The sequence below is a fragment of the Fundulus heteroclitus genome, chromosome 1, assembly GCF_011125445.2.
Source record: "Fundulus heteroclitus isolate FHET01 chromosome 1, MU-UCD_Fhet_4.1, whole genome shotgun sequence".
NCBI classification, from domain to species: Eukaryota; Metazoa; Chordata; class Actinopteri; order Cyprinodontiformes; family Fundulidae; genus Fundulus; species Fundulus heteroclitus.
The window spans coordinates 36,811,989-36,923,090 of NC_046361.1; the positions used below are offsets into that span (position 1 = coordinate 36,811,989).

The following is a 111,102-nucleotide window of genomic DNA, read 5'->3' on the forward strand; positions in this document are numbered from 1 at the left end:
CGTTGAAAGACTCTGGTCCCATCTTCCATCTTCCACACTATTCAATAAAACTCACTCATAAGAACTGACTCTGTGTGTGCGTGCTGTGTCCGGGTTCATCCCAGAAAAATATAACATAACATATATAAATATAAATATATATGTGTGTGTGTGTGTGTGTGTGTGTGTGTGTGTGTGTGTGTGTGTGTGTGTGTGTGTGTGTGTGTGTGTGTGTGTGTGTGTGTGTGTGTGTGTGTGTGTGTGTGTTATGAATATAAAAGTCAATTGGTTAAATCTAAACATTGTGGTCTTCATTATTTCATAAAACCGTGTCACATGTGAACCTTTTAAGTTCTGGTATAGTCACAGATTAGGAACAGACGTTTTGGGGGAGCATTAAAGAGAAAGTTACTAATATGAGAAAAAAAAGTCTTAGGACAGTAAAGTAAAAATAAGACAAAAGTGGTAATATTATGAGAAAAACGTCATATTATGAGAATTAAGGGGGACATTTCCAGAATAGTCACAGTTTGCAGAACTATTACAGTCCTGGAGTAATAGGGCCAGGTTAGATTCTTTTAACTATTTTTATTCTTTACGAGTATAAAGTTAAGAGAATGAAGCGAAAGGGATATGAAAATAAACTTGTAATATTACAAAAATAAAAATATTACTAATATAATGTATGTTCTGAGATTAAACTCCCTCTAATACTGTTTAAGTGACTCAGACTAACTGCAGATTTGCCACATCCAACATGGCGGACGCACTGACCTATCCGCAGCATAGGCAGAACCCGCCCGACGAGGCGTCTACGAATATGATGTCTTTGGTCCCAAATGGGGATTCAGGGATGTCTGGTCAATGCTTGGTTCCTGGTTGTGAGCCGCCATTGCTGTCTGAATCCAAACAGTCATTTCTCTGATGCGTCACATCTACGAAAACCCTGCCCGGCGATCCTGATTGGCTGGTCCATTTGATGTGGTATTGTATTGTCCAGATGTGTGAAGCTCGGCAGAACTACATCCATCTGGCGAGAGTCAGGTTATGTTTTTATGACCGTTAGCTCAAAGTTGATTGAATTAGTTTATCTGACACAAACAGCAGAGCCACAGTAAAGCTACTGCTGCAAAGTGATGGTGAAATAAAGAGAAGGTGAATCGTTTAACAGATGCCCTTCAGAGTACTCTTTTTCGTCATTTTCACCCTGGAAGAAAACAAGGAGAAAACTTTTAGTTTGTAAAATTATATTTTATAATTACTTTCCAAGCTGAATTTAAAAAGAATCAATTACCTAATTATTCACTAAACATTAAAAGCCAGTATAAAAGTTTAGCCTCATAAATTATTTCTATTTGTAAATCCAGTTTGTCATATTCCTTATAAATGTACGTTGTTAAAATGTTCTGTGCATTGGGGGAAAATTTTCTAAAGAATATTTCATGCCCCTCAGAAACAGAGCAGAAAATAAAACATTTAGGGCTCAAAGTTTCCCCACTGTGTGTGATAGTGAACTATACGTTTTAAGTTTGTCCCCATATTATAAGCTAAGGCTAAATAGAAACAACTGAATAAATAGTCCAAACTCTGCCCCATCAGTATGCAGATTATTAACATTATTATTGCTGTCCTGTCAGAGTCCCACTTACTGTATTCTGAGGACAGTCAGCGAGGCTGTATATAGCTGTACTTTCAGCTCCGTCTGGGTTGCAGTAGTTGGCGTAAACTGTAGATATTTCCCCAGGAGATGGTTTGTTGTCTCTGTCCTCCTCTCTGATCTCCTCATAGATGACGCTTTCCTGCAGATGGAGGAGTTAATGTTGAATCAGGCAGCAGTTTTTACAAACCGACTGGTTCCTGCTTTACAGACACCTGATGCATATGTTTTAAACTGACTCAGACTCACCTTTGGGGTGTCAGCCTGGTCTGTTTCCATTGGAGGAGCTGAAAAATCACAAGAAGAAGGATTTTCTGATTTGAAGCAACATTTTTAATCATTTGACAGAAAACAAAATTATATTTTCTGGTCCAGTATTATAGGCACCAGCTTTTTTAGTTATTGGTTGGATCCATTTTTAGGGCCTGGTATGTGTTACTGTCCACATACCAGGCCCTGATTTCCATGTTATTTTATGGAAATCAGTTGTGTTAAGTACCACTGTTCTTCTGCCTTTGTCTGCTGGCATAATTGTGATGTTCCAGTCTTTGCTGAGGGATGTAACGGCCATAGTTTCCTGTTGTGTGATGTTGGAGGTTGGCCTTTTTGCACTGGAGAGAGCTGCTGTGTCCTAAGTTCTTCTGCCTCTGCCATGTTACTTCGCATTGCTAAATAAGTGGCGGTCGTAAGTTCTGTTATCGGAAGTTCACTCATATTTAGCTATCTGGGATATCTCTTTTATTTTACTCCTGAATTTTGTGTGACCAGAATGATTGATTCCTAACATTGATTTAATATGTAAATGGTAAATGGCTTGTAGTCGTACAGCGCTTTATCAAGTTCGATGACCCCAAAGCTCTTCACACTACAGTCAGTCATTCATACCCTGATGATGGTGAGCTATGCTAGCAGCCACAGCTGCCATGGGCCAAACTGACAGAGGTGAGGCTGCCATACATCGGCGCCACCGGACTCTCTGACCACCACCAGCAGGCAATGCGGGAGAAGTGTCTTACCCAAGAACATAACGACTGAGACATCTGAGCGGAGGATTGAAGGACAACAGCCATAACTGTTGTGCCACCGTCGCCCCAAATTTAGATGATGGTTGAAAACCTAACGTTGACTTAACATGTAAATCACCGACCACTTTATGTATAATTTAAATGTCAGGCTTCAACATGGATTCAATATTTCTGCCTAACCATATTTGCATGTTGATTCAGTTATATTTTGCTATATCTCTTTTTTTTTGTTTGACCAGAATGATCTACAAATAACGGAAGAATGATCTTCTTTTATTTAATATATTTTCCTTTTTCTTCAACATTGAAGATATTCTCAAGCCTCCTGTTTATACTTGTTGACTTTATTTTGATTTTAAAATAAAAAGGTGAAATTTTGATTGCAAGTGATTTTAGTTTCGGGTGATATGGATCATTTTCTGCAAGTGATGGAAACAATGCACAGTGTATCTTGTAACTCACTTTTCTGTCGACCGAAGCGCTTCCTCCTCAAGAAAATCAGCAGAGCTGCTGCCGACATGAAGATCAGGACAGCGATAATCAGAACCACATACAGCAGCAGATCTGCAGGGATGTTAACAGCTGAGTTTTACTCAGAGAAACTGGTTCACAGTTTATGGGTTCACATTATATATATATATATATATATATATATATATATATATATATATATATATATATATATATATATACACATATATAAACCTGTAAATATGAAAGAAACACTTCATCAGCAATAACGTGACCTCGATAAGTCAGAGAGGCTGATTTCTAAGCTACAGCATCTGGGATGTTTAAAATACTGAAAGCCCGTGGAAGTCCATGAAAGTTCAGATCCATAGATTGCAGGCAATTTATGTCCTCTTTAAATGAAATGACAAAAAAAAATAATGAATAGATACCCTGTGTATTATTTACATAAACTTGGATTACCTCGTTACATTTTTAATATTCTGCTTCTGTGTTACAGAACCATTCATATTAAATCCAGTTAAGATAATCCAGAACCATCGTAGCAACATGTTATCTTGAAAAATTAAATACTGTGGCCTTTTAACAGTTTTGTCAACAATGTTAGATTTAAAGCAACATGAAGGAACTCATGAACACATTTACTATAATAAAGCAACATCTGAAACACATGAAGAGAAACTTTACCTTTGGGTCCAGTTGATGTTGTGGTCTGTTGGCTGGTTGTAGATGAGGAGGAAGAAGAGGAGGAACTCAGCCTTTGTGTTAAAGTTGTTGTTGTTAGAAAAGCTGATGACAGAAATGTTGATGTAGAAGTTGATGGAGTCCAGCCTGGTTCTGAGGAGGTTGAAGCTGTGAACAATTAAACAGAATCAGAACCACAGAGTTTAAAGCTGACAATATTTTTTCATATTCCTGACACCAGTGATGATATTTGTCTGCGTGAGTCACACTTTGATGATTTTGGATGATTTAGTTAAAACCATCAGAACTATTTAAACCCAGTTTCCTTTGTGAGGTCATTTGGATCAGAACAAGCTATCAGTGAGCAGAGTTTTCTTTCACAGATATGAAGGAAGATTTTTAAGAGAAAACTCACCTTCAGTGATATTAAGATCAAAATCATCATATAGAGTTCCAAGCCACGTTTCATTAGACTGACACCGGTACCGTCCTGAGTCTGACTTTTTCAGCCCTCTGATGCTCACATACATTATATCAACTGATAAATAACCTCTCTTTTCATACTGAATGCTGTATCTTCCTCTCTGAAAACTGTCGTCTGTTGTTTCAATGAGGATATTTTCTCCTTCACAGGTTTCCCTACAGAAGAACCTCCTGTTTCCAGACCAACTAAATGAACATGCAACTGTGATGTTGGTTCCTTCTTCTCCTCTACGAGGTTCTTCAGTGTCTCCGTCCTGCAGAGCTGCAGAGAAGATAAACAGTCAGTAGTTAATGTGAGATTCAGCAGCGTGAAGAGAAAATATAATTACAAATGAAGGTGTGAGAATAAATGCGAATTGATTCCAATATTTCCAGCTGATTCCAATAAATCCTTTAAACATCTATTTAGCTGCACAACCTCCTGATTTCTTTTTTCCACCTGGTTAAATGTCCAACTGAGGAGCAGATCAAAGCTTGGAGGAAAAGCTGAAAAGTTAACATGATTTAGTTTTTCATGTTATTTTTATCTCTGTTGACCACAGCTCTGTTCTGCAGATTTTATCACTGTATCTGTCACGAAGTTTTAGGTGTTTTAGCACTCAGTGGTTTCTGTTGATGCTCCTCTTCAGCTACTTTCAGCCATTTCCTCTCTTTCTTTGACTAATCTAAGACTCTTAGAAAACTAAACGTTCTCAAAATCAATAGACTCTGAACTCTATAAGAGGTAAATGTACACCTTGTTAATCTAAATATGGCATTTTAACCCCTTTTTAGTGGCAATGTTTCTGTTTTTATGATGAAAGACAAAAACAAGTCAACTTTGAAGTTTAAAACACAGAACATGATTTTTGAAAAAGAGGCCAAAGGATCTATGATAACTTTTATTCTCAGTGAAAAGGGAGACTGAAATTAAGGTTGTTAATTTTCTTGTCTAATTTGTAAAACGTGAATGATTTGACTAGTTTAATTAAAATTAGAATAAAGGTAGTTAAATTTAAACTGACCATCAACATATTTTACTACTGTAACAAATAGGATGAAACAGATAAAGCTACTGAAACAAAGTCGGCGTCAAACTTTGTTTGTAAGAGTGTATATAGCTTCTGTATGTATATATCTTTTTTATTTCATTGTATGTTTATTTTTGTCTGCACCATCAACACCAAGTCAAATTCCTTGTAAGTGCAATCCTAAACTTGATTCTGATTCTGAAGGTAGAAAACTCATTGATAAACTAAAGGAACTGAAAGGAAGAAGAACTAAGAAAAGAGAAACTGCTAGAAATAAAAGAATGTACTCACTGAGGATGAAGAAGCAGATCAAAGTGTGACAGACCTTCATCCTGAGCTGCTGATGGTTTCTAACTCTGCTTCTCTTCCTCCTTCACTGATAAACCAGGAACTTCTGAGAAGGATGGAGTTCCTCCTCTGACCACCAGAGGTCACTCTCCTTCGGTTTTAACTGTTGAGTCAAAGCTTCTTTTTAGGCCTTTAAATTTTATTTATATTGGATAAATCTCCCCATCAAATCTCATGAAGTAAACGTAAATTTCCATGTGCAGTGAAATAGGATCACAATAACTGTAATAGAATTAAAGGTTGTTCAATCTATATACAGGATATTTTATCTCAATTCAAACCATCACCAGTATGTTCTTGTAGTTCATCCACAGCTCTTTAGGCTAAAAATAAACTTCTTAACCAATCACTTAATCCGGGTGGCATTAACCTGGCCTCTGGTAATAAAGTAAAAAATCTTGGTGTTATTTTTGACCAAGACATGTCATTTAAATCCCATATTAAACAGGTTTCCAGAGTTTCCTTTTTTCACCTCCGGAATATCGCCAAAATTAGAAACATTCTGTCCAGGAGTGATGCTGAAAAACTGGTCCATGCATTTGTTACTTCAAGGCTGGACTATTGTAATTCTTTACTATCAGGAATTCCACAAAATGCAGTTCAAAGCCTTCAGCTGATCCAAAATGCTGCAGCAAGAGTTCTGATGAAAATCAACAAGAGGGATCATATTTCTCCAATTTTAGCTTCCCTTCATTGGCTTCCTGTTAAATCAAGAATAGAATTTAAAATTCTTCTTCTAACGTATAAAGCCCTTAATAATCAAACTCCATCATATATCAGAGCTCTGATTACCCCGTATGTTCCTAACAGAGCACTTCGCTCTCAGACTGCAGGTCTGCTGGTGGTTCATAGAGTCTCTAAAAGTAGAATGGGAGGCAGATCCTTTAGCTATCAGGCTCCTCTCCTGTGGAACCAACTCCCAGTTTTGGTCCGTGAGGCAGACACCCTGTCTACTTTTAAGACTAGGCTTAAAACTTTTCTTTTTGACAAAAATTATAACTAGTGACTCATGTTACTCTCAGCTACCTTTATAGTTTTACTGCTATAGGCTTAGGTTACTGGAGTATATCAGGATCTAATTTTCTCACTCTATTGAGTTCTACTGTTCTTCAATTATGCATTATGTGTTGTCATTTCAGCTTTTAACTTTTTGCTCTCTCTCTTTTTCTTCATAGTAGGTACACCTGGTCTGGCGTTCTGTTAACTGTGACATCATCCAGAGAAGACGGCTCACCCACTACTACCATCTAATGTAGAACAGATTACTAGATCAATGTGTGCTTCTGTGCTTTTTTTGTCTCTCTTGTTGTGTCTCTGTTCTGTCTTCTGTAACCCCAGTCGGTCGAGGCAGATGACCGTTCATACTGAGCCCGGTTCTGCCGGAGGTTTTTCCTTCCCGTTAATGGGTGGTTTTTCTTCCCACTGTCGCTTCATGCTTGCTCAGTATGAGGGATTGCAGCAAAGCCATGTACAATGCAGACGACTCTCCCTGTGGCTCTACGGTTCCCCAGGAGTGAATGCTGCTTGTCGGGACTTTGATGCAATCAACTGGTTTCCTTATATAGGACATTTTTGACCAATCTGTATAATCTGACCCAATCTGTATAATATGATTGAACTTGACTTTGTAAAGTGCCTTGAGATGACATGTTTCATGATTTGGCGCTATATAAATAAAATTGAATTGAATTGAAAAATTGAATTAGGTTTCACCCTGACCTGCTTACATCGTTTTAATTCTAAGTGAACCATTTTATACCTACAGTTTGTACTTGGACATGGGGTGTTTCTTTACTTTTCTAGTTATTTAGTTACTTTGAAGATAATGAGTTTTCCAAATCTGTTGTGCAAGAGAAAAATTTAACAGTTTGTGTCCCATAACCTGGACACAAATCAAAAGTCCATTTTTTCTAAGTATCTGTTTCAACACAAACTTTAACAACTCTTTAAAATAAGCAATACAACCTTGATTATAGTTCATAGTATTTTTATTAAGAAACTATTAACTAAACATAGTATTGCATTAAAAAATGTAAGACATCATTGCTAATAAAAGATTTTCATGTAGAAATATATTGATGTAAAAAATTGCGTTTACAGTTTTGGTTTAAAGGGGAAACATGGTTGAATGAAGCCAGAAAAAAAAGCAAATCGTTTCACACTAATGTTATCAATCTCTGACTATAATGACTATAAAAATCTTGTTAAAAAGCCGAAATATCTGTGGCCCCATGTACCTCCTGATAGGTCATTTTTTTGTATGTCTAATTTAATTTATAAGCGCACCATTATTATCAATAAATAGCTTTATTGCTCTGCTCTACTATAAAGTATTACTTTACCAGGTATTTCATGTGCCAGCATATATAATGTGCTCTGCATAAACTACAGATTTCTGAGGATTTTTGGGAAGGAAGGCTTCTTAGCTGTTTTCAATACGCCATTCAATCTCTCTGCACCTCCACTTTCCAAACGCTTGTATTTTTATTTCAAAACAATTCAGTTATTTTGAATACATATTTCTTGTGTCACATGTTTAAGATACTGTTTAAAAATAAATAACTATTCAAAACACCTTTTTTTCCATTTTAAATTTAAACATTTTGAAATAACAATATGTTATGTTGTAGTCATGATACCGTGATATTTTTGACCCCTGAAAAATTTAAAATAACTCTGGGCAAGCTCATGTGGTGCATAAGATTTATTGGTGTCCAAAAAAACTAATTTACTTACAGAACACAGAGTAGATTATAGAAAATTACTCTAATCGCCAGACTTTAAAAAAAGTATAAAATGACCTGAAAATTCACCGTATTCATCCTGGAGCAAGCAGCTCTGAAACTGAACGCATAAAATAACAAAGGAGTAAAACAAGAAGCGCCATCAGTCATTTATTGTTTTTAATGTTAATAAGATGGCTTCACTGCTTTCAGCACTAAGCCTGGAGAATCCTGGTCAAATGTAAATATAGAGTATTTAAAAACAAGGTGAACAATATTAGCTTATGTTAGTGATACAATATTTAAAAAAAAATACATAGTTAAAGTGATGCAAAGGCTATAAAAGTGATTCATACAACAACACAAAATGCTACTTCTGAACTTTAAAAAGCATTTAAATTTGATTTGTTTGTTTTTTTAATCCGAGAGCTTAAATCCTGACACAGATTGACTTATTTTGTTGAGAAAAAAAAAATCAGAGGAAATGTTCCTCATCTGTACTTTGAGCTCTGGTTGTTTTAGAGTTTAGTTCACGTCTAAACTGAAGATATTTCCTCAGCAGAGGATTTGATCAGTCCTCTTCTGGTTATCTCTGTCTCTGGGTTGTTCTGCAGGATGAAGAAGAGGAGGAGGAAGAGTTGCATCACTGAGACAGGTTTATACACATGAATTACACTCATGTGCTTTAAAAAGATTTAAATCACCTGAGAGACGACAGCGTACTCTGTTTCCACAGCAGGACCTGAAAAACATTCATATCAGAAAGCTGAAACTGATTTCCAGAGATTAGGAGACTTTCCAGGAAATATCAGTAAAATCCTAGAAAACTTGTTCGGCATCAAGCTGATGTGCAGAAACAACCACTGCTGATTGATGCACAGAGCAGGTTGGGTAGATTTTGCTCTGACACAACAAACATAAAATAATCTCTAGAAATCAATCGGCTGGAATATTAACATTCTTTAATGTGCATAAATAATTTCCTGTTTCTGTACATTTGTTGGAGAATCTCTGATCATTATTCAGAGGTTTAATTTTATCTCCTGCCTCCTCAGGGATCCTTCAGTCCTGACTGACCTGATATCTGATCAGATATGTTAAATTCAAACAGCGACTCATAAAAATAACTCTTGACCGTTACTTTTATGATCTCTGATTTGGACAGAAGGCTGACCAACTCTCTGAAGAAGAAGTAAATGAGGAAGAAGCCTTCATGGCTGAGGAGACCTGTGATATAAATGATTTCTTTAATGTAGGACAACACAGGTGTTTTTGTGCTTTGTGTATCCTCACCTTTGCTCTTAGTGAGTCTCTTCTTCCAGCAGAAAATCACCAAAGGTGTTGATAATAAGATGATCTTGGCGACCAGAGTCAGAATCACATAAAGCAGCAGACCTGCAGTGATGTTAACAAGAGAACTTGGTTTCATTATGACAAAGTGGTAAATGTGGCGTATCAGGCTCTTCTTAGCCAACAGCCGATGATCTTCATCATTGTTACTGTTTGCAAACACAATAATAAATGTGCACATCCCTCTGGTTCTATGATAAAATAAGGTAAATGCTTAGTTTTACAGTGTGAGCTGTGTTTTTATTATATACTGGATATTTTAAGTTAGCAGCATAAAGAACTCAAAAGAAACCTACAACAGAGACAAGGAGGATCAAATCAGAGCCCACACAATTTGTTACACAGGAAGAAAAAAAGAGTTTCATTATGCAGCAAGAATTGTTGGTAGAAATGACGTTCATTCATGACTTTGATGGTTAACTTTAATCTTTCTATCATAAGAAGTTATTGATAATACAACAAGATTATTTATTTTAAAAGAAGGTGTAGAAGGTGTATTTATAGAGCTAATTAGATTCTAACCTACATCAGATGTCAAAGAGATCTGCTCCAGTTTACAGAGGAAAGTTCAGGTCAGGACCAGAAACAGATAAACAGATAAACAGCAGAACACAGACAGTAGAGCTGGAATATTACAGTTTTATAAAAAAAAAATAATAATAATACATTCACTATGATAAACTTACTACAGAAACACATGAAGAGAAACTTTACCTTTGGGTCCAGTTGATGTTCTGGTTTCAGATGAGGAGGAAGAAGAGGAGGAACTCAGCCTTTGTGTAAAAGTTGTTGTTGTTAGAGAAGCTGATGACAGAAATGTTGATGGAGAAGTTGATGGAGTCCAGTCTGGTTCTGAGGAGGTTGAAGCTGTGAACAATTAAACAGAATCAGAACCACTGAGTTTAAAGCTGACAATAATTCTTCATATTCATGACACCAATGATGATGTTTTTCTAGGTGAGTCACAGTTTGAACATTTTGGATGATTTAGATCAGTTAAAACCATCAGAACTAGTTAAACCCAGTTTCCTGTCTGAGGTTATTTGGATCAGAACAAGCTGTCAGTGAGCAGAGTTTTCTTTCAGAGACATGAAGGAAGATTTTTAGGAGAAAACTCACCTTCAGTGACAATAAGATCAAAATCATCATGTAGAGTTCCAGCCCACGTTTCATCAGACTGACACCGGTACCGTCCTGAGTCTGACTTTTTCAGCCCTGTGATGCTCACATTCATTAAATCCAATGATAAATAACCTTTCTTTATATACTGAATGCTGTATCTTCCTCTCTGAAAACTGTCTTCTGTTGTTTCAATGAGGATATTTTCTGCTTTACAGGTTTCCCTACAGAAAAACCTCCTGCTTACAGGCCAATTAAATGAACATTCAACTGTGATGTTGGTTCCTTCTTCTCCTCTACGAGGTTCTCCAGTGTCTCCATCCTGCAGAGCTGCTGAGAAGATAAACAGTCAGTAGTTAATGTGAGATTCAGCAGCGTGAAGAGAAAATATATTTATAAATTCAACTGAAGGTGTGAGAATAAATGTGAATTGATTCCAATATTTCCAGCTGATTCTACTAAATCCTCTAAACATCTATTTAGCTGCACAACCTTCTGATTTCTTTTTTCCACCTGGTTAAATCTTCAACTGAGGAGCAGATCAAAGCTTGGAGGAAAAGCTGAAAAGTTAACAAGATTTAGTTTTTCAGGTTATTTTTATCTCTGTTGACCACAGCTCTGTTCTGCAGATTTTATCACTGTCACGAAGTTTTGGGTGTTTTAGCACTCAGTGGTTTCTGTTGATGCTCCTCTTCAGCTACTTTAAATCTATAAGGGAAACAGCCATTTCCTCTGTTTCTTTGATTAATCTAAGAGTCGTAGAAAACTAAACGTTCTCAAAATCAACAGACTCTGAACTCTAAAAGAGGTAAATGTACATTTTGTTAATCTAAATATTACATTTTAACCTCTTGTTAGTGGCTATTTTTCTGTTTTTATGGTGAAATACAAACACAACAAGTCAACTTTAAAGTTTAAAACACAGAACATGATTTTTGAGAAAGAGGCCAAAGGATGTATGATAACTTTTATTCTCAGTCAAAAGGGAGACTGTAATTAAGTTGTTACTTTTCTTGTCTAATTTGTAAAATGTGAATGATTTGAAAAGCTTAGACTAGTTTAATTAACATTAGAATAAAGGTAGTTTAATTTAAACTGACCATCAACCTATTTTACCACTGTAACAAATAGAATGAAACAGATGAAGCTACTGAAACACAGTCAGCGTCAAACTTTTCAACAAGGTAGAAAAACTCACTGAACTGAAAGGAAGAAGAACTAAGAAAAGATAAACTGCTAGAAATAAAAGAATGTACTTACTGAGGAAGAAGAAGCAGATCAAAGTGTGACAGACCTTCATCCTGAGCGGCTGATGGTTTCTAACTCTGCTTCTCTTCCTCCTTGACTGATAAACCAGGAACTTCTCTGAAGGATGGAGTTCCTCATCTGACCACCAGAGGTCACTCTCCTCTTTTTTTTTTTACAGCTGAGGCAGAAAACTGGATTTCTTAAAACAAAACTTTTGGTTTTATAAGGTCCGCTGAGCAGATTTGTCCTTTAATAAAGATCCTGATGTTTTCACCAAAAGATGAAATCTGCTGAGAAGTAAAAAAAAAAAAAAAAAAAAAAAAAAAAGCTGGAGCATAAACACAGACACACTGACCTTCAAACTATCAGTTTTATAAAGTCCCTGATAAACACATTCAGTCCGCACTAATCAGAATTAAGGGTGAACAGATGTTTCACAAAGACCAAATGATGAGCTGAACTTGTTTTATCATGAAATATTTGACACATTTTCCTCCAACCTGCAGAGCAGCTAATTTTACATACAAAAATATAGCTAGAACAGCTCTTTTGTTGCTACATGTTATTGTCTCAGCAAATAATAAATTTCAAACTTTTCTGAAACCATAAAGAGGGAACTGCAATACCTTAAAAAAATCTATTAAATTATGACATTGGCTGAAAAACCTGAAATGATCTCAACCATTTATGGTAAATTTTACACAAATATGTCTGACTCTTCACTTTGTATTAACGATAAATGAACAAAAATAAAAGATTAGACGGTCTTCCCTTCATCTCAGGTCAAAAGTCTGAGTGTCTTCCTCGATAGCACTCTCTCCTTCACCTCTCACATCAGTAACATCATCTGGTCTGAATGTTTTCATTTACATAACATTAATCATCTTCATCCCTCCGTTTTTCCTGTACTCAGCATCAATTCTTATCCACAGCCTTGTCACCTCCAGCATCGACTACTGTAGATCTCTTCTCTTTGGTCTTCCTCCAAAATCTCTCCAAAAGCTTCAAGTGGTTCAGAATTCAGCTGCTCACATTATTCCCAAAAACCCTCATTTCATTATATCACCCCGATCCTACAGCAGCTCCACTGGCTTCCTGTTAGATTCAGAAAATACTTTAAAATCCTTCTGGAAGCAATCACGACCATCCACAACTTCACTCCTCCTACCTCTGATCTCTTTCACATTTCTACTCCCCCACCCTCAGATCCTCCTCTTTGTTTACTTCACTGTTCCTCCTTCCCTCCTCGGCACCACGGGGAGCAGAGCTTTCTCCTGTTCTGCTCCCAAACTCTGGGACTCTCTCCTTCCAGACATCTGCAATACTGAGACTATTTCTCACTTCAAGTCTAAACTCAAAACTCATCTGTTCAAGAAAGCCTCCTCACTGTAAATGCCTGTTCAGTGTAACTTTTTAATGTTTGTATTTTTTTATCAAGACCGATTGTTGTTACTCTGTTGGGTCTGTACAGTGTCCTGGAGTTCTGTGAAAGGCGCTTTTTAATCAAATGTTTTATTATCATTAGAAATATCCATTACAAGTGGAAGTCAAACAAAACAGCAGCATGTTAGCATTTAGCTTTACTAAACATGATAACGTTCACAAACATATCGTTGGTTCTTCTGGAGTAGCAGAAAGCGAAGACCGTACAAAGCAGAGGCATCATTTAGCCTGAAATATCAACTGTAACAATACTATTAGAGGTGTAGGGGTAATGAAGAAATAAAAATGTATTTCAGTTTATTTAATCTCTTGTACCAACAACACGGTGGCTTTCATAGATTTATGTTTTCATGATCCTGAAACAAAAAACTATTGTAAGTAGAAGCTCCTGCTTTCAGAAACAATCAGACAACATGAACTTTCCCTGCAGTAAAAAAAACACCTGCTGCTCAGTAACTCAGACTTTAACCAGAAGAGGGCAGTAACTAGTTACATTTACTCGGTTGTATCTATCTGAGTAACTGTATAAAATAAATGACCTTCTAGGAGTACTTTTACTGCCCTGTGCTTTTTACTTTTACTTGAACAACATTATTTTAAAGTAGAGCTACTCTTACTTGAGTAAAACTCCTGGCTGCTCTACCTCCTCTAGTGATTTCACTGAATGAAGAACAAATGTGTTTTAACTAAAAATGCACAAAACACAGAAACACACATACAGTTTTTGTTAAAGTCATATTTCATTGTTTTGATATATTATTTGTAAGTAAATAAATAATTTTCAAATGAAATATAAAACCAGTACAGTTCATGTTAAAGTCAAACTTCTTATTGTTACACAAGCTTCATTGTTCTGGTTATTTTTAAGCATATAAATAATTTTGAAATGAAATATAAATCCCGTAGCACCTTATTATGAAGTTTTCTTCATGTAACATTGTTGGCTGCTCTAGCCACCTCTGGTTCTAACACACCTGATTCAACCTGGAGGCTTATTATTAAGTTATGATGAGTTTCTGACAAACCTCTGAGGTCATCACAGCTTCTCTATGCAGAACAGTGGACCTGAGGACCAGGGCTGAGAAACATTTTTGATTAGATCATGGTGGTCAGGTCTGTAATATTCATGAACAAATTCTGACAGACGTTGATTGAGACATTAATGAGAGTCATAAATAAATTGAATAATCACAATTAGTAGTTTAGAGGAATCTAAACAGTAGTAAAGCTAACTTTATGTTGAAGTGAAGGAGTGGTGGCCTGGTGGTTAGAGAGCAGGGTGCATGTCTCCTGGAGAGGGTGCAAGGTTGCTGGTTGGACTCCCACAGACTGCGACTATGGGTCCCTGAGCAAGGCCCTTCACCCCAGAATGCACCCTGAGCGCTGCACAGTGGCAGCCCCACTGCTCCCTGAGGGATGGGTTAAATGCAGAGGACACGTTTCATTGGATTGTATGTTGAAATGATGAGAATTATTCTTAAGCTCATACCTGATTACTTAATGAGTTTCTCTGATGACCACAAACAGCAGATCCTCAGCAAATTACTGCTGTAAAGTAATGTTGGAATAAAGAGCAGAATCATTGCTGTGGTTTGCAGAGCTCACAGCTTGCTGAAGCTCAGAGTAGATGACTTTATCTGCGTGACCACAGGGGGCGCTGTTGGACGAAGTAGTGGTATCGTTCAACAGATGCACCTCAGAGTACTCTACTTCGTCTTCTTTAGCCTGGAAGGAAACAAGCAGAAAGTTTTTGTTTGCACTTTTATGTTTGTTTTTATTTCTCTACATGCAGAGCAGAATATAGTGATTCGCTAAACTATCAGAAACTTCAGAAAATCTGTTATTAATTTAAATGTTAGTATAGATGTTGACTTATGAGCAGTGCTCATTTTCATTATTGATCCTTCCTTCCTTCCTTCCTTCCTTCCTTCCTTCCTTCCTTCTTTATTTCCTCCTTTCCCTTTCCTTTCATTCATTTTATTTAAAGGGTAACTCACCCCCAAAATCATCTTTTTTATGCTTATAAACTTTTAACATGGTGTTTTTATACTGCTGTCTACATATTCTGCCAATTATGTTGACAATTTACTCCATATTTGTTTAAATCCTGCTTTTGTTTCTAAAACCGTCAGTGTGGCGTCCTCCTATGGTCTAACGGCGTTCTGTCATGATTTCGGCACTGTTGTCTGGTCTAATCTCATGTCACCCACCTGTTTAGCTCCGCCCATTCCTCATCACTTCAGATCTGTTCCACCTGCTCTCACTAGTATATAACCAGCTCTAAGACCAGACAAGAGTGCCAGTTTATTTCGAGCATTTGTGAGACTTATTCCAGCGTTATTTGTTCTGACTTCTGATCCTGACCTGTTTGCCTTTCGACCTCTGAGCCTGCCTGTTCCTGGCTGATTCTGATTTGCCTGATCTGTGTTCCTACTTCTGCCTGTCCTGACTACCCGCCTGATCTCTGCCCACTGTGTATCGAACCTGGAACTGTGACCTGACTTCGTCCTGATTGTCCTTCGGCACCTCACTGGCTTTCTGATCTCCTGGCTCAGACCTTGGACCACGTCCCAGACTTCGTCTTTGGCTTCGCTCTACGGTTCATCCTGCTCACATTTGCCCTCACGGTTCTGATCTCCTGCCTGTCTTCCGACTTCCGATACACCTGCCTCTTGGAGTCTCTGAGCGGCAATCGCCGCGCAGGATTGACGATCCGCCAGCTGGGATCTACCTCTGCTACAGGATCTCAACTGGACATTAAGACCAGAGGCTCCCGCTGTAGACGGTAACGCCTCCCGCTCCGTTGCCGATCTTAATAAACTGTTAAACCTAAACTGTTTGTCTGCCTCGAATACTGGGTCCACCCGTTCTGAGCCTAACACGTTCTTGCATTGAATTTTGAATTAATATTGAAATTGATTTAAAAAAAACAAAGTGACGACATTTGGAGAAAGTGACGTGTCAGCATCTCAGCTGCTGTGGAGTATAAAAGCAGCTCCTTCCCGAGTTGAAGTTTGAATGGTGAGTTGTGCGGTCTTTCTATTGATTTTTTTTTTTCACCAGCCACTTTTTCAAGTATAAGATTGGGCAGAGTAAGGCTTTGGTAGCGGGGTGAGTTACACTTTAATTTTTCCTCCTTTCTTCCTTCCGTAACTCCTTCTTTCCTTAATTCCGTCCTCACTTCCCTCCTTACTTACCTTGGAGACGTTACTGTAATATGTTTCTTCTGGAGAACCTGAAAAACATGCAGTTCAGTTGATGTGAGGATGAATTATCTAATTTAAAGCAATTAAATTTTTTCTAATTGAAATTAGGCACGCATTCCGGTTGAGTAAATTCTGCATTATTGGCTTCAGTTTCTGTTAAAGTGGAAGTCATAATGCAGTTTTATGTAAAACAGCAAAAGATGAAGGGTTTCAGATTCTGATCACTGACATCAGGTAAAAATAAAAGCAGGTTCCTATTGAGCTCCTCATGACCTGTACTCCAGCTCCTCTAGAACATTTCATGTTTCACAATAAAAAGAGAGGATGAGCTCAGCGATCAGTTATTAAATGTGTTGTGTAAACTTGTAGCAGACTAATGTTTCCACACTAACTCTGTCTGCATCAGTGACAGAAAAGATGCAGCAACAGTCGCTGTTGAAATGTTCGTCTGCTTCAAGTCTCCCCAGTAAAAGCTGAGCTCCAGTTCTCTGCTGGACCTTCAGACTGTTGTGTCCTTCAGTCAGAAGGAACCTGATCCAGCTACAGTCTGATGGAGGATGCACTGAGAATCCTGGGTTTATTCAATATTTGACATATGCACAGTATGAAAGGAATGCATTGTTTATGCTCATGACTATATTTAGATCATAAGATCTGTGAATCTTTAAAATAAGAAAAGTAGTTTAGGTAAAAATAGAAAAAAAGTTTTTCTCCACCGTCACACACAGCATCACCTCAGGATAAAGTCACTTCTATTGGTTGGCTTTATCAAATATATTTATCAATATTATTAAGTTTCAGTATAAAAGTTGCAAAGATTGACTATAAATATGAATTGTTTATATTCAGTTAAGCCAAGAATTTTTCACAATCTGACTGGAAGTAACATTAACATTTTGTAGCGGTCCAGAATCTGGAGGGAGCTAAAGATTAGGGTGATGGTAAGGAGGCCTTCCAACCTCAAAGACTTGGAGCTCGTCAACAAAAATAAATTGTTAAAATATCAGCGGAAAATTTAAAAGAGATGAACAGAAATTAAAAGAAGGGCTCGACTGGCTGTAATAAAGTAAAGACATTAAGAGTTTAAGTCTAAATGATTTCAACATACCATTTTATGGGAAAATTTAGAAACAGAGAAATATCATTTTTTAATGATACTGTTGATAAATTGTTATTACTTTTGGTGGAGATGGTTGTCATTTCCAAAGAGAGATTAGGATAACTGTCAAGTGTGTGAATAATCTTCTAGTTTATAGTAGTAGGTAATACCCTCTCCTTATCGTGTAACTCACCTTTCTGTTGACCGAAGCTTTTCCTCTTGAAGAAAATCAGCAGAGCTGCAGCTAACAGGAGGATCAGGAAGACTAGAGCCAGACCCACATAAAGCAGCAGACCTGCAGGGATGTTTACTGCTGAGTTTATTTAGTTTATTACAGAAACTCTTATGTTCCACATAAACATACCAAGTGCATTAATGTTCTTCCTTCATCAGCTGCTGATAATAAACAGAAGGTGTATCTCCCTTATATAGAAAATTTGTATCTGTATAATCTGATTGAATTATACTTCAATCTGAAAAACTCACAGAGAAAGAAATGGCAATTAGAAGGATTTTATTGATACAATATTTTAAGTCTTTGGCGCTCAGACCTCGGCAGGAACATTAATGCTGAATTATACTTTAATATGCATAAGTAGATGTATGAGAACAGGGATGTTCCCCCCAGGTCTGAAACTGGTGGTGGAGTGGAGATAGAAGAAGTTTGTTCAGTCCATATGATGATCTGTTTAAGATAGATGTCCAACTTGATAAACACAGGTTTGCATGAACTGTCCATGATGAGCAAGCTTGAAGCGACTGTGGAGAGGAAAAACTCCCCTTTGGGAAGAAACCTCTGGCAGAACCGGGCCCAACATGGTGGTCTTCTGCCGGACCAATAACAGGCGATAGGGAGTGATGAAGACTGAAGGGAGAAAACACTCTGATGGTTTGAGGATGGAGGAACGTCTTGGAAGCTAGATGAACTCAGCTACGATGGTGGAGAAGGGGTTGGGGGTGGGTTGAATCGGACATCTGATTCGAAATCCAACATGCAATCCGTTTGCGCTTGCTGGTAAGCAGGCTGAGACGTGGATTTGAAGTTGCTTTTAAGATGAGTGCGGGATGCTGATTGGCTTCATGGTGGTGCGGTTCGTAGCTGATTGGCTCACATCAGAGGCGTATCGAACTCTGAATGGAGGCAGGCGATGAGTTTCTTCGATTGAACTTGCGCCTTCAGCTTCATTTTGGAAAGTGCCTCGAGATGATATGTTGCATGAATTGGTGCTATATAAATACAATTGAATCGAATTTAATTAATTCAGAGCACACAGCTTTTGTTGTTTTAAAGACCTTCAGAACGTTCTGCAGTGATGAGACGCTGCAGGCTTTATTAGGTTTTATCCACTTATCATCACAGTGTGGTGCCGGTCCAGTAAACTACGTTTTTTTAGAGCTCTGTTTTTTTAGAGATTTTACTCTTTGTGTCCAACATCTCAGTTCTTTCTACTTCTTCTTGTCCTCCTGGTGTTTCATGACTCCTGCTCTGTCTGCCTGTCAGCCATTGATCCAACAATAATTTAACACTAGACCTGTTGACTACTTCATGAAATCTGAATCAACTCATGTTCTGCTTCTGAGTCCAAATACCCCTCACATAACATTTTCATTAATTGAGAATAATTTAAGTTCAATTATCTACAAACATGTAAACATCTTAAATTTTAACTCTGGACTCTTTATTTCCAACAATTTTTCCTTTAACAGGTCTGACCATTACTGAGGAACAACGTTGGACTTTAATGGACCCAAATCATCACATGAACGTCTCCAAACATGAACAGATGATGTACCTGAAGCTGCAGCTGGTTCCTCTTGGTGTTTGCTGCTGGTTTCAGAGGAGGATGGAGAAGGTGAGGAACTCAGACTCTGTGGTGGTGTTGTTGCTGTAGAGGCTGCTGGGAGAAAAGTAATAATAATAATAATTGAACTTTATTGATCTCACAATGGAGAAATTCACTTCTGCATCTTAACCCATCCCCTTGGGGAGCAGTGGGCTGCCACTGTGCGGCGCCTGGGGAGCAATTGGGGGTTAAGTGTCTTGCTCAGGGACCCAGAATGGCAGCTTGAGGGAGTTGAACTCAGAACCTCTGGGACCGAAGCTCTCTGACTGAAGCTCTGTGCTCTAACCACTAGGCCACCACTCCCCCCAAAGTTGGTTTTATAAAAGGTCCCAGAGTCCATTTTGGTTCTGAAGAATCTCAGGATGTGGGAATAAAACAAAACCATATTAGAGGCTAACACTGATGTTTGTCTCGTTTTTATTGTATATGTGGGTCCTCATTAGTCACAATTTAAACACGGCATTTTAAAGGAGATCTGATGAAATGTTTAAACCCAGAAAACTCACCTTCTGTCACATCCAGATGAAAATCATCATATAGAGTTCCTGTCCATGTAATAGAGCCACACCGATACCATCCTGAATCTGACGTTTTCAGCTCTGTGATGCTCACATAAAGATAATCATAGGACCGATAACCTCTATCTTCATATTTAATCCAGTATCTGCCGCTCTGAGCTCTGTCTTTAGTTGTTTCAATGAGAATATTTCTTCCTTCACAGATTCTCCTACAGAAGAACCTCCTGCTTCCAGAGTAACCAAATTCACATCTAATGGTGATGCTTCCTCCTTCCTTTGTTTTGTAGATCTTCACAGTTTCTCCATCCTGCAGAGCAGCTGAGATAAAGAGTCAGTAGTTAATGTCATTGCATAACAAGATATAATTGCAATACAGTTATGTTGTTACTATTTGTCCATAAAAACCAAACCAGAAAAAAATTATGAGTGACCAAACTCAAGGCAAATGTAACTGAAATAGTCATTAGATCCGTCATAAGTTTGTGGTTTACGCAGTTCTGTGGTGGGTTTATTGCAAGATGGCAGGAAAACAACAAGGTACATGTCACAGTGTTACTTGCTGCCTTTGCTGCTCTGGCTCCTCCATGACGGTCTGATAGCCTGAAAGACTGCCATCTTGACTCAAGATAAAAATGATAGACTGGTAAAAAAACAAAAACAAATGACCACCGCCTGCTGATGCACCTAAAGCCTACACCTTTAACCCAAAATACCCATGCACTTAACAAAACAAGCATATAAACTAAACAAGTCACTACTAAACTAATTCATTCTACATAACAATAATTAAACAAAAATACTAACTAGAGGTCAATCAGCTAGAAAATAAACACATTCATAAAAAATAATCAATAGCAGAGAAATACCTCCTACAGTTATAATCAACCAGAATATTACAATAAATTTAAATTCCACCCAGAGTCTCAAACCAGTTCTGCATATTTCTCTAAATGAGTGTTTGGACCAACAACCTTCCGGTTTATTTCTGACGGCTGATAAAATCTCCCCTGAAGACGTTTGCAAAGTAACGTTTTGGAGAAATAAAACATTTGCTCTGCTTTGTGTCTTTAAGGAGGTTCTGGGTGTTGCAGCACTCGGTCCATTACTTCTGCTTCCATGTTCCTCTTCGGGTGTTTTAAATACAGTGAAACAAAAAATTGTTTCCTCTGTTTCTTTAAAATATTTTCAGCTGTAGAAAACCAACAGTTCTCCAAAATATCAAGTTCTGAGCTCTGAGGGAGGTAACTGTATTGTTTCTTCGACTACATTTAAATTTCAACTTTCAACTTTTGTTTTAGTGTAAAAAGTTTAAATCCTGAGCATTACAGCATCTGCATTTTTACCAGAAAATCAACAGGATGCAAGAGATAGAACTGGAGGCATAAACAGTTTAGTTTAAAAAAAACCTTCAGAGGAATGACATTTTCTTAATTTTCTTTTATCTCTGTCAGCAGTCAGTGGTTCCCCGTTGCTCTGATATTCCTCTTCATTAAAATATTAAGTAAAACGTGGTTTTCTCTATTTTTTTAAATAACCTTAAAGTTCCATAAAGGAGTCCTCCAAAACATCGGACTCTTGAGCTCTATCACAGTTTTGTTCATCTAAACTTAACAAGTTAAATAACTCACTGATGGACCGTAAAGGATCTGTGAGGATGAAGAACTGGAGGTCAGAGAAACTACTAGAAATAAAATAATGTACTCACTGAGGAAAAAGAAGCAGATCAAAGTGTGACAGACCTTCATCCTGAGCTGCTGATGGATTTTAAATCTGCTTCTCTTCCTCCTTCACTGATAAACCAGGAACTTCTCAGAAGGTTGGAGTTCCTCCTCTGAACACCAGAGGTCACTGTCCTCCTGTTTTTACTGCAGAGGCCGAAAACTGGATTTCCTCCTCTGAACGGCTCTCAAGGGCACCTATAGAGCTGGTCTGCCATTACCTTCTAATACAGAAATTACTCTTGGATCAATTTGTGCTCCTATGTTCTGTTTTTATGTCTCTACTCTTTCTTCCTTAACCCCCAACAGAGGCAGATGACCGTTCACACTGAGCCTGATTCTGGTTTTGCTGGAGGTTTCTCCTTGTTAAAAGGGAGTTTTCCTCTCCACTGACAATACATGCATCTTTGATATGAGGGAACGTTACAAAGTCAACGAGACAATGCGAGTGACCTTCCACGGTGGCATGCTCATCCAGGAGGAGTGAATTCTGTTAATCAAACACTGCTGGGTTTCCTTAGTTCCTTAGGTTCACTGTTTTATGCATGAATTATACAAGGTGAAACTAAACTAGGTCAGATTTAAATTAGGGCTGTCAGTTTTAACATGTAACTTTGTTATACCATAATGTCAAAAACAATTGTGCATGTTAATTGTGTGTCAAAAAACACACACCACTCTTTTATCCTTGGCACTTTCTGTTGTTCCAAGAATGCTAAGTGTGCAGTGGAGACTGTAGCATAACCGACCCGCGCTCACTGACATGACTCTTGGCTTCTTTTTTCTAAAGTCGCTTGTAAATTCTGTGAGGTTTTTATTTGGGCTTGTTTCTGAAAGTGAAGTCGCTTATTTGGGCTCTAAAATAAGTGAAGATACACATGAGTTATAGAGACCCGCTTGCGCTGCAGCACTACAGACACCGTGAATATAACCAACTGAAATAGAATTTAAAATTCTCCTTCTCACGCATAACGCCCTTAATAATCAAGCTCCATCATATATCAGAGCTCTGATACCCCGTATGTTCCTAACAGAGCACTTCACTCTCAGACTGCAGGTCTGCTGGTGGTTCCTAGAGTCTCTAAAAGTAGAATGGGAGGCAGATCCTTTAGCTATCAGGCTCCTTTCCTGATGAACCAACTCCCAGTTTTGGTCCATGAGGCAGACACCCCGTCTACTTTTAAGACTAGGCTTAAAACTTTTATTTGTGACAAAGCTTCTAGTTAGAGTAGCTTAGCTTATGCTGAACTATCTTTGTAGTTATGCTGCTATAGGCTTAGGCTGCTGGAGGACATCAGGGTCTATTTTTCTCACTCTGCTGAGTTCTACTGTTCTCCAATTTGCATTGCTTATTGTTATTTCATCTTTTACCTTTCTGTTCTCTGTTATTTTCTTTTCTTCATAGCAGGTAGACCTGGTCTGCCGTTCTGTTAGCTGTGACATCATCCAGGGGAGGCAGATCATCCACTATTACCATCTAACATAGAAAGTATTCCTGGATCAATGTGAGCTTCTGTGCTTTCTGTGTCTCTGCTCTGTCTTCTCTAAGCCCCAGTGGGTCAAGGCAGATGAGCGTTCACACTGAGCCTGGTTCTGGTTCTGCTGGAGGTTCTCCTCCCTGTTAAAGGGGAGTTTTCCTCTCCACTGTCGCTTCATGCATGCTCAGTATGAGGGATTGCTGCAAAGCCATCAGCAATGCAGACGACTGTCCACTGTGGCTCTACGCTCTTTCAGGAGGAGTGAATGCTGCTTGGAGAGACTTGATGCAATCTTTTGGGTTTTCTTTGATAGGAAACTTTTTGACCAATCTGTATAATCTGAGTGAATTTTACTTTGAAAATGCCTTGAGATGACGTGTATCATGAATTGGCACTATATAAATAAAATTCAATTGAATTGAAATATTCCTCCACCTCATTACATGCTGGAGTGCATCCTGCGTTGCAGCCATATTGGCTGGGTCTTTTCTACTCTAGACTGACATAGGAGCCGACGGGAATAAAGGCAGAGGGAGCAACTCTGCCCGTATTGTCTGCAGTTTACGGTTGCAATAACCGGTGATAATCTCTGAAAGTAGATCATGTGGTGCAGATCACCATTTTGAGCCATGGTGATTTTGGACATGTTGACATGAGTACATTTGTCTATCATATACTGTCTAGTATCTGGACTCTGAAGTCTGATTAACGCTGACAACCCTGGGTCCAGACCAAGAAGCAGAGCTGAAGCATCTGTACTGTTACTCACCCATTACCCCATTGAGACAGTGTCTTCCCACGGCCAAAACTAAATATATTAAAAAGTCATTTAAAAAGAGCAAAACAAAAATCTCAAACATTAATTTGACTCAACTTGAACCAAAAAATAATTAAGTGTAATTTATTAACATAAGACTTCAAAAGGTAAATGCTTTGTTATACAGATCTTCAAAGATTTTGTTAGTCAATGAATGGATTTCTGATAATCAGATTGATTTTTGTGTCACAGAAACTTGGCTGCAAGAGGACTAGTATGAGTCTATTCCCTTTAATTATTTAAATTTCCACTTTCCCAGGTCATTATATAGGTGGATTTTAACATTTATGTAGACACTAAATGTGATAATTTCAATGTAGCCTTTAATACAATCCTAGAGCCAATTGCTTTTGCTCAAAATGTGCATAAACCAAAACATTCTTGCCTTAATACTTTAAAAAAAATTATCAGATGATAATTTTTTAATAACCTTTAAGTTCAATTTAACTGAGTTCCCCACCCCCGAAAAGATGATTTCATTATAGTAGATCTTTATCAGATAATGTTTCTTTCCATTCACAAATTGATGCCTTTGTTGACGCTGTCACTTCCTCGTTGCGTTTTGCATTAGACAATGAAGGAAGTTAAGTTTCACTAGCCTAGTAGAGAGGATTTGTTGATTGAAATATAGCGTCAATTAAGGTAAACAATATTCTATAGTGGTGTCTTAATAATAGCTGCTTGGGCAGTTTGTTAGTTTTATTTTAAGAATTTTAGGCTGCACAGTGGAGCAGTGGGTAGCGCTGTTGCCTTGCAGCAAGAAGCTCCTGGGGTCAAGTCCTATGCTTTCCCTGCATGGAGTTTGCACGTTCTCCTTGTGCATGTGTTACTGTTTCACCGTGCCGTGTCTACGGTGAAGCACCCTCGGTGGACCCAGTTCGTTTTACCCAGTCAGGCGACCCCCACTTACTTATTACCTTGAATGTAGGACGCATAAAACAGACAAGTATGCTTTTAGTTATATTTTATCTAGGTAAAGACAGAGAAATAGTTACAGTCACACCAGCGCTGATGGGCCCCTGATCGGCAGGAGGCCTCGAGTGCTCATCACGCAAACATTATAAAGGGATCTCGGGACACACCCATACAAGGGCGGTACACATCCAAACTGTGACATCAGCAGGGAAGCTGCGTCACCTCCAGGGTGGTATCTGATAGATATGTGCCAATCTTTTGGGTCAGTGCCATCTAAGTGTGCCATGCAGTTCTGGGATAAACAGCTCGTTCCACTTGACCTTGTTGATATCCTAACAGTCCCCCTGATGATGTGTCATTATGGCACATCACCAAAGATGATCAACCAGTGGAACGACAGCTCTCAGTCTGTCCCTCTCCCAGAACAGTCGGTCATTCCGTCCAGTCCAAGCAATCCAATCACGTCAGCTTCCGGCTTCCAGAGTCCATCCATCTGTGATCTCCATGGCAGTCGATAGTGCGGTTCAGTCTCTGGGGTCACACAGTCTCTGCTGGTGTGACTGAAAAGCACTTTGTAAAAACAGTCCAGTTGTCCGTTAGCCCCCCCTGTTGGTGTGCCCCAAAGGCACATCACAACGAAAACAGTTCCAAGAAATGGGCCGGACAAACTTCACTGGAAACATCTTAGCATCAATCAGCATGAATCATTTTTTACTCAACACCACAGTCCAAGCATTTTAACTACAATTTAGGGTTCAACTATTTGAGCTAGGCCTGTTTTAGGTTCCTATGCGCACATTATTTTAAGTTTACTTTAGACCAGATAAGCTAAAGATGTACCTTAATCAAGGCCAAATTCGTCTACTCTACCCCCACCCCAAGAAACCTCCTACTCGGTCCTCCACTCTCCATTCCTATGGACAACGATCCATCACCTTCACACCTCACAAATCCAGGAGTACCAGTAGGGGGCATCATAGGGCAGGCTGAGTCTTCATCACAAAAAACCATCTCTAAGAAATGGCAAAAAAGTGATGGAGCCCCAGTCAAGGGCACTCCCACTCTGGGCCAATCTGAGCGAGAAGACACCCTGTATTGAATCTAGAAATTAGCCTTACCGAGTAACTTATGGATCTGTGATAGCCATCAGATCCTGGTTCTCTATATAACAAAGCAAAAAGATTGCAAGAACTGTAGGTCTTGGTGTGTGTGTCTGTAACAGAGAGTTTCCATTCTTAGTCATAAAGCCATAGCGATCATCATAATGCAACATCACAGTATAAACATCATAACACATAAGATCAAACATGGTGATGGAAGTCAGTGGAGAAGAGAAAGGAAAAAATCAGTTTTGTGATATAAAAAGTGTCTGTACGTCAATAACGCAAGTAAAAAACGTCAGGCCAGTCTGAGCACGTGGCGGACATGAATCTATTCGCGCATAAGTGGTCAGCTCAGTGTTCTCAGGCAACTGCTCCTTCATGGCAAATCCATAGGTCTCTGGCATGTACTCCCAAACTTCTTAAGTCCTCTTCTTATTCCTCAGCATGGACAAAAACGATTTAGTTGGATGGTAATGAGTGTCCTGTCCTTTTTCAGGCAATAAGCATTTTATCCCCAGGAAAATGCTCTGTTGAGATGGTTGGCAGACACCAGGCCTTGTTTACTGTTGGATAACAGAAACAAGGTGTAATTAGTGTTCTTATCAAGACTCCCAATCCTTCTTTCATTTACCTTCTTCAAACACTTTCACATCCAGATATTTCCGTTCACAATTATTGTGCTCTTAGCTTAACCTCCTTTACTGTAATCATTAGATCTTGCATTACCCTTATATAAAAGGAGAATTCTGAAAGTTCAATGTTATCTGCAGTAGCATTTCTCTATAATGCTTTCCCATGTGTGTCTCACCTTACAATTGTCCAACAGTTGAAAAGATCTCTGCAATAGAAATTTATCATCATATGTTTCATGGCTACTGTGACACGGTTCATCTCAATTTATCTAGCACACAGGGAATTGTACTAAAACCTTTCAGAAACTTCTTACTGAACCAGCTCTAAAATACTTCACACCTTTCTAAAAAGTCCAACAGAAAAACCCTTAAGTTTGTAAAAGAAAGCTCCACTATATATATTTGCAGAATAATGTTGTGATATTAATAAGAAGCAGCCCTATGTACTTCTTGTCTTATTTTGAAAAGCTCAGCTAAGAGAAAAAGGAAGTGTGTGCATGCCCCTCGCCCACACGGAGTTGTGATTGGTTGCTATTCAGGAAGTGGGTGTAGCCCAGGGCGGAGACAGGAAGTAGTTCTGTGAATCAGTTTCAGCTTGACGTGCATCAAACAAAAAGACTTTTAGTTGAATGCGCCCTCCACCTGAAGCTAAGAGCAATTCTAACCCCATTAATTCTTGATTTTTTAATCACTTCTGCTTGTTTTAACAGAACGCTTTTGTAAGCGACCCTAGTTTTATCTTATGTCCCCCTGTTTGAATCTTGTTTGAAACAAACCTTTAAACTGTAGTATGCTGTGAGCAGTAAGTCATTGTTGCTTATTAGACACATCGCCCCCTGACCATGTAAGAAGCTCCATGCTGCTTCTAAATAGATTTTTTATGAGACTTTAAACCCTTTTCAGTCTTTCAACATTAGTTTAATTGATAATACATCCAAGCATAACTATATCCCCAAGTAAATCAACCCTTTAACAAGTATCTAATTCTTGTTCTCATGTGTTTAGTTTATCCTTGAAAAACTTTAAGCAGACATTACTCCGAGTGATTTTCTTACATTATCATACATTTATTATTATTACCTTTGTGATCTTATATCACCCAGTGATCTATAAATCCTTATTTTATGTTTGTACCGTCTTGTCCCAGCAGATTAAAAATTCCCATTCTAGAATTTGCTTGTTTGTTTCATCAATCACTGTCTGTTGTGATCATTGAAGAAATTGTGCAGTTCCTTTAAAACCTCTTAAATATTGACCACCCATTGGTAAATGATCAGCTTTAAGTTTTGCCCTTCTTCTAATTCTTTGTTTAGCCTTAGTATCTGCACCTTAAATTGACGAATAGTGGAATTCTTTGTATAAACACTTCTCTGTGTCCGTATTTGTTTTGGCCTCTATAATTTTGTTTTTTCTTTGCATTTTAAGTGTGAACCTGGTCAGGATAGAGAAAGTCATCTCCGATGCTCCTTTTGGCAACCCCAGCAAACCCAAACATAAAATTGTTCACAGTCAGTGTTAGGTTACAGGTAATCCCTGTGGGAACACGACGTCGTCTCCTCTGTTCAACCTGGTTTCAAGCGCCTGGGTCATTGAAACACTCCACCACCTGCGACAGATCTTTGACATTTTCAAACCACAGCAGCATTCCTGGGTGTCCACACCCCCTGTCTGAAATGTCTCTCGTCGTAAGCCCAGGCTTTCAGTTTCTCTCCTGTTAAGTGTCCCCCTTTAGAGCCCATTTACCCCAAAGAGTCCAAGAGTGTGTTTTAGGTGCGTTTCCTGAACGCCAACCTCTCCATGTCATGTTCGTGAAACCTTGTAGTTGAATTCCATCACCTGTGAAGCAAAGCAGTCATGCATAGTTCTTTTCAAGATTTTCTTTATCACAGCAGTAGTGTCACTGTCTGATGCCATTGCAGCTCTGATGTTCCTCAGAGCCAACCCTCATGCATTGATATCATGTTGGAGCTGTTATCCTCATCTTGTGTCCAGGAGTGCTTCTGCTGTCCTGACCAGATACCAAACGTCCAACTAATCTAATTGACCTCATTACTTTTCTGCATGTACAAGAGGACGATCGTTAGATTATCCTGGTCTAAAAGACCACTAGGTTAATAGATGGCTAAACTATGTTTATGTGTTCTTTTCTTCTGGATGTTTTAACATTTAGTTAAAGAACAACTATTGTGCTATTTTGTGTTTAAACAGATAGTTTTTAAGTCTCCTCACACCTTTTAGGTAACTGCGTACAATTCCAAACTATTTACATTGGTGCTTTAATCCTAATTTACCCAAGTTATTTATTAGAATAAGGCATTATTCTAAACCTGCAGTTATTCTGCTTATATTGAAAAATTAGCTTGCTCACTCGTTCGTTCAGTCGGTTATGCTATTAACTGTTGCTGTAATGCCTACTTTAACTTTTTCGCCCACTAGTTTTTTCATGATCATAATTATCGCCCATTGATGTAATAGCATACATTGTTCTTATCCACTTTCCTTTTACGTTTAAACGGCCCCTCTATGTAATCCCCAATATAAGTTGTCAAACCTTTTAGGTTTAGCATAATTACTTAAGCTGCTCTATGCTCTCATCCCGTAACTTAATATTTTGGTGCAAAATGGATGTCTTTTAGCGGTTCCCCCTATTTCTTCTCATGCATGATGTATTTTATGAAGCTTATTGTATCTTAAAGGTGCCTCTTTGAATCTACTTCAAAACCCCTTGTGGGGTTAATAAAATTCCAAAACATATCTATATGTATTTTAAATGATTTAAATAAAAACTTTGTTAGAAAAGTAAAAGAAAATCCTTCTTATTAGCGGCCCAAAATCTCTACCAGCTTTGTTTCCAGACCAGTACCACTTGTCCGAATGCGTTTGACCCTCTTATCGCTCGCTAATAACAGCTCTGACTTAAAACAATTAACATCCTAGGGGTTTAATAATAATCTTGATTGCTTTTAATCTGAAAGTTTTCTTCTAAGCGCATCCGCCAATGTGTATGTTTCAAATGTGTGTTTTGTGTTTTAATTATGTGCAGGAAAATCTGATGTGAAATGCAGAAGGGGTGTCTGCCAACTCATCTTTTTTTCGTGTTGCGGTCCATTGAAGGTTTTCCGATGCCTCTGTCTTTGCCCCCGCAATTAGTTCTCCATTTTCAGTCCTCATGTCTCAGTTCAACAGCACAACATCGTTCCAGGACAAGCGTTGTCCATGAATATTCTTTCTCCAATCGTTGTGTCTGAAACCACAAGGAATTCTGCCAGCATTTTGCCAATATGGATTTTGTCCAAAATCAAATTGTCTAATACAAGAATTGTCCATCTTCATCCGTAGTGTAGTGTAAATAAGTTGAAAAGAAAAAATCAAAACAAAAATTACAAGAAAACTGTCTCAAAACAAAATCAACCACATCGTTCCCTCTAAAACAAAATTATTCTTGAAGTTTTTCACCTTTACCCCAGATCTTGATCCCTTAAAAATTTATCCAAGCAAAATATTTTACAGACAGTTCAACCTCTTTGTATAAGTTCATTAATAAAAAGCATTTCTCTTAACCTTGTAGCATCACATTCCCCATTAAACCTCTATGCAGCTTCTGCAAAAATTACTGATTTTTTTTTTTTTTTTTTTTTCTAAATTTGATTAAAAACTGGATTAGGCAGGAGTCAAGTACATCACCTTTTTCTCCGTCCTCTGGCCCACTGTGGCACCGCTTGGTACTAACTTGTCTCTGAGAATGCCTAAAAAGAGACTAAAATCTCTCCGTTAGCACATTCCAATTATATATGACCAGGTTTCCTTGCAAGAAAAAGCAGAGAACAGGATAGAAATGTTAATGTGAGTCAGTGGAGAGTGGAACAGTTGGAAGAGGTACATGAACAATTTCCAAAGCCACCTTCTTACCGCTAGAAGGATACTGAATACTGAATTGTACTTTATAACTAAATTTGCCTTGCCTTGCCAAGAAGGTCTCACTATTACCTGTCATAAGTTTGTTAAACTTAGCATAATTTAGTCACTTTTGTCAATCCCTGCACGTCCATTTTAGATCATGACTTCTTACCATACGGCCTGAAAGAGCTCACTTTCCAGAGTCTTCTGTCGGAACAAAAGGTGGCTCTACAGTTTCATCTCACATCATCTAAAAGAAGTAACTCAGAGAAAAACAATTCTGTTAGTGTATTAGGTGACAAAAGAAAACCTGGTCTTTTTTAGTGTCTTGGTTCTTAACGTGATGTGTCTAAGTTCTTGGTTGGTCCAGGGGAGGTAGGAATCTGTTGTTCCTTTTCTTTCAGCGTTTTGTATTAATACTTCTCCTTTTCTTAAATTATCTGCCGAACATCCTTAAATGTTGTCACTTTTTTGCCGCTGGTGATGTAAAAATTAAAGCAATGGAATCATTTAACAAAGAAATAATCAAAATGCACAAAATAAAAACCCTAAAGTAAAAAGTCTCCCCAGGAGTGCATTATGTGTCTCCCAATATCTTACAGCATTCTTTTGATTTCTCTCTAGTTCTTTTGATCATGCAAACTTAGTTATTAATGCTTTTCAATCTTAATTGGTCAAGGGTGAAACTTTAAAGCAACCATTTTCTCTTTCAGGCTTTTGAGCTTCTGGTGTTTTTCTATACATGATAAGAGTTTTCCCCGTAATTCAGCACATTGAGAAGGTGGCTTTATTTTATTTTTTTTCCTCTGACATACTTTTCGTGCCCCCAGGCCAGAACACACAGACCCAGCCTTGCCATAAACATTCAGATGTTTAAATCATGGTCAGATTTGTTTATCATATCTATTGTCCTGTTTCAGATTAAACTGACCCTCTGAGGCTTGCCTCAGCTCAGCATAACTAATAACATCAGATGCTTTTGTAACTGATGACATGCTTAATGTGGCCTTGTGATATCTTGACACTTCTCAAAATTTCTCATTAGCTGCATTCAAATCCCCAGTAAAAAGAAATAAAATAAATTAATACAGAACCCTTAGAAAAGCAACCATATTTAGTCCCATACAGTTAAAGCACAGTTTGTCTCATCTATTTAAATCAAAAATCATGTATATCTTAATGCTCTTAAATTTTTCTTTTTAGGCAGCTGTAAAATCCTTAGTTAAAAATCTCCCCTTTAAACATATCCCATCCAGTTCCATTTCTCCCAAACATTCTCCCATATGCTCCCCATATGCTGTTTGCCATTTTATTAATGTTCCAAAATTACAATATAAAAGCTTTTACTCTGTTATTATTTCAGCTGTCATGAATTCATTGACAAACACAAGCCAAGCACAATCTAATAGCATAACTGAATACAGCCCCAACACCTCTGGTTACTGTTCTGCATAATTAAGCTCCAAACAACAACAAAAACCTTTATCCCTAGTCCCAAGTAGTTCCTACAGCCCTGGGATATTTTCTGTTTAAGACACGTTAACATCTCTCAGTGTAACAATTTAATTTGGCCGGATGTTTAATGTGGGAAGAAAACAAACTGTTATTGAAATCTCTCTTTACCTTTCTTCCGCTTTTAGTTAACGTAGTTCATGATTAAAAACGTCATTTGAATTACGGAGCTGCAGTTCTCCCAAAACAAATGAACATTCTGAAACCATGAACATCACACAGACGAACGTTTAGTTACATACGATACACAAATACATACATTTACATACAAAGATGACATTCAGACAGACAAACACGTGCAGGCCTGCTTTTTCTGACTGTCTTAAATAGTTCTATGTTTTTCATAGTTTTTAAACGTCTATAGCAACGCCGAAAGATGTATTTTCAACATGTTAAGTTCCCGCTTAGTTTAAAAGTGGAGAGCTTGCGCTGGCTACGACCCCCGAATGTTTCGTCCAAACACGGTTTTACTCTTCAGCCCCGCAAGGATACAACTCTGTGTCTCGCAGACACCTGGACGCTTACCCCTTTTTGAAAGTTATACGTTGCATTTAATAGTTACGAACAATTTTATCCACACCGGAAGTCCCAGTCGGTCCCCACGTAAACGCTTCCCCGGTGCAACGCCCTTTTAGTTCCGTTTCCGTTTCCTTTTTATTTTTTATTTTATTAAAAACTTTCGCTTTTCTTTTTCTTATTAATCCAACTGCCCCGACCAACTGGTTGCACTTTGAACACCCCCCTGCGCCAAAAACCCCCAAAACAAAACAAAACACAAATACATTTATCTGTAACCTCACTTACACACAAAGACCCATTTGCACACACACACACAGACACACTCAATATCCGCGGATCCAAGCAGTCTCTCCCCCACTCACTCTGACTCAATAATCTCATTTCAACAGACACAATATATTGTACAAGACATGACGAAGGCAACAATATCAGACAGACAGCTTGCGCGCAAACTTTCAACATTCTGTTCACATATGCTGAAGCCGTCTCCCCTGCCCAACGTGTAGTGTCATTTAAAAAGGCCAGAATCCGTACTTACTGGATAAAAATGTCCTCAATGTGCTCCAAAGTTGCCGTGCCACTGGGGCCAAAGGAGCAGCTGTTCCTAGTACGTCAGTTCCAGCAGAGACTTCAACCGCATGTACCTCTTGTGGTTCCAGGTATGCTGATAAGCCAGTCCTCACATCACCAATAGCCAATACATACCCGCTTAAAGTCTCCACGAATGCTTTGATCCAAAGGTGCGCCCCTTTTCTGGGATCAGGGAACATGTGCCTCAGATGAACGTTGTCAGCACATGAAAGAGGGCTGTAAACAGCTGCATTCACCTGTCCTGTAGCACTGTGAGTCTGAAACAATGGCAGTTGCACACTTTGTTTTGTTGCAGGTAAAGAAAGATCAGTTTCGCTAGAATGCAGGTTACATCTGGGTCTTACGTCACAGCTTATCTGTCCCCCACATAACACCATACCAGGCACCTGCACCGGAGGGTCTGATGAAGTCACCACACTCCTGGCCTTGGATAACAGTTCTCCCTTATCACCATGCAGATTGTTTTGCATAGTTGTGTACTTACCTTCTTGTTTGAAAGAAGATGATTCCCTTACCCCCTGCAGATTTTCACTCTCTTGTTGTTTGTCGAGGCCTGAGAAGCACATGCTGAAATACAGTTCAGTTAGTTTTATCAAGCCTGCTATTTTGATTTCCTCTTTTTGGTATTTTTCTCGAGCAAACTCACCTTCATCACCCGTTTCTACTTGTGCTAGGGCTAATCTATTTTTTAACATCTGCAAATAGTAAGTGCACATTTCGGCCTCTGGTGGTGACCCTTCTGTATCACCAAAAACCCCGTCTCTCCTCATTTTTTCACACCACTCCTCAAATTGTTTTAAATGGTTTTCAGCATCTCTGTGTGGAAAGCTTGCCATTATGCTCCTTTTTCCTGTCTCCAGCAGTGTTCCTAAAGAACCCCCCTGGAGCTCATTTTCTGCCTGATTCTCAGCCATTCCAGCACTCACACGTCTTGGCCAACCTGCTGGGACAGCGTCCTGACCCCGGTCCAATGAGAGCTTATTTTTTATCTCTCAGACACCAAAACTTATTATGTTCCTATATGCCTTATTATTGTGTTTTTACACGGCAATTTCAATGAGCCAGTGTACTCAGGATGAGAAGGCCCTTACCCTTCACTTCACTTCCACGGCTCAATGACAATAACGTGTCTCACACACACACACACACACACATACACACTCACACTCTCTCTGGCCAATCTTTAGTTAACTCAGCAGGTACCTCCGGTCTCAATCTCATACGCGCTCGTTTTTCGAAAAAGGCTGCTTTTATATTACCGCAAAAACGAAGGTTTTTATGTTCGTCCTCGCGGAAAATAAGGGAGCTCTAAACCCACAATTTCTAGGCTACACGATGTTTAAGAAGCCACGCGTGTTCTCAGTCTCATACGCGCTCGTTTTTCGAAAAAGGCTGCTTTTATATTACCGCAAAGACGAAGATTTTTATGTTCGTCCTCGCGGAAAATAAGGGAGCTCTAAACCCACATTTTCTAGGCTACACAATGTTTAAGAAGCCACGCGCACAGGCGTGTCTGTCAGAATGGCCGCTTTTATGCTACGCACAGAGGAACACGTATTTTCCTCTGTGCCTAACAAGGGGACCTTTTAAACCCTAAATTCTCAAGGTGCACAGTATTTTCGGAACCCTGGCCAAGGATTCCCGGACTCTCACCTCTGTGACCGCACGCAAATCCCAAATTCTTATCGACACGTTTGCAAACAATTATCCTCAAACCTTTCTCTGCCTTTAGAAATACAAAAAGTCGGCCCTCCAGGAAGAAAAAGACACTAGGAGATGAATGAAATCTCCTTACCTTTTGTTGCGGCCGCAAGCTGTGTGTTTTTCTTCCGGAATGACGTCCTGACCGAAAAAACGGAAGGTGGTATGTCGTCCTTTGGGTCCGGGCGGAAACACCATTTTGTTACTGTTTCACCGTGCCGTGTCTACGGTGAAGCACCCTCGGTGGACCCAGTTCGTTTTACCCAGTCAGGCGACCCCCACTTACTTATTACCTTGAATGTAGGACGCATAAAACAGACAAGTATGCTTTTAGTTATATTTTATCTAGGTAAAGACAGAGAAATAGTTACAGTCACACCAGCGCTGATGGGCCCCTGATCGGCAGGAGGCCTCGAGTGCTCATCACGCAAACATTATAAAGGGATCTCGGGACACACCCATACAAGGGCGGTACACATCCAAACTGTGACATCAGCAGGGAAGCTGCGTCACCTCCAGGGTGGTATCTGATAGATATGTGCCAATCTTTTGGGTCAGTGCCATCTAAGTGTGCCATGCAGTTCTGGGATAAACAGCTCGTTCCACTTGACCTTGTTGATATCCTAACAATGTGTGGGTTCTCTCTGGGTACTCTGGATTCCTCCCACAGTCCATAAACATGACTGTTAGGTTAATTGGCCTCTCTAAATTCTCCTTGGGCGTGAGTGTGCGCGAGAATGGTTGTTTGTCTCTGTGTTGCCCTGTGACAAACTGGTGACCTGTCCAGGGTGTAACCCCGCCTCTCGCCCATTGACAGCTGGAGATGGGCACCAGCACCCCTCGCTACTCCAATAGGGATAAGTGTGATGGATAATAATAATCTTTATTTATACAGCACCTTTTTTCTCCCCACTTTACATATACACTTTCATTTGACATTACTAACAGCCAATGATTCTGATTTATCTACTAATGTAAAACTTTCATAATTTGGTGCACACATTGACGTCTGAAGAAATGCTTTTTATTAAAATAAAATTCTAGACAACCCTTTTCACATACATGTGTAATTGTGGAAACAATTGCCATATTGTGTAGGTCACAAACCACCACAATGCTAAAAACATCACTAGTTAAGAAATTAGGTCACTTTAACTCGAGCTGAGGACCTAGTCGTGCTGCTGTCTTGCCAGGTCCTCCTTGGAAAACAGATTTTAAAGAGGTTTTATCTGGCTCAATAAATGTATATATCAGTGCTCTATGAACAGATGTCCATGAACAAAATGCTAGGCATCAAATCTGCAGCCAGAGAATCCAACTAAGAATATAATCCTCCGTACAAGAAACATATGCCAGAGTCTTGCATTTATTGACAGCAGTGAAAGTCACTCGTTGCATATCTGGGAGGACAGAGAACTGCTCTGCAATGTCTTATATAATCCCTCCCCTATCATTTGTGAAACAAGTGTCTGCATTATTTGTTGCATCAAAACCAATATTTACTGGTACATCTGAACCACCAAAGTTTAGGTTAACATCTGAAATGCTTTGGGGACATCACAGCTTCTAGTTTGAACAAAAATTATTTGATTGGGGGTTTATTTAAATATTTGTAAATTAATAAAGGGATTTATCAATGTTGGACAAGAAGTCTTTAGTTGTATATGTTTGTTTAAATGCAAAACATTTACACCGGTTTCTTGGACACATTGACAGAGTACATTTGTTTTGTATCCGGACACTAAAGTCTGATCAAACATCGAGTCTTCAGCTGATGTAAAAGTGATAAACCAAACTTTAACCATGTTTAGAATTGTGCTACAACAGTGACCTTATTCTTAGTCAACCCCTACACATGTAAGCATGTGTAGGGGTTGAACGGCTGTTCATGCTTTGACAATGATTTATATGTAAAGCATACCTGTTAAAACTAAACTAGATCAAATTTGAATGTTTTTTAGCTATAGCTCTGGATGATCATTGTTAGCCTCTTTTACAAATAGGTAATAAATCTTACACGTTGACCAGATTTCTCTAATGAAAACGTCCCTAATTTTGCTAAGCGGGTGGGGACAGAGTCTCTGTCGGAGGGTTGGTTTGTTTAGCCCAATCTGCAATGCCGACAGGGTGGGTAAGGCTCAACTCTTCTATTATGTCGGGACAGCCGCAGGACCGGGTAAATACCTCTTGCTTATTTTTTTATTCCGATACACTAAACTCTGGGACAGCTTTTGTCTGTGTTTTATGAAACTTTTATAAAGGACCGGGAGAAATCGGCAATAACACAAATAAGGAGACAAACACTGTTTCTGCCAGAATAATAGTGCCCACATTTATTATTCCCCACAGAATGCAGCAAAAACAGCAAGCACTTCGCAAACACCAATTCTGCTAGGATAAATGTCCCCTTTATTCCCCACAGAATATAGCAAAGTAGCAAGCATTAAAGCAACAAGCTTTCAAACAGGCGTGATGTTCAACAGATTCTAAAATCAGCTCTTACCCTCGACACAGGACTGGAGAGCCGGGTCAGTCCGGATTAGAACAACATCCACGCGGCCGGGCGTCCGCACGCAAACCCACGGCAGACTCTGCCAACTGAGGGCGGTCCCCTCCTTATATATTCTAGAATCAAAGTATCAGATGGAAGCGAGAGTGGCCAGTTCTCTCTCCCAGCTGATCTGTTCGTCCCGTTTCCAAAACAAGTTTCCAAAACAGAAACCGTTCCCAGCATCTCAGCAGTGTGTGAAGCAAAATAACATTGCAAACTCAGAGCGCAAATATAAGCAAAATAAGGAATACAGAGATTGAATCAGTCTTTCCCACAACACATTGTCATAAGTTCCCACCATAAGCTAAACAAAATAACACATGTTGTTCTTAGTTTCATGTGAACTCAGGCGCATCAGCCTGAGAATATAAGAAACCCAGGGATTCAAAATAATAAAAACAAGATATGTTGCTCTCAGCTTCATGTGAATTCAGGTGCAAACACCACAACAGCAATAATCAATGTGTGAACTGGCCAGTCCTCTCTTATAAAGAGCAAAAACAATTTATTTAACTGACCAGTCCTCCCATCAAAAGTTAAAACAAGTTATATAGCTGAGCAGGTTTTTCCATAATACATTGTTAAAGAGCAAAAATAATTCTTTGGTATATCAGCCGGGGACAGGTCATCCCAAACATAGACATCATATACGTAGACGCCTCGTTGGGTGTGGGTTCATACGTCAACGTCACCGCCATATTGTATGTGGCAGAAAGAAGTTAAGTTCTGTTGTAGTGAACGTCGATCAGAGATGATGCCTCATTCCTGTGCTGCATGGAAATGTACCAACCATTTATATATATATATATATATATATATATATATATATATATATATATATATATATATATATATATATATATATATATATATATATATATGTATGTATGTGTATATATATATATATATATATATATATATATGTATGTATATATATATATATATATATATATATATATATATATATATATATATATATATATATATATATGTATGTATGTATGTATGTATGTATGTGTGTGTGTGTTGTGAATATAAAAGTCAATTGGTTAAATCTAAACATTGTGGTCTTCATTATTTCATAAAACCGTGTCACATGTGAACCTTTTAAGTTCTGGTATAGTCACAGATTAGGAACAGACATTTTGGGGGAGCATTAAAGAGAAAGTTACTAATATGAGAAAAAAAAGTCCTAGGACAATAAAGTAAAAATAAGACAAAAGTGGTAATATTATGAGAAAACGTCATATTATGAGAATTAAGGGGGACATTTCCAGAATAGTCACAGTTTGCAGAACTATTACAGTCCTGGAGTAATAGGGCCAGGTTAGATTATTTTAACTATTTTTTATTCTTTACGAGTATAAAGTTAAGAGAATGAAGCGAAAGGGATATGAAAATAAACTTGTAATATTACAAAAATAAAAATATTACTAATATAAAGTATGTTCTGAGATTAAACTCCCTCTGATACTGTTTAAGTGACTCAGACTAACTGCAGATTTGCCACATCCAACATGGCGGACGCACTGACCTCTCCGCAGCATAGGCAGAACCCGCCCGACGAGGCGTCTACGAATATGATGTCTATGGTCCCAAATGGGGATTCAGGGATGTCTGGTCAATGCTTGGTTCCTGGTTGTGAGCCGCCATTGCTGTCTGAATCCAAACAGTCATTTCTCTGATGCGTCACGTCTACGAAAACCCTGCCCGGCGATCCTGATTGGCCCGTCCATTTGATGTGGTATTGTATTGTCCAGATGTGTGAAGCTCGGCAGAACTACATCCATCTGGCGAGAGTCAGGTTATGTTTTTATGACCGTTAGCTCAAAGTTGATTGAATTAGTTTATCTGATGTCCACAAACAGCAGAGCCACAGTAAAGCTACTGCTGCAAAGTGATGGTGAAATAAAGAGAAGGTGAATCGTTTAACAGATGCCCTTCAGAGTACTCTTTTTCGTCATTTTCACCCTGGAAGAAAACAAGGAGAAAACTTTTAGTTTGTAAAATTATATTTTATAATTACTTTCCAAGCTGAATTTAAAAAGAATCAATTACCTAATTATTCACTAAACATTAAAAGCCAGTATAAAAGTTTAGCCTCATAAATTATTTCTATCTGTAAATCCAGTTTGTCATATTCCTTATAAATGTACGTTGTTAAAATGTTCTGTGCATTGGGGGAAAATGTTCTAAAGAATATTTCATGACACTGCAGAAACAGAGCAGAAAACAAAACATTTAGGGCTCAAAGTTTCCCCACTGTGTGTGATAGTGAACTATACGTTTGAAGTTTGTCCCCATATTATAAGCTAAGGCTAAATAGAAACAACTGAATAAATAGTCCAAACTCTGCCCCATCAGTATGCAGATTATTAACATTAACATTATTATTGCTGTCCTGTCAGAGTCCCACTTACTGTATTCTGAGGACAGTCAGCGAGGCTGTATATAGCTGTACTTTCAGCTCTGTCTGGGTTGCAGGAGTTGGCGTAAACTGTAGATATTTCCCCAGGAGATGGTTTGTTCTCTCTGTCCTCTCTGATCTCCTCATGGATGATGCTTTCCTGCAGATGGAGGAGTTGATGTCGAATCAAGCAGCAGTTTTTACAAACCAACTGGTTCCTGCTTTACAGACACCTGACGCAGATGTTTTAAACTGACTCAGACTCACCATTGGGGTGTCGGCATGGTCTGTTTCCACTGGAGGAGCTGAAAAATCACAAGAAGAGGAATTTTCTGATTTGAAGCAATATTTTTAATCATTTGGCAGAAAGCAAAATTATGTTTTCTGGTCCAGTATTATAGGCACCAGCTTTTTTAGTTATTGGTTGGATCCATTTTTAGGGCCTGGTATGTGTTACTGTCCATCAGTAGATGGCTTGTTATTTTATGGAAATGAGATGTGTTAAGTACCACTGTTCTTCTGCCTTTGTCTGCTGGCATAATTGTGATGTTCCAGTCTTTGCTGAGGGATGTAACGCCCATAGTTTCCTGTTGTGTGATGTTGGAGGTTGGCCTTTTTGCACTGGAGAGAGCTGCTGTGACCTGTGTCCTAAGTTCTTCTGCCTCTGCCATGTTACTACATGTAACTTTATCAAGTCCGATGACCCCAAAGCTCTTCACACTACAGTCACTCATTCATACCCTGATGATGGTGAGCTATGCTAGCAGCCACAGTTGCCATGGGCCAAACTGACAGAGGCGAGGCTGCCATACATCGGCGCCACCGGACCCTCTGACCACCACCAGCAGGCAATGCGGGAGAAATGTCTTACCCAAGAACACAACGACTCAGACATCTGAGCGGAGGATCGAAGGACAACAGCCATAACTGTTGTGCCACCGTCGCCCCAAATTTTGATGATGGTTGAAAACCTAACGTTGATTCAATATGTAAGTCACCGACCACTTTATGTATAATTTAAATTTCAGGCTTCAACATTCAATATTTCTGCCTAACCATATTTGCATGTTGATTCACTTATATTTTGCTATATCTCTTTTTTTTAACCCCTGAAATTTTGTTTGACCAGAATGATCTACAAATAACAGATAGAATGATCTTCTTTATTGAATATATTTTCCTTTTTCTTCAACATTAAAGATATTCTCAAGCCTGCTGTTTATACTTATTGACTTTATTTTGATTTTAAAATAAAAAGGTGAAATTTAGGTTGAAAAGGCGAGCAAAGTGATTTTAGTTTCGGGTGATATGGATCATTTTCTGCAAGTGATGGAAACAATGCACAGTGTATCTTGTAACTCACTTTTCTGTCGACCGAAGCGCTTCCTCCTGAAGAAAATCAGCAGAGCTGCTGCCGACATGAAGATCAGGACGGCGATAATCAGAACCACATACAGCAGCAGATCTGCAGGGATGTTAACAGCTGAGTTTTACTCAGAGAAACTGGTTCACAGTCTATGGGTTCACATTATATATATATATACATATATAAACCTGTAAATATGAAAGAAACACTTCATCAGCAATTTTGTGACCTCGTTAAGTCAGAGAGGCTGATTTCTAAGCTACAGCATCTGGGATGTTTAAGAATGTCAAAAAATCAATGATGAGACATTTTAAGCAGTTTTATTTTTATTTTGTCTTAATTTTTCATCATTGCATTGAAACATGTTATTAAACGCATGACATGAAGCGACTTCAAAAAACTGAAAGCCTGTGAAAGTCCATGAAAGTTCAGATCCACAGATTGCACCTCAGGCAGGTTATGTCCTTTTTAAATGAAATGACAAAAAAATTTTGATTAGTTTTAACAGAAAACTCCAAAATTATATTTTTGGTGAGACATGGGACATGGATATGTAGTTATAAACTATTAAGTACAACAAGAATCTAACTCAGATGGAAATAAAAAAAACAGCATTTTATTTTGCTACCAATTAAAACCATTTTCTTTCTCCTCCCTCTGCTAAAAGAATTCTGTTCTCTCTGTTAGACTAAAACACACCAATAGATACCTTGTGTATTATTCACATAAACTTGGATTAACTTGATTACTTTTCATTTTCTGCTTCTGTGTTACAGAACCCTTCATATTAAACCCAGTTAAAATAATCCAGAACCATCGTAGCTACATGTTGTTATCTTGAATAAATATAATGTTGTGGCCTTTTAACAGTTTTATCAACATTGTTGGATTTAAAGCAACATGAAGAAATTCATGAACACATTCACTATAATAAACCAACATCCAAAACACATGAAGAGAAACTTTACCTTTGGGTCCAGTTGATGCTCTGGTCTGTTGGCTGGTTGTAGATGAGGAGGAAGAAGAGGAGGAACTCAGCCTTTGTGTTAAAGTTGTTGTTGTTAGAGAAGCTGATGACAGAAATGTTGATGGAGAAGTTGATGGAGTCCAGACTGGTTCTGAGGAGGTTGAAGCTGTGAACAATTAAACAGAATCAGAACCACTGAGTTTGAAGCTGACAATAATTCTTCATATCAATGACACCAATAATGATTTTTTTTCTAGGTGAGTCACAGTTTGAACATTTTGGATGATTTAGATCAGTTAAAACCATCAGAACTAGTTAAACCCAGTTTCCTGTCTGAGGTTATTTGGATCAGAACAAGCTATCAGTGAGCAGAGTTTTCTTTCAGAGACATGAAGGAAGATTTTCAGGAGAAAACTCACCTTCAGTCACAATAAGATCAAAATCATCATATAGAGTTCCATGCCACGTTCTATCCAAGCCACACCGGTACCGTCCTGAGTCTGACTTTTTCAGCCCAGTGATGCTCACATTCATTATATCAGCTGATAAATAACCTTTCTTTTCATACAGAATGCTGTATCTTCCTCTCTGAAAACTGTTGTCTGTTGTTTCAATGAGGATATTTTCTCCTTCACAGGTTTCCCTACAGAAGAGCTTCGTGCCCCCAGACCAACTAAATGAACATGAAACTGTGATGTTGGTTCCTTCTTCTCCTCTACGAGGTTCTCCAGTGTCTCCGTCCTGCAGAGCTGCTGAGAAGATAAACAGTCAGTAGTTAATGTGAGATTCAGCAGCGTGAAGAGAAAATATATTTATAAATTCAAATGAAGGTGTGAGAATAAATGTGAATTGATTCCAACATTTCCAGCTGATTCTACTAAATCCTCTAAACATCTATTTAGCTGCACAACCTTCTGATATCTTTGTTTTAGTCTAACAGAGAGAATTCTGTTCTCTCTGTTAGACTAAAACACACCAATAGATACCTTGTGTATTATTTACATAAACTTGGATTAACTCGTTACATTTTTAATGTTGTGCTTCTGCATTACAGAACCCTTCATATTAAACCCAGTTAAGATAATCCAGAACCATCGTAGCAACATGTTGTTATCTTGAATAAATATAATGTTGTGGCCTTTTAACAGTTTTATCAACATTGTTAGATTTCTACCCACGTGAAGAAATTCATGAACACATTCACTATAATAAACCAACATCTAAAACACATAAAGAGAAACTTTACCTTTGGGTCCAGTTGATGTTGTGGTCTGTTGGCTGGTTGTAGTTGATGGAGTCCAGTTTGGTTCTGAGGAGGTTAAAGCTGTGAACAATTAAACAGAATCAGAAATACTGAGTTTAAAGTTGACCATAATGTTTTATCTTTATGACACCAGTGATGATATTTGTCTGCATGAGTCACAGTTTGAACATTTTGAGTGATTTAGATCAGTTAAAACCATCAGAACTAGTTAAACCTGTCTGAGGTTATTTGGATCAGAACAAGCTGTCAGTGAGCAGAGTTTTCTTTCAGAGACATGAAGGAAGATTTTTAAGAGAAAACTCACCTTCAGTCACGATAAGATCAAAATCATCATATTGAGTTCCAAGCCACGTTTTATCAGTCTGACACCGGTACTTTCCTGAGTCTGACTTTTTCAGCCCTGTGATGCTCACATACATTATATTATATGATAAATGACCGTTATCTTCATACTGAATGCTGTATCTTCCTCTCTGAGCTCTGTCTTCTGTTGTTTCAATGAGGATATTTTCTCCTTCACAGGTTTCCTTACAGAAGAACCTCCTGCTTCCAGAAGATATAGATGAACATTCAACTGTGATGTTGGTTCCTTCTTCTCCTCTACGAGGTTCTCCAGTGTCTCCATCCTGCAGAGCTGCTGAGAAGATAAACAGTCAGTAGTTAATGTGAGATTCAGCAGCGTGAAGAGAAAATATATTTATCAATTCAACTGAAGGTGTGAGAATAAATGCGAATTGATTCCAACATTTCCAGCTGATTCTACTAAATCCTCTAAATATCTATTTAGCTGCACAACCTTCTGATTTCTTTGTTCCACCTGGTTAAATCTCCAACTGAGGAGCAGATCAAAGAGGAAAAGCTGAAAAGTTAACAAGATTTAGTTTTTCAGGTCATCTTTATCTCTGTTGACCACAGCTCTGTTCTGCAGATTTTATCACTGTGTCTGTGACAAAGTTCTGGGTATTTTAGCACTCAGTGGTTTCTGGTGATGTTCTTCAGCTGCTTTAAATCCATAAACAAAGAGCCATTTCCTCTGTTTTTTTTTTTTTTGTTTTTTTTTACTAATCTAAGAGTCGTAAAAAACTACAAGTTCTCTAAATCAGCGCTCTATAAGAGGTAAATGTACATTTAGTTTATCTAAATCTGCATTTCAACCTCTTTACGGTGGTTAGTTTTCTGTATTTTTTATGAAAAACAAAAGCAACAAGAAGTCCAGTTTAATTATACATTTGTTTTTTTTAAGTAGTTCAATTAACCTTAGAATGAAGGCATTTATATTTAAAATGATCATCAAGATATTTTACCATAGAAACCAACAGATAAAACTACAGAAACAGCTTCAAACTTTTCAACAAGGTAGAAAAACTCACTGAACTGAAATGAAGAAGAACTGAGGCCAGAGAAACTGCTAGAAATAAAAGAATGTACTCACTGAGGAAGAAGAAGCAGATCAAAGTGTGACAGACTTTCATCCTGAGCTGCTGATGGATTCTAACTCTGCTTCTCTTCCTCCTTCACTGATAAACCAGGAACTTCTCTGAAGGATGGCGTTCCTCCTCTAAACACCAGAGGTCACTGTCCTCCTGTTTTTACAGCTGAATTATAGCTTCTGTTTAATAATACTAATATCATCTTTATTGTCATTAAAACATACATTGCAACGAAATTTGTTCTCTGCTTTTACCCCATCACCCTTGGGGAGCAGTGGGCTGCCATTGTGTGGCATCTGGGGAGCAATCTGGGGTTAAGGGTCAGGGACCCAGAGTGGTAGGCAATTTGGGGTTAAGTGCCTTGCCCAGGGGCACATCGACATGTGGCAAGGGGAAGCTGGAATCGAACCCACAACCTTCTGATTGCCAGACGACTACTCAACCCATAGGCCACAGTCGCCTATACATTTAAGGCATTTGAATCTAATTTCCTAAGCAATAAAATCTTGATAATAGCTCATATGATTTATATTCATAAATTGTTATTAACTAAACATTAAATTGCCATAAAAATTGCAGGACATCATAGATTGATAATGAAAGGTTTTCATAAAGAAATATATTGATATAAATAATTAATTAATAATTAATGTAATTTGCAGTTCTGTTTAAAAAGGGCAAAACATGTTTAAATGAAGCCAGAAAACATCTGCAAATCATTTCACACTAATGTTTACAATCTTTCTTCTATTTTCTTAAAAAGCCACATGTACCACTGTGACGGACGTGTACGTTGGTAGCTAGTCGCTCCCTCACTGACTATGTGCTCCGGTCAGAGAACAGCTGCGACTTTAGGTGTTCTTACGGACTTTATTGCTGATCATGTAAGAGAATATATGAGTGTGTAGAGGTACGCGTGGTTTCTGCAAGATAAACATATACAGGAATAATAATAATAATATTGTACATCTAGATTCCAGATATACATATACAAATTCTAACATATGCAGAATATTTGGTTTCAAGTAGAATCAAATATATATATCCAGTTACATTACCAATATATATTGTAATTATGTAACATTTTAGTAACAGTAATGTAACAAGGAAGAGGACCACCGCAAGTAGCAAGCAACAACAGGATAACACAGTTGAGAACTGGGCACCCAGGGTGTCAACACAGAACACATGAATGCAGCACACCAAATGTCCACAAGGTGGCATACAAAGACCACAAATGGTAGAAGCAGCTCCCCTCCCCGCACGGTCGAGAAACGACTATCTACCCGAACACACCGGCTCCACAAGCGCTCCGCACCACACTCGGAAGCCAGCCCACAATCCTGAACATCCCCAGAATAGCAGAAACGACGCTACAATTCAGAGCACTGCCAAACAGCTCCCAAACTGAACCACTCCCGCGACGGCAAACCAATAGATGAACGTCAGCTTGGTACTTCCTCGTCTGAACACACTGGAGCTCGCGGCAACTAAAGTTACATGGTTACCGAACTAATAGCGTGCAGTAAACACAAACGTATGTAGGAATTATGTACTTACATTGTCATCAACGCACACGTACACACAAAGGAATCAACAATTTAGTAAGGTGCTGAAGCAAAGCTACAAGTGCCTGCTAGCGGAGCACACACTAAAGTCTGTTCATGAATGTGCGCAGGCGCGTGGTATATTCCTAATAACGTCTCTGACGTCACGACGCAGCTTTCAGCAGGGAGTTTTCCACAACCACCTTATAATTTTGATAATAACTATTTGATCACATTGTGAACAGACCTTTAGGCTCTCAGTCTTGGTTACACCCAGAGGAAGAGAGCACCAACGCTGGTGCTGTGAGCTGTTTTGCAGCAGTTCAAGTAAAGGTTACGAATGCAGAGAAAGAGCGGATCTCCCTTTTAAACCCCCTGATGATGAAAACCACAGATATGCAGCAACAACATCTCAGGTAAGAACAAAACAAAGAAATGAGGCAGTGACTTCACAACAGCAGATCCTCTCCATCTTTTTATTTTAGAAAATATATTTACTACAAAGCCACCAACAGACATTGCGTTTAACATCACTCTCACATTGTTTACTTGAAGGGGCCTAGTCACATACTATGGCTATAAAATATAACATTTATCATTAATAAAATTATATATATGCCAAGCATTCATCCTGACAGTGTTTACTTAGTCCTTTTAGAGTCTTGCACCAGGCCCGATCAGCAGTTAAATTTAATAAACTCACAGTAAAGTAACAGCTCAGCGCTGCTCCGGTCTCTTCCGTCTTGGAATCAAATATTTTTGCCGCTTTTTCACACCTAATCTTGATCATTTCCTCTTTCTTTTCACACCTCTGCTGGACGTTGCTGAGTCGCTCAGCTCCATTGCTTCCTCTTGTTTAGCCGTTGCATGCATGTGTAATATTGGACATTTGGTCACATGGTCTTGTTATGGCAAATTAACACAAAAAATGTTTTTCGTTTTTTTTTTTTACTAAATGGTGGAGCACAAACTAAGTCTAAAACACAGAATTAAAATATAAGCCTACCGGCCATGATCATTTGATCTGGAACCCTTTGTATGCAACCAGAGTGAGCTACTGGATTAGTAGTTTGTAAAATGTAATACATGACTAGTCCCCTTTAATATGCCAAAATTTGCCTAATTTATTTGTCTTCAGACCCAAATAAAAAGGATTTCAAATTTGGAAAGAATAACAGAGAAACCAGCAAATGATGGGGGAAATCCAGGCAGTTTATATACAGGGAGCAGACAGAAGAGAACACGTGAAGAGCAGGTGTTGGTAGTCAGATGATTATGGGAGACAGGTGAGAGCAATCAAGGTAGAGATGTGAGGGAGGGGAAGAACGATAGAGCAGAATGGGAGGAAATGCAGGAGGAAATCTTACAGACAATAATACCAAAATAATACAGAAAGTGCTAATGAAAATCCTCTACAACTACAGGATAAAAATAATCAAACACTAAAGGCAATAAACCAAAGAAGGCAGCATCCAGCAACTACAGAACTAGACCAAAAATAAACACCTAGAGATACTTGTAGTTTCACTGTAGATAAATCTACCTTATAATTTTGATAATAACTATTTGATCACATTGTGAACAGACCTTTAGGCTCTCAGTCTTGGTTACACCCAGAGGAAGAGAGCACCAATGCTGGTGCTGTGAGCTGTTTTGCAGCAGTTCAAGTAAAGGTTACGAATGCAGAGAAAGTAGAGTGGATCTCCCTTTTAAACCCCCTGATGATAAAAACCACAGATATGCAGCAACAACATCTCAGGTAAGAGCAAAACAAAGAAATGAGGCAGTGACTCCACAACAACAGATCATCTCCATCTTTTTATTGTAGAACATATATTTACCACCAAAGCCACCAAAAGATATCGCTTTTAATATCACTCTCACATTGTTTACTTAAAAGGGCCTAGTCACATACTAAGGCGATAAAATATAATTCAATTCAATTTTATTTATATAGCGCCAATTCATGATACATATCATCTCAAGGCACTTTCTAAAGTCAAATTCAATCAGATTATACGGACTGGTCAAAAAGTTTCCTCTCTAAGGAAACCCAGCAGGTTGCATCAAGTCTCTCCAAGCAGCATTCACTCCTCCTGAAAGAGCGTAGAGCCACAGTGGACAGTCGTCTGCATTGTTGATGGCTTTGCAGCAATCCCTCATACTGAGCATGCATGAAGCGACAGTGGAGAGGAAAACTCCCCTTTAACAGGGAGGAAAACCTCCAGCAGAACCAGAACCAGGCTCAGTGTGAACGCTCATCTGCCTCCACCCACTGGAGCTTAGAGAAGACAGAGCAGAGACACAGAAAGCACAGAAGCTCACATTGACCCAGTAATCTGTTTTACATTAGATGGTAATAGCGGGTGATCTGTCTTCCCTGGGTGATGTCACAGCTAACAGAACGCCTGACCAGGTCTACCTGCTATGAAGAGAAAAAGAGAGAGAACAAAACATATATGATAACATATTTATCATTAATAAAACAATATATATTGTTTATATCAAGATGCTAAGCGTTCATCTTGATAGTGTTTAGTCCTTTTAAAGTCTTGCACCAGGCCCGATCAGCAGACATAAACTCACAGTAAAGTAACAGCTCAGCGCTGCTCCGGTCTCTTCTGTCTTGGAATCAAATATTTTTGCCGTTTTTTCACACCTAATCTTGATCATTTCCTCTTTCTTTTCACACCTCTGCTGGACGTTGCTGAGTCGCTCAGCTCCATTGCTTCTTCTTGTTTAGCCGTTGCGTGCATGTGTAAAATTGGACCTTTGGTCACATGGTCTTGTTATGGCAAATATCCTAAAATGTTTTTTTCAGGGTTTTTTTTACTAAATGGTAGAGCACAAACTAAGTCTAAAACACTGAATTAAAATATAAGCCTAGAGGGCATGATAATTTAATCTGAAACCCTTTGTATGAAACCTGGAAGCTACTGGATTAGAAGTTTGTAAAAATGTATACATTACTAGTCCCCTTTAATATGCCAAAATGTGCTTAATTTATTTGTCTTCGGACCCAAATAAATAGGATTTTACATTTGGAAAGAATAACAGAGAAACCAGCAAATGATGGGGGAAATCCAGGCAGTTTATATACAGGGAGCAGACAGAAGAGAACACGTGAAGAGCAGGTGTTGATAGTCAGATGATTATGGGCACGGACCACGGAACCGGTAGGGCCGGCGGTGCGCAAACCCCGCCGGCCAGCTGGCCAGCCGGCACTGCCGGCTGGCCAGCTGGCTGCGAGGGCCGATCGCGAGGGCCGATCGCGAGGGCCGATCGACGCCGCTTGCGGCTTTAACATCCTTTATATGCAGCCTATCAGCGTACCTCGAGTCGCTGTTGCACATTCCATAACAACAATGTTTAAAAACCATGGTTAGGAGACGTCTTAGACTTAGAAAAAGCGGTAGTTTTACTGAGTAAAACCAAGGGTAACGTACAGCGAAAGAGTGGAGGAAAACGCATATTTGCCCTACTTGTACCACGTGATATGATGTCACGTTCTAAAAATAGCTCGCTCGCGGTACGCCAGTGCAAGCCACATCTGCGCTGCTTATGACCGCTACTTCGTTTGCTTCGTTAGCTTCGTTAGCTTTAAGTGTCCACTGCAAGTGCTGAGAGGTGTTTCTCGTCCCTCCGTCGTATCAAGACCTACCTGAGATCAACAATGACCCAGAAAAGACTAAATAGCTTGATGCGCGCCCACACACACAGGGATCTTTTGACCACAGTGGATGCTTTGAGGATAGCCAGGGACTTCATCCAGCATAATGACAGACGGAGACACTTTTTCGGGAATATTTAGAGCAGGGGTGAGTTTGACTTTTCTTTTTAAAGGATTTTTATTCTGTAAATATTGTGTTAGCTGTAATATAATGATTGTAAGTGGAAATAAATCCGGGGCGTGTGTGCTGGAACGTCAGAAAAAAAGTTAAATAAAAATTTGGTGCCGATTTTAATTATAAAATCAGACACATTTATCATGCTCAGGGACCACAGCCTATGAGAAAGCAATACATTCTGGTGTCTAAAAATCGCTTGTCTTGTGTCGTGTGACGCAAATCAGTTGCGTGATCAAGGGGATGCTGGTGTTTTATGTGTATGCGGGCGCGTGCATATGTGATGGGTAGTGATATTGGGATTATTGCCTGATGGGCCCGACCAATTTGAAATGCATTCCGCGTTCCATGATTATGGGAGACAGGTGAGAGCAATCAAGATAGAGACCTGAGGGAGGGGAAGAACGATAAAGCAGAAAAGGAGGAAATGCAGGAAGAAATCTTACAGACAACAATACCAAAATAATACAGAATTAACTAATGGTATCCATTACCTAAATGTCAGGATGCAGTTTTAGCCCACTGCATCCTGGACTATTATGGCACTCTCCACCTACCATACACCCAGCTTCCACTCCACAGCAATCAATCACACCTGTCAAGCTCCAATCAAGCTAGAACTCACTCCACCTGCTCACCCCTCTACAAAAGCCTTCCTCGGTCTTCTCTTCTCCGCTGGATTGTCTTCACCCAAACATCGTCTTGCCTCGTGTTTTCTCTCGTCTGCTAGTCTGAGCTTCCCACGCCTGCTAGCCAGAAGTTTCCTACGACTGCCTGCCCGCCTGCTGGTACCTTCTACAGCTGTGCTGCCGGCTTACCTGCAACTTCAAGCGCTCCAAGTACTCACTCAGCTGTGCTGCTGGGTCTTCTGCTACTCCAGCGCTCCAAGCAATCACGATGCTGTGCTGCCGGCTTACCTCCAATCCCTAGAGCTTCAAGAACTCTTTTGTTACTGAGCAACTGGTTCCTTTCGGACCTCAGCACCCTCTCAACTGTCCTGCATGTCCCCAGGCTCCCAGCATCTGCCTGGCTCTACAGTGCAGCAGCCGCAGCTCTCCAGCTCCTGCCCATCCACCAGCTCCTGCCATCCTCATCATCCCGCTCAGCTGATACAGGCTGTTGGCTTCTTTCTCCTCTGCTGCATATCTTCAGTAAAGCACTTAACCAAGCTCAGTGTGTGGCTGTGTTTTGGGTTTATCAGAACTAACCATGACACTAAATAAACGGGTTAAAATAAACAAACACTAAAGGCAATAAACCAAACAAGGCAGCATCCAGCAACTACAGAACTAGACCAAAAAAGAGCATTCGATAGGATGCTGCGGCACCCGGGGAGATAATGAAGCACAGAGAGAACACCCAGAAAGACCCAGGGGCGGGATTCAAACACTTGACCGTCTTGCTGCAAGTCAGCGGTGCTTGAATATAATCTATTGCTTTGATGATTGGACCAGTTGAGTCTGATTAGATCTGATAAATTATGACCATTGATCAAATTAAAATAACTCTGAGCAACCTCATGTGGTGCATAAGATTTACTGGTGTCCATGAAACTAATTTACATTGATCAAATTAAAATAACTCTGAGCAACCTCATGTGGTGCATAAGATTTACTGGTGTCCATGAAACTAATTTACTTACAGAAGACTGAGAAGATTATAAATAAATTACTTTAACCACCAGCCTTTAAAAAAGTATAAAATGACTTGAAAATTCATCGTATTCATCCTGGAGCAAGCAGCTCTGAAACTGAACGCACAAAATAAAAAAGGCGTAAAACAAGAAGCGCTATCAGTTATTTACTGTTTTACATGTTAATAAAATGGTTTAATATATGTAGCAGTAAGCCTCTACAATCCTGGTCAAAGTGATGCATAAAACCACAAGAAGTAATTCTGCTGAACTTTAAGAAGCATTTAAATTAGTTTTTCTGGCTTTTGAGCTCAGAGCTAAACTGAAGATATTTCCTCAGCAGATGATTTGATCAGTCCTCCTCTGGTTATCTCTGTCTCTGGGCTGTTCTGCAGGACAAAGAAGAGGAGGAGGAAGAGTTGCATCACAGAGACAGTTTTATACACATTAATTAAACTCAAGTGTTTTAAAATGATTCAAACTCACTTGAGAGAGGCCGACGATGGAGGAGGACCCTCGGAGGCCGGGAACTGCTGCAGCAGGATCTGAAAAAACATTCAGATCAGAGAGCTGAAACTGCTGATTTCCAGAGATTTTCCAGGAAATATCAATAAAATCCTAAAAAACTTGTTCAGCATCAAGCTGATGTGCAGAAACAACCACTGCTGATTGATGCACAGAGAAGGTTGGGTAGATTTTGCTCTGACACAATAAACATAAATAATCTCTAGAAATCAAGCAGCTGACATATTAACTTCTTTAATGTTCACAAATAATTTCCTGTTTCTGTACATTTGTTGGAGAATCTCTGATCATCAGTCAGATGTTTAATTTTATCTCCTGCCTCCTCAGGGATGTCTCTGTCCTGACTGACCTGATAATTGTTTACAAAAACATTCAGTGACTTGTTGTTTAATTATTGCTAAATTAAGCTTTAAAAATCTGTTCTTCACAGTTACTTTTATGATCCCACAAATCTCTGAAGGAGAAGAAAATAAGGAAGAAGCCTTCATGGCTGAGAAAACCTGAACCTAAATTATTTCTTTAATGTAGGACAACACAGGTGTTTTTGTGCTTTGTGTATCCTCACCTTTGCTCTTAGTGAGTCTCCTCTTCCAGCAGAAAATCACCAAAGGTGTTGATAATAAGATGATCTTGGCGACCAGAGTCAGAACCACATAAAGCAGCAGACCTGCAGTGATATTAACAAGAGAACAGCTTGGTTTCATTATGACAAAGTGGTAAATGTGGCGTATCAGAATCTTCTTAGCCAACAGCTGATGATCTTCATCATTGTTACTGTTTGCAAACACAACAGACCTGCAGTGATGACAAGAGAACAGCTTGGTTTCTGCGAGTGTTCAGTTTTGCCTGCCTCACCCTGGACAGTTTCTGGCACCTTCCTCCTTCCCTACCTCCAGCTTCCACTCCACACCTGATCACTTCCACCTGCGGTGTTCATTCCTCCTTGGAATGCTTTCTGGCCAAATGGACCCTGCGCCGTTTGATGTAAGTGCCACGGTGGTGTCCATTCGTGAGGGGATAAAAGCCTGCATAAAGATTGTGGCTTTACTGAGCCCGCCGTCGCTGCAAGAGGAAGCAGCAGCCCAGGTGCGCGACTTCTGGGAGGACCAGCTCGCAACGTTAGCCCCGAGGTTTCCGGGGCACCCCAGTATAATCGGCCTCTTTGAAGAGGTCCATTGGTCAGCTGCCTTCCAGTCCATCAATGGTCCACCGTTTACCTGCTTGGCCGCCATGTTCGCTGCTCCAGCCGCTACTCCCACTGCCATTCCCACTGCCTCATCGACAGTAGCAGCTTCCCCTACGCTGCCTGGCTCCTCCCAGTTGGCGGCGTGGTCGACGGCATAAGAACACCTCCACTGCTCGTCCTGAGGCTAATTCTGATGCCACTGCAGTGTCTACGTCGACTAAAGCCGACATCACCCCTTCCTCCCCAGTGAGACGGTCTGACGTGGTCACGGCTGCTCCGATGAGCCAGGCAAGACGCTCTCCAGTTCCCCACGGTCTCAGTCATCATCTCCACAAGGCCCAGCTGGCTCCTCAGGTGAGAGCTTCAGCAGCACCCACGGCCCCAGCCAGCGTGGGTGTGGCATATGTCAGAGTGAGGGCTGCCGCGGATTACCCAGCTTCTCCGGCCGCATCATCAGAGGTTCTTTCTTCGCAGGCCGCTGCCAATCCTGCTGCTTCGTCACCGCCGGCCTCCACCGCACCCGAGACCCACTAGGCCCAGGTCCAGGGGGACTCGCCTCCAGCCGTTGCTCCCCAGTCGAGTGAGGCGGTCCAGGGGGACCCGCCTCCAGCCATTGCTCCCCAGTCCTGAGAAGGGGTCCGGGTGGACCTTCCTCCAGTCTCAGCCACAGAGTCCTCCAAAGGTCCTGCTCTGGAGCTCTACGTCAGAGGGAGCCAGGTGAAGCGCCATCGTTGGCCTCCGAGGGTCCTCCTCCACCGCAGGCCACCCGAGACCCTGCTGCTCCGCCGCTGGCCGCCTCAGACTCTGCCTGTATGGGGTCGCCCACCGCAACCCGCCAAAGACCTAGCTGCTCTGCCGGATGCCACAGCCCCTGCTGCTTTGCTGCCGGAGTCGCTCACCACAACGGCCGCCTCAGAGGCTGCCAGGCCGGGCCCGTCTGGTCACCAGTCGCCGGCCGAGCCGCGACACAAGCGCTCTCAAGTTTGCAGGGGTGCGGCATCACTCTCAAGCTGCCGCCGCCTGGGGTCTCCTGCGCCCACATGTAGCCGCTCGAGCTCTCCTGGGGCCATCCGCCTCCTGCTCGGCCACCACGTTTTTCTCCAAACTCCCCGTCGTTCACCCTGTTGGGGTAATGTTTTTGTTGTTGGACTCTAGCCCTCAGTTCTGAGCCTCCCTCCGCCCACCCTGGGTGGGTTGTTTTGATTTTTTTGGACTTGTTTTTTGTCTTTGGTTGTCTGGAAGCCAACTTTTTGGGGGGGGGGGGTGTCAGGGTTTAGTTTTGCCTGACTCAACCTGGACAGTTTCTAGCACCTTCCTCCTTTCATACACCCCAGCTTTCACTCCACACCTGATCACTTCCATCTGCCGTCGTCAATTAAGGAGACTCAGTCCATCTGCAAGCCCTACTATAACGACTCTCTCCAGTTTGCTCATCCCCACTGGAACGTCTTCATTCCTCCCCCGAATGCTGTCTGACAAACCTCTCATGCCAAGCCTCCGCTCACCTGAGGCTCCAGCCTTCGCCTCACGGCTTCCTCGCTGTCTCCCTCGCCGCACGTCAGCTGCACTCCCCCTCTCGTGTCTGCCAGCTGTTCATCCGCTCCAAGAACTCTTGCAGCTGGGTAACCCGGAGCTTCTGCGCTCTCCCTACAGCCCAGAAGGCTACCTGACTCCCTGCGCCTGCCTTAGCTCCTTTGGTCCGCCAGCTCCAGTTCCGCAGAGTCTGCCAGCTCCTGCCATTATCTACACCGCTCCAGTCTGTAACTGTTCACCGGTCTCCTCCACTATTCATTTCTTTCAATAAACTGCTGAAGATGAAGCTCTGTGTGTGGCTGAAATTGGGTTCCACAAATCAGTTGTAGCGTATCAGGCTCTGATCATCATTGTTACTGTTTGCAAACACAACATTTAAGCATGGGCATCGCTGCACATCCCTCTGGTTCTAAGATAAAAGAAGGTACATGCTTCATTTACAATGTGACCTGTGTTTTTATGATATATTCAACATTTTAAGTTAGCAGCATTAAGAGCTCAACATAAAACACATTCACTATGATAAACCTACATCAGAAACACATGAAGAGAAACTTTACCTTTGGGTCCAGTTGGTGTTCTGGTCTGTTTGCTGGTTGTAGATGAGGAGGAAGAAGAGGAGGAACTCAGCCTTTGTGTAAAACTTGCTGTTGTTTTTGTTGTTCTTGTTGCTGTTAGAGAAGCTGATGACAGAAATGTTGATGAAGAAGTTTTCAGAGGCCAGTTTGGTTCTGAGGAGTTTGAAGCTGTGAACAATTAAACAGAATCTAAACCAATGAGTTTAAAGCTGACCATAATTTTGCATATTAATGACACCAGTGATGATATTTGTCTGCATGAGTCACACTTTGATGATTTAGATCAGTTAAAACCATCAGAACTATTTAAACCCAGTTTCCTGTCTGAAGTTATTTGGATCCGAATAAGCTATCAGTGAGCAGAAAACTCACCTTCAGTCACAATAAGATTAAAATCATCATGTAGAAGCCACGTCTTATCAGACTGACACCGGTACCATCCTGAGTCTGACCTTTTCAGCCCTGTGATGCTCACATACATTATATCAGATGATAAACGACCTCTTATTTCATATAGAATGCTGTATCTTCCTCTCTGAAAACTGTCTTCTGCTGTTTCAATGAGGATATTTTCTCCTTCACAGGTTTCCCTACAGAAGAACCTCCTGCTTCCAAACCAGCTAAATGAACATGCAACTGTGATGTTGTTTCCTTCTTCTCCTCTATAAGGTTCTCCAGTGTCTCCGTCCTGCAGAGCTGCCGAGAAGATAAACAGTCAGTAGTTAATGTGAGATTCAGCAGCGTGAAGAGAAAATATATTTATAAATTCAACTGAATATGTGAGAATAAATGCGAATTGATTCCAACATTTCCATCTGATTCTACTAAATCTTCTAAACATCTATTTAGTTCCACAACCTTCTGATTTCTTTGTTCCTCCTGGTTAAATCTCCAACTGAGGAGCAGATCACAGCTTAGAGGAAAAGCTGAAAAGTTACCATGATTTAGTTTTTCATTTTTTTATCTCTGTTGACCACAGCTCTGTTCTGCAGATTTTCTCGTTGTGTCTGTGGTGAAGTTTTTTGTGTTTTAGCTCCCAGTGGTTTCTGTTGATGATCCTTGTCTGCTACTTTTAATATGAGGCAAAGAACTGTTTCCTCTGTTTCTTTGACTAATTGAAGAGTCAAGTTCTGTTGAAGTTCTCTAAATCAACAGACTGAGTGCTCTATAAGAGGTGACTGTATAATTTGTTTGTTTAACTTAATTTCTCTTCACGGTGGGTAGTTTTCTGTTTTGTGATGAAAAACACAAGCAACATGAAGTCCAGTTTAATGATAATTTAATTTTTTTTAGTGAAACTAAAGTTAAATTGGGTATAAAACTACAGCTTAAAACTTTTCAACAAGGTAGAAAAGCTCACTGAACTGAAAGGATGATGAACTGGAGGTCAGAGAAACTGCTAGAAATAAAAGAATGTACTCACTGAGGAAGAAGAAGCAGATCAAAGTGTGACAGACCTTCATCCTGAGCTGCTGATCGTTTCTAACTCAGCTTCTCTTCCTCCTTCACTGATAAACCAGGAACTTCTCAGAAGGACGAAGTTCCTCCTCTGACCACTAGAGGTCACTCTCCTCCAGTTTTTACAGCTCAATTATAGCTACTGTTTAGGCAAGGCAAGGCAAATTTATTTATATAGCACAATTCAGTACAAGACAATACAAAGTGCTTTACATGATTAAGATATATCAAAATAATAAAATGTAGATAGAAAATAGAATAAAAGCAAGTAGGGATAGAATGTAGTAACAAAAAAGAACATTAAAAACAGTAAAACTGTTTAACCAGAACAGTCAAAGGCAATTTTAAACAGATTTTAAATCTTGATTTAAAAGAACTCAGGCTTTCCGCACTTCTACAGTTTTCTGGAAGTTTGTTCCAGATAAACGGAGCATAGGAACTAAATGCTGCTTCTCCATGTTTAGTTCTGGTTCTAGGTATGTGGAGTATACTGGAGCCAGAAGACCTTAGTGGTCTGGAGGGTTGATACACTGATAACAAGTCTGTGATGTATTTAGGTGCTAAGCCATTTAAGGATTTATAGACTAACAGAAGTATTTTAAAGTCTATTCTCTGAGATACAGGGAGCCAGTGTAAGGACTTTAGAACTGGGGTTATTAGGCATTTGAATGTAATTTCCTCATCAAATCTCATGCAGTAAACATCTGCAGTGAAATATCATCACAACAATTTTGATTTAATTAAACGTAGTTACTTTTAGGGTATTTTTATATTAATTCAAACCATCACCAGTATGTTCCTGTATTTCATACACAGCTCTTAAGGTTTCACCCTGGACCTGCTTACATTTTTTTAATTCTTTGTGAACCATTTTGTACCTACAGTTTATACTTAAACACAGGGTGTTTGGTTATTTCTTTTTGTATTTTGTTATTTTGAAGATAAATCTGTCTTGTAAATCTGCTCTGCAAGAGAAGAATTTCATAGTCGAGCTGGGTGACCTGAACACAAATTAAAAGTCCAGTTTTCATCACAAACTTGAAGAGTTCCTCAAAATAAGCACTAAAACCTTAATAGCTTATAGGATTTATATTCAGAAATTGTTATTAACTAAACGCTGTATTGCCTTAAAAATTGCAGGACATCCTTAATTGAAAGTGAAATGTTTTCATGTAGAAGTATATTTATCTAAAAATGTCATATCCACTTCTGTTTAAAAGGGCAAAGTATGTTTGAATGAAGCCAGAAAAAGTCTTCAAATATTTTTACACTAATGTTTACAATCTTTCTTCTATCTTCTCAAAAAGCCTAAATACCAGTGGCCACATGTATCGCCTGATAGGTCACGTTTATTGTGTAGTTGAATTTTTAAGCACACATTTACTATCAATGCATTAGTCAATTTCTTTATTGCTCTGCTCTACTACAGAGTAGTACATTACCAGATGTGTGATGTGTCAACAAACCATGTGCTATAATATGCATTCCATAAACTGCAGATTTCTGACGATTTCTGGTAAAGAAAGCAACTTCTGTGCAGTGATAAGGAGTCACTTCCATTTTCCAGACACTTGTATTTTCAATGTAGCTGAATCTATCTTATAATTTAGGTATCACTTTTTGATCACATTGTGAACAGACCTTTAGTGTCATAATAAAAGAGGATTGACTCTGAGATAAGGGCAACCACGGAGACATCTTATAGAAAATTACTTTAACCATGTCAGGTTTAAACACCTAAAACATTTATTAAACAACACAAGAGAAGAAAGACAACAGACGTTAGATCTTTTCTTGCAAGGAGAACGACACAGGGACATGCTCGGTTTCAAAACCCCTAGCCGTTCTGAAACACACCTGCCGTTTCCTTGCTTTTTTATTTTCTCAGGGAAGCAAAGTGCAATGTGACCTTCAACATCATAAACTAGCAGTTCAGCTATGCCGAACAATTGAGCATTCAGTTCTCCGGGAAAGGAGTAACTACAGATGGCTAGGTGCAATTCATCACAGTTGCAGATAGTGCTGCAAAAATAACATTTATCATGAGATAAATGATATCTGCTTTCTCTTCACAAAGCCTTGCTCTGTGACATAGAAGAGAAAGATTAGTCATCTGAAAATCACTTTAAAACATTTTTAACAGTGATGAGTAAATAAATAAAACATGTAGAGAATAGTAAAAATAATTCTAACAAACCACCAGCCTTTAAAAAAGTATAAAATGACCTGAAAATTCACTGTGTCCATCCTGGAGCAAGCAGCTCTGAAACTGAACACACAATATAACAAAGCAGTAAAACATAAAGCGCCATCTGTCATTTATTGTTTTATATGTTAATAAAATGTTTTTTTTATATTTAACACTAAGCCTGTACAATCCTCGCCAAACTGAAGCATAAAACCACAATAAATAATTCTGCTGAACTATAAGAAGCATTTAAATTTGTTCTGCTGGCTTTTGAGCTCAGAGCTAAAAATCCTGCCACAGATTGACTTATTTTGTTGGGACGAAAAAATCAGTCACCAATGATCAGTTTGTACTTTGACCTCTGATTGTTTCATAGTTTAGTTCAGATCTATTTTTCAGTTCAATTCTATTTTATTTATATTGCGCTAGTTCACGGCACATGTCATCTCAAGGCTCTTTACAAAGTCAAATTCAGTCAAATCATAGAGATTGGTCAAAAAGTTTCCTGTCTAAGTAAACCTACAGGAAGATCTAACTCTAATCTAAAATAATCTAAGATATTTCCTCAGCAAGTGATTTGATCTGTCAGTCCTCCTCTGATTATCTCCATCTTTGGGCTGTTCTGCAGGATGAAGAAGAGGAAGAGGCAGAGGGAGAGTTGTATTACTGAGACAGTCTTATAAATTAATTAAACTCAGGTGCCAATTCACAGTGCATGTCATCTCAAGGCTCTTTACAAAGTTAAATTAAATCAAATCATACAGCTTGGTCAAAAGGTTTCATATCTAAGGAAACACAGGGAGGAAAACCTCCAGCAGAACCAGAACCAGGCTCAGTGTAAACGCTCATCTTCCTCGACCCACTGGGGCTAAGAGAAGACAGAGCAGAGACACAGAAAGCACAGAAGCTCACATTGACCCAGGAATCCTTACTATGTTATATGTTCAATGTCTATGTTATATGGTAATAAAAATAGATCTTGATGTCCTCCAGCAGCCTAAGCCAAAAAGTAAAGTTTTTGGCCTAGTCTTAAAAATAGACGGGGTGTCAGCCTCACGGACCAAAACTGGGAGTTGGTTCCACAGGAGAGGAGCCTGATAGCTAAAGGATCTGCCTCCCATTCTACTTTTAGAGACTCTAGGAACCACCAGCAGACCTGCAGTCTGAGAGCGAAGTGCTCTGTTAGGAACATACGGGGTAATCAGAGCTCTGATATATGATGGAGCTTGATTATTAAGGGCGTTATACGTTAGAAGAAGAATTTTAAATTATATTCTTGATTTAACAGGAAGCCAGTGAAGGGAAGCTAAAATAGGAGAAATATGATCCATCTTGTTGATTTTCATCAGAACTCTTGCTGCAGCATTTTGGATCAGCTGAAGATTTTGAACTGCATTTTGTGGACTTCCTGATAGTAAAGAATTACAGCAGTCCAGACTTGAAGTAACAAATGCATGGACTAGTTTTTCAGCATCACCCCTGGACAGAATGTTTCTAATTTTGGCGATATTCCAGAAATGAAAAAAGGAAACTCTGGAAACCTGTTTGATATGGGATTTTTTAATAGTGTCCTGTCTGGCAATGTGGTATTAAGAATTGTTGTCTTAATGCCAAAAAGAGCCCAATAGATTTTACTTTCACCAAATTGGAGGCAATCAGACTTTTCGTTCAGTTCTTTCTGAAAACGTTTCAACACCTATCCTGGAGTCTTTGTCAGTTCTGGTGGCTCGCACTTGAACAGCCAGTGTTTGGTGCACTGCCGACGTGGAATAACTTAGTATAGATAACACATACGAGACCATAAAAAGAGACCCAACCAATAACTACAAAAAGAAATTAACTAACTTTCTACAAAAACTGAAAAAACAGAAAGCGATCAACCGTATCAGCCACAATTAGCTGTACCCAGGTGAGGCCTTTCCATGGATATACGGACTTCCTGAAATACACAAAGAAGGGGTGCCTCTCAGACCCAGTGTCAAAACGTCTAGGAGCAATTTTGGCTCCGCTGGTTGGAAACACTCCACACCACATACAAAACTCCACAGATTTAATTTTCAAAGCCCGACACCTCAGACTGGCACCAGGAGAAACCATTGTTTCTTTAGATGTCAACTCTCTTTTCACTTGCATTCCAACATCAGAGACAGTGAACACTGCCAGGACCAAGTTAGACCATGATGAATCACTAAAAGACAGAACCAGTTTAACGCCAATCCAGATTTGTAACTTGTTGGACCTCTGTCTCTCAACAACATGTTTCTAGTACAGAGACAGCTTTTACAGACATAAACATGGGTGTGCCATGGGCTCCCCAGTGTCACCCACTGTGGCCAATTTGTACATGGAGGAGGAGGAGGAGAAGAAATTCTCCTTGAAACATTGGTTGAAAGCTAACCAGACATGTGTTCACAGGTAAATTGATCTGTTTCCATGGGCCTGTTAACCTAATTTTATTGTGATTTTATGTTATTGGCATCTTATCTGTTTGTGTCCACTCTGTTCTCTCCTGTAGTGTCTTGTTTAATGTTCACTGTTCTTACCTGCCTTAGGACAGCGGATGCAAATTAGCTGTTGTGCTAATTCTGGCATATATACATTGATGCTTTATGCTGACATGTTGATGAATGTGCATTGTCCTAATTCAAATAAATAAGTAAAATAAAATAAATTAAAAAAAATAAAGAGCAGGGCACTCAGTACTTACAAGTTACCACCAACCCCCTGGTTTGGATACGTGGATGACACTTGAAGTTGAGGCATTCACCAACCACATCAACTCAGACAGCAACATCACGTTTACCAGAGAGGACGCCGAGAACAACATGTTGCCCTTTCTGATTTGTGTGTTAGACATTGAGGGAGATGGGAGTCTCAGAATTGAGGTTTACAGGAAGCCCAGACACATAGACCAAAATCTGCATTTTAATTGACATCGCCCACTGGTTATCGGAACTCTGAGTTACTGGCCTGACAACATTCCCTCTGCCACAGAAGAGAAACAAAAAGAACACAAGCACATCAGGAAATCACTGCAAGCTTGTGGTTACCCAAAACAACACAGCATCGAACACAGAGGAGAGAACAGAGAGATGCAAAAACATGTCATTCCAGACATGTCAGGTGTTTCCAAACACGACATACCAGTAGATTTCAAACCTACAAAACACCCTCAGACAAAAACCGTTAATCCCAAAGACAGAACACCCAAACCACAGCTGAGCGGCGTTGTGTCTGCAGTCCAATGCAGCGAGGACGGCTCAGACTCCTACACTGGAGAAAGTAAACAACAGCTACATAAACGCATGGCACAGCACAGGAGGGCCATCAGCTCAGGGAAAGATTCAGCAGTCCACCTGCTCCTCCAGAACAAAAAACACTCTTTTGATGACAATGATATCCAGATGTTGGACAGAGAGAAAACAGCAGCGCACCAACTGCAGGTTGCTCAAGTGCAAGATACAGCTTTGTTTACTATTTTTATAGTTTAGGGGAATGTGATAATTGCGCACTTGAGAGTGGTTCTATTCTGAATAAAGCCAGGTGCATATACAGGCCCATTATGATCAGATTAATTGATTGTGTGCCCATTTAAACGGCACAGTCCCATTATTTTATCCGAATACATTTTAATCCAATCGTGAAATCTTGGCCAGCAGAGAAGGCCCTGCAGGTACTGACAGCTCAACACTGTGTTTTGCACTAATCAATCATTTTCCCTAGATGTTTTCCTTACTGTGATGCATATGTTATATAAAAAAGCAAAGAAATTTCACCTGTCAGCTTCTGACTGAAGTAAATGGTGCAGGAGCTTTATAGTGAGCATGTGTCCACAACATTTGCTTCCCTGTTCTGCAGCTTTTCAACCGTGACTCAGTGCTACAGACATCAGCCGTGACCAAAACAATATTTGACATGCATTTACTGGAAACAGTCCCACAGAGATCTTTTCCTATGATTTCCAACTTGTTTCCACTAAGTTCGGCTCTTCAGCCTTCACAAACCTACTGTAGATGACATGCCCGTGTCATCTACAGACTAATTAACTATTCACTGAATATTCCATTTGTTTCGGTAACTCAACCCATTTAGTGAAGCAAATTATGTAAAGTTGATAATATTCACAGCAGATCCTGAGATCAAAACATCTTCAGACATGAGATCCAATCCTTCCAACCTAGGAAAGAGCAGTTCAACTAAATAACTGAAATCCCTAAATTAGTGTGACATTCGTGGTCATGACAAGTGGATGCAAAGGTCTGACACAAACTCCCAGTATATATAGAAAGGTACAAATACATGAAGGGAACTTGGTGAACTAAATTCAATGATAAAGTAGCATGACAAACAGAATAATGCCGGAAGATCAGGCTTTGTCTGTTGTGGTTCCACTGGCATGGCATCTAGATATGTGATGGTTGAAAAACCGGACTTGGAGCAAACATGTTGGAAGTCAAGGGAAAAGATCTCTGTGGGACTGTTTCCAGTAAATGCATGTCAAGGATTGCTTTGGTCATGACTGATGTGTTGGCAGCAGTTCCAACGAGTCTCAGTTGAGAAGCAAATATTGGGAACATGTGCTTACTGTAAAGTCCTTGCACTATTTATGTCAGTCAGAAGCTGACACTTGAAATTTCTCCGCTCTTTTATAAAACATATGCATCAAAGTTGGCAAAAGATCTGGAGAAAGTGACAGATTAATGCCTGTCCAAATTCTCAGTTGCCTGGGTCATTGCAACAGCAAACAGGCTTGAATGGGAGACAAGCGGACTTTCAGTTTCTCTGAAAATGTTTCACCACCTATCCAGGAGTCTTTGTAAATTCTAATGTCTTGCACTTGGGTGGATTAACAGATTAATGCAAAACCAGGAAAAATCAGGAAAGTCACTCATTCAGTTTTATTATGGAGTAGGATTTAGGTTGAAAGCAAATTCCCTGTAGTGCCATTATTTTTGCATTAGTTCTACACAAAGACTCATTAGTGAACACACCTAAAACCAGAATATTTTGGAGTGAAGGACTAAAACTCTCTAAAAATCATTATGGAAATAATTTCCCAACAGATTGTTATAACCAGGGCTGCAAAGATTAGTCCACATAATCGATGATGTTGAATATGAAAAAGTGCTGACGCAAATTTTAATGCGTAAAGCATCGTTTTAAAAAAATATAACCATGAATGTGTCATTCAGCATAATCATTCTCAGTAGTGGTTTAAATCACATGCAATTCTCTAAGGTGGCTGCAGAGGGCAGTATTGCATCAGTGGAGCAGACTGACAGAGGCAGAGGCAATTTGACATTGTTTCCATCAGCTACAGAATTGAACAAAGTACATATCAGGAATTTATCAATCAGGATTATTGGGTGTTTTTTATTTTTTGATCAATTGCTTGGATCAATCATTAATTTTGACACTGTCGCTGTATATAAACAATCATCCGAGGATAACCATTGTAAGCCTGCCCTGAACACACACGTTTTAAAAATCTCTCTGTGAGGAGTTTACATGTTCTCTCCATGAATGCATCAATTGGTAACTCTAAATTGCCCTTAGGTACATATATGTCCATGATTGTTTGTTCTGTGTGTCTCTGTGTTACCCTGGCCTAGACTGTATTTCCTTCAAGTGAAAGTGGGAATTGAAAATTAACAGATGAAGGGAACGGCAGTCCTAACAGAAAGACTCTGCATCATGTGATGGGAATGGTTGAGAAAGAGGACTCCTGCTTGCTGAGGATTTTTCTTTTCTAATTACTTAATTAGCTCTTTAATTTCTTAATATCTAGTTAGGAAATTTAATATGAATAAATAAACAGGTTCATTGATATCTGGATGGAGGTACATGAGACCCAATTTATGTGCATGGATTGAGACCACTTTGTGAAACACAACTAAAAAACATTATATTGATGTACAAAACAACACAAAGACAGGCTCAGACAAAGGTTCACACAAAGAATTAAGATTTGAAATTTTAATGTTTGCTTAATATAATGTAAAAAAAAAATGTTAACACATTTTTGTTTAATCATCTGACAACTTAAAACAAAAATTATTACATTTCAAGATTGTGTGTGATCTGAAAGCAAAGTTTAACCTCAGTTAATATAATGAATGGAAGAATCAAATCAAATTAAAAAAAACAATCAGAAATCAAATCTAAAGTATATGGACTCTGAAAGAGTTGGATATGACTTGAGCTGTAAAACAAACGAAGCCTGGGATGCTCCTGGTTGCAGAGGATCATCAGACGTTCTTGGAACAAACAAAAGGCATGCCTGAGGTGCACGGCATGTCATTCCAGTAGCTTCCTGTGTGGTTTATGGAGAAAAAAAAATGAGGTGTCATTTTACTGTAACAGTTTCATTATGTAACTATTCTAATCATAAACAATGCATCAGAGGAAATAGGAACTCCATCCATTTATTTCAGTCCAAAATTTAAACAATAAACATTTTAAAGTCCAATAAATATTGGTTTACCTCCATAGTTTATTTCCATACAGTGTTGATTTCCTCCAGAGTTGTCTGGTTGGTTTGTATACCAGTTCACAAACTCAAATGATGACCCATCACTCCACAGCCATGTTTTCTCCTGATGACAATGATCAACAAATACGTTAAACACACAATACCATGTAGAGATAGCACTACAATGAGGAACAATTCATCCCTGATTGTTGGACCAGCACCAAACAACGAAAGACTTACAGTGACTGCATCATAGCCTCCGATCCAGGTGTCGCGAGTACTGCCTGTCACTCTCTTAATCATTTCACTGATGAAGGTGTTTTCATCAGAGCTGTGGATAGAGGCCAGATTTCCTCCAATAGAAATGCAGAATTTCTGGAAGGGAAAAGATTAGATGTTAAAAGTGAAAAGACAAAATAGAAATCAGTTAGGAGAACATCATCATTTCCTCCATACGTTTTAGTACACTACTGCCCAGTTTGGCTTGAAGAGTTTCTTTTCACTTCTGTTGAATTTTATGTTTCTCGTGTTTATCTGTTCCCAGCTCTTGTGCTGATCTGTGCTGCTGCCGTCTTCTTCAGTTCATTCTTTTCTTTAAATGCTTTTTGTTCATTTGTGCATTCCTCCCATTCCTCCCAGCATTAAATCTTTTGGAACAAATCCAGACATTTTTTTAAACCAAAGACCTTTCAGTTCCAGGAGTGTCAGTAAAGTAAAAAGAAACTCATCAGAACATGGAAGCAGTGTTGGTAAAAAAAAAAAAAAAAGGAGGAAGTCCTTTTGCCCTTAGAGATTGAAAAAGTAATTTTAAATGTGAGATCTGCGTTTACATGATAGCTTTCCTTTTTGGTTCATAGATGGTGAAACACGATATTAGGATTGCACAAACATTCAGGTTGTGATAAGCTATATTTATCTGACAGATTTCTGGTTTTTTAAAGATTTTTAAAGGACAAAACAGACTTTTTGTCATGATTTGTGGTTGTCGAGGACCAACTACGTAAGAAACTTTAATGAACAGAACCCTTCTAGTCAAGTTACAGACCGTAGAAACTAACAGGTTGACTAGGATTAACTAAGGATCCAGCAAAGACTGAACAGAAACCAGGAACTTAAACATGCTGGGCAATAATCAATCTTGATAAGAAACAGGTTTAAGATAATCAACAGAAATACATGCAGCTAGAAAGCTGACTAGGGTGGAAAACTAGAAGGGCGTGAAACACACAAACCAAACACTAACTGAAAGAAGCACAATCCCAGGAATTTAATAACTAATAAATAACCAAACACCTTAGGATTGTGACACTGTTTCTCACACAGAATTCATTTTGGAGTTCTTCAGGGTTTCATGTTTGATACATTTTTTTCCAGTGTATTAATGTCTTTATGGTATTTAAAAAATGTGAAATGTCATATTGCAACACTTATAATACTTGTTTCAGTTCATTCTCTAATTAATCCACACACCTGATTTAAAGTGGTAAAAGCCTGGATTATTCAACATTTTGCTGAACTGTCACAATTTTGGTTGTTGGCCGTGTCGACATATAGCCAGATATCTGGCAAAAATAGCCAGATATCTTTTAAACCTTTTAAGAGCAACATCTGGTCCAGCTTGAAAATCAGGTTTTCTGGCTCAGTTTAGCCTTGAATGAACTTGAGACATAAACATGGCAGCAGCTGATGAGTTTAACCTGGATGCCAAACCACAAAGCTTTTGTTGCTTTCTATTGTCCCTGTCTCAATTACAACCTTTGACAGATGTTCTGAAACTGAACAAAGCGAGCCGTAATATGTTTCAGGTTTGTTTTGCCCTGTTCTTCCTGAAAGTGTATCTGAAGGGTTTTGGTCAGATGATACATTTTTAAAACTCTTCACACATTCTCTGCTCAGTACATATCAGGACAGCAGGCAGGGCAGTCCAGTACAAAGAGTTCATGTGACAGCTTTATAATTCACCCAAACAATTGCTGATTCAGTTCATGAAACTGCTCAATATGCACCACAACAATCTGCATTATTTCAGCTGTGGCATTAAACAGTACTTGCAGTGATCGTCTTACTCCAGTAATGAGCTAACTATTCAGTACCTCTGCATCGGACCAAGTCCTGGACTGGTAGTAGAAAATGAAGCAGCGAGAGCCAAACTGTGTCCAACCAGAAGGACAACGAGGTGGACAGTCAGGAGCTGCAACAAAAACCAAGATGTTAGATAAGAAAATATTAAGGAAATGGAAATCAGTGATAGCAAACTGCAATGACCAGTTAAGTCTATAGTGTCTATAGTTATGTTACTCTTGAATGAGATGTGAGGGAATGTTTTCCTTTGTCTGCAGAGCTAAAATGTTTGGGTTTATTTTAGATGAGCATCATCTTTTAGAAAGGTTTGTTCAGTTCTCATTTAAGCTTCTGTGCACGTCTCTTCAAGTTATCTTTCTTATAGAATCCATCTTTCATTAGAAACTCAAGTTTTCTGATATTTTCCCCCTGTATTTCTTCTGTTCTTTAATAAATCTTGAGTTAGAGCTCTTCTTGTATTGAGCATTTTCCCTGATTTTGAATATTTAGCATTTTCTGAAGAATGTATTTAATATTGTGAGCCAGATGTAAATTAGCATCTGTGGCTTTGAATTTTTCAAATTCCCTTCATGAGAATTATCTGATTTCACACTGATACAAAAACTAAAGTTTAGTCGATACTGAAGGTTCTGGGGGAAAGAAACAGAAGTACCAACCTGCGTCCTCGTGGCTGTCACCTAGAGCAGGCGCCTGTGAGCACAGAAACAAACTATTGGAACCAAAAACCAGTTTGAGCTTTCGTCTCATTCTTGTCCTATATTTGGTCCAAAGTTACACATCTTTCTGTCACTTTCACCACATTAATGAGTACGGCTCTTAAAGTGACAAAGTTAGTCAACCTGAAATAATCCCAGTTAACTTTACTCACAGCTTTAACAGTCAAGAGGCCGACGATGGAGCCGAGGAGGAACACCAACTGAAATCCAGACGCCATCTGAGGAAAGACATTAAAGATAAATAAGAGATTCCATCCAGAACATCAGAGGCTGTTTGGCAGCTAAACAGCTTCAGTTAAGCATAGACAGAAAACCGATGTTAAAAATAAACAAGAGACTCTGTTAGACGTTACCTTTGCTGTGTTAGTTCCTGAAACAGGTGATCTTGGTTTGGAGAACGGACCTTATATTGCTCGTCGGGGTGTTTGATTCTGGAATGCTGAACACATGATGACATGCCATGCCATGTTCCAGTAATAGGGAAACATGTTGCTTTTACAGGAACTCCTGCGCTCCTGCCAAGATTTTTTCTAAAGCATTAAACAAACACCTTTATTAATATCTTGAAGTTATTTGTTTAAAGGTGGAAGTTGGTTGATTAATGGCTGAACTTTGCACCAACAGCAAGAACGTTCTGTTTGCAGGCTTAATGTTTCCTTATTTGTTCTCAGACAGTCCAAATACCAACATATTAAGTTATATTAATCTGTTTCTGAACCTTTGTCATACAGGTACATAAGATTATGGAGAATTATTGTTATCTTCACTCTTTAAAAGGATTAAAAGTTGTGTTTTCACTATAAAGTCTGAGGAGGAATATGACATATGAAACATTTGGAAAGAGTGCAGTGAACTTGTTTTTCCTGTTGGATCAGTTAACTCTGACCCAACAAGAAGCAGCTTTAATGCAGCCTGACCGTAACCCTGCTGAGAGCGGCTCAGTATTCCGGCTGCAGAAGAACAACCAGTTCAGTGGGAAAGAAAAACACCTTTTCTCACACATGTAGAAACACAACTTAATTGTTGTGAATCTGATATCAGATCAGTCTTTCAATGCAGAATAATGAACAGGCCTGTTTCATTAGTTAATGAAGGCATCCTTGATGCAATTTATGAACATTTATCTCACTGCCTTTGCTTTATCAGTGATAATTATCTGGAATCATGATGTTCTTCATGTCAGGAGGATGTTTGGCTTTAATCTCAGAACAAGCTGCTGCTGCAGAGAATATCAGCTTCACTGACCTCTTAACCCCAGAACAGGAATCAGAAGTAGTCAGCTTTTAAAATCTGTAAAGGGAGCATTTAAAAAAAAAAAAAAACATCTCATTGAGTGTGTTAAAGGTTTTATCTGCCGTAGAAGCACGCTTCCAGCATGAAATCCAGGCATGTTTACTGTGAAGATAAAGAAGCTCTCTGCAGAACCTGCAGATTTTAGAAAGGTCTGTCAATGTTGGTCCATGCCTCATTAATTTACATGAACTAATTTATTTCTGTGTGTATGAACATGTCTGGGTGAAAGAGGAAAAGGGAAAAAGCTACAAAATGTCTTGTTGAAAGAAAATAAGAAAGAAAGTATGTCCCAACAATCTCCAGTCTACTGCTTCCTCCCTATCTCCCAGTGTGTCCTGTTGATAGGTCGGCCGGGTGGAGCAAATGGGAGATTATTGACCACGGGTTGGCCATACTGTGAAGTGGAGCAGATCCAGAACACATTACAGAGAAAAGGAAACAGATTTTAGCACAGAAAGAGTCCGGGCATTTGTTCCACTGATCATCTGTTGAGTCATATGCTAATAGTGTGGTCTGTAGAAGAAAAATCTCGACTGACCAACCCTTTCAAAAATTCAGCGGAAAATTGTTAGCAACAAAGCCTTTTTAGATGGCTATTATGTCCCTTTTTATTTTTACAACTATGCATAGCATTGCATCTCCAAGCCTGTGTGTTTTTTTCTCAGACGCCCTGCCAAATCATTTCAGGCATACCATATAGAGCACCTAGTTGCCAGGGGAGTTTTGCTATGAAAAGGGATCTGTCAAGAGGGAATCCTAGCTGTGGTGCTTGGCACGCCACATTGCTGTTATAGCAACTTGTCTTTGTTTGACCTTCTACCATAAGTGTGTGTCTGCGTGTGCGCGCAGAAGTTAGTGTGTTTGTGTTGAGTGGACGCACATCAGTGAGTGTATCACCTGGAGGTGAGTGGTGAGAACAACCGAAGGCCTGTAACACACAGCATTCAAGAGCAGCAAAGGACAAGTAGACTTGGCTCCTGAAGGCCACAACAGTGCCAGGTGGACTGATAAAAGGCATCACCTCAGGGCAGTCGTACACCTGCAATCATGGTTGTTTATCAGTGAAGCACAGACTGAAATTGTAACGAACAGAATCAGAGGTCCCAAAACTCATCCAGACAACAGGTAGCGTTTAAGAATGCTTATTGGAAGGCAGGCAGTGGGTAAGAATCAGGAAGGCAGAGGCAGACAGGATGATCAGGGGGATAACCAGAGTCCGTAGAGTCAGAGCCAGGTGATCCGGGGTCCAGTGATAATCCAAATCAGAATCCAAAGGCAGGGTCAGGGGACAGAAACAGGTCAGGTAATCAGGCAGGCAATCAGGTTCAGCAGGCTCGGAAATCAGGAGACAGAAAAATCAAAATCACAGGCAGGCGGGCAGGCAGACAGAAAAACGCTGGATAGGACTCACCAGAGGTTCGTAATGATCTGGCAGAGAAGAGTGGGCTGAGGCGGGTATAAGTAAGTAGGTGAACAGGTGACCGGAGTTGAAAACTAATTAGCGGCAACAGGTGAAACTGATCTTAGAGAAAGGTGTTGGCTGGAGGTGGACAGAACTGATTGAGTAGTGGCTGGTGGCTGAGAAGTGACAGGCTACAAATAAAAAATCTCAAAAAGTCCAAAAACAAAACTAAACAAAACACAAACTGTGACAGAAATGATTAGCATCAATTCCACGCGCGCATTGTGATCAAATCACAGTGCTTTCTACACTTTTTAACTTTACAGTGCTTTCATACAGAACGTAACTCGGCCAGATGTTTTTGGGTTTCCACTATTAACATCATTGCACACAGCTAAGCTGCATCATTTGGTAGCTGAAGTTTATGCAGCAGAACCACACTGAGTGAAATATACCACAAGACAAGAACCTCTTTAGCCAAGTTAGACCGGTCCATTTTTCCATTTTCTTTTTTCCCCCAGTGTCCTGTCTACCAATGTGGCAATAAGAATTGTTGTCTTAATGCCAAATAGAGCTCGACAGATTTTGCTTTCACAAGTGGAGCAGTCAGCTTTTGACATAGTGCTCTGCTTGATTCATGCATGTAAATAGCTTTATTGTGATTCATGCAGGAGGTAATTACTTTATGTGGACAATGGGAAAGTAGAAGAGTAAAGGATGAACAAGAATAGAAAAAAAAAGAAAAGAGGTGAAAGAAAGAGGAGATAAAAGGGAGAGAGTGAAAAAACGGCTTCAGTCTGCTTCATCACCTGCAAAGAGAGATCTAAAAAGAACAGCACAACCAACAGATATAGTATAACAGATACAATTACGTAACACCTTGATATTATTGCTAAATTATATGTATTATTTAAACTAACATGTATAATGTGATAGCAGAGAGAATATACATATTTAAATAAAGAAATGATGGGCATTCTGTATAGAAGTGAACACTGAGTACCTGGAACCCAGCACCTGTAGGTGTTTGTGAGAGTGCACTTGTGTATGTAAAATTTATCCAAAAGAAAAATGCTCAATAGTGGATGTGAAGAACCAAAGAGCCGCCTCCCCCGAGCACCGAGGTAGGCGCCGGGGGACCCATAACCCCAGACCCCCAAAGGGGCCCCCAAAGCAGGGCGCCCAGGAGGGGCCAACACAGGAGATCTGTGTTTGCCAAAAAAAATCACATCATCATCAGAACAACATTACAATAAGGATATTTGCAAATAAAGGCCTTTACCATTAGATACATCTGAATCCATAATCACAAAACCAAACATATGCAGAAGCATTGTCCTGAATAAAAGACATGGCAAAGTACAACCTGTTCAGCCTCCTTTTGAAGACACTCATAGGCATAAATGCATTAACAATGTATGTCAAAGAATTTTTTTTTCAGTTGACACATCCTGCCCTGATCCAGGCTTTCTAAAGGCAAAAAAGGTTTATAGCAGCTCTCTGGTTAGGAATTAGATATTCTGTGCCAAACAAATGTGTCACAAGAAAAACATAAAGGAAGTCAAGATTTGTACATTTCTTCAGTGTCAGTGTATTCTTTTAAAACATAACCAACGATTTAAAGTCATACTAAGACTTTTTTTTTCTCAAAAAGAGAAACATTAAACTGAGAAGAACCAAATCAGAATAAACAGGATTCATGAACTCTTGGCGCTCTGATTACTTTATCTGAGTCTCAGAGAGAACCTGAACTAAAAAAAATCAGGTCACAAAAAAGGTATCAGGGGTTGTCCTACGTCCTCATTTAATCTTATTTCATTGCTTACATTGTTTATTGTTAACTGATGAGCTGTCATCAGTGAGTCAGAGACTCATCCTAAAATCTTAGCTAAACTTGGTGTTCCATTATGAAGCGTCCATGCAAAAGTCACTGGATGCCAGTGACTGCTGAAGCTTTGATTTGTTGTCAGAACAAGGTAAAATATGAATGTTTTTCCATTAGAGTAAAACAAATGTGAATTTAGTTTTGATTGTACATATACATTGGCTGTAAAACATATTGAAACAGGACTTTACCCACAGAACCTGCTCAAAGACTAATACTGTTAGGCCACTTAAGGAGACATTTGGCCATATTTCAAACTGTTTAGATAACTATACTTTTAAAATGTATGTAATTATATGTTAGTGCTGCATGACTGAGTGTTTTGATTCAAATGTTTTTCGACCAGCAAACAAATTTGTTTTCTTTCAAGGATGACTTCCATTCTTGTCATCACCAGTCTTGTATAGTAACGAAGTAAAAATACTTCACTACTGTACTTAAGTATATTTTGGAGTACTTTATACTTTCCTCGAGTACAACATTTTTTGATAAATTTCACTTTTACTTCACTATATTTCCTAACTTAATTGCATACTTTTACTCCAATAAATTTTCAATGTTTGGTTTACTCATTACAAAAAAAGCGAGAGTGAGAGAGAGAGAAACGCAAATGTTTTGACCCCACCTACTGATAACATTACTGGTGTATCTATTAGCAGGTTTACCACTTCCTGTAGGTTAACTAGACCTGGTTTATCACTAAACCATGTTTTAGTAAACACCCCCTGGTCTAAATTTTGTCTGCACTTGGTTGTGAACAATTTTAAAGTGCATAGCACTGACCTTACTTATAGAAGGAAAACAAAGCTTACAAAAAGGTTGTATTTTTTTGTCTAAACTTGGTCTAAATTTCTCCTGCACTTTGTTTATATTATTTTAAGTGAATTTGACCTTCAAATTTTACCAAAATATGAAAAATGTCAAACTGCATTTGCCTTATTTTACTTATACTTTTTATTTCATTACTTGAGTACATCTATTTTTACAGTAATTTTCAGACTTAAGTACAAGACATTTCAGATACTTTAAGACTTTAACTCAATTAGCATTTCAATCAGTGACTTGGACTTTTACCAAAGTCATTTTTTGGACGGGTACCTATACTTTTACTTGACTCTGAGATTTCAGTACTTTATACAACACTGGTCATCACTCTGATTGTGCTCGGGTTGGGGATGGGAGCCTCTGGAACTGAAGAAAGATTTTTTTCTTATTTTGAGTAACTTTAAACGGCCTTTTATTGTGACCAGAAGAGAGTCATGAACCTTAAGTGTTTGGATTTTTGGATTTCTGCAGATGTCTGTTTCTTTCCTTGCTTATATTCTCTTGGTGTCAATTTTAGCTCATTTATCACTGATGTGGTTCTTGATTCTTAGTTGTTCATTTTGTTTTAGCTATATGTGACCATTTAAGGGTAGAAATAAAAACAATGCCACCTAGTGTTTAGTTAAAAGCACACTCTTTAAAGCATTTATTGAGAAGACTGTAATAGTGGCCATAGAGGCACTGTTCAGCCAGAAGCAAATAAAAAAAAAAAAAAACTATCCACAATGGATAGGGATTGGATGATAGACAGCAGCTAAAAAAAAAAATCTTATTTTGCCTAAAAAAGCTGGCTGAGAGCGGCAGATGTAACTGGTGAGGGATCCAGAGCGAGCCTCCTCGGAAGTGGGTGACAGATGGATTGACCAGAGTGAGGGAAGAACCAGTAGAATCCGGGAGGGGGAATCTCAGGCCCCGCTGGGTAACATCCAGGGAGTATGAGGGGTGAGCCGGAGCAAAATCTGAGCGAGAGGATTCTGAAGGTCTGGTTCTTCGGGCAAGACGTCAAGACAGGTGAGTGCATCCAATCACCAAAAACTGTGACAAAAACAGGGAGATCCAAAATTAGTCAAAGTTGAAAGACGAAAAAACACACAAGCAGGTTTCCAGGAGTTGGGTCAGAGGCCACGTCGTACCACGACTGGTTAAGGCTCTGGCGTCTTCCATCTGTCAGCGCTCTGCTTAAGAAGCCAGAGGAAGCCGCCTGCAACGAGCTGCAGGTGTGGGCCACGCCTCCTCAGCCAACTAGACACACCTGAGGAGTAGAGTTAGAGCAGGACAACACAGAGAACCCTGACAGAGGTGATGCTTTGTGTTCTGCTTATTTTTACAAAGTAGGCTGACAGGAAATGGGGTTTGAGAGAGAGGGGGGAAGACATGTGGCAAAGGCCTAAGGCTGGAATTGAACCCGGTCAGCCGCGTCGAGGGCTAAAGGCCTCCGTACAAGGCTCACTAGCCCTGTGCCATAGGAGCACACCCTGTTGATGCACATGTTGGCATGATTGTTTTGTTAATCTGCATCTGAACTTTCTCTTCAGAGAGATTGCATTTACCGCGGTGGAAATCTGGCTTCTATCCACAACGCCGATGAGTATGCCTTCATCAGACGTTTTATCTACTGTAAAACAGGAAACAAAAGAAGAACCTGGGTTGGAGGGTGTGATGCAATAAAAGTGAGGGCAACTTTCACGCTCCAACAAAACAAGTGTCATATTTTGTACCATAATGAATTATATTAAATCTGAATTGACCTGAAGTGTGCTAGAGAGGTATAAGAAGTAATATAAACTGTCTTTATGTCCTCAGGAGGGTATTTGGTTGTGGAGCGATGGTTCAAAAAATGACTTCAACATGTGGGGCCCTGGACAACCGGACAACTATCGTGTGGAGAACTGCATGGAGATTAACTTCAAAGGTAGACAAAATTCCACTGTATGCTGCTGTATGTGAAAAACTAAATTAGTGAATTACCTGGTTCTGTTTTCACCAATCATGACACCTGTTGGACTTTAACATTTCGGCTGTTACTGAAGAAACAAATTTGATGTCTAATTTTCTTTCTTTGTGTTTTTATGAACATCTTATTCCAGGTCAATCTGCTAATGACTATCACAATGCCTATATCTGCAGCAGACATCCATAAGTGTGTCCAGTAGGATCCCAAACCTCGATGTCGTCACTTCTAGAAGACGTAAATCAAGATTTACAATAGACGTAATTTACGTCACGTAAATCAGGATTTACTATCATTTAAATTAGGAGCACAAATAAAAACATGATCTTCCAACAGACTGTGGCTGGTTTCCATCAGTTATTGTCTGGTTTAAAATGAGTGTTTGCATCATAACCGTGTTTTTGTTAATATTCACCTGTGTTGTAAAACAACTTCCCCCTGACAGACTTCTTCTGTATTTGCTATTTAATAAAACTTTCACGATTGAGATCACCAAGACATTTTTATCAGATAATAATAACCCTTGGAAAAACAAAATTCCATTTGTAAATGTTCATTTCATGTATTTTGAGGGGGGGGGGGGTTATGCGAAGCAACATGGCCCATTTGAAACAAATTAAATACAGTTTATGTATTTTTGGAAGGTGATTTTCACTGCTATATTTTAACTCATCCAAATACTACAAGACATTTAGAAGCAAGAACTCCCTTATAAAGAAACTGGCTGCCAACACTAAGCCAAATCTAAGACTGAAACTTAAGTGAACCATTGCACTAAAATGGAAATATTAGAAGCTATGAACCTTCCCATGAGTGGCCGGCCAACCTAAATAAGTTCGAGAGCACATTAACGCACATTTAAAACAATCCAGAACAACACCTAAAACACTACAGGTGTCACTTGCCTCAGTTCTGTCTGACAACTCACATGTAAATCTTTAAATAATGATGAGATGAGTGCAACTCTATCCTGTTGGGATTTCAGGCAAGAGAAATAAAATCAGACTGTTTCTAATGCTATAAGAATCAATATGATAAGTTACCAGTTTGGGTCTTAATTATTTCCTAGTGAAATTACATTAATAAAAATCAAGTGTCCTAAAGGTTAGTTATTTTTATATAGCAAATCATTCTTTGACATTTCATTTCGTCTAGTAATGTTTTATCTAACATGGAGTTGTATTGTGAATGGGTTGAACACACACCAAATGTTGTGTATAATATAATATGATTGAATTTTAATTTGTAAAGTGCCTTGAGATGACATGTTTGATGAATTGGCGCTATATAAATACAATTGAATTGAATTGAAATGTTGTAAATTAACTTGTTGTAAAGCTAATTTAACCTCATTCTTTCAATGTTTTTTAAGATGAACTTTGGTTATCTAACTTAGTTTCTTTAATATTTATTTTGCTTAGTAGTTTTAGTTGACCAGCCAAGTAGAGAAGATTTGTTGATTGGATTATATTGCTAACTCAGTTAAACATGTTGTGATGTTCTCTGGATGTGCATTTGTCTCAGTCAATAAATTATTATACTTGAAGAAAAGCTGTCACTCATTTATTCCAAATGTGTGAAGAGCTTGCTGTTAGAAGAATGCCAGTGCTCGAATCATTCCTCTCAACTGTTGTCCTGATATCAAAGCCAGTTGGCCTGATATTCTGTTATGCGTAATGCAGGAGAACTGTGATGGTCCGACCAGTAAGGCAAAAGGACAAAGGCATATATAAAAAAGTATTTTCTATTTATTTTTCCAAAAATTGTTCACGGAAGACTTCTAACATCAAATCTCAAGAAAAAACTGACCTACCACAATGAACACACGGGGGAATTTATACACAAAGGCTAGCCTACACAAACGAGGAGGGGTGGGAGATGAGACAAAGACAACAACACATCAACATAAATAACTAATTCAAACCAACATATCTTGACTACACCACAACTATGAAAACACGACAACCTAACACCACAGAGGTTTTAGCAGTTATGTTGTTAGTAGAGAGAGAGGTAGATTCTTTAACATCAAGTCCCCTGCTTCCAGCAGCCTGATGGTTTGTTCCATTTCCTGGTTTGCCTTTCAACCAGTCCTCTCCCCCAGCCAGTCCTTCAAAACTGAGGAAAAGATGGAGGAACCTCCGCAAGAACCCAATATTCAGCCAGACAACAGAGTTACATTTTAAAAAAAAGTTTATTGAAAAGATGAGTAGTGGTAGGCAAAGCAGGCAGGTAAAACCAGACTGGATGGATAAGTAGTGGCAGGTAAGGCAGGCAAGCAGAACCAGACTGACCTGGATTGAGCGAGCAACTGGAACTCACAGGGAACAAGGTAGACTTCGAGCAGCACCCAGACACTGGAAATGCACAAAAGTGAGGGCAAGACGAGACGTTCTGGCAGAGAGTGAATGACTGAGACGGGTATATGTAGGCAGGTGAACAGGTGAGCAGAGTTGACAGTAATTGGTGGCAGCAGGTGGAGCTGAGACGGGTGACTGAGGAGTGGACTGAGCTGATTGGGTGGTGACAGATGGCTGCTGGCAGAGGGGAGTGAAAACTAGTCCAGAAAAGTTCACAGTGATGTAAAAGACTTGTGTCTGTGTTCTTCACCTTTTCCACTTGACAGTATGGCTGATCCGTGGTCAAGGATCTCACAGTGACTCTGATCCTCCCACCCAACCCATCACCTATTGATGATCGTCCATCAGTAGGTGAGTGTGGGAGATACGGAGGAAGGAGTGGACTGGAAATTAAAACTATTGCAGACCAAGGAGGCCAAAATACAGTGTACAGGCAATAGGGCGTCCAATAGGGCGTCCAATAGGGCGTCCAAAAACGGAATATGGGTTTATGGTATTTCTGCAAGCCATGCAGCGAATCGTACGTGAGAAGAAAAATGGAACAGAGCCTCAGATGACGTCAGACTATATAGGTTCTGATTGGTCGTCTGATCTGTCATATCTGTGACTTCGCTGGTATTGTTACTTGAATAGTGCGTGCAAAAAGGGAACATTCAGCGCTTTCAGCACCGCCCTCTGGCGGTCAGGAGGAATGAAATAGAACCTTTCACACACTCGCTGAGACGTTTTATAAAATATTCCTTTCTTCTGATTCCTGTTCTGGGGTTAAGAGGTCAGTGAAGCTGATATTCTCTGCAGCAGCAGCGTGTTCTGAGATTAAAGCCAAACATCCTCCTGACATGAAGAACATCATGATTCCAGATAATTATCACTGATAAAGCAAAGGCAGGGAGATGAATGTTCATAAGTTGCACCAAAGATGCCTTCGTTAACTAATGAAATAGGCCCATTCATTATTCTGCATTGAAAGACTGATCTGATATCAGATTCACAACAATTAAGTTTCGTTTCTACATGTGTGAGAAAAGGTGTTTTTCTTTCCCACTGAACTGGTTGTTCTTTACTGCAGCCTGAATACTGAGCCGCTGTCAGCAGGGTTACGGTCAGGCTGCATTAATGCTGCTTCTTGTTGGGTCAGAGTTAACTGATCCAACAGGAAAAACAAGTTCACTGCACTCTTTCCAAATGTTTCATATGTCATATTCCTCCTCAGACTTTATAGTTAACACACAACTTTTAATCCTTTTAAAGAGTGAAGATAACAATAATTCTCCATAATCTTATGTATCCTGTATAACAAAGGTTCAGAAACAGAATAAAATCACTTAATATGTTGCTATTTGGACTGTCTGAGAACAAATATTGAAACATTAAGCCTGCAAACAGAACGTTCTTGCTGTTGGTAAAAAGTTCAGCCATTAATCAACCAATTTCCACCTTTAAACAAATAACTTCAAGATATTAATAAAGGTGTTTGTTTAATGCTTTAGAAAAAATCTTGGCAGGAGCACAGGAGTTCCTGTAAAAGCAACATGTTTCCCTATTACTGGAACATGGCATGGCATGTCATCATGTGTTCAGCATTCCAGAATCAAACACTCCGACGAGCAATATAAGGTCCGTTCTCCAAACCAAGATCACCTGTTTCAGGAACTAACACAGCAAAGGTACCGTCTAACAGAGTCTCTTGTTTATTTTTAACATCGGTTTTCTGTCGATGCTAAACTGAAGCTGTTTAGCTACCAAACAGCCTCTGATGTTCTGGATGGAATCACTTATTTATCTTTAATGTCTTTCCTCAGATGGCGTCTGGATTTCAGTTGGTGTTCCTCCTCGGCTCCATCGTCAGCCTCTTCACTGTTAAAGCTGTGAGTAAAGTTAACTGGGATTATTTCAGGTTGACTAACTTTGTCACTTTCAAGAGATGTACTCATTAATGTGGTGAAAGTGACAGAAAGATGTGTAACTTTGGACCAAATATAGGACAAGAATGAGACGAAAGCTCAAACTGGTTTCTGGTTCCAATAGTTTGTTTCTGTGCTCACAGGCGCCTGCTCTAGGTGACAGCCACGAGGACGCAGGTTGGTACTTCTGTTTCTTTCCCCCAGAACCTTCAGTATCGACTAAACTTTAGTTTTTGTATCAGTGTCAAATCAGATAATTCTCATGAAGGGAATTTGAAGAATTCAAAATATCAGAAAAAGTGAGTTTATAATCAAAGATGGATTCTATAAGAAAGATAACTTGAAGAGACGTGCACAGAAGCTTAAATGAGAACTGAACAATCCTTTCTAAAAGATGATGCTCACCTAAATAAACCCAAACATTTTAGCTCTGCAGACAAAGGAAAACTTTCCTCATGTCTCATTCAAGAGTAACATAACTATAGACACTGCATTAACTGGTCATTGCAGTTTGCTATCACCGATAACTACTTCCTTAATGTTTTCTTATCTAACATCTAGGTTTTTGTTGCAGCTCCTGTCTGTTCTCCTCCTTGTCCTCCTGGTTGGACACAGTTTGGCTCTCGCTGCTTCATTTTCCACTACCAGGCCAGGACTTGGTCCGATGCAGAGGTACTGAACGCAGCTGAATTTACCACTGTTTCACTGAATAATACAGATTGTTCTGGTGCCTGTTGAATATGAAAACCAGTTTCATGAACCGAATCAGCTGAAGTTTGTTTGTCTTCTCATGTCTGGATCAGTCGGGATGTTGTTACCTCAGATTTGTTTTCAGGAGGAACTGGGCACCACAAACCTGAAACCTTTCATGACTCGGTTTGTTCAGATTTAGAAAATAATTAAGTTACAGGAAGTCACAGCAGCGAAACCGGGCAGGAAAAGGATGATCCCTGGGATCTTTTACCAGAACCTTCACCACAGCACACCAAATGGAAGGTTTTCTAATGTCCCGATAAAATAGATTATATTCATTTCAGCTGAGAATAAATAAGTCATCTGCTCATAGTAAATAATTACATATCTTGTTTCTGATGCATTTGCATTGTAAAATTAGCTGCAAAACATTAAGTGATTCAGGTAAAGTCAGTTAATATTTTAACTTTTTTTCTACTTTCATCATTGTTTTTAAAAACCTGCAACCACTTAGAGGTTTAAAAAAATTCTATTAGTACTAGTAATTCGTTGTTTCTGGATAACAGCTAAATGTCATCTGCATAGAAATTTACATTTATGCATTTAATATTAATAATACAAACAGACAAATTAACTAAAGAGTATGTGATCAAGCACAAAGTTATCTTTAAGTAAAAGTTGATGGATGTTAATTTAAATAAAAAAAAAATATATAAATAAAGAAACCAGGTTGATGAATGAGAAATAGTTTGTGTTGTACCTAAAGAAGTTATTTTAAAATGTTAGTTGAATTTGAATGTTTCACCCTAAAAGATAAATAAATATCCATCTGTATCAACTGCTTCTGCTTGTGGGCAAAATTATTCAGGGGGCCACAAATGGCCCCCGGGCCGCACTTTGGACACCCCAGGTTTACATGAAAAAATGGTATCTGTCCGATCCATACGTTAAAACACACTGGAACTTTCTTTAACCCCAAAAACAGTTTCCACCATTTTTATTCAAACTCTTCAAACTGACAAGATTTTTTGTTAAAATTAATTAAAACCAACTTGGAAAAAATTTGTAAACAGGAAAGGATTCAAGTCTCTTCAACACTATAAGGGAGGAAAACTTTAGAGGAATGATGAACTAGTGGCTGAAAAAAGGTTAATACTGAAAAGGAAAACAATGCAAAGAAAAAGAAGAACAAAAGGGAAAGCAGATAAACAATAAGTAATAAAATATGCTAAAGACACCACTTAGCTCTGAGAGGCTGGAAGCTGATGAGGGAAGTTTCACAGATGTTACACTTGATCAGCTTTTGGGTTTTCTTAAAAAATCTGACAATATTTTAAATCAGATTTATAATGAATAAAAGAAAGAAAACCTTTTATTCGCCACATGCTTACTAAACAGTCTGGGTTTGTTTCTCCAGATCACCTATATATGAAATCTACAAACACTAAATCTGTTTGAATCTGTTGCTAAATGTGACATTTTCCTAACCTTGACTTAAATGTTTTTTCTCTTTTAATCAACAGCATCTGATCTTTTCCCTTTCAGAAATTCTGCATTGCTATTGGAGGAAATCTGGCCTCTATCCACAGCTCTGATGAAAACACCTTCATCAGTGAAATGATTAAGAGAGAGACCGGCAGTACTCGCGACACCTGGATCGGAGGCTATGATGCAGTCACTGTAAGTCCTCCGTTGTTTGGTGCTGGTCCAACAATCAGGGATGAATTGATCTCTACATGTTATTGTGTGTTTAACATATTTGTTGATAATTTTATCAGGAGAAAACATGGCTGTGGAGCGATGGGTCATCATTTCAGTTTGTGAAATGGTATAACAACCAGCCAGACAACTACAGAGGAACTCAACACTGTTTGGAAATCAACTATGGAGGTAAATCCATACTTGTTGGACTTTAAAATGTTAAAAGTTTGGACGGGTGTGAAATTACTAATATTGCAGTTAAATTTGGCATTGCTCATAATTAGAATATTTGCAGATTGAAACACAATGAAATGATGCATAATTTTTTTCCCAAAAACCAAACAGGAGACTACTGGAATGACATGCCGTGCACCTCAAGCATGCCTTTTGTTTGTTCCAAGAACGTCTGATGACCCTCTGCAACCAGGAGCATCTCAGGCTTCTTCTGTTTTACAGCTCAAGTCAAATCCAACTCTTTCCGGGCCACACAGAGTACCTGCATGCTTTTAATTTGTTACTTCTGTCCATGAAATTAACGCAACTCTATTCTTTTTTTGCCTTTATAGTCATTTGAAGTTCTTGAAATATAAAATCTATTATTTGGATCTTATTTTATGTTGGACAGATTATTATTTTATGGCTTGTAAAAGCTAATTATAAAATTTTAATAAAACTGCAATATATTATCGTTCTCCTGGACTTCCTTTCTTAAACTTTGAATTTTTAATGAGGGTCAGGTGAAGAGTAGAATATTTAAAGGTCTGTTGTTGAACAGTCCAAGTTCTCGTCAAATGATATATTTTTTTAATGCATCAGTAAAAAGAAGCAAAGTAAAGAACTGTATATTTTTCTTTGTGTACTTTAGCTGTGATGCTGCAGCTGTTTTGCATCAAAGCCTTCCACCGCTCTGGAGGTCATCGGCTGAGCTAACCTATGTTCTCCTCCTATAAGCAACGCTAAATTTCAAACCTAATAACACTCTCAGACAAAAACTGGTTGATCCCAAAGACAGAACACCCAAACCACAGCAGAGCGGCGTTGTGTCTGCAGAGGATTATCCTGAGCCTCAGGGTATCCTGCCTAATCACAGGGGAAACAGGAACAAGCGGATGTGTGCAGCTTAAACTAGGAATCAGGAATCAGTTGCTACTGAAGGAAATTATTATGCTTTTTTTCTCAGGGATAACTTAAAGAATACTGTAAGAGGAATGATTATATATCTGATAGCACTTCACCCCACAGGAGGAGAGAAAGGAGGCTGCCATTGGCCTTGAAAACTAACTCAGATAAGAACTATCTGACTTGCAGGAGGTAGTGCTCATCTGGGACTTTACTGCTTTACCCGATACAGTTTTTGTTTTTTTGTTTTTTTATAATTTATTTGTTCGGAACAGTGCACATTAATGAACAGTCTTATACGTCTGTACAGACTGTAAATGAGCCAGATTATAGCATAGTTGCTCATTTTCATCTGTAGCCCCGAGGCAGGAAGACTAAACAACACAAATCATAATGATAATACACAATATCAGGCAAATAATCACATTAACAAACATTCAAATTACAGTCTGCTACCTGCAGAGATTTTGTTTATCAGATCCACTTTGTAGGACTATGGCGAATAAGATCATTGGAAATTTCATCATCCAGTTTATAATGTCTCAGAAAGTCAAGAACTGCACAATCAGGATAATTAAATAATAGTTACCAATCAGTGCGCTGCTGCAGAGACAAGTTAGAAATGCCCATTGTCAGTCTGCAGAGAACCCCTCCTCAGATTTTAGTATTTTGGTGGAAGATGCAATAAACTGTGTTCAAGGTAAAAAAAAAAAAAAAAAAAAAAAAAATAGCATGTTTAGTAGAGCAGTAGCTGCAGGGACATTTCGGACATTTTCGTTGATTTGTGCTTGTCATGTCACGCAAAGGATTATGGGATACCTTAAGGGTTCTTAGTCCCAGTAAGGGATGTTGTGGGGTTCCTAGGCAAAACTAGCTGCAGGAGTGAGAATAATGGCTTCTTTTCCTACCTCCTTCCTTACTGACTGCACTATTCAGACAGCACTTATCATGGCGAACGCTGACGCACTTCCCCTTTGGCTAAAGAGTCCTCGCTTCAGATGAAACCCTAGAACACGCAGAACAGTAGGGACCCTGAGGAGCAGGGTTGAAGACCATTATCTAGAGTTTGAGGAACATCTGTCTCAGTGCAAGAACAAGCAAAGGTGGTTTCTGTCCTGCCTTAAACGTAAACGTGGTTTTTGGAGTGCCAGTTCCTTAACTGGAACTAATCAGATACCAAGACAGCACTGAAGGATGTGGGTTCATTATAAAAGACAAGCCTGGGTGTTCTTATGTGTAAATTGTGCTTAAGGTTAAGTACATTTTATTTTCACCCAAAACAGACTGTAATTATTCTGGGAATGACTTGTAAAAAAAAATTAATTAAAATTAATTTTCCTATTACAACATAATCCGACAATGTAAAATTTACAAAGATCCAATGCTGATTTTATTACATTTAATTAGACAGTAAAAAAGTCTTTATTTTATTTTTCATAGAAAATCATTAGTGGCAAAATGATTGATACCTACTGTTCTCCTGTAACATTTCACAATGCTGGAACAGACCAGGAGAGGAGAGACTTGCTCATTCGTCCAGAAGATCCCGAGCGTTGGGTCCTGTCCTTCTGCCACGGTTCTGGGGCCGGGCGGGCCATAGAAGGAGGCTGTCATCAGTTTTAATTTGGCCAAATGTTTATGTTTTCTGGATTAAAAATCCATTTATTTTTTTATATTAACATTTCCTGAGATTTTAAAGAGGTCCTGCAGAAATACCCTCTAAAAACAGATTCTCTGGACCCCCGGAGGAGAAGCGGGCAAAGACCATTACAGATCCTCCACAGTATTTTAATAGCCATGTAAGATCCTTAGTTTCCCAGCAGAACCATACTGAATCTGTTTCATCTAATCAAAACACAAAGTTGTAATGAAAGACTTGATGCACCTAAAAATGTCGCCTGTTGATTGTTTTCCTTTAACAGCGAGCTGTAGAGATGTCTTCACCCCTCTTAGCAGCCTTCTCACCGTGTGGTAAGAACTTTGTTCTTCGTCCAGCCTAGTGTGTCTCGGTTCCAGTTGGGCTTGCGCTGACTGCAATTTGGCTAAATTTAGACGCTAATTTCTTGTATCCACTTTCTAGATTATTAAACTCGACATACATGAAACAAGGTTCACAGAATCTTGGAGGGGAAATAAATATATTTATCCCACAGGGAAATAAAGTTATCTATTACTTATTAAAGTTCCTGGAAATGCTGATCAGCAAAAAAAAAAAAAAAAAGTAATTACAACAAATTTAGACTACCATATTTTTCAGATTATAAATCACACTTTTTGTTCATAGTTTGGCCGATCCTGCGACTTATAGTCAGGTGTGACTTATATATCAAATTTAAATGGTAATTCATACAGAACATGAACCAAGGAGTAAACATTATCATCTATAGCCACAAGAGGGCGCTCTAGATGTGAAATTATATACTGCTACTTAAAAATTACTTGAAACATTAACATTAATGTTTGTTGTTTCGCTGTTTCAATCTACATTCACGCAGCAGAGCGTTGCGTGGTGCAGCTCTATATGGCAAGCCGATGAAGCCAATTATCGTCCGTACAATAACGCGCAGTTCCAGCCCGTATTTTACGCGAGCGCACGTTTTTACGTCACCGCGTGTTAACGCGGTGACGTAAAAACGTGCGCTCGCGTAAAATACGGGCTGGAACTGTGCCCTCATCGGCTTGCCATAGCTCTAAGGAACCAGACCGTGACAGAACCTGTTATTAGGCTTTCTGTGAAGCTAACAGCTATCGCTAGCTAACAGGTCTGTTGTCCATACTTTTAGCTTAACACATAGCGCTACGCTCACGGTCTTTGACAACTTTCAGCTGGATAAAACTTTGCTTGTAGGAGTTACTAATTTACTCCATTCATCCTCCCACGTATGTTCCATGTTATTCTGCCGGTTGTGGATGCAGCTGTGTAATTTAATAAATTGGTTTACCAGATTAAATATCAGTGTTTAGTCTTGGATTGTGTGAAATACATTTCTAAATAAATGCGTATATTCCGGTGCGACTTATATATGTTTTTTCCTCTTTATGACACATTTTTTGACTCATGCGACTTATATTCCGGAGCGACTTATAGTCCGAAAAATACAGTAAGTGTTTTTGTTTTAAATGGACTTTTGCATATAAAAGCTCCTTCCCATCAGCAATTTTGTATATAAAAAAAGCTTTTTCTCTAGCTTCTCAACCAATCTTTTTTTTTCCTTTTGCAAGAAAAGACTGATCCCATTTAAGATTTTCTTTAACAGGGGAGCCAATAAACTTGTTTGCATCTGTGCAAAATGCTCCCAGATATCTGCCCCTTGAGTGTAAACCCGTAAAATGATAACAGAATGTGAGACAGTCGATTGGTCTTCATTTATTCTTTTTTTTAGTGTAGTTTCAATAAAAAAAAAAAAAAATCTGTGTAACATGAACGACAGAACGAGGGATAAAGTACAGGTTGAAAATGTCAGACATTTAATATTTAAAAGAAAAATAAAACACCACCAGTGACGGACTTACTACACCAGGGCGAGGAGCTCAGTCATATTGGTTCAATCGAAGACACAGTGGCTGAAAATGCACCAACGTGATCAGTCATTTACATCAGAACCACAGAGTAACGGGTCTAAGTGTGGGTAGTGTTTGGACACGATGCTTTCATCTGACACGCTGCAAGTCAGCCTGAAGTAACTGGGTAAAATATTCCATAATGAGGAAATGATGAAAAACCGTTAAAATTAAAACTTCTACCCTCATAGTTGAAAACAACTCGAGTTGGGTTGAACAGTGTCGTGGGTGACATTAAGAAAACAGCATGAAAGGTTGAAACGTACAACGGTGAGGAAATAAGTTTAACGCACACGTTACTCCCATTCCCTACTTGAACTGAAATGATCTACATCCAGACGGACGCCTGTGTGCAACACCTGGGTGGCTCTGTTCCACGTCTCCTCGCATGCTATGCTTTACGGGTGCCAAGTAGATGTCCGATAAGAATAACTCTTTAGGAATAAATGGGCTTGAGGTTCCTTTCAAGCACACACATCCAAGAATACAACCACGTCTCACGCTTTTCTTTAAACAGGAAGCACAGCGGCACGGCTCCCACACGCCACCGTCCCCAGAGTCCATCTAGGAGACGGCGTCTCGGTTACCGACGCGTAGACTCCCTCCACTGGCGACCAAATTGCGGAGCAGTTTGCACCGACCGGCCAGGTAGTCCTCCTCGTCAACGTTGACTAGCAGTTTTATGGCCTCGTGGCCCACAGCTTGTTTGAGGGAATCCGTGATGAAGACCCCTTTAAGGGCCTCCAGCAACGAGCCGTTGATGTAGTCCCTCCAGAAGGCGTCCAAGTAGGTGAGCTCTGAGAACTTGATGTCGCAGATGATGGAACCCAAGTCTCTGGATTTCAGGATGGTGTTGGCCTGGTTGAAGCGCTCAAACTGTCGCTCCACCGCCTCCTGCTTGTTGGAGAAGATGTTTCCTTGAAGGGCAGACTCGTGCTGGCAATATTCTGCGCGGACTCGAAGGCGAATATCTGAAAAAAGGAAAAAGATTTAGTGAGCACAGTGCTAAACAGAATCATCCCCAACACAAAAGTACAAATATTGCTATTGAATCTAAAGGAGTTTCCCCTTTTCCTGATCACAACACTGATGGCGAGTTATGCAACTACTTCTTCTATGGTGTTTGGACAGCACACCATACTGTAGTCCAGGGTTCAACACCTGTGCCTTGTTATCAAATCGTAGGGCTGGACGATATAGAAAAAAAAGCATATTGACAAAATAGAAATCATTTTGATCGATATCTATCAACAAATTCAAAACATATATTTAATTGCATCCCTGACCATTTTATGCAGTTGCTTAGTGACTATTTTTAGATACAGAACTCATAGACACTGAATTCAAACTCTTTACTCAACCAACTTTTTACCAAAACTACATGTATTTAAAAAATTAAAAAGTTCACGAGCTCTCTGAACTCTTTGAAGGGGGCAGAGCTTTGTGACGGAGCGTTCCTGGTCTGCGTCTGCGTTGTGATTGGTTGGGAGTTATTCAAAAGGAGATTTGGGGAATCTTCTGGAAAAATTGCAGACTCTGCCTTTTAATTACCCTTTATTTTTACATAAAGAACACACAAACACTCAATTAAAACTTTTTTACCAAAACTGCAAGTTTTTAAAAAGAAAAAAAAGAACACGTTCTCTCTGAACTCTTTGAAGGGGGCGGAGCTTTGTGACGGAGCGTTCCTGGGTCTGCGTTGTGATTGGTTGGGAGGATGTAACGACTGTAATATTAACCTACATGATAGGCTAGAATGCAAAAAGAAGGAAAACTTTTATTCTATTGAACTTTTTATTTACCTTTTTTTTCCTATCATCGATATACGTCAATCAATCGATATATATATTGTTATTGAAATATCATCCAGCCCTAATCAAATCATGTTCTTCCTGCCTCTTTGTAGTCTCTCGTAGCAAGTCACATGACTTCCTGTTTCCTCACTTCCTCTTTCAAAAATTTCTTACACACAATCAGCAATATGAAGCTAACTGGAATAGCTCAGCACTGCCCCCATTAGTCGAGGCCCATCGTAACAACAAATTAGGACCATATTTACACTTTAAAAGCCCACGTCAGATTCTTTGGGGGGGATTCTTTGATGTAGCTCTGAAATCTGTGATAGCGAGCTACAATTGACGCAAGAACCTCTTAATGAAGAATAAACCCCGCCTGCTGGGTTGGTAGGAACTGCCGAATCTTAAATCCCATCAGCATAATAACTTTTAAAGAGATCTGCTTAAGCAGAGGTGTAAAAATAATGAACTGCAAGACCTTCTGTCTTAAGTTGCTGCTTTGCAGGTTTGCTCATATAAAAACACATTTGTTTTAGGGCCATATGAAAATTAAAAGCAATATTTAATAATAATCATCTTTATTGTCATTGCAAAGTACATTCCAATGAAACTTGTTCTATGCATTTAACCCATCACCTTGGGGACTCAGAGTGGCAGTATGTAGGAGTTGAACCCAGAACCTGACACAAAAGCACAATGCTCTAACCACTGGGCCACCTCCCCCCTTATATATCGATCATGTGGTGCGATAGGGAAAAAAAAGGGTCAATAAAAAGGTGTTGTTCTAGTCTATCATGTGGGTTAATACTACAGTCATTAGATCCTCCCAACCAATCACAAATGCAGACCGAAGAACGCGCTGTCACCAAGCTCCGCCCCCTTCAAAGAGCTCAGAGAGAATGCGTTCTTTTTTTCTTTTTAAAAACTTGCAGTTTTGGTAAAAAGGGTTGAGTTTGAATTCAGTGTTTGTGTGTTCTTTATGTAAAAAAAAAAAAAGGGTAATTAAAGGCAGAGTCTGCCATTTTTCCAGAAGATTCCCCAAGTCTCCTTTTGAATAACTGCGCATGTGGAAGACCGTCTTACGTTGCTCTTCCGCTCCTCAGGGTAATCACGTGAAAAAAAAAAAAAACTCCCAAATTCACTCTGGTCTTATCCTTCCTCTTCTTCTCATAAACTTGAATGCGGTTCACTTCTTGCGACTCTCAAACTTCAAAGTGTACGGTGAGAGCAGCAGAGCAACAATGAACGGCTAACCACTAAGCTAGCCGCTAAGCTAACCGGATACATAAACACTAGAAGTGCTCATGCGCAGCCAGCAAGCAGAAACTAAGAAGGAAAGAGCACGAACACTGGAGTTATGTGAGCGCGTCAGAATGATGGCATGTGGTACAATCAATAGATAAGGTGATAAACACAGAATCTGAGGGACAGAGGAGGATGAAAGCATGACCAAAACTCTGACCAATCGCTGCTCTTCGGACTGAACGGATGGGATTGGTCAGAGTTTTTACAGGCCTGCAGCTCCCTCCTTTTTCTGAATACATAATGTATTTACTACTTTCAGGATGGAAGCATAACAAAAACTGTTTCTGAACAGGATTACCAACTATAGCTTTAAGCAATAGCATAAAATGGTCAGGGCTGCACTTAAATTGCTTGAATTGTTTTGATGATTATCGATATCGACCAGTACGATTTCTATTTTATAGATATGTTTTTCTATATCGTTCAGCCCTAACTTGTTTTTTTTTTTTTGTTGCTGCAGTTGATAACTTAAATTCTTTTTGTTCCCCTTAAAAAGTGTGTTTGTGGTCAATAGTGTCCCAGAATGACACCGGGCTCCTTCAGAACCTAGACTCTAAACTTAAATCATCCCATTTGATTAGAGTCAGTAAATGACGATCGGCCTGACCTCTCCTGTATTTTATTACATTTGTGCAACACTGACATCTGCATCTCTGCCTTGCTCGTGTTTATATGTGTATAAACAATAATATTGAGTGTGATTCTGGTACTGCTGATCTCCTTTCCAACCCACTAACATGACGTTTCTAACGCGACGCTGAACTGAGCCTGGCATCCGTGTTAATTCTTACCACAGGTTTGCTTTTCTTTGCAGTCGGCGGATGAGTTACTCCTCTTCCGTTTGCGATGCTGAGCAGACGGGACCGGCTTCGTCCGGGGAGAACCGACAGGCGATCCTGATGGCGGGCAACATATGAACGGGTACGTGCCTACAAAGAGGAATCAGGTTGGAGGTTAGATTTTACGCCATCTTGTTGGGAAACAGTCACTTTTAACCTTATTACCAACAGGTGTGAAACTTTTTTTTTTTTTTTGTCTGTTCTGGAGCAAAAACGTTTATGGTCAAAACAGCACTGAAATATTTATGTTTATTTAATATCTCATTTTTAATGCAGCAATATGAATGAGGATGCCAGTCATTTATGCCAGAAGGCTTCTCCTTTTTCCACCTATAGTGAAACCATCAGAACCGGCAACAGAAATCCTTCCAACAAAGCCTGAGTTTTAAACCTTAAATTGTTACCATTTCAGTTTTGTTATTAATGTAACAATAACTCCTGGATTTATTCCTCAAATTACTGTTTAGTTGTTTAGTTCTTGTCCGTGACGACGGTAAGCTGCAGTCTTTCTTGGACAGGTCACCCCCGTGAGAGAGGTCTGGATGTCAACCGGGTTAAATAAAGGTTTAATAAAAAATTAATAAAAATAACAATCCACAGACCCACCTGTTCTCCTATGAGCTACAGCGTCCTTACACTGCTCTGTTCCTCTTGGTGAAATGTATCGCACAGATGTTTCCTCCAAGTACTTGTCAACAGGATCTGGGCACACTGGAAACAACTGAGTTAGTGGCTGGTTTCTAACGGGACGGAGGATCTTCAGACCAAAAGACTTCTGGAACCCAACATGCACCAACGATCGTGGAGCAATCCGCTTTTTAACAAGTTATGTTTTGGTTCAGTTCGCCAGAAATGGGAATTATAGAAACCGAAATAAAAACAAAAAAAAAAGCTCAGATCTGAACCCAAGTCAATCCAAAACCATTTATGCTGCTGTTGTTGTTCAGATTTAAATCCAAATACATTCAGTTAAATTTAGTATATTTCAATAAAATGATCAAATTGAGCCAGAGATAAAACATTTTTCATGTTTTTCTGGATCATAACCTGGAATTGACATGGATGGATTGAGAGTTTGTACCTTTTCATTTACAGATCATGGCTACAATTTCAAAGATGGATTTTGAGGACTGTAAAGCAAACAACAAATGGAACAAAAGAACAGAGAACTTCAGCGTCCATAACTGTTCACCCCCCCCTGCAGTCAGTACTTTGCAGAGCCACCTTTTTGCAGGCATCTCTGGATCCGTCTCTGTGAGCTCCTCTGGGATCTCTGCCTGTTCCTCGAGGCTGAACTGCTCCAGCTCCTCCACGTTGGATGGTTTTCACTTCACAGGTTCCCAGTTAGACTGAGGTCTGGGCTTTGACTAGGCCGTTCCAACCCCTTTAAATGTTTCCCCTTAAACCACTCCAGTGTTGCTTTAGCAGGACGCTTCGGTTCGTTGCCCTGCTGGAAGGTGAACCTCCGACCCAGTCTCAGATCACACGTAGGCAGAAACATCCCTTTAGCATAGGGCTGTACGATTTATTTCAACCATGTTTGCGATTTAATTTAGATTTTTCTCTGCGTTAACCACAATCAACAGAAATGGCCTTTGGATAAGGATGTTTGTTAACATAGACTAAACTTAACTGGTTTTTATTAATCAGAATATTATTATATAAGAGAATAGCTTTTAATTGAGTTGGACGTCAATCCTTGTTGAACATAAAGTGCAACCAGCAAACAAGTCTATGTATTAAACAGTCTGACGGTACTTAATGCTACGTTGAGGTTCCAGAAACTTTCTGGTAAAAAGTATAATTACACAAATTCTAAAACTAGATTATCTCTCTGCTGCAACTCTCTTCCCTTCTCTGTGGAGCAAACCCACTTTAAACATTTTACCGACACCTAAAGGATTCGTCTGATCTGTTAATTGTTACGTAGCCAAAAATTACAGACCACTGATTTAGAAATTGTGTTTTTAAAAATTGCGATTATATTGCAAATGTGATTAATTGTCCAGCCCTAATTTAGCTCCATCCACCCTTCCCTCGACTGAAAGGCATCCCCACAGCATGATGCTGCCACCACCATGTTTCACTGTGGGGAGGATGTTTTTAGGGTGATGTGGGTTTGGGCCAGACAGCATCAGTTTTAGTCTCATCTTAGCAGAGCTCCTTCCTCCATGCATTTGGGGAGTTGCCCACGTGCCTTTTGGCAAACTCAAAACATGTCTTTTTATTTGAAACACCAAGTAAAGGCTTTCTTTTTCCTGGCCAATCATCATAAAGCCCACCTCTATGGAGAACATGACTCCAGAGAGGTGAGAAGAACTAACTTAGACTATTTTGTGCAGATCCATCACATAAAATAAGATTTAACAAAACATTAAAATGCTCTGCAAGAGACAGTATCAGAACGAAAAAGCCATCAGAGCTGCACTCAATTTATATAATCTGTATCGTTGTTACACGACCAGTATATGCAATCAGAAAAGACTGTCTGGGTGCAATATTTTCTAGATATTTTACGGTTTTTAAGAGCCAAGCATTAATGCTCCACATGCAAACAGCACATTGGTCCAACTGGATGGGCTCTGATGTATGTTGGTAGCTAAGATGCTAAAGGTCAGGGAGACATTGCAATGATGGAAGGAGTACGGAAACTGTGTGTTAATCGCAATCATTTAAGCCAATTGTTAACTTCTCAGTAATTTTCAGTCATAATTACTAAAAGTGGGCAGCACATCTCACACTGGACTGGACTGCTAATTGTCTCTAGGAGTGAGTGTGTGCCTGGCTGCTGGTCCTTTGTGTTTCTGTGATGCCCTGTGATGCACTAGTGATCAGTCCAGGCTGGACCCCGCAACGCTGCACGGAGGAGTGGCTTGCTATAGGCCAGTGGCTTCAAACTACAAACCTTGAGGGCCAGTGTCCTGCAACTTTAAGATGTCTCTCTGCTTCAACACACCTAGTATCAGCTCAGCAGCAGAGCTGACGATCACTTCCAGATTTGAGTTTGTGACCGTTTAGACAACGGAGGGATGGCCTGGGTGTACCTCCCTCCTGCACCTGCACAGGGTCTGAAAACAAGGTCTTTCTGTTGGGACAACATGAGTTGTTAAAATGGGGCAAGACGAAACTATTTCCAATTTTACCGGCAGACAGTTTAGAAAAAGCCAGACGATGCCTTCTGGCTCATCAGAACCCTTCCTGCAGCTTGTTAGATGTGCTGGCCCTTTAAGAGATTTCAGTCACACTAACCCATGGCCATGTTTTATTCAGGAACAAGATGTTCAGAATTGTGGCACCGATGTGCAAGTGAAACGATGGGGCCCCACGGAGGTGCCTAATGTGCACGCTAAGGGTTGCATCCTGGTTAAAAATAACTCAGCGATTCCACACAGTAGCACTGGAGGCAAAGCGGGGATGCCGCTGAGGGTAAACTACTGGCTATACAGTTTATTCTTATGGCGCTCTGGTCAAAAGAGGCCAAGTTGTGCGTTCTCGCAACAGAGAAGCCAAACAGTCAAATCATTAAAGCTGCCATGTGTTTATAACATGCTTAGAATGTATTCAGTTAAATGGATAAATAGAGCGGAATATCATCAGCATAAAGACGTTACATCTATAGGGTTGTGCAGAACTTCATGAGATAATATAGTAGGGCTGGACGATAATTCAATAACGATATATATATCAATAGATAGATGTATATCGATGAAAAAAGAGTCAATAAAAAGTTCAATAGAACAGTTTTCTTCCCTTTGCATTCTAGCCGTGTAGGTTAATGCTACAGTCATTACATCCTCCCAACCAATCACAACGCAGACCCAGGAACCAAGCCCCGCCCCCTTGAAAGAGTTCAGAGAGCATGCGTTCTTTTTACTTTTTAAAAACTTGCAGTTTAGGTAAAAAGTTGGTTGAATAAATGGTTGAGTTTGGATTCAGTGTTTGTGTGTTCTGTATATAAAAATATGTCGCTAAGCAACAGAATAAAATAGCCAGGGCTGCATTTAATGCAAACCAACCTTCATGACCACCAGCCCAATACAAAGATTATTTTAAGAAAGTCTGCGTTATGATCCCAACATTTATTTCTGATCTTTGATCAATATTTAGCGCTGCAAACAGGCCTACCACGTGTTTATTCACCGCGGCCGCTTTACGTGAAAGAACCCCGTGTTTCTGAGCGCAGCAGGAGGAACAGAGCAGTCAGCAGCGTTGAGGGCTTCAGCTGAAAGCAGAGACTGTTGAGGGTCCACATTGGTCCACGTTGCTCATGTTTATCCAGAGCCAACACTCCTTCACAGCGTTGTGTTTTTATTGTTTTTTAACGTCTGATGATTCAGGAACTTTAAAACGTGGAGCTGACGTTTTCTCTGGCCGCTGGTCTCCATGAGGTCACCTCCGCCTCCAGAGAGATGCTGTCCTCCGGTCCAGTTAGGATGCTGTCAGCTGTTATTCTGAGACAAAACTGGGTTTTTGGCGCTAGGGTTCTAACAGTGAAATTAGAAGGACCTGGAGTTGTACCACCAGTCTGTTGAAGCAGACCTGATCTGATTTATTCTAATCCGGCTTGAACTGTTTCATTTTGTTCAGTCTGAACATTAAAAATCAACCTTTAAGAACAGAAAACATCCTTTAATTCCTCTGATTTCCTGCTAGTTTGATGGATCATCAATAACCTCGTTAACAATAAACTTAAATATAGTTGGCAAACATTCTAAACAATTACAGATGAACTGTAAACGGTGCACAAAGCCCTTTACTCACCCGTCTGCCGTTTCCTGAGGGTGACGTAAGGCAGGAGGTCGTGGCGGGTGATTATCCGCAGAAGCTGGAGGACGTGTCGGAAGTTCGTCTCGTCACATCGGCCCTGGCGTTCCAGTGCGAGCAGGAAATCTCTGCCGCTCCTGATACCGCCACGCTCGTACTCATCGATCACGTCGACAAACAGGAACGACAGGACCCTGACGTCCCTGTGCGTTAGCTGGGCTCCGACTATGTCAAACATGCGGTGAAGGGAGTACAGACCGTGGGAGTTGTCTACCGCTTCCTCGGGCCAAGGCTCAAAGCCCCGGTCTTCTCTGGACGAGCTGGAGTTTGTGGAGCGAGTAGAAAGGTTTCTGTTAGCCGCCTCGCCGCTGCCAGCGGCCACGCTGCGGCAGCCCCGCCTGCTCGTCAGAGCTCGGTGCTCCAGAGGACCGACGTTCGCCCGGCTCTGACCCGAGTCCACGCGGTTGTGCTGCAGGTGGGACTGAGCCTGCTGAGCAGAGGAGTTCGGAGCCAGATGAGCAGGAATGCCGGCGTTTGGGATCGGTTGTTGTTGTTGTGACGTCATCTCCGAGGTTGATCGGGACAAGGGATGCTACCGACTTCCACCTCTGCCTTCCTCTGCTGCCACCGATGAGCTACAATAAGAGAGACAACACAGAAAAAAAAGTTACTTTTCAACAGGTGTAGCAACTCTTAGATATGGGAATCCAGGGTTCTCGCCAGCGCATTTCAGCGTAGTGGACCGTTACGCTGAAAGTTCTCAGAGTTAAGCTGAAATTAGACCGTTACGCTCATAAAAAAATGAGACGACACAGAACAGTATGACATGGATGTTTGAAAGCAACACAGAAAAGTCAGAAAAGCTTTTGAACGTGCATTAGCACAGCTGTAAACGTCCCAGACAACACTAAAGCTAGCGTTAGCTGTTATTAGCTTAAGGAACAGCCCCCTTGCAGCTGTAATACACAACGCTCTGATGCAGGAATGCATCCAGAGAAGCACGTGAAACCTGCCCCCACCCCCGTATCCCCGCCGCCAGCCGTCGACCGTTACGCTGAAAAATAATCCTGGTGAGGACCCTGATATTATCTGAATGTTACAATGCTACAACCGTAACAAGTGAGATCAGTGTGCAGCCCACAGACTAATAATGATACTTACAGCCTATACTGGGGGTCCTCGGGGTCTGGTGTCATGCAACTTTTTGATGTACCCCTGATCCAACACACCTGAGGCAAATAATCAGCTCATTAGCAGGACTCTGGAGAAGTTGACTGCAGACTGAGGGGCTTATTCAGTCATTTAATTCATGACTGAGATACTTCTAAAAGCTGCAGGACACCGGACCCCGAGGACTGGAATTGAAGACTGCTGTCCTGCATCATCAGAATGAGGAAAAAAAGACCAAATGGAGTTAAAACACAATCCCTAATAACTCAGGGTTTCACCATAGGCACTACGGTTGTTTGCAGAAAGGTTACAGAGGACCACCAGGATCTCGCTGTACAAAGGTACCAGTCAGGAGGAGAGTACAAAAAAGATGGAGCTGCAGGAAATTCCAACAAGGGCCGTTTATGTTTTGATGTGACAACGGTCACACAACGACTGTGGTTGCATCGTTGTCAAGGATCGTGTCTTGTTACGTCTGCGTGTTATGAGTATTTCATGCGTCTGAGCCGATGTCTGCCTCACCAAAAATGTCATTATGGTGACACATAATGACAATAAAGCTTCTTGATCTGCTGCAGTTATATATAAATAGGCTTTTCAGCATCAGAAGACCAGGAACGCTACAGGACCTGACAATGTCTTCCTCTCATGTCTGAAAGACAGCGTTAAACCAACTGGCCCACATCTTCACTCAGACCTTCAACAAGTCTCTAGATCTGTGGGAGCTTTCCACCATCACCCTGGTCCCACAGAAACGCACCGCCACGATGTTAAATGTTACCAGCCCTGATGTCTGTGATCACATGAAATCCTTTGAGCGACTGGCGTTGTTGAGGCATCCGAAAGACAGCGCTACAGTTTGCTTACTGGGCAAAAGGTTTGGCAGATGATCATACAGTCAACCTGGGACAGCACTCCCTCCTGCATCAACTCGACTCCCCAGGGACCTGCGGCAGAATCCTGTTTGTGGACTTCAGTTCAGACACAGCTGGTGATCCACAGACACAGCCTCCACCTGTCAGTGGATCACCAGCTTCCTGACTGACCACCAGTATCGACGCCTCCCCAGGGCTGTGTTCTCTCCCCACTCCTCCTCTCTCTCTCTCTCTTCACAAATAACTGCTCCTCAGCGACATCCCTTTCATTGGTCTGATCCAGGATGGTGACAGGTCTGTATACAGAGAGGATGGACTGGTCCACTGATCCCTCTCCATCACCATTAATTAGGTTGTTAAACCCCTGTTTTCCCCTCAAAAATAATATATATATATATATATATATATATATATATATATATATATATATATATATAGTTAATCTTTGCTGAATAAATATCACATTATAAGAGGAATCATATTTTTTTTTCACAGACTTTCTAAACCACTGCATGTACCAGACTATTCCAATGCCAGCTAAAGACTTTTGAAATTATTGTGACAAGAAGCTAAATGCTTCCACAGACATCTCAATAAAATGTGTTCTGTCAGGCAAACAAATACACGTACAGACGTAGTTATCTATCAGAAGAAAGCAGGATAAGTCATAATTATGTTCTTCAGCTGTGATGGAGCTCTGAGCCAAACACACATGTGATGGGGCTGTGGCTGTTTATTGTGGCTGCTAACGTCAACATCTCCTTTCTGATGGCCGACAGCGTCAAATAAACTAACTTCAAAAAACTAAACATATTGTCTTAAGCTGATGTCCCTTGCGGATGACTGCTTTATTTTACCTGCAGTGTTTTGGGATGATCCAGACGAGCGTTAGACAGCAGGAGTCCGGTGGAGAAACAACATGAAGCTAGCTGCTCCTGAGCTGTTAGCAGCTTAGCTTCTTCTCGAATAAAATCCCTCCGCTGCGTTTAAAGGCTGCGCTCCAGATCACTAAGACGGCCCAAAGCATAGCTTGAAAGCCGGCTGACGGACAAACAGCATCCCACACAACAGCACGGAAGGCTAATGTCGTTGTTTTGGTCCACCTATCGACATCACAGGGAAACCAAGCTAATAATTTTCGCTGTTGAGGTAAAATGAAAGAACTTCCGGTTTGCGTTGTAGTTCACTTCCGGGTTTCAGATTCGGTTGTTTTTGAATGAAAAATACAGAATATAATATATATATATATATATATATATATATATATATATATATATATATATATATATATATATATATATATATATATATATATATATTAGCCGACAAATATGGACATATACAAAAAGATTGTAAAAAAAATTTGGTAAAATATTTGAAAACTGTATTTTTTTTTTTTACCTACAACTTAATTCTGTCTGACAATAAAATCCGACTGATGATCTGAAGCTTTTTAGTTTTACAGGAAAGGAAAAATGTAAGGAATCTCTAAGGGGGTAAACAACATTTCACAGCACTAAGCAGAACATTGCCAAACATTGCCCACAGTAAAGGAAGGTGACTGATCTGTGACACTGTGGGCTGATTCCGTTTCCAAAGACACTGAGTAATTTGTTAGAGTGCATTTCAGCATGAACTCTTTTGAAAACATATCAAATTAAATTAATCAGGAGACCTTTCAGTAGAACAAGGATTTAAAACCAAAGGCCAAATTAACACAGGAAGGGTTGACCAGGCACAATATCCACCTCTCTCTTTATGCTCCTACCTTATGAAATGTTATAGGAGGAGACTAAGTGCTGACCTATTGGTAAAAGTAAGTTCTACAAAGTATTAACAGCAGTGATGCCAATAACTGTGTGTGAAGATTTTAAATTGTTTATTACACATCTATGCCAGAGATGCCAATGCTGTAAAAGTGATTAGAATACATCTCAGAGATAATAATGGCAGTATAATGGCTAAAAATGGTATATAATTTTGACTGGAAGCTAAAGCTCTACTTTATTTGATTAATTATAATATGTTAATGACTGAATGGCTGCTATTTGGCACAACCCTGGATTTATGTTGGCTCTAACCTATTTCTTAAATGATTTATGACATCCCAAACAATCAAACGGCCCCCAGAGTACCTTTTTACTGTTCATCTGCAGATTCTCAGTCTGGCCTTGATGTTTTTCCTGAATGGAAGCGACTCTTTTGCTGCCCTTCTTGACATAAGGCTATGGTCTGAAAGTTTCCATTTCACTGTGAATGCAGATGCATTCATAACAACCTGTAGCCACTGTTAGACAAGCTCCTCTCGGACGTCATGAAGTATTTTTCACTGTAGCTGAACTTCTCACTTTAAGGTTCCAGATCCTCTGAAACCGTTCTTTCAAATGCAGGTTTCTCAGCAGAAGTTTCCTAGATTGTGGCCATTTTGATACTACAAAGCAATGCTAACTGTTTACAATTCTTTGGAGATAGTAAATGCTAATAAAAATAAGACAGTTATTAAAGCACATCTGTGCCTCTTTTATATCGATCAGTTGGGCAGTTTGGTGCCAAATTTCATCTTAAGTCTTTTGCAGCTTTACCTGTGATCATAAAAATAAGTGTGAAGGATTAGGTAAAAGCGACAGTAAAAGTATTTTGTATGTTTTAGGTTTTTTTGGGTGTTTTAAGATTTTACACACCTGATAAGAATGAATGGAAAGCCAGGCCCTTGGCCAGTATACAAAGAAACTATTTGCAAGCCTTTCAAGAACTTAAGATTAAGATATTTACTCATCATTGTGCCAAGCCAGCACAACTAGGAACTGTCGAACACTTTATTAATATGAAAAGCAAACTGAGTCATCATAGAAATAATTTTATTGAAAACAGTCTTTTTATATGGCACTTTGATTTAATACTGCTATCAGATATCAACATGTTTGTAAAGGTACGGGGGGAACATGTCTTCAGGAATGAACTTTGATGACATTGAAAAAGGAAGTGAAGGGTTGCATGAAGTGAGGTCCCTCCAGAGCTTTTCTTTATTCAACACCTTTCATGAACTCCAGAAACTCTGTAAAAAAAAAAAAAAAACAGACTCTGTTAATGAACCTTATTCTAGAAATACACAAACATTTGGCAGTTTGTAAAGCTGTTCAACCCTAATCTCTGATGTGTTACTTTAGAGATAACCCAAACTAGGACTCCAGAAATGGTCTTTTATCTCAAGGACTGTTGCTTCTAGTGTCACAGATTATGACAGGTTTTATTCAATAAAACAAAAATCCTGATCCTAAAACATTGCAAGACTTGCAGTATTTCCTTTTTGCACCCAATAATCTCCTTCATCTTGATATCTCTTTGAAATGGAAATGCCACCATTGACATATAAGACAACATACTGAGTTTGTTTAACCTCATTCTATTAAAATAATCAATATTTTCTTCTCAGTCATAAGGCTCTTCACTGGAAGATCTCTACAGCCCAATCTCAGTCATCCCGGACCAATGATGCCAAATTAATTACAGTACGAGTTTATAACAATGTTGTTGAATCACAATTTAGAGCTGTGAATAAATGTGGCTTTTTACGTACCATCATAATCAATCTTTCCATCGTTGTTTTTGTCTCCGTCTTTCATCAGCTCCTCGATATCATCTTCAGTGATGGGTTCTCCGGTGGATTCCAGCATGCTCTTCAGTTCTTCCAGGTCAATGTAGCCATCTCCATTCCTTAAAAAAGGTAAATCTTTAACCTTTAAAGTTGTTTTAAGGTTCAGTCAGTGAATGTGATGTAATCATGTCAGCGTTGATTTCTCATGTGAAGTTTCTTTGTATTTCTTCTATCTCCTGAGAGAATGAAAACCTACTTGTCAAACATTCGAAAAAGTTCAGCCAACTCCTCTTCTGATTTCCCTTTGCTCTCCTCCTTCATGCATCGGACCATCATAACCAAGAACTCATCGAAATCTACCGTGCCACTACCTGTGAGCACAAAGCCCGGTGCCATAAACCATCCTTATCTTGGCAGTAGAATTAAGCAGTAAAACAGAAAAAGGTGCATATAGCCCAAACAACATCTTCTGAGAGGCAAATAAAAAAAATTAAACGGAAACACACCATCCTCATCCACCTCATCGATCATCTCCTGCAACTCCTCGGGGGTTGGATTCTGCCCGAGCATTCTCATCACCTTCCCCAGCTCTTTTGTGCTGATGCAGCCATCTTCGGCATCCTGAATGAAGATGTCAAAGGCGGCCTTGAATTCTAGAAGAAACACAGCATGACATGTCTGAGGACCAAGACGTTCTGGTCAGATGTGGGTCTAATGGGACAAGACATGCGTGGACTGGGTCAAAAAGACTTAGACAGGTGAGGACACAGACACCACAACCAAATCACTTCTGCCCAAGTGTGTTTGCAAGCAGTCGGAACCTGTTTGATGGCATCACCAGGTCTTTTTAAAGAGTTTTTGGGTGTTCATGAAACCAGGTGATTGAATAGTGATGCAGGGCAACTTATTCTCAACATGGTGGGGGATGGCATCTCGTGTACGTTTTGTTTCATTGTGACATTTGTTCACCTGATAAGTGTGTTTAGCAAACCGTGTTGCAATCCTGACTAAGGTTTCATGGAGGTCCAAGGATTAACCTCTCCAGTGGTTTTATAAAGTGAAAAATATAAAAGTTGAGCAAAGGTTCAAAAGCAGAAACTGGAAAACCTTTCCTCTGCGCTCCGAAGGCTCATCTGTCCCCCCTATATGACTTGAGCCTATCCAAGGCAGCGTTGAGGAGGTCTAGGAGAAAAACGCTGAGAAACTCCTTCCTAAACCTACTGTCCAGCTCCTCTGCAGACGAGAAAGGATACATAGTCCTTCTAAAGAGCTCTGGGTATGCGTTGGGGTCTCTCATTAGTGAGACATAACTGGAAAAACTACAAAAGGAAGAGCCAGCAGCTCTGCCTTATACTCCAGACGTAAAACTCCACACTGTGTCTGTAAACCTCAGCCTGGATTCCCTCGTCAATAAATGGAAGGTACCATGCGTGTAAAATATTTTTTATGAGCTTGCAGCATACTTAAAATTACATATATAATCTAAAATGCCTGGCCAGCTGTAGGGTTTGGACTGTTGGACCAAAATGGTTTTACTTCCATAGGCCCTAAAAGGTAATGTGTACAAAATTTCACAAGTTTAAGTGAAAACTGGGAGCAAACCGCGATATTTGAAATGCCGTAGGGGGCGCTATGGATTTACTGCACTTTACCACTTTATTACAGGGGTATTAATGATCTTGGGGAGACTCTCCAGAAATCACCAATCAGGTCAAATGTAAAAGTTTTCAGTCTGTTTGAATTCACAGATGGATGGGATGCCCCCCATTTAATACACAAGCTTCCTGTCCTCAGTGGGCGGGGCCAGACGGCCGGCCCAATCAAGACACGAAGAGAAACCGAGGATCCTCCTCACTTCAAGCATGGAAAACATTAGAGCGGACAACTGTCCACTGTGAATGAAATACAGGCTTTACTTTGTATTTTTACTGCTGTTTAGTAATATGTGTGGATTAGAGATATTATTATTATCAGACAGGCAACTGTTAATGCAAACAGACATCGTTATAAATGTAATCAGTGTTTTATTCTAACAGTTGCAGTTTCCTCACCATTTTTCTGCTCCTCTGTCAAGTTCTCTACCTGCAGAGGGGAAACAAAGAGTTTTTTTTTTTATTTGTACCTCTGTTTATCCTCCTCTTGATACCGTTGTGGTGAAGAAGAACCTGAGTTCTCTTGGCGATGATGTTCTTAGTTTAGCTGCACTGTAATGCGACACGTGTTGCTTAACTTGTTGCTATTCTTGTGGGGTTTGTGGAGCTTAAGTGGCGAGCTGTTCCTGACCAGCTGTTCATTGTTCTGATGTCAGTCACAGAAACCTGACATCATCCCAGCAGCCTCTGTCCGCTCTAGCTGCTCTTCAAAGAACACGTTTTAATAATTGTATTTCTCACTAAAATATAGATTGTTTTGCTGTTACAAAATAATTGATTCAGTAAGAATAAAAAATACAGGATTTCCTTTTTCGTTTTTATTTTCAGGTAGGTTTAACCTTGGGGTAGATAATCGCAACAAGATTTAATTTGTAATTGTTTGCAAGTAATTTCTCTACAAATGTCAGTGCACTGATCATCTGATATCTATCTTCATTGATTGAAATTCCCAACAAACTTCTGAATCAGAAAAATCATCTGAAACTCTACGTTCCAGCATAAAGGAGGGGAAAAAAACATCACATCCTGTGATGAAGGATCAGTACTCACCGCTGCTTTATATACATCATCCATGACTGCAGGTCCGTTATGGACTGGGCCACACAGCTACCGTCAGAACCAGGACAAGCTCTGGCAGGAATATGCTGCTCTGTCTGTTATGTTGGCTCATGTGCCACTAAAAAAGGTTCTGACCCAACTTTCATGATGCTATAATGGTGGAGGGAGGGAAGAGTGACGGAGAGACAGGGAGACCGAGCGACAATGAAAAAGAGAGTCCGTCTATAAATGGAAGATAACAGAAGAAACCTAAAAATAGCGAAACGCCGTGTGCAGCCTCTGAGGGAGGTATTACATTAGGGCAGGAGTCAGCCACCTTTACAATCCAAAAATTCCTTTTTGCCCTTAGTTGTCTAAATATTATTTGTCTTAAGCCATTAAATATAAGGTAACTCTTATATTTAGTTTTATTTATAGACTTACTGTATAAATTGTCTGTCTTATAATTAAATCAAAGAAATATGACATTGTTTCTAATTTTAGATTTCAGACCAAAAGAAAACAAAAGTCCTACTTATTTGAATTAAATGTTCCATGTTTACAAAAAAACGAAGAAAGAAATTGTAGTTTGCAGCCTAATGACAAAATGAAAGATCTAAACAAAACAAAAACCTTGCACCATTAATGTGATTCTGTTTGGGAAATTATAAGCAAATATAGCATGAAAAAAAACCCACTAAAATTGCATTTCAAAACATTTCTCACACATTTTTGGCCACAGTTGTGAAGAACTGTTGTGGAGGACCAATCGAGACCACATGTGGCTCCGGAGCCGCAGGTTAATCAACGGGTTCGTTGCAAATATGAAATAGTGATTTTATGCGGTAAAGACACACAATGAAACAACAATGTGCTTCTCTTATCTGAGTGATATCAATGAAGATGTTTCTCCCTTCAGACGTTGGACATCAAACAGCACTTGGGACAGGAGAAGCACCTGTCAGATCTGATCTGCAAGCAACAGGAAGACCTGCGCAGGAAATCAGTGTAACTTCCTGTCGGACTCTGTCCTACTGCCAGACTGCGTCCAAACTCACTATAGTGACCTGTAAAATCCAATATATACCAACTGGTAAAACGTTATCTGTCTAAGGATGCCCAGCTGATTGGATGAGGTCGCTGAGTTTGCAGCAGAAACCCCCCAACAGAACCAGGCTCAGGGTGAGCGGTCATCTGCTGTGACGACTGAGCGTTTCAGGAGGTAGAGCCAAACCAGAACACAGAAAACACAGAACCACCAATCCAAGAGCACATTCCTTATCAAAGAGAGCATAAACAGAGTCAGTGGCAGCAGCAGCTCAGTTACTTAAAAATTAGATCAATGGCACCAAAAATTGTGAACATTGCATAGATGGAGAGTAGTAGGAGAAAGAAGCAGGGTGAAAAAAGGATGAGGATGTCCTCCAGCTTCCTGGACTGTAGCTGAAGTTTTATCAAAAAGAAAAGTTTTGAGTCTGGTCTTAAAAGTAGACAGGAAATGTGTGGGAGTTGGCTGAGATGATTCAGAGGAGGAAGGTGGACATGCAGTGAGTTCAGGAGACCAAGTGTGAGAGTAGCAAGGCTGGAAGCTTAGTGGGCCGGAAGAGAAAGGATGTAGGAACTGTCTCGAACGAGGAGTTTGTCAATAATGTTCTGGAAGTAAAACAAGTGTCTGGGTGATGAGTCTGAACATGAAGGTGTGATGTTCAGTGTTGTTAGCGGGTATGCCCCTTAGGTGGGATGTAAGTTAGAGGAGAAGGAGAAATCCTGGAGTGAGTCAGATGAAGTGATGCAGAATATCCCCAGAGGTGGAGAATGGGAGGTAGATCCTTCAGGTATACGACTCCCAGATTTAGTCCGTGAGAAAGAAACCCGGTCATAGTCAAAGTCCCAACATTCAAAATCCCTTCTCTCAGTCCTAGACTCTTGTCTTTCCTCATCTCTCTCTCTCTCTCTCTCTGCCTACAGACCCTTCGTCTTCATCCTCCTCTTCTTCTTTGCTGCCCAACAGTTGCCCAATTTCCACCGGTACCCTGCCGGTCACCAGCACCATTGACAGTTGTTGTTAACCCGGGCCTCGACCGATCCGGTATGGAGATCATGTTCTCGACTCACATTGTAAATGTGGCCCAAGTTTTGTGCCAGATGCCCTTTCTGACGCAGCCGCCTGCATTCTGGGCTTGGGACCGGCCCAAATAAGCCCCAGGACACGGTGCACACTTTCAGGCTGCATTTATAAATACATATATATATACAGTAGGTATGTTCAGGTTCATTTTTTTGTCTAATTTTGTTCAGGTTTGTCTTATTTTGTGCTTTTATGTTTGCAGTAGTGCTGTAGTTCCTTTACTGTAACTGTACAGTTACAGTAAAGGAAATCTGACCCTGATTCTTAAAACAAAAAACACTTTTCATGGCTGTGTTTGCTATGCCTCAGGCCTATGAGTGTTTCAGTTTTAGAAATGACAATAGTTACACAGACAGCTATTTTCAGCCTGTGTCCTTGACAATAAATAGTTGTCCTTTTGAAAAGGGGAGGGCAACAGAGAGTTTATGGCAATAAATCTCTGAGACCTGCGCTATGCAGAATCAGATGGCAAAGAGCAGCAGCTGTAAAAGCTTACACAGACCCTCTAAGCTTTAGAGTGGCGGGCTATGTGTGCACGAAGAGCTGCTTTTTACTACTTAAAGTATTCCAAATAATTAAAGCTAATCCCATGGATTATGCATGTGTTACTTCCAGGCCAGACTCATTTATTATCAGGATATCCAAGTGGCTTTTTGCAAAGCTTCCAGCTAATCTAAAATGGCACAGTCAAGAGCTCTGATGGTAACCATAAACCATCAGAAGAAATCATACTTGTCCATTTTTAATGACTCCTTATTAAAAAGGTTTAAACCCGACTTCTTCCGCAAAGCACATGGCAAGGTTATTACCAACCCGGTTAAAGATGTGCAAAAAAAAATTAAAAATTATCTTTCATTGCTGTGGCAAACAGTCTCACCGAACAGTGAAAGAAAATTTAACTTTCAATTTTAAGAAGATTTACACTGCAGATACATTCTCCATAAAAATATATATATAAAAAAACGTATTGGTTCCCCGCTATTAGTACATGGAAAAATCCCCATTTTCCCTATAGGACAGTACTGTGTCTTCTCATATAACATTCAATAATGTTAGAACATGCAACGTCCACTAAGACACCACTCCCCAGAATGTGTGGTTATTACAAGACAAATATTTTTTTGTGTGTTTTGTGCCCAACATTTAACAGTAAGATTTTAACTTGTCTGTAATAATTATAAATAATAAAGTGTTGGTTGACCAAATCTTTCTTGAAATGCAAGAAGAATGAAGGCTGAGCAAAATCAGCAGAAGGACCACAAATTGTCCCCAGGCAGGACAGGCCTGATCTAAACCATCCCATAATATCTCTGAGTGCAGGTTCAGGGTGGTTCTACTGCAGGATGGTGAACCTCCTGCAGCCTCTAACCGGGTTTCTTCTAGAATTACCGTGAGTTTAGTTCAAGTCTGACATCTGAGCATTCGGCCAAAAGGTCAATGCTGCCGCCTAGCGGTTAATAGCTGTTATAGCTGGGCTACAAGTCATGTGGATGTGGATGTGTCCTTTCAGCTCCAGAACAATCCCTGTGTGAATGGGGAAGGATTTATTTTATTTTATTCCGGTTGCAGTGGGAGAATGTAAAGGAGAATGTATTGAAGATCTATGATTTTAAAACCTAGTTTTTGATTCAAAAAAGCTTAATCATTCAAGCATTTTTGCTGTTGTTGCCATTAAAAGGACATGAAATGATCCGATCAGATCTAAGACTGATGTGTCACCAGGTTTGACATTAACAGGCCTCTGCCATGTTTCTACAGGACCAGGGGCGTGCATGGAGATTTTTGGGGGCAGGTGCTCAAGACCCAAAAAAATTTTTTTTAAAATGGCACCCACTGCCAAATGTATTCATAAAATAAAAAAACATAATAGGATATATTTAACTTACATGTTTGTATTTGTTAACACAATCAATACAAGTCTAATCAAATAGGTAACTAAACTGATCAAATCGGGAGTGTTTGTTTTTACAATTATGCACAGTTCTTACATTGTTCTGTAAATCAGCAGCTATCTTACCTCTATTTCTATTTTAACTTCAACACTTAATTTTTTTGCCTGAATATGTCATATTATCTATTGATAATTGCACAGTATTTACATTTTCTGATAAGTTATTTCACTTCTGCTTTACATCTTACCTTTAAATTAGCTAATCCACTGTGTAGGTATAATGTATCCTGTCTATGTGTTTTTGCCACTGTCATGTCCAAGTGACCTCATTTGGGAACAATAAAGACATTTTTATTATATTCTATTTCATCCTATTCAATAAATAAATGAATACCTGGCAAAAACATCCAGAACAGGGCCATATGGTGAATGCCAATAGCCAAACAATACATTAAATATTCATCAACACATATTCTAACTCAAGATTTATTAAAGCTATGTCCTGAAGAAAGAAATTTTAAATGAAGACTCTGACATTCTCAATATTAACAACAAGCCTTTTATCATTGTTATAATCAGACAGCCAAGCAACATTTTCCTATTCATCATTTTCTGCATGCTGCTCTGTAATCATAGATGATTATATTTAGTCTACTAAATGTATTAGTTTTGAATGTTAATAACCAAGCAAAATGATTGCTCAACTCATAAATTATAAATGCTTGCATGAAAATAACTCCTTGACTAAAGGTTTCCTGCTTGTTTGTATTTTCAACACTTTATTGTGAGAGCTACTTGACATTGTCCAGCAAAATGTCTTTAGTTGTGCATGTTTTTCCCTCTTTCTTTTTTTTTAAGATAAACTGGTCTAATATGAAAAACTGTAAGACTGTCTTTAAATTTATCTGCAACCAAAATGTCTGTATTGCTCCTTCTTTTGGGGAGAATTTGTTGCAATAAGTTTAAATTGTAAATATGGATGAATAAAGAAAAATATTGATCTCCAGCAGAAAGGGCACTTTTCTTATCCAGGGCTGTTGCATCACTAAGGGTCTGTCTGTGCACATGCAAGACAAGTGGACACCCTGTGGAGAACCAATCCTGACACAATTAACTATAAGTACAGAAAATAAATGACTCAATTAAGTAATCACTTGGTCAAAACGTAGCAATACATATAACTGAGTGTACCATTAACTGTAAAAATAATAATAATAAAAAAAGAAGAGATTTATTAAATAATGGATCAGTTAATCAGATTCAGGTTTAAGTAAATAAATGCTTTATTAATCCCAAAGGGAAATCAAATGCTGATGTAGTTTATGGGGGTCTCTTCATGGAGTTGTTGTAGATGCTAATGGCTGCAGACAGGAAGCATCTCCTGTAGAGGTCTGTCTCACAGCTGATCTGCAGAAGCCTCTAACTGAAGACACTCTGTTGTCGTACAACAGTCTGATGATGCCGATGCTCAGCCATAACCATCTTCATTTAATCAAAAGTCCTTATTTGAACATTCATTATTGTGGCGTATAAACCTAAAGATTCTATCCAAACGCTGCAGCCGGCTAAGACAAGTGTATAGGCTACTGAAGACGCGTCACGCTGAACCATCACACACGGTGATGACCTTTTATTGCTCCATTTCACGAGCTCAATACAAAACTAAGGTAATTTCATTATGAGCCGTGCATGGATACCTCAGACAGTGCATAGATGCAACCAAAACGACAACGTTATGACAGTCAGCAAAAAGTTTTTCCCCAAACTCACCCAGCCGCCATAATCCAGGCCCGGTTCTAGCTCAGGTAAGCAGACATACTAACACAAATGGATGCCACACCCACGGTGCCACCCACAGTGTCCGCTGATGTCACATTCACCCACAGAGAGGAGAATATAATCACAGGAGAACAAGACAAAACCAAAATATGGCTCCTACGGTCGTCTCCAGAGGTTCTAGAAGATGTCCCCAGAACAGAGTCGGCCTTCTTTATCAGCTTGTTGAGCTTCTTTAGGTCAGTTGCTCTGATGCTGATTCCTCAGCAGATGATGGCAGAGGAGATCACGCTCTCCATAGCAGATTTATAGAAGATCTGACCCTGAAGGACCTAAGCTTCCTCAGGAAGTCCAGTCTGCTCTGTCCCTTCCCGCTGATGGCTCTACAGCGGCGTTTCCAGTCCAATCTGTTGTCCAGGTGAGCACAGAGGTATCTATGCTCCTCCACCACCTCCACTTCTTCTCTTAGGATGGTATCAGTGTTGGTACTATTCCTGTTTCTCCTGAAATCTACATCCGTCTCCTTTGTTTTATCCACATTCAGAATGAGATGATTGTTTACACACCATGCCACAAAGCTCAGCACTGCCGGCTCCCTGCACTCAGCTTCCTGTCCATTTCTGATGCATCCAACGACTGCAGAGTCATCTGAGTATTTCTGCAGATGATCCTCATAGTGCCGCCTGCCTTGTCTAGATGACAGTGGGTTTGTTGAAGCAAGTGCATGATGGCATCTTTAAC

General features: G+C 39.7%; 5 protein-coding genes and 4 long non-coding RNA genes across 10 annotated transcripts; 2 read left to right on the top strand and 7 right to left on the bottom strand.

Moving 5' to 3' along the window:
- Positions 1-1,099: 1,099 nt before the first annotated feature.
- Positions 1,100-57,437, bottom strand: LOC118566571. Its single transcript, XM_036149235.1, has 7 exons — positions 57,346-57,437; positions 43,950-44,279; positions 42,383-42,547; positions 41,412-41,513; positions 1,886-1,923; positions 1,629-1,778; positions 1,100-1,186 (listed from the first exon to the last, which is right to left on the bottom strand). Exons 1-7 carry the CDS (start codon positions 57,383-57,385, stop codon positions 1,100-1,102), a joined length of 912 nt encoding a protein of 303 aa, XP_036005128.1. The 5' UTR covers positions 57,386-57,437.
- LOC118564362 lies at positions 8,324-11,068 on the bottom strand. The gene is made up of 4 exons (XR_004931800.1): positions 10,445-11,068; positions 9,674-9,775; positions 9,085-9,122; positions 8,324-8,988 (listed from the first exon to the last, which is right to left on the bottom strand). It is a non-coding gene; the product is annotated as an uncharacterized LOC118564362 (long non-coding RNA).
- LOC118564367 lies at positions 13,788-19,725 on the bottom strand. Its single transcript, XR_004931805.1, has 4 exons — positions 19,639-19,725; positions 18,039-18,140; positions 16,738-16,775; positions 13,788-15,265 (listed from the first exon to the last, which is right to left on the bottom strand). It is a non-coding gene; the product is annotated as an uncharacterized LOC118564367 (long non-coding RNA).
- LOC105920099 lies at positions 52,202-56,252 on the bottom strand. Its single transcript, XR_001165357.3, has 4 exons — positions 55,905-56,252; positions 53,191-53,292; positions 52,587-52,645; positions 52,202-52,489 (listed from the first exon to the last, which is right to left on the bottom strand). It is a non-coding gene; the product is annotated as an uncharacterized LOC105920099 (long non-coding RNA).
- An 8,130-nt stretch (positions 57,438-65,567) lies between the features above and the next one.
- On the bottom strand, positions 65,568-80,215 carry LOC105920098 (galactose-specific lectin nattectin). Its single transcript, XM_036142168.1, has 8 exons — positions 80,196-80,215; positions 69,192-69,196; positions 68,991-69,056; positions 68,779-68,812; positions 68,134-68,231; positions 66,281-66,415; positions 66,053-66,164; positions 65,568-65,881 (listed from the first exon to the last, which is right to left on the bottom strand). Exons 3-8 carry the CDS (start codon positions 69,054-69,056, stop codon positions 65,817-65,819), a joined length of 510 nt encoding a protein of 169 aa, XP_035998061.1. The 5' UTR covers positions 69,192-69,196; positions 80,196-80,215; the 3' UTR covers positions 65,568-65,816.
- Positions 75,747-76,404, top strand: LOC118564369. Its single transcript, XR_004931808.1, has 3 exons — positions 75,747-75,913; positions 76,047-76,155; positions 76,331-76,404. It is a non-coding gene; the product is annotated as an uncharacterized LOC118564369 (long non-coding RNA).
- LOC105920097 (galactose-specific lectin nattectin) lies at positions 80,103-83,532 on the top strand. Its single transcript, XM_036142173.1, has 7 exons — positions 80,103-80,221; positions 80,357-80,422; positions 80,602-80,635; positions 81,033-81,130; positions 82,697-82,831; positions 82,930-83,041; positions 83,198-83,532. The coding sequence occupies exons 2-7, from the start codon at positions 80,357-80,359 to the stop codon at positions 83,260-83,262; spliced, it is 510 nt and encodes a 169-aa protein (XP_035998066.1). The 5' UTR covers positions 80,103-80,221; the 3' UTR covers positions 83,263-83,532.
- A 3,786-nt stretch (positions 83,533-87,318) lies between these two features.
- Positions 87,319-99,445, bottom strand: dedd (death effector domain containing). Of its 2 annotated transcripts, XM_012855601.3 has the most exons (5): positions 99,139-99,445; positions 96,234-96,871; positions 92,079-92,183; positions 91,425-91,562; positions 87,319-88,503 (listed from the first exon to the last, which is right to left on the bottom strand). In XM_012855601.3, exons 2-5 carry the CDS (start codon positions 96,799-96,801, stop codon positions 88,097-88,099), a joined length of 1,218 nt encoding a protein of 405 aa, XP_012711055.2. In that variant the 5' UTR covers positions 96,802-96,871; positions 99,139-99,445; the 3' UTR covers positions 87,319-88,096. The 2 variants fall into 2 exon arrangements, with proteins under 2 accessions (XP_012711055.2, XP_035998053.1); XM_036142160.1 differs by lacking the exon at positions 92,079-92,183.
- Positions 99,446-101,122: 1,677 nt separating this feature from the next.
- On the bottom strand, positions 101,123-104,684 carry LOC105920093 (troponin C, slow skeletal and cardiac muscles). The gene is made up of 6 exons (XM_012855598.3): positions 104,579-104,684; positions 103,928-103,958; positions 102,383-102,529; positions 102,133-102,247; positions 101,859-101,995; positions 101,123-101,336 (listed from the first exon to the last, which is right to left on the bottom strand). Exons 1-6 carry the CDS (start codon positions 104,600-104,602, stop codon positions 101,305-101,307), a joined length of 486 nt encoding a protein of 161 aa, XP_012711052.3. The 5' UTR covers positions 104,603-104,684; the 3' UTR covers positions 101,123-101,304.
- Positions 104,685-111,102: the final 6,418 nt, after the last annotated feature.

Bases quoted from the DNA above. Each gene is read 5' to 3' on its own strand.
- LOC118566571 (XM_036149235.1), bottom strand. From the start codon at position 57,385: ATGAAGGTCTGTCACACTTTGATCTGCTTCTTCTTCCTCA. The intron at 42,548-43,949 runs GTGAGTTTTCTC...AATTGTTCACAG, and splicing joins TGATCTTATCGTGACTGAAG to CTTCAACCTCCTCAGAACCA. The intron at 41,514-42,382 runs GTAAAGTTTCTC...ACATCCCTGCAG, and splicing joins AGCATCAACTGGACCCAAAG to ATCTGCTGCTGTATGTGGTT.
- LOC105920098 (XM_036142168.1), bottom strand. From the start codon at position 69,056: ATGGCGTCTGGATTTCAGTTGGTGTTCCTCCTCGGCTCCATCGTCGGC. The intron at 68,232-68,778 runs GTTGGTACTTCT...TTTTTGTTGCAG, and splicing joins TGACAGCCACGAGGACGCAG to CTCCTGACTGTCCACCTCGT. The intron at 65,882-66,052 runs GTAAACCAATAT...TAAACCACACAG, and splicing joins TATGGAAATAAACTATGGAG to GAAGCTACTGGAATGACATG.
- LOC105920097 (XM_036142173.1), top strand. From the start codon at position 80,357: ATGGCGTCTGGATTTCAGTTGGTGTTCCTCCTCGGCTCCATCGTCAGC. The intron at 81,131-82,696 runs GTACTGAACGCA...TTTCCCTTTCAG, and splicing joins GGACTTGGTCCGATGCAGAG to AAATTCTGCATTGCTATTGG. The intron at 82,832-82,929 runs GTAAGTCCTCCG...TAATTTTATCAG, and splicing joins GAGGCTATGATGCAGTCACT to GAGAAAACATGGCTGTGGAG.
- dedd (XM_012855601.3), bottom strand. From the start codon at position 96,801: ATGACGTCACAACAACAACAACCGATCCCAAACGCCGGCATTCCTGCT. The intron at 92,184-96,233 runs GTGAGTAAAGGG...AGTTGTTTCCAG, and splicing joins CCTCAGGAAACGGCAGACGG to TGTGCCCAGATCCTGTTGAC. The intron at 88,504-91,424 runs GTAAGAATTAAC...TCCTTTTTTCAG, and splicing joins CAAAGAAAAGCAAACCTGTG to ATATTCGCCTTCGAGTCCGC.
- LOC105920093 (XM_012855598.3), bottom strand. From the start codon at position 104,602: ATGGATGATGTATATAAAGCAGCG. The intron at 102,248-102,382 runs GTGTGTTTCCGT...TTGTGCTCACAG, and splicing joins CGATGAGGTGGATGAGGATG to GTAGTGGCACGGTAGATTTC. The intron at 101,337-101,858 runs GTACGTAAAAAG...TTTTTTTTACAG, and splicing joins TGGAAAGATTGATTATGATG to AGTTTCTGGAGTTCATGAAA.